The sequence below is a fragment of the Haemaphysalis longicornis genome, unplaced genomic scaffold, assembly GCF_048455015.1.
Source record: "Haemaphysalis longicornis isolate Haplotype H1 unplaced genomic scaffold, Haemaphysalis longicornis Haplotype H1 scaffold_28, whole genome shotgun sequence".
In the NCBI taxonomy this organism is placed as follows: domain Eukaryota; kingdom Metazoa; phylum Arthropoda; class Arachnida; order Ixodida; family Ixodidae; genus Haemaphysalis; species Haemaphysalis longicornis.
Genome location: NW_027526329.1, coordinates 4,308,835 through 4,453,013, shown reverse-complemented (window position 1 = coordinate 4,453,013; position 144,179 = coordinate 4,308,835). Strand labels below are relative to the sequence as shown.

General features: G+C 46.9%; 1 protein-coding gene across 3 annotated transcripts; it reads left to right on the top strand.

The window, feature by feature from the left end:
- Positions 1-37,975: 37,975 nt before the first annotated feature.
- On the top strand, positions 37,976-139,306 carry LOC144172989 (cytochrome P450 3A8-like). Of its 3 annotated transcripts, none has more exons than XM_077701582.1 (14): positions 37,976-38,142; positions 53,279-53,375; positions 53,880-53,932; positions 56,028-56,124; positions 63,905-64,030; positions 66,069-66,306; positions 80,161-80,291; positions 88,136-88,223; positions 94,138-94,207; positions 94,603-94,711; positions 95,695-95,786; positions 128,276-128,416; positions 130,538-130,700; positions 138,157-138,426. In XM_077701582.1, the coding sequence occupies exons 1-14, from the start codon at positions 38,084-38,086 to the stop codon at positions 138,367-138,369; spliced, it is 1,677 nt and encodes a 558-aa protein (XP_077557708.1). In that variant the 5' UTR covers positions 37,976-38,083; the 3' UTR covers positions 138,370-138,426. The 3 variants fall into 3 exon arrangements, with proteins under 3 accessions (XP_077557708.1, XP_077557710.1, XP_077557709.1); XM_077701583.1 differs by lacking the exon at positions 138,157-138,426 and adding an exon at positions 138,972-139,306 and having other exon boundaries at positions 37,977-38,142; XM_077701584.1 differs by lacking the exons at positions 94,603-94,711; positions 95,695-95,786 and having other exon boundaries at positions 138,157-138,428.
- The last annotated feature ends 4,873 nt before the right edge of the window (positions 139,307-144,179 follow it).

Genomic DNA, 144,179 nt, shown 5'->3' with positions numbered 1-144,179 from the left:
TCAATCAATCAATCAATCAATCAATCAATCAATCAATCAATCAATCAATCAATCAATCAATCAATCAATCAATTAAAGCAACCACGTGCTTGATGACGGGTCCACGTTCTGCTCTCGCGCTGTCCTATCCCGCGCGACGACCGATTAGCAATCCATCAGTGCATGGATGGCCGAGGAACAGCGCCAGAGCACCCCGGTTCTCGTTTCTTGCGCCGTTTCCTCTCCAAAGGTCACGTGACACTTCTGCTACCATTTGTGCTGACGCCGGAGACGTCTGCAAGTCACTTCTGGCGTTCTTTTTATTATTTGGGGAAGTATCCAACGCTGTCGCCTGAATGATACCTTTTAAACCTACACGGCCTCCATCGTTACTTCTCTTTGCCTTAATCCGGTTGTCCCAGCCTACCCGACATTTTCCTGAATTTTTCCTAGGCGAGTGGCTTTAGCCAATATAAAGTTAGTAATAGAGGAAACAAATATCACCGGAAGCAATGATAAATCTAGTAAGTGAGCAAAGATACAAGATTGTTCTGCGAAATCTTCCGGTCCTGATGGCCACACATACCGTAGTGTGTAGGTAATTGTATGATTTCCTGAATAGATTAAATTGTTAAATTGTGACACCATGCTAACCGCATATGCGCCTGATACGTAAAGAGAGTATCTTGAAACACCCTGATGTTTTAGTGATTATTTTGCATGGTATTTATCAAATTATCTTAAATCGCTGTACAGCGCAAGGGAGGCTGCTTGCGCTCTGTAGAAGCAATGCAAGCGGAAGTGTGCAGAAACGCGGAGTTCCATCACATACTCTTCCTCGTGAAGCTGCAGTACGGCTACTCTATTTCGCACTGCCTCCCAATTCCAGGGACCCCGGCAATGCCCGCAATTTTTATTTATAGAGCATGGACGCAAAATGCCATGATCAAACGCACGCACAGACCGTTAGGGCCTACCAAAGATCGGACTGTTCGCATAAAATATTAAGAAAAAACATTCTTCATATACAATACCCCCATTATCACATGACTACTTTTACAAAGTTTAATGGTTAGATCTGAGCGAATTGTACAAGGAAACCGCCATCTGAATCCTTGCCCGAGACTGCCGTCTGGCCATCTCACATTTTCCACTGCAACCATGTATTCCCGGTATACTACTTTAGCTGAATGCCGCTGGTGTTTCCTTGGTCATCTGTCACGTTAGCCTAACATCCTGCGACAACTGTTATCATCCTACCTGCGCTTTAACCCGACCTCCCAACGCATAAGATAACGAACGTGACCGTTTGTGCGCCTTCGTTCTTCGTTTTGGAGAAGCCGTATGCTTGTGTAAAGCGCTCAATCACGATCTACGGCACGTGAGCAGCTCTTGCTAGACCTGCACCAAAATTTCTTGGCGTACCTGATGCGCAGCTCACAAAGTGGCTATTTCCCACCTGTAGCGCAGAGGGTGTGGCCCTTTTATTTTCACATCCTAAAAGCTGCGAAACGTGTTAGAAGGGACTCAAGCTTTTTTATTAGCTTTGTGGTCTGACGGTGATAGCGATATTGCAGTGCCGCTAGCAAAGCGTTGAAGGCTCTAGCAAAAAGACTGCGACTACGTTATCTCATTTCATGCAATCAATAAACCCCATTGCTAGATACGTTAATTTCCTCGACAAAGCCGGAGTGTGTGGGCCACTGCGGTCTAAAAACCTGACACGTGTAGCTAGCACAACAGGTTGGGCCGAAGCACAGCCGGTGTTTCGCTGTACGACGTGTTGTGTCAATTCCAGCGGGTCATAAATTAGCTAAGCTTGATGGAACGAAAAAAGTATAGAACGAACTACTTAGACAAGATAGAATCCCAGTGGCCGGCCTCGTACAAAGAAGCGTGGCGCCTGTCCACAACCGAATAACAAACCACAAAAAACGAAAAAAAAACAGAAAACCACCAAAAACAACGGAACATTATAATACAAAAGTCAACTCAGATGCCCCCCCCCCCAGGACTCATCGTGTAAAACGTTGCATGGTGATCAAGCTTCCACGCACTCCACGCACGACACATGCCGACAACCAACTCATATCTCTCTGGAGAAGACCCACATCCTTGCCAGCCTGCGTTGTCTCCCGACACAATATGGACCGTGCTCCGAAGGCCATCGCATGAAATGTGACGACACGACCACGAAACAAAGTGCTTCACACCCAATACTTCTCAACCTTCTCGCGACATTTCTGCTTCAAAATACCCTCATTGCTGTCCCATGTTATTGCGACGTCCACGATCACGACCCTTTCGTCAACCTCAAGAACTATGTCGGGCTTTAGTCGAACCCCAGAGAGTCTGGTGTACACGTTGTCCACTACGACCAACCCCCCCAGGATTCTTTTCACGGCAAATACGCGCAACCTGCCGGGCCACAAAGTTGTGGCGTTCCTGACGAACCAGACTAACGGATTCACACTCTTGGAGAATGTTACGCTAATTGTTACGAATGTTGGATGTTACGAATGTTACGAATGTTGGAGAATGCTACGCTAATTCTTATGATTGCAGCATGCTATAATCTGCAAAGAAAAGTAACCCTCGCTAATTCTTCTTCGCTGTCGTTTTTCTTTCGAAATACATGCAGCAGCACTGTTACCGAAAACAAAAAGCAGAAAAAGCGTTGTTCTGACGGGTCAGATGGCCCCCATAACGGCTCCATTCATGTCAAACGATACCGTTACCAAAGAATAAACGCGCCACGGACAAACACAAAGCTCTGCAGGAAAGCCTCGAAAAAAGCTAGGTATTTTCATCCAAAATGACTGCCTGGATTAGGAATGGAGGGCAGCAGCCGGTGGCTTTGACGGCGAAGCTGATCGCCTATCATTGGTTGGAAAATTTTGTGCCGTTCTAAGCGACAAACCGCAGGCAGGACCCAGCTGTTTTCGCTCGATACGTGGCGTGCATGCGTCAGGCTAATCAGGAATAGAACAGTTAACTTAGTAATTAAAAATGCTCAGCTCAGATGCGTTAGCACGCCTGTTACCAACGGGAACCCACCTACCCCTCCGCCCCCCACCAAACATGTATGTGTTAGGGTTGCAAGTTTATTCATTCATTAGGTTTGCAAAAGCGGGTTGACGCCATTTGAGCGTGCGCTCATACGTCAGGCTGCTCACGACCAAGGAGTTTCCACCCAAGACCGCGAGCCCATGCGTCAGGCATGGCAGAAGATAGCATTTGCGCCAACCAAGCTGAGCTCAAGTGACAGGGCAGCGGAGACGATGTCGACCATTTTGTACCATCTCCCATCCGCGTGTGTTTTGATTTACAACCGCTTCGATGGATATTCACTCTCGCTCGACGGGATAGCGGTCGTTTGTTCTGGCGGCAACACACGCACACATCGTGTGTGTGTGTATGCGGGCTGGCGTAACTTTCTGCGGATATGCGTGTGTACGTGCTTGTGTACGCGAGCGCGCAAGCGCGCTTGCGCGAGCGCGTGTTTGTGTCTGTGTTCGTGTTTTATGCATGTACATTCTGTCTGTGTGCGTGCGCGTTGGGTTCGAGTGTTCGTGCGAATTTTAACTGAGGAGTACCTTAGGACCAGACAAGGTCCATTCGCGTCCGTGCGCATAGCATTTACAATCGCAAAAAAACCCACAGGCACCGGTAGGATTCGAGCCTGTGTCTGGTAGACCAGACAGAGTTAGTGTCAGCCGTCTTACCCATCACGCCACGACCGTGAGTTAGTACCCGAGACTCAAACGGCTTGCTCCCCCGCCTGTAACTGTGCGGGGTACCTTACGACCTCCCAATGTCCGTCCGCGTCTATCCGTGCGCACACCACCATCAAGCGAAAATCAAGTGATATTCGATTTGAGCCGTGAGTTGCAGTTGTATTTAGGGAATAACCAAGGTGCAACTCAAGCCTCAAATCGAATGACGGTCGGGGCGCAAATCCGATGTCACTCGGGGCGCAGTTTGTATGTCATTCCGAGACCCCGCACTCCGCACCCACGCCATCGACAACGGAGTGGAGATGTTGCCATTTTTGTGCACGACTACACGGGTACATGTGCACGTGTCCATATGTGTGCAGATTCACATGGGTGTGGGTGCGTGCTCAATCGCATTTTGGTATGCATGTCCAAGCGGATGTGTGGATGATTATTGTTCTGTTCGTTTTTATCCAAGTGCGTGTACGAGTTTTGTACGGGCCGGTGCGAATGGGTGTGTTGGAGTGGGCGCGCGCACGATTGTGTGCTTGGTAAGGTTTATGTAAAAGTGCAAGCGTCTGTGTTTTTCTGCAGAGAGGTGGGCCAGTTTTTCAAAACGGCAGCTCGAGCCAGAAGGCGAGTCGCTGATACCATCTGTCTGATTTTATTTCTCATTCGTTTTTCGTGGCTTTCTTATAATACAGGAATGAGTACCCACACGAACGTTACTACTTCGTTTACAAACAGTGCCTCTTCTCCTAATGGCGCCAATGGATGAGACATTTCTTTAGATAAAGTGTACCCGGGGTATATAGCCGCCTAAAAATGCAACATCGGCACATTTGCTACTCCAACTAACCACCCGAATGTTTTACTGAATTGCCATAAAAGTAATAAAATGCCCGTAATGCACTAGCTCGTAAATTACTACTACAAACAATGGCCGGGACACTATCTCTCGCTAAAGGCAGCATTTCTGTTGCATGAAATTGCACCAATGTGTTGTCGTGCATAAATCTGCAGCATAAAAAATTTGGTTGACGATTGCCTTACTTCCTAATGTGGAGCTTCTCCGCAAGGCGATCAACAGCATTCTGCGTGACGCCACATCCACTTTGCATCTCTCGATGTGATTGTCGCATTGACGAACGCACCAAGGCGAAAGATGAAGTCGGGCGTTTTCTCGTAGCGAGTCACCGCAGGGAAGTGACTCCTTACGCCACACCTCCGATTTTCTGCTCGCTATATAGGGTGATCAATGTTAAGTCGACAAGTTTTTTGTTAATTTGGCACTTAGGTTTACCCGATGACACCCTCTACAGTTAGGTTATGTGCAGAGCGGGACGCATAATTAAGAGGTAATTATTGAGTTCGGCGGCTCAATTAACTGAAATTGATTAATTCACTTTTAGTGGCTGCAGCAACCAGGCATGTTAGTATTAAAATTTGGACACAATCGTGTTTCTACTCCGTTTTGTTTGGCAGATTGTCCTAGCGTATTCGTACTCCGAGATATCAAACTGCGAAGTTTAATCGCCGTTCGCATGATTACGCATGCAAGATAGTCCGTACCGGCGCAAAGCTCCTCCCTTCTGGGACATGCCTGCTGTGTACGGTGTTTAGTTCGACAACGGGGTGGAGGCATAGGAAAAAGTGATAAATGGCACCCATTCAGTCTTGGCTGGCGTTATCCAATCTGCCGTACTCCGAACCGTTATCAAAACACAGAATAAAAGGGAGGAGCTATGCGCCGGTTTCGACTTCGAGCATGCGTAATCATGCGAGCGGCTATTAAACTTCGCAGTTCGATATCTAGGAGTATGGACGCGCTAGAAGAATTACGTCAAATTAAATGGCGTAGAAACAAGATTGCGTTTAGCGTTTCAATACAAACATGCCTGGTAACTGTAGCCACTAAAAGTTTATTAATCAGTTCCAGTAAATAAAGCCACCTGCATCAGTAAGTATTTACATCCTAATTATGTGTCCCCCTGGGCGCACAAACTCATTGTAGAGGTAGTATTCACGTAAATCTAATCGCCTAATTATAAAAAAAACCTGTGGACCTAATTTTGATCACCCTGTATATCTGTCTGCCTCTTCGTTCTCTCGATTAACGCGTACCGCGCCGCCGCCGGAACGACTTTCTAACGCCGTCTATGCATACCGCCCTCCCATCGCACATCCATTAACAATTCCTCCTCCGGTTTTTAAAGCAAAGCTTTTTACCTCTACCCCCCAAAGGTTCTTTCGCGCCCGTTAGTGTCAACAGATAACTCCCGCGAACATATAAAAGAAGTTACTGGCACCGCAGGGATTAGAACGTGTAACTAATATAGTAACGGAACCTTAGCCCGTTGTCTTACCGATTCAGCAACGAGCCCATGTGGAAGCGGAGAAGACAGGCGGTGGACTCACCAAGAACATCAGCGGGTTTAGCCCCTGCCTTCTCGCTGAATGCCACGTGATAGCGTCGCGCGACTTCTCCCTGCGCTGTGCGCTCCGCCTACGGCACGTGTAGCCCCCGTGTGAGCACCTTGAGCATTCGCTAGGACTTGCAAAAATTAATGGAAGCTCACATCGACGCATGCAATCTCACTTCAACTACGCCCATATGATAAAGCCTGTGGCCTCAAGTGTTCACCTCAAAACTCAGTGCTCTTTGTCGTCTGCCTCACGCCAAACGACACATCAAGGAAGACACTCAAATAATCCTTGATACCTTTTTATCATAAGTCAACACAAAACTGTGAGATGGAAATAGTAAACACCTTGAGCATTCGCTAGGACTTGCAAAAATTATTAGAAGCTCACACCGACGCATGCAATCTCACTTCCACTACGCCCATACGATAAAGCGTGTGGCCTCAAGTGTTCACCTCAAAAATTAGTGCTGCGTGTCGTCTGCCTCAGGCAAAACGACACATCAAGGAAGACACTCAAATACTCCTTGATACCTTTTTATTGTAAGTCATAACAAAACTGTAAGATGGAAATACTAAACACCAAAAATAGAGAAATCGTGTTTGTCTACTCAATACAGCGACATCACCCGGTTACCTGGAAATAAAAATGCATCAATTGAAAAAAAATTCAGAACGAGTAAACAAAATATTTATATGGCCCGTACGATTAGCTGAGCAAAGCAGACAAAAACCAGCAAAATGCACTGTCTGGTCTGGCGTGTTCATCCAAGGCCACAAAGGAAACGTAGGGTCGGTGAATGGAAGGAGGGGCGTAAGAGTGTTGACGTATATGTAGAGAATTATATGAAATCTCGCATTTTTCATTTAAGCATGAATAATGAAAATCGTAAATTCTGACGAGATTGACAATTGTCCAGTTGTTCTAGGTTGCGAGCTTCCCTAGTGCGAGATCACCTATGGCGACTTCTCCTACTTCACGAGTTCACATATGAGGAGTTGGCCGTGGAGGGGTCAATCTTGACGATTTCTCCTAGATTCCACTACCTCTGTTGGGACCTCATTTTCGCTGCCACAACGCCTCCCCCGCCAACCCCTCCCCCCACCCTTTCCATTCAAATAGAACTAACCTTTCCAAAGTTCTTGGCACGATATTTCTGCAGATGCAAACAATGTGACCAAATGGTCCGAGTAGGAGTCGCATGCAAACCACGTGGCTAGGAATGTTCGGGGAGAACAAGACTTTAGATCACGTAATGAAGAGCCATGGCGCTAGGGATATGTTTGGCAACACACACCTAAATACACTGATACACATATAAGAAATATTGCGCATGGGATGGCTACTATAGTGGCAAGTTCTGTAAAACAAACAAGAGGGATATACATGCTTGAGTGCAATCAGTAAAGACGCAAAGACTGAGAATAAAAAAATCTAATAAAACATGGGTGATCAAAAACACGAGAAAGACGCGTCAACATACGTATGCAGGTTTTTTTTATGTAATGCATGGCAGAAAATGTGGAATTAAGCCATCTGCACATCAGGTAAGTGCGATGGGCATTTAAACAAAATAAACCCCCCAATATAACAATGGAGGCCACAAATCCACACTTTCGATTAAACGGGCGTAGGTGGTTCGATGAAACGGCAATTGATAAAACGGCCTTGGGTAAAATGGGGTTTAATAAACTCTCTGGGAACCCAGTTAGACATGCCTAGAGTTCGTGCGGTGCTCCATGAAAAAAATTTGGCATTCGATAAAACAGCCATCTATAAAGCGGGTTTCGATAAACTGTCTGGGAACCCAGTTATACATGTCTGGAATTTGTGCGGTGCTCCCTGAAAAAAATTCGGGTAGGGGCGTTTCTGTGGATTCTTTTTATTTCCAGATAATCTGCTGCCGGCGGTGTTCGTATAATACACATAGGTCAGTGTGAGTTTTAAATTTCTCACATTAATTCAGCTCAGTATTATCCGACACCACAATTAAATCTTAAAAAAAACATTCACAGCATATCCACGGGGTGAATGATGATGAGTGGGCGAAGCTCCTGAGGGGAAATCATCGGTAAAACCGTGACTCTTCAGTGAAAGTTCGCCCACTACATCTGTGTCCGAATGTAACGTGTAGAAAGTCTAGCTTAAACCGCGCGTCGGCACCTTGGGGCTGAGCTCGCCTGATGCGTTTTGCAGACGCCTCACGAGCACTCACTGCATCGGGGTCTCCCTGCCGATACGCGCGCTTTCTCGCCGCTTCCCGTTCTCTGACGTTTTGGAGATCCTCTTCGCGCCACAGCCGTGCCGCTTCGCGTACGGCAGGGTCCTCGCGCCGTTGCCGTGACGCTTGGGCCTCTCGTTCTCGAACGCTGGGATCTTGGCGGCGTCGTCGCGCAGCCAGACGACACGCTTCGGCCTCCCGCTCTCGTACGGCAGGATCTTGGCGGCGGCGTCGCGCAGCTTCACGGAGCGCTTCTGCCTCGCGGGCTCGCACATCTGCAGCCTTATATATCGGGCGACTCCGAGCGCGCGCCAACAGCGAACGGATTTTATTAGAACGCTCCCCGCCATCTAGTAAACAATCCAAGAACTAAACTAGAGGTAGCCACGCCATCTAGTAATCAATCGAAGCGCATCTTTTGATCATATACAAGTACCGCCATCTAGTAAACAATCCAAGAACTAAACTAGAGGTAGCCACGCCATCTAGTAAACAATCCAAGAACTAAACTAGAGGTGGCTACATACATACGTCGAGGATAGACAGACCCACGCCTTAAGGAGCTTCGCCCCTAAAATGAAATGTAACGTAATGTAACGACACGTTCCAATGTTCAAATTGGAACAGGAACGCATTTTTTTGAGCAATAAAGAAACTTGTTACGGGAACTCGTTTCAAATTTGGGAAGGAACGAGGAAAGAGCTATCGTTCCTGTTTTAGAGGAACGTGTGCAACACTGGTTCTAGTAAGAGTATAGTTAGGGGAATTCACACGCAGTAGTGTAACGCCTTGCATTTTCACAAAATTGCACATTTGGCTATAGGGACGCCTGTAATAGTTATAACAGCGCAAACGGAGGTAATTGGTGGGAGAGAACTTTACGAAATTACGAAAATCATCTGGGAAAATAAAAATTTTGGTTTTATAATTTCCCCAAGAGCGACGAATAAGCGAAAAACTTCCGCAAAAAACTTTGGCACTAACCACAAAAACAGTGCAAATGGCCAAAATCCGCAGTACACCTTCTATCGTCCAAAAGAAAAACCCTATTAGCGAAGTAAACGTACTTCATAGCGTTACTGGTGCACACGATTGCATCATTGTTGACAAGAAACAAAAGCAAGCTTAAAAATAATAAAACATTCAAATGTTTTTCTCTACTCATAGCCATATTAGGCTGCAGAGAACTTAGTCTACAAAAGCGGAATTATGAATGTTCCCCATCAGTAGGCAATTCTCTAAATATACGCATACCTTTTTCTTTTTGTTTTCTTGCTTCCTGCAGTTTTATTTCATATGTGCAGTGAAATCCCATTAATTCGAATTTCCCGGGACGGGACCGAAGAGAGGGCACGAATCACCCGAGCGTTCGAATTATCGTGAGTACTTTACAACACCTAAATGACTCTTTCAATATCACCAAACATTAAGCTTTTTAATGCATTAGTCACAGTCGTTGGCTGACAACACAACAGTGTTCGTTACAAAAAAAGAAGACAATTTTATGGTCGCTTGATTGTCGGCTAGATGATGGCCACAGCGATGGGTACTCTGTCCTTCATTTGGTTGTAAAGCAGTGCCATGCGTTTTTTGTTTGTGTGTGCCTTCGAGATGTACACAAGCTCGTTTGTATCCTGCTCCGATATCGATGGTTTCCAGCGATGCTGTTAACCTCTCGTTGGTCGGGAAATTTCGCGTCGTAAACAAAAAACCCAGGCATAACCCAGCTGTTCTAGCTCAAGGCGCCGAGCGCAGGCGTCAGGCTAATAATTTGCGTGCAGAATAGAGCTCAGTATTTGTGTAAGGAAAAAAAACCACAAAACAAACATCAAAACCGCATGATGGATGATAAGGTGTCGGTGCACAGTGGGTGAAGAAATTGTACTTGAAAAACTGGCAAACCTGCATACGCATTGCCTAATGACTGCAAGTGTACCGGAATTTCGGAAGAACGCGAACATCATCCTAATACATAAGAACGGTGACATGAAGGACTTGAAAAATTACAGGCCGATCAGCTTACTGTGAGTCGTCTACAAGGTACTTACCAAGGTAATCACTAACAAAATTTCTGTAACCTTAGATTTCAGTCAATCTAAAGAACAAGCCGGGTTTCGTAAAGGTTATTCAACAATGGACCACATTCACACGATCAAAAAGGTGCTACCGAAGTGCGCTGAGTATACTGAACCCCGATATATAGCCTTCATATATTATGAGAAAGCATTTGACTCGGTCGAAACCCTACCAGTCATTCAGGCATTAGGTAACCAGGGTGTAGATGAGTATTACATAAGAATACTAGAGGATATATTCAATGGGTCCACAGCTACCCTCATCCTCCATAAGAAGAGCAGAAAAATATCTATACGGGAGGGCGTTAGACAAGGACACACAATCTCTCCAATGTTAATCACAGCATGTTTACAATAAGTATTCAGAACGTTGGATTGGGAACAGATGGGAGTAAGGATTAATGGAGAATACTTAAGTAACCTCAGATTTGCTGATGACGTTGCCTTGCTAAGTAACTCGGGGCACGAATTGCAAACCATGCTTTACGCACTGGACGAACAGAGTAGAACCGTAGGCCTGAAAATTAATATGCAGACAAACAAAGTAATAATCAATAACCTCAGGACCACAAAGCAGTTTGGGATAAGGAAGCGAGGTAGCGGAAGTGGTAAGCGAATAGGCCAAGTTGTGAACCCGGATCCCAACCATGAGGCACAGATAATTAGAAGTATCAGAATGGGGTGGAGTGAATACGGAAGACACTCTCAGATAATGAATAGCAGCCAACCATTGCCCCTGAAGAAGACACTGTGTGACAGCTGCATCTTACTGGTACTCACCTAAGGGGTAGAAACTTGGACTCTCACTAAGAGGGTTCAACTTAAATTGAGAACTATTCAGCGGCCAATGGAGCGGAAAATGATAGGATAACATTAAGGGGCAAGAAGAGAACGGAGTGGGTCAGGGAACAAACGCGTGTTAAGGACATATTGGTAGAAATTAAGAAGAAGAGATGTGAAGGCCAGATAACCGTTGGTCATTAAGGGTAACAGAGTGGATTCCTAGAGAAGGCAAGCGTTTCAGTTGGCGGTAGAAAGTTAGTTGGGAAGATGAGATCAAGAAGTTTACGGGGATATATTGGTCACAGTTGGCACAGGATTGGGTAATTGGGGAATAATGGGAGAGGCATTTGCCCTGCAGTGGGCGTAGATAGGCTGGTGATGATGATGATGAACAATGGGATCCTCGGTCCCCCATGTCTTCTGCTAAAGATTAGGTATACAGCAATTCAAGAAAGGGGAGGAGGGTTGACATCGTTCGAGGGCCTGCGCATGCGTCAGGCTAGCCAAGACCCAACAGTTCTCGCCTAAGGCACGTAGCGCAGGCGTCAGGACCCCGAATTTGCCGCCAGAGAAGCCAAGTGCAAGCGACAAGCCCGCCGAGTAGACGAGTAACTTTTCATACCCTCCCCGATCAGCGTGTGTTGTAGTTTACAGCAGCGGCGCTGGACATCCATTTCCGTAGTGCGGGATGGCGTCCACTTTTTTAGATACGCCTTTGATTTCTGCTGCGTATCCGAATTTGCTGAACGTGGCCGCGCAAGAATGCCCGGCTCTTTCCTCACTTGAACTCGGCGGGGAGTGCAAATAACCCGAAGTTCTGCCGAATATATGCAAAAATTGAGTTTGAAGCCATAGAACTACGCAGAATTCGAACGTAATCTGGCGGCGCGTTCGAATCACCCTAAATTTCGAATTTACTGTAGGTGGGAGTTCGGGGGGGTGATTTCAAATAAGATCGAACAAAGTGTGGCTGTTCGACCTTTTCACTATAAAAAAATTCAGAGACGCTTGCACTCACACGCAAGACTTGAATGTCGAAGCAGTTTTATGTGATTACTGACGGAGACAAAGTTGAGTTTTACACACAGATTTCCGGTTAACACACAGAGGACCGGTTCGACGCCCAGCTCTAAAACAATAGCGTTCTTGCTTATTCCACAACACCCCCATACAATGGGTAATTACAATTCGGGTCAAGGTTCTTTCAATACAGCTGTTATGCCTTGTAACGTGTATTGGCCCTCCGGATACGGAATTGTTCAATGAGAATGGGCTGTGGAGAAATGAATAAATTATGCATATCAGGGGAGGGCAACCTCCTGAGGTGGAGGTCCGAGTTGCGTAAAGGCGGGGACTGCAAATCGGGTTGGAAGGTGTCGGACGAACTTTAAAAGCAAAGAGAAAAAGTTTGGCAACTTCAGAATATTATTTGAAAATACCTTACAATTGTCTGGCTAAGTGTGAAGATTGGGGACATACTATTGTAAGAGATCCGTTTTTAGTTCTTGTTTCTCGTTTAATCCCACTTGGGGTCAATACTGCTGCGTCGGTTTTTGGATACCAAGGGACAAGATGACGGGTTTGTGTTCTGACGTTCTGGGGGCCGCAAAATACTGATCCGCTGGCGCATGCGGGCTGCGTGCCGCAGGTTGCTGACGCCTGATGTAGAGGTTTCTTCTATACACACCCATTTGTTATTATGAATCCAAGAAAATAGTAGTGAGACAGTTTGTAACAACAGTTTTCTTTGGTTAGGTAAAGCTTCTAAGCATGGCGAATTAGGCTTAATACCTCGGCAAGGCACTGGGGTACACGACATGGATGCGGCAACACACCATATGGAAGGATTGTGGAATGAATAGCGAATAGCTCTGATGCAGCATCAGCACAATGAGCGAAAGAATACTCGCTTATTGTATATTGGTTGCCTAGACGCCACACGGCGAAAACGCGATACACCTCTTTTAGCAGCCACAGCCACCAGAAACTCTGCCCGGTTATTGTGTACAGTGCACATGCGTGTCATTGACAACCCTCTTAAGGTGGCCAGTTGCGGTAATTGGAGGGAAAGGATATTGCGCTTTAATATTCCCAACAATCGGCAAGGCTACAATCTCATGAAATCTTGTTCCCTGTGAAACTAGGACTCAACGAAAAACATGGGAGTAGGAAACAAGCAATACGCGCAGAAACATTTTGATGATTGATTGTAGTGTTTAACGCAGCGACGCAACGCAGGCGATGAGACGCGCCGTAGTAGAGGGCTCCGGATTAATTTTGGCCACCTGGGAACCTTTACGTGTGCCTAAATGTTGTACACATGAGCGCTTTTGCTTTTCGCCTCCATTAGAAAAGCGGCCTCCGTGGCCGGGAATCGAACCTGCTTCCTCGTGACTGAAATATTTTACAATGTTCATAATAACCATGTGGGGAATATCTGCATGGTGAAAGCATCCCTTGCCGATTCTGTAATGGGCTATTTATATGGGGATAGCGTAACTGCTCTACAGCCCAAAAAATTCAGCTTGCGTAGCAGAAAAATGCTCCTTCGAGGGCGTTTTTTTTTGAAGAATTTGTATGTATACTTGCTTGAGCAAAAAGTCGGTGCCAACAGCTGGTTCCCGTAATAAAAATGAGCCTTCAGGCACCGACATGCATTGGGTTTTAATGAAGTTTATCGAAGTCAAACAAATCTCTCTGAGGCGCACGATGGCACGCGGCGCTTACGAGCGCCAGCTTAAACTCGCATTAACGCGAGGAGGTCGTGTACACCAGAACTACGCAGATGGTGGGAATAGAAGAAGGACCGAGCTTCACCATCTTTCATTACACGGCAGCAGGATCGCGCATCCGATAAAGCCCACGATCGCGAAGCTATTTGTTTCAAGTCGTAACATTACGAATTCATTGAAAAAAGTGAGCTGGAAGCAACACTACACCGGCGTTCAATTAGACACCCACGCTTTTGCCTTCACAACCTCTAATAAAAGCTAAGCTGCCTTCGGATTTCTCCACTCTTACCTAGGCTTGCGGTCGTTTCCCTATGTGCATATTTCTGCTGACACGGGCACAATTATTTTGAAACTGAGTGATCTACTTTCGGCGTCTGTCAACTTTCACTGCGTATGATATTCGACGAGGCAGGTTTCTTCGCGATACTAGATACCATCTCCTAATTGTGGTAATGCTAAAGAAACGGAGAGCATTACGGTGCAATACGGCCTGCCAGAAGCCAGCACTGCGGAAAGTAGTGAGAGTGCATTGCTAAAAATTATAGGGTGTGTCACAAGCTTCGTCAGCGCATTGCGATCACGCACCTTTAAGCATACCTATAATAAGGATCACTGTTCTTTCGGGCGCGAACAGCAACGTAACGTTGCGCAAAACCTAATTCCTATTAGGCTGCATGCATGCAAAATACCCTTATTCGTAAACATTTTAAAAATCACGCTACAAGCACGACTTAATGTCATAGCCATCATAAAAATCCATTTATAGCCATAAATCAAAAAACGCTTTACACTCCATCTCTTCATCTCTTGTTCTCTAGCAGAAACTCCCCATGCGTTTATTCTTTGGCTGCGTCTAACCTCACGGCAACCGTGAAAATTACCTCCCGGAAATTTTCACGGCAGTCTCCACAAGGGCTGGCTGGCATGAAATTCGCTGAATAATATCACGTCCCAACGTAACCTAAAAAAACATATTCTAACGTAACCCATCCTAATGTAACCCGACCTAACTTATTACAACAAGCCCAAATCCAGTACAACTGCAGCAATCCTAGCCTAACCCAGCCCAACGACACAAAATACAATCTATATTTAACCTAATCCAACCTATTCTAAAAGTACTGTACGTTGATCTTCTGATATAGTAATAACCAGGGTAAAAAGCCTTAATAAAATAACCAGGAGCGAAAACTTCAACGACTTCTAAAGATAAAAGAAAAGCTTCCGCCATGCCAGACTGGAACCTTGGCCTCCTCGTTTAAAACCAAGTGATATAACACGGCGCCACATGAGAATCAATAGCTACGAGTTTTTTTAAAAATCATTTGTCCCACAAAATCTCCCTGTGGGCATACTTAGTCAATGACACGTGACTGCGTTAGAAATTCCTGATGGTAATTCGCAAGGTTGCCAAAAGACCTTCTTGTTTCTCTCGCAATACTCGTAATGGAACAAGTTAGCTCCTGGCACATTACCCAAGAACACACACGCAGTATTGAGCCAGCGATTAAAAATTGCGTAGTTTTACCCACTCGGAGCACGGAAGGGTACTTCCCTTGGTATAGCACTCTAGGCACGTGTTGCTAACGCTGTCCAAACCGCGAGCCTTAAGAAGCCTTAAATAAACGCAATGGCGACAGTTCCTCACCTGCAGCCTGCCATTCTGACCCCATCGTTGGCTGCAAAACACGTGAGAAAACGTGGCGTTACGAAAAATGCACGTGCAACTGCAAATGGCTAAGAGCCTTTCGCGGCTAGTAAAGGTGCCGCGATGAAACATTCCTGCACTCACTTTATGGCGCTGTGTTCCACAACGAGAACTCAACGGTGCAAAATGGGCTTGGTAGAAGGATGCTCGTGGGTGGCAAGGGCTGCAAAAAATACCGAATGCCCGTTGAACGCGGCAGACCACCGGACGCCAGCTCAGAATCAAGCGAGGATAGCGATGACCATTGCACCCGTGAAGAGGACAAAGATGACGCAGGTATCAAGGGACCTCTTTCCCTTTCGATAATGTCAAAGTGATCGTGTTGTGTTTCAACAGTCCTCAAAAACGAGGAACTCTCTTGCGCAGTACCGTTCGAGCTGAAATTGGCAAAGTGGAGGAAAGTCGCACTTCCCCTTATGTGTACAGAAAAACAGAAAATTTAGTGTGCTGGACGAATTATCAGAAAATTGGCGTTTCTCCCTAGTCTTTTGAGTTGAACATCTTTATTTACCTTTTCGACAAAACGCTTTTTCATATTTTTAAAATACTTTTTTCTGGCAGGCATTGCCCAATCCCTGTATTAAAAGAGAAGCTAACCGTCTACATAGGCGCTAAAGAAGACTTCCATCTGAATTGCGTGAGGAGGAAGAAACCGTCAATGCTTCGTTCTTGTGTTATTTGTCTTATTTAGGCTGGTGTTTTAGGTCGTTGCTGCAGCAACAGTGTACAGGTGGTCCTTGCCTTAATTTTTTCTCAAGGGCGTGAACGGGACAAATGCATCACGGCTTCTTGTTTGCGTATTTTTTACACTGGGCATGGTATTTTAGTACTTCCCCGGCTGTGTGGTGCAGGCCATCCAGGAACCTTTTTAACGTGAGCATTGCCAGGCTATTCCGCCAACCAACCGATTTGGAGTCAAGCATAATCCTGCTTCTTGCCTTCGTCAGGCTCCTACAACCTAAATTTGCAACTGTACAGCAGCTATCTTAACGGCTACTTGAAATTGTATGTGTTCAAACGAGTATGGGTTCTCTGCATTGCGCCGTCGGTTGCGGCGTACGCAGAAACGGCTTCTGTCGACGCCAACTTTATCCGCATGCTCCAATAGGGATGGCGATGACACCGACGACGACGACGACGATGATGATAATAACGCTGTTGAAGTGTTTGGAGCGCATCCGCTCAGGGGCCTGGGCGAAAATAAAGTCTGGACCGGGCCAACCTTATCCACGTGCTACTATTCGGTCGCGTCTCTCGATCGCCGTTTGCCGCTTGCGGGGGCGCGTGCGCTCAATATCAGCGCTATATCAAGCCGTAGTGGGAGCATAGCAGCCTCGTTCACTCATCGCGCCACATCGCAGGTGCGGTCCCTCTATTTCTTCACGCAGTTCACCGTCTAGCACAGCATGGGTACTATCTGTCCGCTTGAAGGCGGCCGTCTATTGAAAAACGTGAGCGTTCCGAATTGTCGCACAATAGTTATCTTCTATAAGGTATGCAAAATATTTGCGTTCTGGCTCAGCTCAGTGGCATGACATGGTTTCATTGTGGTTGATCGATGAATTTGTGTTTTCATTTCATTATTGGCATATTGACTTCACCAGAAGTGTTTTCGTTTGTTTCTTGCGGTCATTGCGCTGGTATTTTGGTTATTTTTGTTTTCATTGAGGTAAAGCCTTGCGCACACTCGTGTTTCCCGAGGGGAAGGTGTTTTTTGTTTTTACAATCGAATATGTACCTAGAAAACAATTCTCCTTCATAATGCAACCAGTGTAAACCAGCACCAACGACGGCCGTTGTTCAGCCAATATCCACCTTGTCTCTGCAAAAGTCAAAGGCGGGATCCGACGCGCTTGCACCCATTCTCTCCTCCCTCCCAACCAAACCGCTTATCATCATACGCCCAATCTTATTCGCACACTCCGTCTATTCTCGCTTAGAGAAGACTCGGTAGCAGACTGGACTAGACTGGAAAAACTTTTATTATTCCCTTTTTGCGTCGTTGGGCTGCACTCAAAGGACGTCTCGTGCCGCGTTATAGAGCTCCCGGCGAGGTTCAGCAGGGTTGGTGCCCTTGGTCCAGGCCTCCAACAGCCCCTGTTAGTTTTGCCCCATGAACCAGACCAATCTGGTCTTCACAGCGGTTGGTGGGAAGCATTACTTCTATTGTTCCGCATTAGGGTTTTCATTTCGGAGACAGCCATCTTGTCTCGCATTCCTATGTGGTGTGGTAGAGGGTCGATTTCCGATTGAAAAAGCGGCTCGCGTTTGCATATTGAGTGGGGTAGATTTCTGGTAAGTTTTTTTTTTTTTTAGTTTGGGAACGTGTCTGTCTCAAGCTGTCTCAAGTTGGTGGCTCCTGATAGACGACCCTTGGGAGCTTCCTTACACCTACAGGTGTAGCGCTACACCGGGCACTTTCTCGTTGTACAAGCTGCCTATTTTTCACAAGAAATCAGTGGGACCTATTTTCGTGACATTGTAACAACCACGCTCTATTCTGTTTTTGGCCAAATGTTTCAAAGTCCTGTTTTCCCTCTGGACACCGAAAACTCCAGTGGTCGGCGAAGGTGGCAGGCGTCACCTCCTCTTACAGCTTGGAACCCCTCTGTTACGGGCACGTACTTACTTTTGCTTCCTTGAGGTTGTGCTTCCAAAAAATCTGGACTATTGATTCCACTCAGATTCGGCGTGGTCCTGTTGCTGTTACTCAGATATAAAAAATTTCCGCTTTCAATAATGAGCAGTATATGATATCAAAACCATTTCTCTGCCAGAAGTTAGGATTCATTCGGGGAAAGGACGACACTACTGATGATATTGCCGCGAACCATACATTGGGTTTGTTTATTTGTGTTTTGCTTTTACCGCCCGGCTGCGCCGGTCTGTGTTATCTCTGCGCCAAGGGAAGCGCGTGTTCCATTCTTTCTTTCTGTGCCGCATGTGTTATCTGTTGTGATAGGGAGAGCATTCCGATCTAACGTGAACAGCCCAGAATAACCTTCTTGGATCTACTATGTTCTCGATGCGAATCGACGTTTCGAGAACCACGCGCGCCAAAAGATAAAAAGCCTGCAGTGCGGACGCCGGGGCATTCGATTCGACGACACTCGCCTGTGCAAGTCACTTTGTTGACCGCTGCTTCGCCGCCTCTGTAGTCTTTTGAGTTGTTAGGGGAGCACAAGTTCGCTCCAATAAACGTGTTTCTCATTCAACACCACTGCATCGTCCTTGTCTTCGTGACATCTGGTGGAGGTGCGGGGTACGCACCCTTCATGCCCACTACAACCTCGAAAAGCCGCCAAGCCAGTCCACCAAGAGCCAGCCCCCGCCTGCAAGATTTACCGCCCGAGTTCGGTCTTCTGCCAGAAGGGCCCAAGAGAAGGAACGCTGCAACCAACACCATGGTGCAAGAAACAACGTCGCCAATCATACTGCAGCAGCCCCGAGAACCGCCATCGTTCCGGGGAGCCCCCGCTGAAGACCCCGAAGAATGGTTGGAGAAGTTGGAGCGCGTCCGCATCTTCAACAGGTGGGACGATGAAGAAACGTTCCGGCATGTCTTCTTTTACTTAGAAGATGCTGCTCGAACTTGGTTCGAGAACCATGAGAGCTCTTTGACCGACTGGACTCAATTCAAGAGGGAGTTCCTTAAGACCTTCACTACCGTGGTGAGAAAAGAGCGAGCTGCGCTTTTGCTTGAAACTCGAACGCAGCACCCCAACGAAGGAGTCGTGATTTTCGTTGAGGAGATGAAGCGACTTTTTCGTCGTGCGGACCCTGAAATGACCGAGGAAAAGAAGCTCAGGTTTCTAATGCGAGGAGTGAAGCAAGAGCTTTTTGCTTGTCTAGTCCGTAACCCTCCGAAGACAGTGGCCGAATTCGCGTCTGAGGCGGCCGCGATGGAGAAGACGCTAGAAATTCGAACCAGGCAGTACGACCGCCCTGTCAACGCGCTGTTCTCGGAGACCATCGGTGCTGCAAATGGAAGCTCCGATACATTGCGAGAGACCATCCGAGCAGTGGTCAGGGAGGAGCTTCGGAAGCTGTTTCCAACGACGCCGCAACCTCAAGTGGCTTCCCTGACCGACGTAATCCGAGAAGAAGTCTAAAACGCACTGGGAACTTCTACGCCGTCGGAAGCACCCCGCGAACCACAAGCCATGACCTACTCCTCGGCTGTTCGTCAACCCCGCCCTGCTCCAACCCGTCGTCAAGAGGCTGAGCCATACCGCCGTCCAACGCCGCCCGCCCGACGCCCTGTAGACCAATACCAGACGCCAAGGAAGACCGACGTGTGGCGAACGCCCGATAATCGCCCGCTGTGCTACCACTGCGGAGAGGCCGACCACATCTACCGTCGCTGTCCCTACAAGAGGCTCGGTTTGCGAGGGTTCTCCGTCGACGCCCCACGCCCCCGATACGGCCAGCGCCCTGCTGAGATCGAAGAATACCTCTCCAACACCAACCGAGGACCAGCCCGCTTCAACCGTTCACCGTCGCCCTACCCGTCTCAGTCACCAAACCGCCGCAGCACTGCTGACTTCTCACGTGGAAGGTCCCCCAGCCCACGCGGTAGAAACTAAAAGCAGCAACTTCGGGAGGTAAAGTTGCACAACGGCGGAAAAATGAAAACCCTCCAACGACGCAGCGACTCGCTGAAGACCATCATTCACGACATGCCCTCATCCCGACGACCCGACCTAGCCCTAACGAGACTCCTGAACACGACGACAGCTACACGGCGCGACGCGTACCCGACCTGACCAAGACGTCCGTTGAGAAGACGACGACAACGACGATGCACAGTGCCCGACCATCAACACGTACAAGCAGAGATACGACGCCCCGACGAACCCGCAACTCGAGGACGACTGCATCTGACGTCAAGGTGTCCATCGACGGCTTTGACGTAGTCGCCCTCGTAGACACGGGAGCTGACTATTCGGTAATGAGCGGACCATTTGCATCTAAACTGAAGAAAGTTATGACCAGATGGGACGGTCCGCACATACGCACAGCAGGAGGCCACCTCGTGACGCCAAGTGGAACGTGCACATCGCGCGTCACCATAGACGGCACAACGTACCCTGCGGCGTTCGTCGTTCTGCCTAACTGCTCCCGCGACGTGATTCTCGGAATGGACTTTTTGACGGACAACGGCGCAATAATTGATCTGCAGACCAAGTCGATAACATTTTCCTCCAATCACTCCACGACGCCGCAGCCGAACCCCGATCACCGTGCTGCTGTCAGGATCGCCGACGATCACATCACCCTGCCACCCCGCGCAAGCTTGATGATCGCCGTCTACTGTGAGGATGCTGCTTCTGACATCGACGCTATCGTAGAGAGTGATCGAAGGTTGCTTCTCGACCGCGGTGTCTCCGTCGCAAGAGGCATTGCGCACTTTAAGCAACGCCAATCTCACGTTTTGGTCACTAATTTCACCGAAGAGTACCAGCATTTAAACAAGGGAGCTGCAATTGCGTTCCTCGAAGAAACGCAAGAAGCAAGTGATGTGATCGCAGTCGCCGACTTTGAACGCGCACCCGTAGAAACATTCAAGCTCCCGCAGCCATTCGACGTGAATCCGGCGCTACCGCAAGAACAACGGAAAAAATTATTGGCTTTGTTGCGTCGCTATAGCGAATGTTTTTCGTCGAGCGCAAAACTACGTCAGACCCCTCTAGCGAAGCACCGAATAATAACCGAAGATGGAGCCCGACCTACCCGACAGTCACCGTACCGCGTCTCTTCACACGAACGGGAAGCCATCCGGACTCAAGTCGACGACATGCTGAGCGATGACATTATACAGCCATCGAAAAGCCCCTGGGCTGCGCCCGTCGTACTCGTAAAGAAAAAAGACGGCACATTAAGGTTTTGCGTTGACTACCGGCGACTGAACAAAATCACGAAAAAGGACGTGTACCCCCTCCCCCGAATCGACGACGCCCTCGACCACCTCTGCCACGCGAAGTACTTCTCATCGATGGACCTGAAGACCGGCTACTGGCAAATTGAAGTGGACGAGAGAGACCGAGAGAAGACTGCATTTATAACCCCAGACGGCCTATACGAGTTCAAGGTGATGCCGTTTGGGCTGTGCACAGCACCAGCGACGTTTCAAAGAGTCATGGACACTGTGCTAGCTGGCCTTAAGTGGCACACCTGCCTCGTATACCTCGACGACGTAGTGGTATTCGCCCGGACTTTCAACGAACACCTTGCAAGGTTGGAGTCTGTACTCGAGGCCATTCGTACGTCGGGGTTGACGCTGAAGCCTGAAAAGTGCCGTTTCGCATACGGGGAACTCAAGTTCTCGGGCCACGTCGTCAACGCCGCGGGAGTCCTACCTGACCCGGCAAAAACTTCAGCCATTGCGAACTTCCCAAGGCCAAAAGACAAGAAGGGCGTGCGGAGATTTCTCGGGCTGTGCGCATACTACCGGCGCTTCGTCGCAAACTTCGCACGCATTGCAGAGCCACTCACGCGCTTGACGAAAGATAGCACCCCTTTCAGCTGGGAAAACGACCAAGAAAAAGCATTCGGCGAGCTGCAAAAACGCCTGCAAAGCCCGCCCGTGCTCGCTCATTTCGACGGAAATGCCGAAACGGTAATGCATACGGACGCCAGTGATATAGGCTTGGGTGCCGTCCTTGTCCAAAAGCAAAGCGGCTGCGAAAGGGTAATCGCCTATGCTAGCCGTGGTCTGTCGAAGGAGGAGAAAAACTATTCTGCCTCTGAGAAAGAGTGCCTGGCTATTATATGGGCGATTTCAAAATTTCGCCCATACGTGTATGGAAGGCCATTCAAGGTTGTAACAGACCACCATGCGCTGTGTTGGCTCGCCAATTTGAAGGACCCCTCTGGCCGTCTTGGGCGGTGGAGCTTGCGCCTGCAGGAGTTCGACGTTACAGTCGTTTATAAATCCGGCAGGAAACACTCCGACGCCGACTGCCTGTCCCGCGCCCCCGTCGACCCACCACCACAAGACTCTGATGAAGACAGCGCGTTCTTCGGGATCGTGACGGAGAGCGACCTAGCCGCCCAGCAGCGTGCCGACCCCGACTTACGCGTCATAATCGAGTACCTCGAGGGATGCGACGTTGCCGTTCCTAGGACCTTCAAACGCAGCTTACCAGCATTCAGCCTGAGAAACTCCGTCCTCGTGAAGAAGAATTTCAGCCCCGGAACAAGAGCGAATTACCTTCTCGTCATCCCCGCGGACCTTCGTGACGAAATTTTGGAAGCGTGCCACGACGACCCGTCTTCCGGACATCTCGGCACAGCCCGCACTATTGGAAAAATCAAGGCGAGGTACTACTGGCCCGGCCTTACCTCTGACGTCACCCACTACGTCCGGAGCTGCCGTGACTGCCAGCGACGAAAAACGCCGCCGACAAGACCCGCCGGACTTCTGCAACCGATCGCCGTCCCATCGAGACCATTTCAACAGATTGGAATGGACCTTTTAGGCCCGTTCCCTACGTCACGATCACAGAACAAGTGGATTGTCGTAGCGACAGACTACATGACGCGCTACGCAGAGACCGCCGCTCTTCCGAGGGAGACTGCACAAGAAGTGGCGAAGTTCTTTATAAGCAAGGTTGTGCTGCGACATGGAGCCCCGGAAGTCCTAATCACAGACCGCGGAACGGCATTTACTGCGGAGCTGATGCAAGGAGTATTACGCTACAGCAACACGGATCACCAAAGAACGACGGCGTACCACCCCCAAACGAACGGACTAACAGAACGTCTGAACAAGACAATCGCAGATATGCTGTCAATGTACGTTGACGTTGAACATAAGACTTGGGACGAAGTGCTCCCGTATGTCACGTTTGCGTACAACACGGCTATCCAGGAGACGACACATCTGACGCCGTTCGAGCTTGTCTACGGTAGAAGGCCGACTACGATGCTCGACGCCATGCTTCCGCACGTAGAAGACGACGACCTCAACGCCGACGTCCACGGATATCTTCAACGTGCGGAGGAGGCCCGCCAGCTCGCTCGAGTTCGTCTAACGGACCAGCAGCTGGTGGATGCGGGCCGCTACAACCTCCGACGCCGAGACGCCGAGTACCAACCAGGGGATCGTGTGTGGGTTTGGACTCCCATCCGACGACGCGGACTCAGTGAGAAGCTCCTGCGAAGGTATTTCGGACCCTACCAGATTCTACGACGTGTTGGCCAACTTACCTACGAAGTGATCCCCGATGGTGACTCCGGCACATCACGACGACGCACGCGGCCTGAAGTCGTCCACGTGGTTCGCTTAAAACCTTTCTACAGACGATGACGAACTTTTATTTTCCTTTGTTCGGACTGTCGCTTATGTTAGCATCGGGTCGATGCACTCTTAGAGGGGGGGTAATGCCGCGAACCATACATTGGGTTTGTTTATTTGTGTTTTGCTTTTACCGCCCGGCTGCGCCGGTCTGTGTTATCTCTGCGCCAAGGGAAGCGCGTGTTCCATTCTTTCTTTCTGTGCCGCATGTGTTATCTGTTGTGATAGGGAGAGCATTCCGATCTAACGTGAACAGCCCAGAATAACCTTCTTGGATCTACTATGTTCTCGATGCGAATCGACGTTTCGAGAACCACGCGCGCCAAAAGATAAAAAGCCTGCAGTGCGGACGCCGGGGCATTCGATTCGACGACACTCGCCTGTGCAAGTCACTTTGTTGACCGCTGCTTCGCCGCCTCTGTAGTCTTTTGAGTTGTTAGGGGAGCACAAGTTCGCTCCAATAAACGTGTTTCTCATTCAACACCACTGCATCGTCCTTGTCTTCGTGACAGTATATATATAGAGAGAAATATCGATTGAGTGCTAGAAAAATTGGACATCTACCTGAAAGCTGCCATACGGCTTCAAAGGAAAGCTAAACAGCTTTCTAAGAAACTTCGCAGTTGAAGAAAAATTTCTCCTGGTCGAGGATTGTAACCCGGGACCACCGCTTAACCTGAGAAGTTGCTCTACTGAGCTAACCAGGAGGCTACTCGTTTGTACCTGGAGAGCGAATCGATCTAGAACTTTAAAAGAAGGAAAGGTGCTAATCGACCAGATTGAGGCAAAATCCCCAAGATGGAGTAAGTTTCTGTAAGGGAAAAATGGACATCCACCTCAATGCAGCCGTTCGGTTACAAAGGAAAGCCCCAAGGTAGAGTAAGTGCCTCTGAAGGAAAATTTGACGACCACCTCAATGTAACTGTAGCAGCATCAACGCAGTGAGCACCACTCTGTAGCAGCATCAACGCAGTGAGCACCACTCTGGGGCTCACTGCGTTGATGCTGTACAGTTAGATTGAGGTGGTCCACAGGAGATCCACACTACTAAGTGCGGATTACCCTCACCCGCAACCCCAGCCGCAACAGACAACAAAACCAACACGACGACCTCCAAAAGTATCCTTCCGGCTTACCCCACGGCTCCGCCACTAGAGGGGGGGCCTCCTGTAGCAGCATCAGCGCAGCGAAGACGACGAAGCACCACTCTGGGGCTCACTGCGCGAGCCTCGTGGCGCGAGCAGTCACTGCTCCCTGGAACTCTGAGCGTTCGGCCAGGCACACCTGCTGCTGGCCCGTCAGCTGCTGACGTGTTCCTAAAATATGTGTTCTGTGGCCCGACGTTTTTATTTCCTCGTGTTGCCACATAACCATACGGCTTTCCTTTGTAGCCGTAGGGTTGCATTGTGGTCAAAAAAGCTACGTCGCCTCGTCCGGACAATATCAGCTACACGACCCTTTCCCATTTGGGCGAAAGGGAAAGAAGTGCCTTTTAGGTATCTTCAATCGTTCTTGGGAAACTGGCCGCCTAGAGCAAAAATGGAAGCACGGGCGTATTGTGGCTGTACTGAAGCCAGGCAAAATACCGACTTCCATCGAGTCGTACGGTCCTATTGCCCTCCTGAGCTGCATCGGCAAGCTTATGGAAACAATGGTGCTCCATTGCCTGGACTGGAACCTGACCACTCGCAACGCATACCCGGCAATGATGTCTGGATTCCGCAAGGGCCGTAGTAGCAATGATAATGCCATAGCCCTTGCTAACAGCATAAAACAAGCCACATCACAGCGCAACACTACAATCGCTGTGTTTCTTAACATCAAATCTGCTTACGACTGCGTGTACCATGCTCGGCCATGTGGTTTTCAGGCCTTGGGGGTCGCGTGTATGCATGGATCGCGGACTATTTAACCGATAGATGCATCTACGTGTCAGCGGACAGCGGTGACACACCGCTATACAGAGTAACCCGTGGTGTTCCCCAAGGTGCCGTCCTCAGTCCAACGCTCTTCAACATCACTATGATGGGCATACTTAAGTGCTTACCACCGTCAGTGGAAATATCTTAGTACGCGGATGAGATCTGCATATGGAGTGCCGGGCGCAACAGGCGGGTACTGCGTGGGAGACTGCAATGGGCAATCAATTCCATTGCGGAATTTCTAGGAGCCCGAGGCCTAGATATATCAGCTGGCAAGTGCGCTGCCATCGCTTTCACGAAGCGTGATATATCAAATTATGGACTCACCGTTGCAGCCTGCACTATCCCCTATGTACCGCACCACAAATTTCTGGGTGTGAAATTTATAGTTTTCTGACTTGGTCAAAACAGGTCCGCTAAATAAAAGACAAACTTGCGTTCTTCGTCAATGTTTTCCGCATGTTTTCTAGTAAAACCCGCGGATGCAACATCCCGTCTCTCCTTCGGCTGTATGACGTCATGTGCGTAGGATTGTTACGCTACAGCCTTCCTGTTCTTCTCCCCCTCTCAAAAGGAAATGCGAGAGTCCTGCAAAGTATGCAAGCACAGGTCCTGAGGGAGTGCATAGGAGTTCCGAAGACCAAATCCATGGTGGGAACTATGGTGGAGTGTCGACGACTGGCACCACTTGCTCTTGGCGCGCAGGAGCTCCTTCGCGCTCAACTGCGATTTGTAGCACGGCAGCAACGTCACCCATTAGCACTCAGCTCAGCCACTGAAGTGCGAGACCTTTTGCCCCTTCATTACCAGCACCCTTCTCCGTCGCTACAACCGCCTTGGATGTGCCCGCGTCTACAAATTACTACTTTAGTGCCAGGCATTACCCGCAAAAAGGATATCGCCACACCAGCCTTAAAGGTCTTCGCCTTGGAGCTGACCTTTCAAAAACACTGGGCCCACACACATCTATACACGCATGGATCTGTGACAGCCAGCTCATCGGCTATAGGAATCTGGTTTCCGGCCTCCTGTACCGCCTACAGCGCAACGCCTAGCCACAGGACGACGTCCATGGTCACCGAATTATGCTTTCGCCTACATCATCCAGCAACCAGCACGTCAGTGGGCAATCTTTACGGATTCTCGGGCGGCCTTTCAGTGTTTATAATCGTACCCGAAAGATCAGTTTGCTTTCGACATCAATGCATTGCACTTACAAGCACTAAATGCACACCATCATGTAAAGCTTCAGTGGATTCCTGCCCACTGGGGTATAACTGGGAATGTCAAGGCGGACACTGCGGCATCGATAGCGCATGATCTGCTCGGACCAGTGATACCGATACCGTTCTCCAGAAAAGATGCTCCTGCCCTAGCGTCCAAGGCTGCCTGGAGATTTCAGCGATCTACGTGGGCTGTTGCGCCGCAACATTACGCACCGCTTCACTCCTTGACCCGCACGGGACCTTTAGGATGCCTGACGGACTTTCCAAGCATGACGAAGCGGTTCTTCACCGCGTGCGGCTAAATGTCGCTTACACAAGTTATTTTCGATTCAAGATGAAACAGGCCGCTTCCACCTTCTGAACTCTTTGTGACGTGCGCGAGCACTTGAACCACGCATTATTTGAGTGTACGCGGCATAGAGCAGCTAGAACGTCCCTTCTAGTGTCCTTGGGTCGTCCGTTTTTTTGGATGACTAACTCTAAGTGACGTGCTAGGCCCTTGGTCGAACGCTAAACGAGCACCTCAGGCGACAAAAGCTCTAGTGTCTTTCCTTCGAAGCACAGGACTTGATCAGACTCTTTTAGCAGGACTCTCTTAGTGAGCGCGTCATCTTCATCACAGTCATTATCATCATCTGTTCATTGATTTAATTTTTTCATACATCTGGTGTAGCAATCTAGGCGCCTTGGCCAGGCTAACCTCAGCAGTATCATTAAAGACTATTCTCTCTGTGTCTCTAAGGTGGATGTCAAATTTTTCTTCACAGAAACTTACTCCACTTTGGGGATTTCCCCTAAATCTGGTTGATTAAATATTGATTCACTAAACAATGACTAGAGGTGTCTTTTGATTGCACTAGGATAGGCATGATTCCGCATGCGCGAAGCTGCAACCGCTTCGGGAAAAAACCGATGCATGTGGGAACTCTATCCGTCGCCGTAATATTTGCGGGGCTCTCATAATAGAGTAATCTTCCCTGAAGGTGTTTCATGTGTTGGGATCAACGCGCCTGAAATTTGAATAATAAAGGGTCTTTGTCTGCTTAGGATGAGGAAGTGTACAGGAAAGATACAGGCCCATAAACGCTGCCTGATGGTGTCACGAACGAGCTTGGGACCCTCAGGTGAAAGGGGCATCCCCGATTCCACCCTTTCAGCTGCTCTCCTTTAGCAACCCGGAGTAGGGGTCAGTTTGTTGCGGTCAAGACGATGATAGCCGAAAAAATAGAATTCGTTGGACACCTAAATCTTCTGACCTGGTTGGAACGCGAGAGCCTGGCGATACGCCTTTACAGCTTCTTTGCACACATTTCTTATTCTCACCATTTTCTCGGCTGCGTTTTTTTAACTCATGGAGTAATTTACCACTTTTTTTACAACTCCAATTTTGATTATCATTCTTCACTTTTGGTTGTTGCTCTCACAGCGCGAAGCCCACACTTATGCGCGTATAGTTCCACTTCAGCGCTCCCAAAATTTCGCTAAGCGGGTGCTTTCATTGGTAAAGTTTCAGACACCCGGCCAACCTCCTCAGTGGGCATGTGCCAGAGACCAAAAAACAGGGACAACTTTTATTCTACCACAGAAAAAGCCGTTAGGCGTAGCTCATCAGCATCTCAGCTGCATGTGGCCATGTCGTACGTGTTGCCGCAGCAACCATCGACTGCAACAGCGCAGCTACCAGGACATTCTTCTGCAAGACACATCTTGCTGCACTGACGGAGGTAACTGCCGACCGGTCATCGAAGCGATCTGGCGATGAGCCACATACTCATGCCACAAAGGGAGGGACTGCACAGCTTCCTGTGAACGAGTTTGTGCCGCTGGGGACACCCAGAAATCTGCTTCGACTACAGCTCCCGCGAAAGCTCCTCCAACGACCCCTACATTCGGGAGGTCCTTGTCACAAGCCACGTACAAAGGTGACATCAAGGCTCGCAGCGCTTTAACGCCCTGAATAACCGCAACTAAGACTTTGCAGAAATTGCTTCATAGCTGCCTATGGACCACTTTAGTTACTGGATACGATTATGACTGAGCTACGAACACTTTGCCAGTGTGGGCGACGTCTCTGAACGCAGTCGCTCAGTTGTCTCTGGAGCACAAAGTGCTATCTAACGACGCGGGTCTTGCCATTGTTCCAGTTGGCAATCTTAGACGTGCTAAGTTGTGTCCGCCTCCCAAATAAAGTGTGTCCTTGTCCGGCACGTCTTGAAACACCGCTCTTTTTCTGCACGCATCAACGTTGGAAGGTTTGGCACCTTGACACCAGTGCGGCGCATACCGCAAGGGTCTGTTCTGTCTCCGCTACCTTTTAACGTCGTCTAGATGCCGCTAGCCTGGCATCTTGTCACTATCCAAAACCTGAATGTCCTCGTGTACGCCGATGACATTACTGCATGGATAATCCATCCAGACCTGTGACGACAGGCTGAGAGCCTTAACCAAGCATTTGGGGCGGATGAAGCAGGGAAAGCAACACCAAGTGGTTCGTTTCACTTAGAAGTCATGACACTCTCGAATCGCCTGATGGCCACATGTTTCTGCACTGACGCATAAGATCTTTCTTTGATCCGGATAGTATCAATCTGTCACAGTAACGACTCATTATCTTCTACTGCGTGATTCAGCGAGGGCTTCAGGATGGCTATGAAGAAAGCACTAAATAGCCACGGATGTGCCGTTTCTTCGGAGTTTACACCTTTGAGACTCCAGCCGAAGAGCGTTTCGACAGCGGTGAGGTGCGCATTTAGCCGTGAAGTTTTATTCAAAGTGACTTTTCAATAGAGGTCTGATGCAGTTAGGATGCTGATGTGGTCGTCCATTTACGCCAACACGCGTGACGTCTCAGCAGTGAAAAGACAACGGTCGTAGATGAATCTGAGGGTTTCATCTGTGATTGGGTCTCCGTGATGGCGCCCATGCTTGGCTCCTCAACGTTATTCATGGAAATGTTCTTTCCGTTGTTCTGGCTGGAAACCGTAAATAGCACGGGGGGACACTTCTTAGCTGTTCTGCGATGGCCAAAGTATACCAGCTTGAGTTCCGCAACACGTGCTATGGAGAAGCCCAGAGCAGGCGATACGTTCCGCCCACCAAATGTACGATGAACGCCCGTGTCTAACAAGACCCTAACCAGCGGCTGGACCTTGAGCCCGTGATTTGATTGATTGATTGATTGTGGTTTAACGCGCCGACGCAACGCAGGCGATGAGGCGCGCCGTAGTGGAGGGCTCCGGATTAATTTTGACCACCTGGGGATCTTTATCGTGCGCCGAAATCTCGTACACACGGGCGTTTTTGCTTTTCGCCCCCGTCAGAAAAGCGGCCGCCGCGGCCGGGAATCGAACCCGCGACCTCGTGCTCAGCAGCGCAACGCCTTAGCCACTGAGCCACCGCGGCGGGTCCCTTGAGCCCGTCGCCGACGAGTGGCAAGCCTGTAGGTAGACGTGAGTGGGCCGTGTGATGCTAGTTGAGGTTGTGATCACTAAAGAAGCCGAGTCGGATCGTCTAGGCATGGCGGGGGGGGGGGGGGCAGCTTGAACAGACAATCCGGCAGGCCTGGTAGCATGCACGGGGTTTGGCTGAGGCAAGTCGCAAAATTAAGTTAGATGCCGACACAAAAAGCGGCCGCAGGACAAGGTTGGCGGAGTCTTGCAGGCACGTGCTACATAAATGTGCTTGCAGTGACGCCTCCTTGCAGTCCCCGTCGCTTCTCGTCTGGTCGCACATTTCCGGTGCATTGCGAGATCTCTTGGTTTGGTGTGTACCAGAGGGGCGAAAATCCACGTAAAAAGGAGGTAATGGCTCCGCATGTAGCGCTGCGGCCTACGGTGGAAAGACCTCCTCGTGAGGTGTCTGCTGTAGTGCTGTAGGGCCCGGAACCTTAGGCCCCGTGCTGTCTAAGCGCACTTACTCTAACATTTTAACCTAAATTCGGAGAAACTCCAAAATTTTAAGGACTTGCTTGGCATCCCCAGCCGCCTCATCTGCTGCCCCGACTCTTCTATCCGTTGCCTGCAAAGCAGAGCAATGTCGCGTGGCAACGCATTGCGCATAACGTGATGGATGATGACAGTGTACCGGTTGGGCGCCACACCTAGTCCATCCAATGCGTTTAGCCGAAAGACGATCTGGTGGTACAAACTGCGTAGTCTCTCCACGCCCGCAGGGGTCTTCATCGGAATTATGGTGAGGAGGCCATCGACATTATCCGCCATCAATAAGTATTTCTGGCGAAAACGGTCTTCCAGGATATTGTCCGGGGCGTCATATCCATCCTCTGCAAGCAAGATTTTCTCGATTGCTGCGTTAGCGGCACCGGTCAAGTACGAGCGGATGTACTTCAATTTATCGATTTTCATCAAATAATGGCTTGTCGGCATGACTGCAATAAATTGGTCTCAGAATCGCTGCAAGAATGGCGCTATATGCAGCTTGGGGAGGCAGACGCGGGGAACTGGCTCTGAAGAATGAGCCGGGGTTACGCTCGCCATTCGAACCGGCGTAGGCTCACCAGCAGTGGAGGTTTAAGAACCCGCGACCGCATGAGGCGGTAATCGGGCGGTTTTTGCGCGGGCCCAATTTGAGAAACGCAGTCGCCTTTGTCCCAGGCTGTGATGTCATCATCATTATCATAATAATCACCAGCCTATCTACGCCCACTGCAGGGCAAAGACCTCTCCGATAAATCTCCAATTATCCCGGTCCTTTGGGAACTGGTACCAGTTAATCCCCGCAAACTGGTACCAATGTATGCCCGCAAACTTCTTGATCTCTACTACTCAACTAACGCTTTGCCACTCCCTGCCTCGTTTGCCTTCTCTAGGGATCCACTCTGTTACCCTTAATGATCAACGCTTATCTTGCCTGTGGATTACATACCCTGCCGACGTCCATTTCTTCTTCTTAGTTTCTACTAGTATGCCCTTAGCATGCGTTTGTTCCCTGACTCTCTCTGCTCTCTTCTTATCCCTTAATTTTGCGCCTATCACGTTTAGTAACATTGCGCGATGAGTCGTCCTCAGTTTAAGTTGAACCATGTTAGTGAGCCTCCAAGTTTCTGCCGCGTAGGTGAGTACCGGTAAAATGCAGCTGTCATGCACTTTATTCTCCAGGGGCAATGGTAGCCGCCATTCATTAACTGAAAATGCCTGCCGAATGCATTCCACCCCATAGTCATCCTTGTGATTATCTCTGCCTCATGGTTCGAATCCGGGTCACATTTTGGCATAAGTGCATATATTCGCTTACCGATTCCTCTACCTCCCCAGCTATCTCCAACCGCTTTCCTCTCGCGAGGGGTTTGATTATTACTTTAGTTTTCTGCATAATAAGTTTGAGGCCACGGTTCTACCCTGTTGGTCCAGTGCGGTAAGCCTTCTTTTCAATTCGTCCCTCGAGTTATTTAGCACAGTAACGTCATTAGCTAATCTGAGGTTATTATATGTGGCTCCTTCCTCAGAAGCTGACGTTGAATACCTGTTGTGGACTCGCTCAGGACCCAAAAAGCGCCCGAATGCAACATTTTCATAGCACTGAGCTTCATCCTCGGAGATCACGAGATCTTACACGCTGTTTATGAGGACCAGAGCACCGGTCCCTTCATAGATTTTTGCGGAAAAGGGGTGCAATATTGCACCTTTGAAACGTCCTATTGTGCCGTAGGTCAATCCTTCGCCTAAAAAAAAGTGGTGTTCTATCTTTTTGGTAACACACCGGGCTGTTACCCTGCAGACCTGGGGATGTCCCATTGTGTCGCTCATGTGTTTCGCAACGAGATTTAATCTTTGTAGCGCCGGCGATTTTTTCACCTTACAGCATGGAGGGTGATTTTCACTAAACATGTAACTCAAGACTTTCGGCATAAAAACGAGACCACATGGCACGGTGGAGGTTCTTTTAAATTCAGAGCATTTCAGTAACTCACGATGTCACCCGCGTTGACGTCCGTAGTCGTAGTCCGCACCCCTCCCCCTACACTATATAAAAAAATACTATCCGGCGCCTTGTTTCGATCCCTCGACCCTGCGGGCGGAACGCAATGTACATGGTGCTCTACCCACTGCGCCACAAAGCCGACACAGAATGGGAGGCTACGAACGCGCCTTATATCCTTGACTCATTCAAACTAAGTCAAGAAGCTGCTGATACAACGCATTCACTACCACCAACTCCCCAAACACTAAACGTTAACGCAATAAACCCACCCCCTGTGCGACGCATTTACTCGAGTCCCCCTCGCGGGGAGATGGGCCCAATTACGATGGCAGTGCAACGCCGGCACGTGCGGGTAGAAAAGAACAAAGAGAACAGAACTCCCGCTGGCGCAGTTACAGGCAGTGGGCGCGCGAGCACTGCGAAGGCGGGAAATTTGAATTGCATGGGGTGGTAGCAGTAAGCGGATAACGGCGGTACAGGCCACTATGGCGAATCACTGCTCTGCATTGCCGACAGCTTTCACATTGAGTGGAACGGCTTCTAATTTTTTCCTGCAGCGCTTCTTCTAATCGGTAGTCAGTAAGAAGACGAAGTGGCAGCGGGGAGGCATCAGATTACAGGGTCTAGCCAGCCACCACTACGTTGCAAGTGAAACACCATGTAAATATGGCTTCGATATATCTTCTGAGCATGACGATCCCGCATTTTGCATTTCTCCCGATAGAGAAAAGTTCAATGAAAATTTGGCAGCCCCAAAAGAGTTATGCGGCGAAATCAGAAGTCGAACGTTAATACGCATCTATCGAATGGTGATACCTCATCATGCCAAGGGCCTTGAGTGCCCGAGTTTGCAAAACCATTTGCTGCTGATTTTGTCTGTTTAAGAAAATGTCTCTGCTGTAAATAACAATTAAAACTTGCAATCTGATAGGATTTGAACCTGTTACCACTGTAGGCAGCACAATGCCCTAACGCTATGCTATGCCAGGACGTTGCCAGCAGTGAATGGATGGTTCGTCGGAACCATAACAAAAATGGCGCGTGCCCGCTCTGGCGGATTGGCCGAGGGTGATTGTGGTTCCATCGTTCAAGAATCTAACGAAATAAAACTAAGGGAAAAAACAAGTGATGTGCTAGTGGCGAATATTGTGCTAACAATTCGGAAACCGAACAAAAGAAAAGAACTGAATACTGCTGTAACAACAATTATTTTAACATTCAGGAAAAAACTGTTTTTGATGCGGTTGACCAACAACGTAAGCGACCTGATACGGCAATAAAAAGGTGAAAACAGTGAAGTCTTCCCTGTTGCACCAACCAAGCCCCATACCCCAAATGACCATAAAGTAGCCACCGACAAGGCAAGACCCGGGCAACGGAGGTGAACCTCCTGTTAAGCATTTCGGAGGGGGAGAACAGCCAGCAATACAAAAGTAAATGATCAAATGTTTCCTCTATTTTAGGACAAAGTGCTCAACGTTGTCGTGCTCATCTTGCTGTGGGAGGCAGCCTCCCGGGTGGCAGTATAGCGTAAGCCGTCCTTTCAAAGTGTACTGCGGTGCCAATTTGAAGTTTTGCAGGAGACGCGCCAACTAGCCAGGATGACTGGATCTTGCGTTCCGCTGAGCGGCGGCGAATGAATAGCCCATAATACCGGCGCCACGGCCGACATATTGGGTAATTTGAACCCCCCCGTCCGACATAAATACGTACGTACGTACGTACCGGCCCGTATGGGCCGTACTGCCCATGTACGTTTTCATGAAGAAAAGTACCAGTGCCAGCGACGGTAAGTGTCTCCACCCGGTGCGGCGGAGACCGGAGTGCATCTAGGCACGCTAGATCAAGGACCACTGCCCGCACTGTTTTTTGCAGCAGACTTGTAGCAGGCGTATTTCTGTTATAGCTGAATAGTTGATACTGATGGTTCTGTGAAAAATTGGGTATGAGTCGGCAAATAGGGTCAAGTAAGCGGCAGTGTCGCTTATGCAGGTTGGCACGTGTTGGGTGAACAAACACAAGAAGTGCGACTGCTGTTCAGCGTTGGCTGGCCAAGTACGGGCCGTACGCACCAGCTTTTTATGCTAAACAGTTCTTTCGTAACGTTCATTGTTTACGCTACCATTGTTATCGCTGCAAAAATATATACTATATTCGAGTGCAAATAGCCAGCTGCGGAAGCTTATTATTGTTGTTTTATCGCAACAAGCGACCTATAGTACGCCATAAGATCTGCACGTGAAAATAACTGGTGAGTCCTATGAATATTGTACTTTGCTTAATTATCGAGAATCCAGCTCGTTTTTTGCAGCAGTGCCATATGGGCTTCGTACAAAAAATTCGTTTGAAACTAATAATGTGTTTTACTCCCGAATTACATCACATTTTAGACTGATCGTCACATGCTATCTGATAATCTTGGATTTTTCAAAGGCATTTGATAAGGTCTCACACAGGCTACTGCTTCACAAGGTAAACCCACTAAACCATGACGTGAGTTTGTTTAAATCAATTGAATGTTTCATTGCCGCTAATCAGTGTTACCCTCCCTTCAGCCCCTTTATTCAGGTGCACTATCTTGATTACAGTTACGGTAAACACAGGAGCGAGTGTCATTCCGTGCGCGGGAGCTGCCTGTCAGCGTTGCGGGTAACTTCACCCGCATGGGCATTTCGTTTGCAACGAGTCTGTGTAATACATGTGCGAAGTTACCCGGAACACCGACAGGCGGCTCCCGCCTACGGAATTACACGCGCTCCCGTGTTCACCCTAGCTGTGATCAAGATAGTACCTCAGGGATCGGTCTTTGAAATACTCTTGTTTCTTGTTTACAATAATAACTTGCCTTCTCTGAAATTTATTGTCCTTTTATTTGCCGATGATTGCAATATTATCCAAAAAATAACCATCTATAACAAAAACTTCTGTTTTGTAGTCTTTATTCGTTATTCTTTATTCGGTGAGTGCCCCGCTTCGCCAAAAAAAGGCGTTACAGCAGGGGCGTTACAGACTGGAATAAAACAATTATTCGTTCATACAGCACACCTGCTTGTCTTGCAGGCGGTTCCAATCTCTAATGGTCATCACAAAAAAGGTATTGTAAAACATAGTTGTTCTTGCACGATACCCTTTCACTTTGTGTCGGTGGTCATGTCGACTGGATATGTAACTGGGTTCACTGAAATAGTTATGACGGCCAATTCCAGTCTTCCCATGAAAGACAGAAAAGAAAAACTTCAAACGCAGTTTTTTCCTGCGCAAGGAAAGCAATTCCCAACCCGATCTGTCTGTCCCAGTCTGTCTGGACTTACGCCACTATTTGGTTGAAAGCTTGGCAAATGGAACTCAGCAATAACAAATGCGAAACAATGCGTGTTTCGAGTACTAAGATCAATTCCTCAGACGTTTGTAGGAACAGTGTCCAAGTAGATCAAGTTGCTTCCTACAAATACCAGTGCCTTCAAATTACAGTGAACTTGCCCGACTCGGTGGCTCACTGGCTAAGGCGTTGCGCTGCTGAGCACGAGGTCGTGGGTTCGATTCCCGGCCATGGTGGCCGCTTTTCTGATGGAGGGAAAAAGTAAAAACGCCCTTGTGTACGAGATTTCGGCGCATGTTAGAGATCCCCAGGTGGTCAAAATTAATCCGAAGCCCTCCACTACGGCGTGCCTCATCGCCTGCGTTGCGTCAGCTCGTTAAACCCTGCAATCAATCAGTTGTTGACAAAGCTAACCGCACGCCGGGATACTAGCACCACAACTTCTTAACGCTCTGTCGTCGCTGTAAATATTGCTCTACAAAACTTTGATCCTTTCAAACGTACAATACGCATGCTGAGTATTGGACATATGTCGACACGGACTTTACTTGGCTAGAACTTGGTCACAATTATTCTGATATGTTTGTGTTGTTTAATTATGATCTAACCATGACAATTACTACAACGGAATCTAATCTCGGGCTCCCATGTTTATCGACTAGGCGTCAAATATCACGACTGACTCTTTTTTGTATGTTTTATCCCCACCCTAGGCTGCGTGACAATCATATAACTAGGCCACACCACTAATCTCATCCCGTCGACCATGAACACGGAGTAGAAGACTATATGTGCAAAACAATGCGTTGTTTTCACTCTTTCTTGCCCCGGACAAGTCGTGACTGCAGTCACCTTCCTTTTGCGACTGTATCAATTACGACACAAAGAAGTTTCAAAATTTTATTTAACATGTCATTATCAGGAGATTTTCTAATATTTGTTCTTCTTGAGTAATAGTGGAAGATTTGTTATATCGTGTTAATTTTTTACTGTAATATTTTGTGTTGACTCTTTCTTGCTATTTTATTTGTTTCACACCGCTGCCCTTTTAATGGTACTTGCGCTGATAATAGTATAATAAACAAACAAATAAAACCTTTCTTCCTTACTGTATAGCTTATTTGATCAACGTTTACGGTAAGAGTGGTGTCAGTGCTATTCCAATGAGGCGATCTTTGGCATAAAACAAATTTTTTTTTTCATCACGAGCCCATTAAAACTAGTAGGACATATAAGCAGAGTGAGTTGCGTAATCGGCTGAGCGCTGAGTAAACGAAATACTCCTCTTCTCTCGTGAAACCACGGTACCGTGGTGAGGTAGGCTTCACGCGCGAGCATCCGCCAAGAAGATCTTAGCAGTCCGCTTGCCACGCTACAGCGTTAGCAGTATGTGGCCCTGAGCCCTCACGTTAGGCATATTTACTCCGTAATCGACCTATCTTCCAGCGTGTCGTACAGCGATAAGACTGATTGCCGAAGGAAAGTAGTGGAGATCCCATCGTGGTCTCAGAATGACTGGTGCCAAGTTCACTCTGGATGGCCCATTATCAGTGATGATAACAGCGCGATAAATGTCGCGGAAGGTGACACACAAGATGCACCTTGGACAAAATGTTTTCCTGGCTCGTGATATTGCCAACCCGCTCGTGATGAGCTAAAGCACGCACAATTGTGTACAGATATCCAGATGCGTTACGCCGGAGATCCATGCGTATCCCACATTTAGACGAACGGCTAAAATGTTCGTGGCTACATTGCTGGTGTTCCTTTCGGTTTTCCTCGTCACTGCGGTGCTCTTGTAAGTAGGACAGGTATTTGCCTTACTCAAAATATTTCCACGAATGTGTTAAACAGGTGACCTTGGTTTACACTTCAAAATTTCTGGCGTGGCAACGAAAAGTATTCTATTCTATATCGCCATGTACTTCACCCGTTAATTTTGGCCTTGAGTATATGAGAACGTATTAACAAAATACCTAAATTCCACACACTACACTCAGGAAAATAGTAAGAGCACCGTATACTACGACACGGCAGATGGTTCTCGCTTACAGGATTTGCTTACTTACAAGTAAGTTTTCCTTTGAAAACAATCTATAAGCCTTTTTTGAATATATTTTCTAGATACCTTCATCTGCCAATACCCTATTTTTGTGTGTTCTGATTCATTATAATGTTTAACGTCCCGACGATACACAGATGACGAGGTGTGCCGAAGTGGAAGATTTGGAATAATTACACAGCACCTGGGGATCTTTACGTGCACCGAAATCTCGACACACGGCTGTTTCGCCTGTTTAGAAAAGCGGCTGCCGCGAGGAAAATAGAACTCGTGTCCTTGGTCTCAGCAGGACAACGCCTTAGCCACTAAGCCAACGGAGCAAGTATGTCTTTTCCATAGTATACGCGTTTTATTTAACCTGTCTACCTGCTTGTTTCGGGGAAGAGGCAAGGCACACACTCAACCAGCGGAACCGAAACTCTGAGGCTGCAGCTGGCCAATTGATACGCCCGATTAGGCGGCACCATCTTCGTGTCCAACGATTGAAGCTGCGTTCATTTCATTGCTTGGCATCTGGAGATTTATTAAAGGGTAAACGTACCGCAAGGAAGTCCATTTCAGAAAGGTTCATCCTTGCCTGGCCATCTTTTGTGTTTAACGTAAACGGATTGTCCGCTCACTTACGTCATCGTCGACAGTTACCTCTAATGGTTTGTATTTCACTAATACTTACCGATGCATACATTTTACGCCTTACTTTGGTGCCCAGGTGTTACCTTACGCAGCCTAATTTTTTTCGTTATTTTTAAGCTATTTGGCTTTAAAGCGTGACCACCGCTTCTTTAGGCACTCCTGAACTCTTAGTGAATTCGCCATTTTGACGGGAAAGCACCATAAAATAATAAATAGGCACAAATGTATCCTTGGACGTTTTTCAACACAAACTATTCACTGTAATTTGGATCAATGCTGCTGGAGGAATATGTGGCAATTACGATGCTTTTTTTTACAAAATTGTACTTGTGTCGCATGCGCTAACATTCGTCTCTGTATTTATAGTACGAATCAAATGTTTTTTGTATGTTCAATGAGCAACTTCAAATATATTCCTTAAGATGTGTTTTGACCTAAGCCGAAATTACACGACGTTTCGACAGTGCTACACGCGCAACGACCGACGAAGTATTGCGTTGAATACACGGAGAATGAACGAAGTCAAGAATAGGGTCTTTTTTCTGAGACACCGAAAGCAAAACCTTTTGGCATGCGCTCGCTGACACACGCATGCCACTTTTTCCGCCTTCCGCAATCTGTATCACACGCCTGCCGCCCCTATTTTGCTTTCCCGCGTCCTTATGGTTCGTGATAAGCACATATTGTCATTGTCGCAATAAACATTTCAGTTTGCAGGATGGTCACATGCTGTGCGTTTTCTTCCTCTTGACAGAGAAGGTCACGCTGGTTATAAGAAGCACCAGTTTGTGCGAACAACTGGCGTTGTCGTTCTTGTCCGGTGCAGAAAATGGGGCCCGCTCCAAAAGTAAATAAAAAAGTTCATTCCGTCCTTCGCTTGTGGATCACCAGCACAGCTGACATTCAATGCCGCTCAGTAATGACAGTAACAATGGCTTTGTGTTTGCTATAGCACGCAGTTATGAGAATTCCTGCAACTGCGAGAACCTCCGTCGATAACGCCAATCGATGCATGTGCGACGGTCGGTAGCGAAATGAGCACTTTTTGAGTCTCGAAGCATTCCAAAAATAATGCAGCGATTTTTTTCTCGAACAATATATCCTGCCTCCTGCAAGACATCTATGGTTATGCCGCCATCCGCTTCCACGTTTCTTCTTTTCATGACTTTGAGATCCTTTCCTACCTCCTCTTTAGTTACTGGGGGAACATAGCAAGTTAATCTTGCAGTCAGTACAGCCTGTTGTTGGGCTAGGTGGTTTTGAATTTCAAGGGAAGAAAAACTGCGCGTAAAGACAAGACAATAAGGAAGGGAGTGGACTGCCCCATGCTTCCTTATCGTCTTGTTTTTTACACGCAGTTTTTCTATTTTTGGAAAAGCTTGTACTCTCAGCAGTTTTCCACGGTATAACATCGTTGGCATACAGCCTGGTGTAGAATTCTTCTTCTACCTTTATTATCTCGTCTAAATTGTGCCTTTTGTTACCCTGCTCGTCTACAATTGCGTACATCATGCCTTTGCCCATGGGTGGCTTTATTTATTTATTTGAAGTGCTCACCAACAGCACAGGGCCTTCTCGGGTGATGCACCGCATACATAGGTAGAAAGAATACGAACAGGCAACATACATAGATGCATGGATACAAGGAATACAAACAGTACAAATATGGGCAGCGTATAAATCAAAAATTGGTAAATGTGGAAGTGCAGATAGATATATACAAAAGTGTAGTGTTATCGAAGGAGACACAAACATTTTTGAGCGGTAAAGGCTCGGAGGACGTGTCTGGAGTATGCACAGGAGAACCCGTACGAACATGGGCAAGGTAGCGCTGTATGTGAGGAAACACGAGAGCAGGGAGAGAAGTGCAGGAGCGACCTCTCCACAGCTTGCGTATTCAAAATATCATACATTTCAGAGAGCGCCTAAAGGACATGCCCCTCATGCCCCTCAGAAAAGGACATGCCCCTCAGAACCCACAGCTCGTAAACGAAGAAAGAGGGCAACCGCTACGAAAATATGAGTCGAGTAATACAAGCGGGAGTAAAGAGCCTGGGGAGGAGAACGGAACTTGCGTGAAGCACACGACTTCAACGACATCGATGGAGGTTCCAGTAATAGGTCATCAAACCCAAGCATCTTCAAGCTTGGCTACATCCCCTGGTCCAACGACGACATACGCCTCTATGAATAACCACTCAGCTGAGACGGCACTTGGGATACGCCAGACGAATGTGCCTCCCTCGATCGGAACGGAAGACGCCGTGATACTGGAGACACCGCCCCAGAAGCGGAAAGTAATCCAGCGAGAATCGCCGCAATCCATGTCGACAGCATCCGCACTGGAACAGAATATCGTGAATGACGATCCGGACTCTGACGAGGTTACAGCCAAAGCTTACGCACCAGGAGTGCTTCAGAGCTCCCCTGGGGTCGCAAGGTACGTTGTAGACAGTATGAAGGAAGACAAATACAAGAGAGAACTTGCCAACCTAGACGCAGGGGGACCTCCGACAGAGGTAGAAATAACTACAGAAGTCGAAACACAGTTGTTGCTAAAAGACAAACGGGCCGACACTTCGTACATGTGTGGCTGCGACGGGAGCGCGCACAGTGCCGGACCTACGGCCATGACAAGAAAAGTGCACCAGCTTCATCTGCACGAGGGCACGGCAACAAAAGGCAAACTGCTTGAACGCAGCCCTTGTAAAACCACGGACCCCTCGACGATCGTTCACCTTCCGGTCGGCTTGAGGCACTACGCGAAAGACCGCTCACCCCCTTCTTCTGGAAATAGGCTAGATAAAAAGGCTGCCGTTGGCATGGAGACACCTATGATTAAGAAGGCTAATAGATCTGTTCGGAAATCGGAGAAACCGCGAGAATGTGGTACTGGGAAGGTGCACACTGAAAAAGGCATAAACGTTCCCGGTTTCAACTGGGCCATCGGGTACAAAGGCCATACTCCAGTGAAACAACTACTGGTGAAGACACTGCGCACTCTGAGCTACGCAAAACGTCGTGCCTGTGTCATCATGGAGAAACCCAGACCAAAAGTCAGGAGAAAGGCGAAGTATCCAAGGAGGAGAAGGCCGAAAATCAGAAAACAGTATAAAGTCACAGACCGGCTAGATACAAGCGACATACTGACCAAATATCTTCGCCCCAGGACTCGGTTACTTAACATTAACGTTTGTTGACAGTAGCTGCAAGACTTTGCTTCATGTCGCTTGCAGGAACTCCTGTGGGGCGGGAGAGTGTTGGAAATTTCGATGACGACGAGGACGTCGCAAGCAGTGAGCGCAACAGACCCATAGCGATGAGGAAGAAGACGACTAGGCGCGGCATCAAGATGGCTGCTCACAGTACCGTTCTATGTAAATAGTGTAAATGTATCTGCTTTTTATCGACGACGGCCTCCTCTCTTGCCTCCCTGGACGTTTTCCACAAGTACCAAATCGCTGCAAAAAACGTCTATAGGAGATAGAAACAGACTGTTATAGGTGAGCTGGCACCGGCTGGCTGGTGCCAAACTCATTGATCTGTCTACATCAAAGCATCCATGCGGCCGCAGTGGTCTGCTTGGCACTCGCAGATGGACAGAGCTCACGAGGCAAGGAGAGTCGAACTTTTAGTGAATACAATTAAACAGAAAAGCCAGGTCGCGCCTGGAGCGCCGCGCTGATAGCCCATCTAAATTCATGATCTTCAGAAGCCCACCGTGCTCATATCGGCTCATAGGTGAGTGGCGAGAAAATACGGTTCTAGCAAAGCGCTTCTGAATCCTTTCTAGTCGAAGGGAGGACGAAGGGCTTAAACAATTCCAAATTGCACTAGCAAAGTCGAGCTTGGGCAAAATGAGAGCGCGATACAGTGAAACAAAGCATGATCGGTCGGTGAAATCCCTGGTCGCGCGGGAAATTACGCCAAGCGTACGGAGACAGAAGTTGGTCAGGTAGTTCACATGAGCGTTAAAGAGCAGTTTCGCATCCATCATTACGCGCAAATCGCGCACTACGGTAGCGCGTTTTACAGGTTCACCGAGCAGCAAGTACGTAGAGGTGAGTGGGGAAGACTTGCGAGTGTATGATAATACGATGGTTTTCGAGAGGTTAAGTTTTAAATAGTTGCAGTCACACCATGCAGAAACTGCGTTGCTGCCATTTTGCAGCAGTACACGATCGTAAGGTGAAGAAATAGTGCGATAGAGCTTCATATCGTCGGCATACTGGGAGAGCGAACAGTGCTTAATAGCGGGGTGTATGTCATTAACAAAAATGTTAAAAAGGAGAGGGCCCAGTGTCGAGCCTTGGGGTACCCCTGAGGTCATCAGTAAGGGCCGGGAAGTAGCCCCTCGTAACTAACACAATTGGACCTGCCTCTTAGGTAGCTGCCGAACCACTGGCAGAACTCAAGGGAAAGACCGTATGCGGACAATTTGCGAAGTAATAGATCGTGATTAACAATGTCGAAGGCCTTGCTACAGTCAAAATATACTGTATCTACGTGTTGGCGAGACAGTACTGGAGGGCCGATGTCGTTTAGAAAACAGGCAAGATTTGAATCTACCGACCTTCCGGGCATGAAGCCGTGTTGGTTGAAATGAATTAGTGGATGCATAGCTGATAGAAGGTATCGATGCAAGACCTTTTTGAAGACTTTGGAAAACGAAGACAGAAGAGAGATTGGCCTATAGTTTGCTGGGATTGTGGCGCTTCCGGATTTGTGCAAAGGGAAGATGAAACCAATTTTCCAGTCAGTTGGAAAATGTTGCTCAACCAGTGACATACGTATGATGTGACATAGCAAAGGGACAAAAACAGTGCAACAACCCTTCACGATGAAGCAAGGGATGCTGTCACAACCTGCCGACTTTTTCGATGGGAGTTTGCGGATGGCGGACACAACTTCGTTTTCGGTTACGTTGGGGATTGGCAATACAGGACCGTGAGAATCGAAATCCAGTTCGCTGTCGCTGTCGTGAGAGGTCGAGTATGTCGAAGAAAAATGACGTGCGAAAAGTTCACACACGCCTTCAGGGTCAGACACAATCGTGTAACCATCCTGAAGGGTTATGCTTTCGCGTGCGTAACGTGTGTGGAATTTGACGTACCGCCAAAACTCCCGTGCAGAGTGGGTAAGAGATGTTTCAGAGTAGCCCGTAAACATCTTTTTATCCCGGGCAAGGAGCTTTTTCACTGAGGAGCGCCATTCTCTGAAGCTAGCGAGAGCAGACGGGTCATTGTGGGACTTAAACAAGCGGTGAAATTGACGTTTTCTTCGAAGCGCGCCTCGCAGCTCATGGGTAAACCAGAATGGAAATTTAGAGGAGCAAGTTCGCTGCTTTGGGATGTGTTGGTCCATGAAGTAATGAACAGTTTGGGTTAGCTCCTGGACGGCCACATCCACACAGGGCGCGTTGTATACAGAGGTACAGTCTGCTTTGTCAAGCGAATGGTAGAGGGATGTGTAATCTCCGCGAGCAAAGTCGTGTCTGGGAGTTGAAACGCTGTTGTCGTGCGCCATGCATATGTGGGCTGAGGCTCCGAAAGGAGGGTGCCACGCGTCAACGGCCACAATAGGTTCGGGGAACTGATCGACAACAACAGAGTTAAGGTTTCTAAAAACAGTGTCTAGTACGTTTCCAGCAGGGTTTGGGTGCAAGACGGCAGGCTGGATGTTATTGAAAGAAAAGAAGTTAAACAAATGAGCTGCTTTTGACTCTCCGCTGGTATTTTGTGCGGGGTCCCACCAAGAGCCCGGGCAATTAAAGTCGCCAAACAGAACAATGTTATAACTTCCAGGTTTAAGTACCTCTGTTAAACCCTGTTGGGCTGAAGCAAACAAAGAATTTTCAAGAGCGGGATCTAAATAGTACACGCCAATAAGAACATTTTCCGCACCTTTAACTTTCACCTCGATCCATAAACATTCGCTGCAGAGCTCAAGATCGGACCGTCTGACCGCACGGAAAGTTTTCTTCAGGGCGATGAGGACTCCACCGCCATACTTTTGCCCTGTCGCAGCATAATTTCTGTCATTGCAAAAAACGGTGTATTCGTCTGTAAAATAGTCGGTAGACCCAATGTGGTGAGGTAGCCAAGTCTCTGTGATACAGTAGGCATCATAATTATTCAAGACGACGTTATCAAAGAATGGCTTAGATTTTTTGCGGAGCCCTCGAACATTCTGGTAGTAGAGTGTGAAGCTCATACTGAATTGATGTTGTTAAAGCTAAGCACACGGTCCTCTTTCAGAAACCCTCCAAAAGGGCGGAACAAGCATCCGTTAGGCCAAACTGCAACATCGTTGAGTGCAGCACAAGAATCGGCACTGGTGCTGATGTGGAAGGATGCGTAGCTGGGATACTTGCTCTTTAGACGCGTGCACACAGCGCTTTCGTCGGTCACAACAGAGTTTACAAGCCCGAGAACGTCGGGCACAGAGGTGTCAGGGTGCAGGCGCGACACAAACAAGGCCTTCCTGGCGGGTCGACGGGGGACACTGGTGATTGCTTAGTTGGTATTCCCTCCGACGGCCACTTCACGCACAGGTCGGTGCGTGTCACGCGGGCGCTCTTTAGCGGGGGAGGCCCAGTTTGTCGTGGCCGGCAGCAGGGAAGCAGGCGACGAAGCATTCTCGGACGCGCAGAGGTTTTTGCGAGTATCCGCGGGGAGGGGGGCCCTGGTCAAAGCAGCTTCCGTCGCTTTGTCTCCCATAGCCGGTGCGAGAGGGGGGTATTGTGGCTTTCTCCTCCCCAGCTTGGAGCGCAGCGCACGCACCTTGTCTTGGAGAGAAGAGATCGCCGCGGCCTGCAGGCTGGAGTTCTTGGCGGCCTCCCTCTGCAGACGGGCGCTCTCCTGACGCAGAGCGTTCAACTCGTCTGTGAGGAGAGAAATCCCCTGAAGCGCGTTGAGAAGAAGCTCGCGTAGCCCCCCGAAGTGGCCGTCAAGGTCGCCCGGCTGGGGAGCGCATGGTTCCTCGTCGCGGGGCGAGGCAACCGAGGGAGCCCCTTCGGTCGGGACGATGTTATCGGAGGGCTTGCGTTGCTCATTACACGCACAACATGAGAATTCGATCTGACCGGATCGCAGGAGTTGTAGCTCCTCGTCGGGTCAAGCAATGCATTTCGAATGGGCGCGTTTGCCGCACGACGTACACCGGAGAGACTTCTGCTTGCTTGTGAGATTTCGTGAGCAGGCGACGCAGGTATTTTTGTCGGCCGCCATCTTGCGGGAGCTCAGCAGCAGGGAAAGTTAAACGCTCTTGAAATTTCAAAGAACGGGGTCACCGAGCTGATGGAATTGACGGCGAGTACCGGGCGTCCAGTTCTTTCGATGGAGAGTTTGGCGGCAGGATTTGGGGGCGAATTTTTGATTGAATGGCTGTTTTGGTACGGAGCTGATTTGACGTGCGTGCGGTCGTCTTGGCCCCCTGGCGGCCAAATCCTAGTTGCTTTCAGACTTTCCCTTATTTGCAGCGTATTATTATGGTCCGTAATTTCTAGGGACCTTAGTATTACCGATGACTGCCATGTTGTATGCATGAATGTCGTTTGTTTTACTTCTGTTAATTAGTTTCGACATCTCGGCTAATTCAGCCTCCTCTGCCATACTTGTTACTTTCAGGTTCTTACGTTTGGCAAGTAATTCCTTCGTTTTTTTTAGTTAGATTTCTTTTTTGTTCTCTAGACGTTGCTTCTCCCACACCTACTGCTGATTCACTGATTGCATGTTAGGTTCTCATTTACCCTGTATACACTGACATCGTTGTGCTCGTCAGGATGGTGAATTTGTTTGGAAAAGTTATTTGAAACTCCTGGGATGAGGCTCTGTCTGACTCTATGCGGGTTTTTGTAAAATTTCACGAGTTTCTTTCTATTTTAAGATTCAGCCTTAGCTTGCATCTAACCATCCTATGATCGCTGCTCCGAATTTTTTTTAGCCCCTCCACGTCCTGCACTATATCGGAGTTCGCGCTTAAAATCGCGTCAAAACTGCTTTTCCTTGGACCATCGGGATTGTGTTATGTTCATTTCCTACTCTTTCGTTTGTAAAACATTAAGATTATCAACCTTAGGTTATTTCTCTATGGAAATCCCACCAGTATGTCTCCTCGACTGTTGCGATTGTCTATTTCGATTTTTTTCACTGACCTCTCTCCCATTTACTTTTTACAGACCTTTGCGTTGAACTTTCCAATCACAATCGTGAACTGTGTTGTTGCCTTCTTCATTGCTGATTCGACATCCTCGTGTACCTGTTTACCACCTCATCCTGATCGGTGGGTGCTCGCACATAGACCTGTACTATATTTTCCCTCTATCGCTTAGTTAGCATGACCACGATAGCCGCGACTCTCTCGATAATGCTGAAAAACTCCTCCACCCTTCCTTCTATTTGTCTTTCTACTGAAAATCCCATCCCGAGTTTTTTCTTCTCTTGGGGTCCTTGTAGCACAGAATGGTTTCCCTAGTGAACTCCATGGATGATGCGTTCTCCTGCCCTTCTAACTTCGGGTAACCCAATAGTATCCCACTTAATGCCCTAGAGTTCCTGATGTGGTGTAGCTGAGCTTCCCTTGCTTGACAGTGTGCGTGTGTTGATCGTTTCTAAGGTAAAGTTCTAACTCCATGCTGTCGGACCAAGAGATTCTTAGCTGTAACTTTACCAAACTTGCGCCTAGCGAGCTGATTTAACTTGTCAAACTATTTTAGCAGCAACTAGATAAAGCGAGTATGATTTTTAAAGGGTCATCTTTTGGTTAAAGTTAGCTAGGTTTGTTTTTCTTGCCTGTGACACAACGAGCGGGGCCGCCCCCAACTTCGGAAACAACGAAAACGTCCATAACCATGAAAATGTTGGTGCTACGATGTTTAAATTTCGTACAAAAGTGCTGTAGAACTTCATGAAGGAGCATACAGAAATGATTAGACCTTACATGACATATTTCCTGACGAACACGTGAAAATTCACGCCGCACCGCCCAAACGCGTCTGCCATGAATTGAAGTCCGCTAAAAATAGAAGCTTATGTAAGTCTAATAGGGGGACCCTATCACGAGATAGCATATGCCATTACGCCGCCAGGAAGGCGTTGTCTGCAAACAATTTATTGTCACCTTGTTGGGGCTGTTGGCTGTTTCACTTTGTTACCACAAACGGCCGCAAGAAAATAGCCGATAAATAACAAACTAACGGACTACATATTATTTGCTTTTGGGGGAGGGAATCTTAACGCGTCCAAGGTACACCTTGGCGCCAGGGCTACGAGGCGCACCGTTGTCGACGGCTTTGCTAAAAATTAGAATGGCGAAATGAAGCTTATGAGCCTGTATAACTTGACTTTCCCGCTCTATGAACACATCTCAAACGAATTTTTTGTCTCATCACGCTTGAAAACGAAACGCAGTGGAGATAGATCCTCCACCAACTATTATATATCAATATAGAGTGAAAACGTATTAAAAAGTCTGCTCAATGTAACTTTAAAGCCCAGAACAAAATTATTAGTTTTGATTCTGAAAGGAAATTTTAATTAGTGCGATTTGTTTTGTTCTCCGTGTCCTGAATTGATTCCTCGACAATATGAATATATTTTGTACAGTACACTTAGTTACGTCTTGCGGCACTCTATAAGAATTGTTGCCTCAAAGCAATGTAACTAATACACTTCGTTTACGATCACGAAGGAATGCTGTGTACCTTATAAATAAAATACTGCAGCAGCAAAACAATGCAGTTGTTTTCAGACGTACCTAAAATTAGCGCAAAATAAGGCAAGTTTAGCCAGGTCAGTTCTTGTTCTAAAAAGAGAAACTAGTTACCTCGGTGCAAATTACATCTACTAAAAGAGGCTTAAACGCAAAATGCCTTTAAATTCAGAGAAACCGGGGACCCCGAATTTTCTCGCGTTTACGGAGGGCAGAGGTAATGACACCGCCTGCAAACCGAATTTCTTCGAAGCAGTCATTTTTATTTATACGATTATAGCAATGAAATGGGCCAACTACACTACTAATGTGTTTTTGCGTGCATACCGGTCGTTAAAGAGTTAACAGGCACGCGTGGGTTCATTGCAATTAGGAGGGGAAACTGAGCTTCCTGGGGAAGCCTGATAACGTCACAAGCACTTGGCGATCGTCAAGTGTCCGGCATCTGGCGGCAAGCGAAGGAAGTGCGCGGTCATCGCCACGGCCGGCACGCGTTCTGTTCGCGCTCGCCCAGTCCAAACCGGCCGCGGCATCGCGTCGGCATTTCGTGGAGCCGCCGAAACATTCCGTGGCCGAAGCAAGAGTGTGCGCGCTCTTCTGCGCTTCCGTTGGCTGAAGAGCCAGCCTTTGCGATTATTTTCTGTCAAATTAAACCGGCCGGTACGAACGGATAAAAGGGGCATTTTTTTTTAATGCGTAAGTAATCTTGCGCGAGCACCAAGCCGAAAATACAAACCTGTAAACGCAAAAAATGGTTCGGTCAGCACCAGAATCCCGGGACGCTCGCCGCCGAGTCTGTACACAAAGCAGCCGCGTCTGCGGATTGCCTCGAAAGCGCGTCATCCCTATTTCATATTTGCCGCGCTTTCGAGGCGCTTTTTCAAAGAAAGTGCTACGAGTTGTGCCGCGCCTCCGCCAGATGGCGCCACGGGTCCCGCGACCGAGAGAAGACGCAGTGAAACATCCCCCTCGCGAGGGGCACGATCAAATGCAGAGCATTTCCGGGCGCGCACGACGTTAAGTAGTTTGCGTTACGTTAATGTTGTTGCACTTGTGGCAACTGCTGACGAGAAAGCTCTCGTCAGCAGTATTTTGAATGAGTCAACGATATAAGGCGCGATCGTAGCGTCCCATTCTGTGTCGGCTTTGTGGCGCAGTGGGTAGAGCACCATGTACATTGCGTTCCGCCCGCAGGGTCGAGGGATCGAAACCGGGCGCCGGATAGTATTTTTTTAATATAGTAGGGAGGGGTGCGGTGTGGACTACGGACGTCAACGCAGGTGACGTAGTGAGTTACTGAAATGCTCTGCATTTAAAAACATATTTCCCGAAAATTAAAAAACTGCTCGCTTCACTCCCAGTGTCGTCAAAAGACAATCGCCGTCTGCCGCCTCCTCCACGTAACCCTTCGTCCGTCCTCCTCTGCCACCCCTCACGTTCTTGTCCTCCCTGTCTCGCTCCTGTGTGATGATTTGAAGGAAGGGTCGTTCAATGCAATTACATTTTAGGGGTAAAGACCCTAAGGGGCTCGGGATATCGGCATCGTCTTAGTGAAGTTGGCGCCTTACTAAATACTTTGAAAGCAAACTCAGATAGACACATAAACCGCCAAAGTTTTACGTTTATGTAGCCAAGGAAATAATATCATCTATGGAAGTACACCAGTGTGTCCCAAAAGACACTGCTTGTCAAGAAATATGGCAGCTGCAGCCAGAAGATTTGGAGGTCCCGTTACTCTGTCCGAGCAGTTTGTCTGCACTTGGCTACCAATGGCAAATAAAGAAACACCCTACCTACGTGAACCACCCACCACCGTGAAAGCCACCAGATAAAAAGGCAAGAGCTGCATTTCATCTTACGCCAGTTATATTTTCACCTTCTTGTCACCGCAGACTATACAAGCATGGGATTGAATTCCTGCAATGAATGCATTTTTTTGAAGGGATACTGTCCATCTGAATGACGGCCAACTTTCTAATTGTACGGCGCGCGTCTGGCGCCCAGGTAAAAGTCCGGCGTGCCGCGCACTAGTACCGCTACAGCGGACAGTGGTAGCGCCTGTCAATGCTGCCTTGTCATCACAGAAGATCAAGCTACAAGACAGAAAGCGAAATGAGATCCCTGTCATTGTCTAAATACAAGACGTTCCGAATGTGTAGTGCTCAAACTGCGGCCTTTAAATATAAAATACCGGCGTGTATACCATCAGAAGAGCCAAAGGTTAGGCATGTTGCGAACACAATTTCTATATTGGTCAATGCCTCTTAATGCCGCGTGAAGAAGCGCGGGCACCGAGAAAATTTCTGTTCTAGCTGATACTTCTAACTCGTTTATAAAAAAAACCAATGTCAGCGATACAAAAATTGTGACAGTACCTCCATTTTGCAAAGCGTAAGAAGTTGCAACTAATCGCATCAGGATAAGCAAAGTAAAAGGCACGGTACGGCTCCTGAAAGGCTCCATGCATTCTCAACAGGAGAGCGGCACTGCTGAACCCTCTTAAGCATTGAACGATTGTACGAAAACCCAAAGGAGTAGCATGTTATTGAAGAACCCAAACGCAGTTTGGCACGCGAAGTTCGTTGTTTCCAAAAGTAATTTTTATAACATTGACGCGTAATTTTATTAAAAAAATTTAAGAAATTTTGTAATCACATTATTGAAACAGGAAGCGCTCAAGAACTCGTGGCAGATTGCTTGTTGTTTCAGATTCACAAGTATTGACTGAGTATTTTAACCGGTATTTCTAAACTAAATTCTCCATTTCGGATGCATGTGCGCTCACGCATGCAGTTTATCACCCTTTTGATGTTCCCTTAATTGCTTACAGTGGTTTTATATCTGTGCTTTTGAACCAAAGAAATAAAAATCCCGTGGCCCCGATGGCATTCCAAACGTAATTGTTCATCCTTATGCGGCGTCACTGGCGAAAGTTCTTGTTTTATTATTTCATTCTTCATGAAATATTGGGTAGCTTTCTACACCCTAAAAGATAGCACTGGTTGTACCTATGTTTGGAGAGGATCACCACCTTTGTTTTAAAAACGGCTGTTCAATATTGCTAACATCTTTTTGCAACATAATGAAACACGCTATCTCCCCTCACATTCTTGAGTGTTTGAATGACCATACATTATAACAAGTTTGCAACACTGCTTCAGGAAAGGCTACTGTACCACCACACTGTTTTACAGTAGTTTTTTCGTTTGCACACACGCTAGACAACAGCAGTCACATCGGCGCGATTTTTCACGACTTTAGTCAATCGTTTGACAACGTGCCACATGACAAACTAATTATTATGAGGCAAAATTTTGGCCCTCTCGACTATTCCGGTAATTTGGTTTGCGAAATACCTGCACAACCCCAAAACAACCTTTTACAGTCTTACAAGAGATCGAATGGATTCCGACTGTCTTGATGTTTCTTAGAGAGTTCTCAATGGACGTTTACAACTACCTTTGCTTTTAATTCTGTATAATAATGATATTTTGAGTATACAATTACACCTGGTACAGAAATTGAGGTATTCGCATGTGAAGCAATCGTCTTTCGGGGTGTTCGATGCTACGCTGATCAATCTGGCATTAATACCAGTGTTATTAATATAATTGAATAATGCGTTGCATGTGGAATGATTTTAAACGCGGAGAAAACATTGTAGATTCGCATAACATGGAAACATTTCTGTACAAATATCAATGCAGACTAGGATCATCAGCCCTAAAACTCTTCAGCAGTGATAAATACCCTGCTTTTACACGAACGAGCTAACTCTCGCGATATTTACGCATTGCCATAGTTGCTCATCTGCATTTCATAACCTACGCTTCTTCTGACACCGTAAGAAATTCCCCTGCCAAGGTGACACTCTTTAATTTTATTAGCACAAGCTTCAATATGCCTGCTTTGTTTGGACCGACATTTTTTTATACCATCTGTAAACTTGAAGAACTCAAAGGAAAGCTTTAATGATTATTTATTCTCAATAGTCATGTACAGGTTGTTTCCTTACAATACTGCTGAATTACAATATCCCGACCAAGCAAAAGTGCTTCCGGCTTGATTTTCTTTTCGCAGCAGAGGTGAACTGTCGGTAGAGGCATCTCAGTCTTTTTCTCTCTTATCAACATAGTATATCTAAACAACATACAGAATACTCTCGCCCGCAGTTCTATGATAGTGATGAATTCAACTGCTTGATATAAGAGTGGTAGGAATTGACTGCTGTAAACCTGCTTTGTTTCTATTTTGTTTTCGGTTTATCTTTTGTGCTCATCTTCTGGACATAATACTGGTCTTCAGTATGTATTAAATAGGTTATTAGAAATAACTGCCGAACAATGTCGTTGTTTGCTTGCGTAGTGGGCAATCGATATTTATGGTGGTGGTGTGAAGCAACTGCGTGAATATAGGCGTACTGCAACTAGGTACAACCCCATGCTTCAGACTGTGTGTTCTCTGTAATGACTACATTTGAATAAGCATACCGCTCTTGTGACTCTCTTTGGTTCCGTTATCCCTAAAGGTGGAGAAAAAGGCATTTCTCGTACTTCAAGAAATTGGGCATACCCGGTCCAGAACCGAACCTGATTTGCGGTAACCTTCTTGAGTACCATTCATCGGTAAGAGGAAGACGTCCAACTTCTTTAGCATTGAATCTCACTCTTCAGTTTAACGACTTCGCTGGCATTTGTCATCCTCATACTATTATGCTCAAACGGCGCTATTATCATATTTACAAAAAGAGCACCTTGCGCAAATAGATGCAGTTTAACTTTATCAATTTCAAGCGCAGTGTTACAAGTTCTTTCATTGCTCTGTCTGTGTTATGACTTGGTGTTAAATGGTCAAGTGCTGCCTTGCTCTTTTAAACCACGTTTTGTGTTCATTGTTAGCCTGATGTCAAATTTCTCATGCAAAAATTGTATTGCTTGCCTTGTTTAGGCCAATCTTCTATGTTTTTGTTTGTGTACTCATTCTATGTAAATTATCCAGTCAAGTTTTGCTTTTCTGATCCCCCCCTATGTAATACCCTTCGGGGGTTTTCGGGTGTCTAACTAAATAAAATAAATAATATATCTGTACTGACCATCGGAGTTTGCTTATGTTTGCTTTCCGCGCCACAGGAGTCCTACAAAGTCATCGGGTGGTGGCTAAAAAAATATGGAAATATTTTTGGGTAAGGCGATACATTTCTTTATTTCATGTTCCTTTTGTTCAGAGCAGGGTAGATGGGAAGCGCTCAATTATAGTCGCTTAAAGCTAGTTGTCATCAAGCACAGGCAAGCAGGAAGGAAGCACACATGTCTTTATTGCCGTTGTGCACACTACGTTTTTTAGCTTTATCTAGTAAGAGGTGCCTATGGAAGTTGAGCAAACGTTCGGTGGTATAACCAACAGAAAAGCGAAATAGATTTGAGATAAAGTCCAACAATATGGTCTACAGGACTTGGGGTGACGCGTTCACGTTGCATTAGCCTAAAATGCACTGAGTAGCTGTACTGCTGGTTAATGCACGATATATAACATAATTTTACCGCGTAAAAACAGCTACGGGTCGAATGGAACATAGTGGGCGTGAGTGCTTCGAAAAGGCTGCGCTAACCTACGACAAGAATCATATTCCGCCACCGATATTAGACTGGCAGAGTTGTGAGAGATCTAGCATGGTAAAAATAAGATCGAGGGCACGCAATGATAAAACCTATTTTGAAGAATCATCATGAGGTGCCTTCAGTGGAGCGGTTACTGCCTATGGATTGCACAAATGCCCTAGTCTATATACAAGGATCCTGTGAAATGAACAGATAAAAACCCGAGATTGCCGCAAGAAAGCGCATGCTTCAAACCCCCCGTAGCAAAAAAGGCATAAAAAGAAACCCTGGAATGGGGAAATCTCACAAACAAATGACACTCAGAAAAAGGGCCCATCTCCCCGCGAGGGGGACTCGAGTAAATGCGTCGCAGAGGGGGTGGGTGTATTGGGTTAACGTTTAGTATTTGGGGAGTTGGTGGTAGTGAATACGTTGTATCAGCAGCCTCTTGACGTATTTTGAATGAGTCAAGGATATAAGGCGCGTTCGTAGCCTTTCATTCTGTGTCGGTTTTGTGGCGCAGTGGGAAGAGAACCAAGTACCTCGCGTTCCGCCCACAGGTAGTGAATGCGTTGTATCAGCAGCTTCTTGACGTAGTTTGAATGAGTCAGGGATATAGGGCGCGTTCGTAGCCTTCCATTCTATGTCGGCTTTGTGGCGCAGTGGGTAGAGCACCATGTACCTTGCGTTCCGCCCGCAGGGTCGTGGGATCCAAACCATGCCCCGGTAAGTATTATTTTTTTATATAGTGTAGGGCGAGGGGTGCGGACCTGTTGTTAAGAGCGACGAGGGTAGCGTGATGCGGGAGAGGAGGAGTGAGGGAGAGGGCGCACCTGGAACGGCTGTTGCGGACGCCGACGCACGCCAACGCCGACAACGCCGGGTGACATCGTGAGTTAAGGACATGCTCTGCATTTAATACCTCGTAAATGAGGCTGTGGAGAGTGCAGAAACCCGGTCTAAGTTTCTGTTTGGTCTCACTCGCATTTTGACATTTTCTTTGCTCTATACATTAACGGTAAGCGATGCTCGGAAAGAACAAAATATCACGGGCGGCCACCTCATCTGGTTCTTTTCATGTCCCAAGCCAAAGAAGAACTTCGTGTACAGCTAATAAAATCCGCTTTTAGATAAACTTCAAACAGAAAGAATTCTTGTGGTCAATACACCTGGAGCAGGATGTTATTTCATACCTTGTTTACAGGATAAAAACCTGTAATGGTCATCGATACGGGTTCTCTTGTTGTTTATTTATATATTTGTTTTTTAAATTCACCTTTGTTTCTTCTGGATTCAAATCCCGGGTAACAAACGCCTACTACACATCAAATTTCAGTTTGTCGTTTTCCTATTTTTTTTTCAGGATTATTTCTGAGCCACGGAAGATTTCCATACAAGCGAGCGGACTGCTTTCCCGCATTGTGTTGGGGAATACTCACTGGCGACTGAAGCTGTTATTAATCAGTGTATAGCCGAATTGCGCCAAATATGTCAATCAGCACAGTGTTCGTGACCTGCTTTTTTTTCTTGGTCTGTTTGCGCTGCTTTTTAGTTGTGGCATGGTATTTATACCGAACTTTTCCCCTTGAGGGTTTAAGGGAGAGTGTGTCACTAAATTTTACAAATGTCTAAGCAATCTCGATGTTTATTAAGCAAAAAATTCCCCCTCATTTTTTATAGCTTCTCTAACGGAGACGTGCCCTTCGTAGTGATAAATGACCTGGACTTCATCGAGTACGTGTACGTGCGGAATTTCGGCAACTTCGCCAACCGCGGGGTACGTAAAGCATTACTGAGTCCTTTGTCCCCCGTTAACTCCTCACGAAGGGCATAACAAGAAATATGCAGCCGCACTAAACAAAAGGTGCATGTTCGGAAAGACTGATATACGCACACTGTCAGCTGACACCCCCTCAAAAGAGGCAAAAGTTTCGAAACATTTATTTGTTAACTAGGAATATTACCGTAGCAAAGCCTTAGCAATCCGCCAATTGGATATCTTCCTCCAGGTGCCATGATTGTATTTAGGCTTCTTGAACACGATAACGTCATGGGGCTACAGTACGTATCGGATCTGACTTGAAGTGCGCAATCCAGAACCTACCGCACAGTAGCTGCGCATTGTGCCTTCCGCACAAAACTGCGCATGCGCGCCCACCTTTCCTCTGTTTGCTGTAGCGTTAGAGCTGCTGGTACTTTTCTAGTGCGACCGCGACCAGCTTAAACTCTAGGCCTAAAGAATTACGTCACAAACTGTACTGGTGCAGAGGAGAGGTATGAGTCGATGAATAAATGAATGAATTAATCAATCAATCGATCACTTATTCGAGCAATCAGCTAACTTCCCATAAATACATCTGTTCGGGTTCTTGGGCTGAAAACAGACTGAACAACTTGACTGGACCTCTGAACGCTTACATGGCATTAGTAATAAGACAGGAAAAGTTTTCACAGGTTGTGGCATTTCAGATAAACAGAAGAATAGCAAACTTGTCTTTTCCTTATGTAATACAAACGAAGTAACAGTTTACTTTCAGTACAGCGTGACAAGAACAATGCGTGCCTTACAATTGGCCCAAATTCAATTTTATCACGCTCTTACTACAAGAAGGAAGCACCCATATGGCAAGAAGAAATAGATAAACTCAAGACTAAAAAAGGTAAAAATAACGACAAAAAAAGGGTACGGAAACACGGCTTGCGCCACAAACGGTAGAGAGCAGTTAAGGAATATCAATTGCGTTTAGGAATATAAAAAGCCAACACTAGAAGGGAGAAATAACGAAACAAATAGGATACAAAAAAGATGTTCGCGCTACAAACGCCACTAGCAGTTCACGAGTATAATTTGCATGTGTCTATCAGCACTTGGTGATTGTTTATAATTTATTGACAGAAAATACTTTTAACTCTTGTGAGGAAAAATTCGCGAAAAAAACTGTTTTTTTATGCTAGTTGTGCTCTATTGAGTGCAACGTAGTTTTTCGGGAACTTCCACGGGTGCAGTTGTCTGTGTTGTATTTATAAAGTCAGACTTGGCCGGGAGTGATGACGAATGTATGAGAATGTTTTTGTGTTGGTAACAAAGAAAAGTAGAAGTCTCAGCGAATTCGGAAGTCGTACACGTAGTTTGCTTTATGTTGTAACCTGGGAACAAATCTGAGTGGTGGAAGAATAATTTAGGTTTAACATATGGAGAACGGCTTTTTTTGCAAGATTAGTATGTCTCTGATGTTTTCTTTTGGTATAGTTGTCCGCAGTGAGCTACAGTATTTTGTATACGAGACAAATTGGACAATGTGAATGTTCAGTTTAACCGCCTCTTGAACAAGGCATCGTGTGCGTGCTAGCGGGCCAGTCACAGAAGGCAGTTTCCTACAGGTGCTACCAAGGTGTTTATTCCGGTGAAGCGCGCATGAGAGTGCAACACCAAATATTTTGAGATCATTTACTTATTCTACACCAGCATAAATATGGTTATATTAGTGCTACGATTTCGCACGGATTCACTCTTGCGATATCTATTAGCACGAATTTTATGGTTCAGTCAGTGAAATGCATAACTGAAATAAATAAAAGAGTGCTAAAGTAAAATAATTATTTTCCTTTTTCAAATATATGTGCTAGTTAGCAAGGCTGTTTCAGTAGACCGTACTGTCCGAAAACAAATTGTGCAGCTGACCTAATACTATTTGCTTCAAGATAACAAGGCACGATCGAAAAGATTAAGTCTTCAAACCATTTGCTGAAGATTGGTATGACAGATATAGACCTGATTCTTAGGATCATTTCTGTCTCCCTACTGTAAGGCACCGTTAGTACTGCTCGCAATATTTTAATCGGGAACACCACAGTATGAAGAATCTAATTGTAAATGTCAGGGCTTATTGGGGCAATAAATTCTAGGACATTCTTAGCATGTAATGATTTGCAATTTCTTTGTTCAGAAATTTTTTGTATACATTGAACTCTTTCGTAGGTTTCATAAAACGCGTCCATTAGGACAATTAATGCGGATTGGGGGGCAGCAGTTTCTCCACCTGAAGGAAGTTCAGTGGAAGTTTATTTCTTATAAACTTCTACTTTAAGAAGAATAATGTTTCTAATTACCTATTACAGTAATCCGCAAGAATTTTCCCGGAGTGTTTATAGCATGGTTTCTATTTCGGTGTTCTATTTACAGGGGACTTGAGAGACATTGTTCTTTTCCAGACAGTGCCTGGGCATTTTGCCTACAAAGAAGGGCTAGTGACATGTTGTCTTCGCTTCTCTTAGCCGATTATTTAGTTTGTTTCGGTTTTTCTGAACGTTTTTATTGCGTCTACAGATCATCTTTTATGAAACAGACGAGGGATTGTTCTCTGAGTCTTTTTTAAATGTTCCGCAATGATGCGGGGATTCCTAGGATTGTCATTACGCGATATAGTTTCAAAATATATCATGGCCATTTGGGCTAGTTGGTGCAGATTCAGATTTATAGTGAAAAAAACAGCGTAAGAAACACAAAGTCCATAAGAAGAGGGGACGACGCACAGCGCTGATGCGTCATCAGCGCTCTGTGCCGTCCCCTCTGCTTTTAGTGCCGGTTTTTCTTGCGCTGTTCTTTCACCATGAATCTGAATTCAATATGCAAGTGGGCTGAATACATTTTAGCGAATGCTGATTTGAATATGAGGTTCAAATGGCTTATTTCGAACGCGGAAACCAGTTACAGGCGATAATGTATGATTTACAGAATTTTGGCGCTGTGTTCTATAGGGGATAGTAGACTTTGAAAGTTTCTTGTTTGATTTTTACTATGATATAACACAAATATTTGGCAATGATAATTTATACAGGATGTGTGCCGCAATGGGACGTAGGCGTATCTGCATTTGTAATTAGAAGTTCAAGGCAACTTGAAGTTGTCTGGGTGACACCTGTGGCAGCAACATTGAAATTTACAAAACAAGTGGTTAGTTACGCCATCACTAAACGTCAACCTATAACGCCGTCCTCTATAATATTTATGTTCGTGCCATCTCAACAGATTTAGGGAATATAGTAGTCACAAACTTAATCCAAAAACGTTAAAAAAAACTGTTGGAAGAATGGTATGGTCCCATTTGGTGTCCAATGTATCGCACACATAATTTTAGTATCAGGTATAAAAGACAACATATCAAAATCCACACTGACTGCTGAGAACTCGTGAACTGAGCATAGCAACAAGAAGAGCGTACCGGCTCCTCGTCTGCCAGATCTAGTAAGAGAAAATTTTGATACCCGCCTAATGAGAGCATACCTTCGTGATTACTACACCAGCCATTTTTTAGCTGTTAGAGTATGGCCTAAACTGCTGGTAACGCATCTACAAATACGTTCGAGACTTTCTTGACGGCAGAAAAGCTATTCTCAAGGTGGGTGACCTGAAATCAGATCGCGTTTGCCTCGGGAAAAAGGGCAGACCTCAGGGTCCACCCTGTCCCCATTGCTATACATCATAGCCCTCATTGACCTCCCCTCGCTCCTGGGTTCCATACCAGGCATATGCTATGGATTATATGCGGGCGATATTACCATATTGCGATTCATTCATCAGTAGTGGACATAGAGTAAAATCTAAAACAGGTGGTTGGTATAGTCATTCAATACGCAGGGCAGTGTGGCCTTAGAACGCTCGCACAAGAAATCGGAGCTGCTGATCGTTTCAGCAAGAAAGCAACTCTCTTTTGGGCCGCCAACTATCGGTCTACATATGGATAGCCACGTAATGGCTCCGACTCCACAAGTCAGAATTGTGGCCATGTTTTTCTAAGCGGATCACTCAAACATTCAACTACTCAACAGACTTAAGAAAACCACAGAGAAAGTCTCTCACATGATCCGCCCACATCAACACGATCCCACACGATTCGTACCCAGACGAGGGGTATGTGACAGGAGGATGTACTCAGGCTGGTTCAAGCCTTCGGCGTGTCTAGGGTCACTAACTTCCTCCCCTACCCTGGCTCTCCAAGACCGAAAAGGACAAGGTGGAAGCCTTGATACGCAAGGTGTTTATTGATGAATTTATTTTTTTGTTTATTATTTATTTATTTATTTATTTATTTATTTATTTATTTATTTATTTATTTATTTATTTATTTATTTATTTATTTATTGTAGCGTTTAACGCGCCGAAGCAACGCAGGGCATAAGGCGCGCCACAGTGGAGGGCTGCGAAATAAATTTGACCCACTGGGGATTTTTAACCTCCGCTGAAATCTCGTACAACGGGCGTTTTTGCTTTTCGCCTCCATCAGAAAAGCGGCCGTCGCGGCCGGGAATGGAACCCGCGTCCTGGTGCTTAGCGACACGCAATGCGTACAAAGTTGCATAAGGACCACATGTTACCACCTCAACGCAGGAACTCTTGTGGTTGGGAGCCCGCAATACCTTATATTATCTGTTCGAAGCCCACCATTTAGGACAACTCTTACGTCTCAGCACTACCCCTACCAGTAGAGCCATTTTGCTCTTAAATGCGCCTGCACTCTCCGCTGCAACACCCGCAGACCCATGTGGCTGAACTTACCCATGAGATTCGCACGTTCATTGTTACGCAACATGCGTCCGATATATCACGAGGCTCGTAGCGAAGCTTGAGTGAAAGCGATTCTTAATCAATACGGCCCAAGCTCTGCCAGAGTCTATACAGCCGCAGCCTCATTTCCCGGGCGAAGAAATATGACTGCTGTGGCTTCTACTACCGAAAATCTGATTACATGCGCATAAATTCCCACCATCCACTCTCCGCAGGTGGAGGAAGCGGCAATCTAATCAGCCATTGCGCAAACGCATGCCGAAATAATGATCACAGACAGCCATCAAGCATGTAGAACCTTCTCCAGCCGTTGCGCATCACTACCTACCAGAATAATTCCTCTCCAGCATCCTCCTCGACATCCCGTAGAAGTTATTTGGGCTCCAGCCTACTCCGCCATGTCTCGCAACGAAGCTGCCCATCAGAGTGCCCGAGAGTTGACCCACCGGGCTAGCCTAGAGTTCAGCGAGAAGTGGCAGGTCTGACGTTTCATGGAACCACCCAGCATTACCGTGTGGAACGAGCACTATATACCCCTACGCATAAAGGCCTCACTAAAGAACAAGGGCGCCACCTCCAAAACATCCAACCAAACACATTTCTCCACCCCACTAGAGCCCACATTCTGGCCCCAACGCCGTACTCCTCGCAATGCCGCTTCTGCGAAGCTCCGGCTACCCTATACTACAGCAGTGCACGGGCCGCAACTTCTACACCCCGCCAGACCCGGCCCGATAGATACACGGCCCAGGCCCAGCCCGTGCCCGAGAATTTTATAAAAATATAAGCTCGAGCCCGGCTCGAGCGCGACGAATTTATAAAATCTGAGCCCGAGCCCGGCTCGAACCCGAAAAACCTTTAAATTATGATCCCGAGCCAGGCTCAAGCCCGCTAGAGTGTTGTAAAATATCATTCCTACTCCGACAGGATACTAACATGAACTTGAAGTTTTCTGTTAACATATAAAGCGTAAGCACAAAGCGAATACGACTATTTTAGATGTAAATTTCCTTTAAACTTGGACCGAACATTGTACAACTTATCCTCACTTAGAAGCTGTTTTAATTCATTAGTCGTGTAACTTCATTTGCCACTTCATTATTCCATCGAATGCCACGTCTTCAAAATCAAGGCTCACCCGAAGATACCTTAAATGATTCCCACTAAGTGGATTTTTTATTATAGCAATTTTTCAACAGATATTGCACCTTTCGTTCTTCCGTTGCTTGCTGAAATTTGATCAGACGATGCGTCCGATTTCACCATTTGTTTTTTGTCTTTCCCTCTAGTTACGTTGGCAGCATGATTTTATCTGCGCTTCTGTTATTGCGTGCCTTTAGTCATGGCTCTAAAAAAACGTCTTGCGGGAAAAATCATGGGCTCCGCTTAAAAAAGTGGTTATTCAAACTCTGCACACACTGCGAAATTCACGTCACGTTTGTTCGGTTTGTTTTAGTTTGAAAAGGAGAGAGAAATTACGATCATTTTGTAGCCTGTGGCTGGAGTGCCCTCGTTTTCTGGCCCGCTCTTTCCCACTACGCTGATAGGACCCAGACGTATCTTTTATTGATGTGAAGGCTTTCTAAGTGCAATCGTCTTTTTATCGTATCTTTTAACGGCGTGGTAGTGAATTAGCACTTTCTTTTTTTTCACTTTACGTAAAATCTCAACAAGAAAATTTGTCTTTCCAACAATTTAGAATTTTCGGCACAGGATAGCCGGGCCTCAGGAACAGCCCGGGCCGGATCGGACCAGTACAGCCCGACAGAATTATCGTTCCCGCATTTTGGTTCCCGACAAATTTTGGTAGCCCGCAATTTATCGGGCCCGGCACGGGCGTGAGAAAATGCGGGCTACCCTGCCCGAGCCCAGCCCGCGGGCCGCCCCGGGCCGGGCTTGGGATTTCGGGTCTGCCCGGGCCCGTGCACTGCACTACCTTATACCACATCATTTGGGACTGTGTTTAGAACGCCCTCGTGCCCCCCCACCCTTCTGCTAACTTGAGCACTGGGAGAGGGCACTGTCCAGCTCGGACCCTCACGACAAGCTCTGGATGGTGCAGAGAGACCACGAAACCGGACTTAGTTGTGGGGTCCTGGAATGACGACTCTTCCCTAGCGCTGACTGCATTACAGACGCGTGTATTCTTCATCCTCATACTTCAGTCATTGTTATACATCTCATGTCCTCAGAAGAAATAATGAAAGAACAAAAGAAATGTAGAAAATATGGTTTGTGTTATTTTGTGTGCCCCACAAATGTTTTCACCAGGCGCCCTTACTTCTTTGGAGTGTACTCTGATTTTGCAATTAAAAAAAGTGTGGATAGCCTATGGTTGCATCAAAAACAAAATATACAAATATGAATGTACTGGAAATCGTGAGTAGTTGTGACTTGATTGTTTTTAAATTTCATTTGTCTAGCGCACAAAATTAAGCCCTTGGCCGTAAGACGTGCCGTAGTGAATAGATACGGAATAATTTCTACCACTTTGGGATCTTTAGCGGGCGCCAAAATCAATACAAGTGGTGTACTAGGTTTTTTGCCTCCACCAACTACAAATTTGGCGAAATAACATTGATTTTAAAGCCATCAATGTGAAAAGCACCGTTTTAGTTCTGAACATTTGCCGATTTCTTCCTCGGAACCACGGCTTTTGCACAGTAAGTGACGTTGCTTAATAACAAACGTGAAAATATAAATGACCAGTTATTGTGTCTCTGGGTCAGCGTTGCGAGAAAATGAGATCAGAAATTTTGGCACCATTGCAGTGTCAGCGTGGACAAAAAAGCCGTAGAATTTCGATCTCTCCCGGTACTTTCCAGAATTGATATTCTGATGGTGTAGGTACTGATTGATGCTGATCCTGATTGTTATCGTGCTTGGGTAACTGCAAAGTAAAAAAAGAGAACATGTGGGATTTGACATCTTTCTGGTGCCGAAAAACATAAAAAGCACACTATATTACTGCCGCTATGACACCTTTTTCCAGCTCAACATGATGACCGACCTAATGCACCCTATCTTGGGAAAGTCGTTGCTACTCGCTCGCGGAACGAATGCGAGAAACATCCGGAGCTGCCTCAGCTACGCCCTGAGTTCTGCCAAGCTGAAGAAGGTAGGAAAGGCTGGATACTTTCGGATTATTGCAATAACAATTGTCACTATATGTACTAGAAATATGTCAACATTAGCCGCATAATGCAAGAAAGCAGACGCATCATCGCCGTCACTGCTTTTTTTGTCACGAAAATCAACAGACTTTACCATAAAACGGCACATCGGTACTGATCTGTCATAGAAAGGTAAAAGCTTTTTATCCCTCGCCGCCGTTCAATACAAGGAGTTCTTTTTGTCGTAGTCAGTCAACGAGCACACAGGAGGCTCAAGCGTCTTACAGAGGCATTGTTCCCCATAGAGTTTCCGCATTGTAGGTATATATACGAGCAAGACCGCTGAAAACCACGATTCTATTTATAGCTCCTATTACTACTGTTCCTCTTTTTTGCGCTAGAAAGATAATCGAACTTCTATAGAGATGCAAAATGAATTGAAAAAATCTTTTCTAGTAAAACAATTCTATCTTGTGGATGCTCAGCTGATCCTGACCTTGTCATATCTCTCACTCAAACTGACACGCACGCACACACGCACACGCGCGCGCGAACACGCACACGCACGCACACGCGCGCGTGTGTGCACGCGTCTGTGCATCCCTCTCTCTCTACGTATATATACAGAGAGAACCAAAATTTGAAATTTCGCAAGGAACGCAAGAAAAGAAAACTCGTACCAAGGTAGCAACCACAATATTTGCCAACGTTTCATCAAAGGACTTGCGTTCTTGAGGGCAAGTCAGGCGCAAAGCGAAGGTCTTGCTCAAAAACAATTCAGGTCACCACCTTGTTCTAATTTTGTTATTTTGTATATATATATATATATATATATATATATATATATATATATATATAGACCAGCCATATTTAGCCCGAAACGATATATATACCTTTTGCCCAGTTTGCGAACTCTCCTACTGTGTATTTTTGTATTTTTATTTTCTCCGTAGTATTTGGTTTGTCTTTCCTTGTACATAGTTGCTGTGTTTTTTGTCATTACTGCTTTTCTTCTAGTGCTTCGACTTGTATATTTCTGGTTCTCTTGTCCATTTTCATCTCCCCGTACATACCGCGAGCAATCCCCCGTACACCTTGCCTCACATAGTGGTCGCATCAATGGGGTGTAGGGCAAGGCAGCGTAAGGAACGCATTGTCGCAGTTTAAAAGACAAGATTTTTTCTTGGCCCACTTGAACACAAAATATTGGTCTCTCGGTCTGTGGGTCTTCGCCTGACTGTTCCTTGATTCAGGCGACCGGCCAGAATTTCAAAACATCTTGAAGCAAGAAGTTTATGTAGGGTAAACGTGTTCAAATCACGAAATCTGTTAAGCACTTTATGGTTCTTAACATTTTTAGGCAAAAAAATTATGTATATTTCACTCAACGCATCATTACGTAGGTAGTGCTAGGTACTGGGGTTTTAGTTGTTTTGTTTTTAGAATGCTTTTGTTATTTACTTGAAAATAACAGTACGCCTGATTTCTGCAATAGTAACTGAAAATGCCCGTTGAATATCTTCACCCAAAAATACAAAAGAAGCTTCCGCCCGGTCTACACCTCGTGACGGCATTCTAAGACATAATGTAAGAAAATTTCGTAATTGGTTGCGAGCAAGCAGAGAAACGCGCTAAATCTGAACTGACTTGAGCAAACATGCATCGTGTTTATAGTAGTGCAAAGCGGGAAGAAAAAGGGAGAGCGTGAGAGGTGAGAGAAGAGTGGCCTTTACGGGGCAGGAACAGCATAAGACTATGGTCTCTCGACAAAATTTGCCGCAAAGTGAGCCCATACGCGGACGATTTGTATTGAACAGCGCCTGCCCTTTTGCTCTGTCTCCTTATGTTAATGTTTAATTTTGCGCTTAAAAACAAGTGGGATGGCGCGGGTAACAATGAAGGTGAACATATTTTTTGAAGTAGTTACAGTTCATTGTAAAGTATACCTTTGGTATTTACGTGCGTCTTTTTGTAGTACTAAAGCGCTGTGTCAGTTCTGCGCTCACATCGTGTAAACATTTTTCGTAACCCGCTCCTACGTAGATGATAGCGGGATTCGAAGAGGATGCAGACATATTTGTCAAGTCCTTAGATCCTTACGCCGAAACGGGTGAAGAGGTACACATGCTGGAAAAATTGGAAGGATTGGCCATGGACTACGTGGCACGAGGCTCTTTCGGCCTGGAGGAGCGTTTTCAGGGAAAGCCCGACCACCCCTTCCTAACAGTGGCAAAGAAAGCATTTCGTGGCGTCATGAAGGGTCCCTTTCATTGGATCGCACGTGAGTTATCATTCATGAGAGCGGCTGCTTAAACATGAAAAAAAAAACGATGCGTTTATGCAGATGTACTGAGAGCCGTGTTATCAGCGCTGCTAGGTTTGAAACCTTTTTCATGTTTGTCGCAGTTTGCGCAGTATTTTTGCATATTAAAAATTTTAATGAAAGGGGCGCACTTAACACTGGCTGCAAACCCGAAAGCAATGACATCCAAGTGAGCGCCCATGAGCGTTTCTTCCAGTTTTGTGTGGCGGCTACTTGCGGTTATTGCGTCGCCGTACCAGGTCTGCGAGGCGCATGTTGGCCACGGAACACAGCACTCACAGCCTATGCTGCAACTCTTTCATTTTAGATGGCTGTGAGGGGCCTACCAATACGGTTCTAATAAACGTAGTCTTTTAAGCAAAACCTTTCTTTGTGGGACGCATTGTATTCTGTCAAAAAACTAATTAATTTCCCCTTAGACCGTTTGTTCTACCGAAAAACTGATAAAATCTTCACACACGGCTTGTTGGCGACACCGGGCTCCTATTTTGTGAAGACGGTTACTGGAAAACTGGAAAACTAAGATAATACACGCATCAGACGTGAAGAAGTACAACAGTACACCTTTATTTCATACACTACGTATTGGGACACCATTAGATTGTTTGTACACGTATTTATTTGGTGCACATAGACGTTTGCATGAGCTCGGTCTTCCTTTGCGATTTAGGTCTTTGGAGTTTTGACGACAGGTTTGACGCTATTCCCCAAAGGTTTGACGGGCGCTTAGCTTAAGCGCTTCTCTAAACTTTCTTTAGCACAGTATATGTGTATTCTTAGGGTACTGGGTGCTGAAATCTTTGTTCTGTCTATGTGTTTCACGGTTCAATCGCCAGGACAAATATAAACAGAATGGTTGAACGAGATCATTCTGAAAATAAACCCCTTCCCAATTATTAAATGCGGCAGCGCACTTTATACTTGCCAGCAGTGTTTAGTAAAACAGCATTACTCATATTTCAGGACAAACATAAAAGCATTGCTAATACTGGCACTTCTCTATAAATCGAAAATACACCTTAGCACTTAGCATAAAATGTGCAAACACAAAAGCAGCAAACAGAAAACCGCGATAAAAACAATATTTTAATGACGATATACCAAAACGGCCCTATCCTGAAGGACGTGGCACGAGTGCCAAGCCAAACAGAACCCAAAAAAGTTCAAAGCGATGGCTCGAAAGCAGTGTAGACGAAAAAAAAACTGAATTGAATTTCGCAAACAACTATTGCGTCTATCATGGGTTGACCTAGACTGGAGGGGGTAGGGAACAAAGTAGCTTTTTGGACGTCTGCCGAATACTATCATCTGTCGAGAACATTTACAGCGAACCGAGGAGATACGTGCCGAATTCTTTTAAGGGGTGCTTTATCTTTTTGCAAAGCGCGCTGAAGGACGGCATCATCTCGTGCTTTGAAGCGTCCATAAAAGAGCAGTATTTCAGTCCCTCAGGCGAATGCCGCCACCGGACGGAGCTTTTTCGTACGTGGGACATTACACGCTGTCGCAGTAAAATATCCGACTAAAAAAGTAGCAGTGGCTTAGCTGGGCTAGGCTAGGATATACGTAGCGTGAGCTAAGATTCACTTGGTTATTCTTAGCTTTCCTTGTTTCCTAGCTATAGCTTGATTATGCTTAGTGCTGCTTCAAAGAAACACACACGGTATACGCACTATGTTACACATGTATATTTACCAATCGCCCAGAGCTAATCTGGTTCCACAGGCGCACGCCGGTGTTGCTGCTACGCACGAGCCATGGGTTGCACACCCGGCCACCGTTAGCATGATCATCAAGTGGACCGGGCCCCCGCGTGCGGAGCGTAGGTCGGCGAAGACGCTGGGCGCGTGGGGTGTGTGAGAGATGCCGGGCAGCGAGCAACGTTCTGTGCGCCGTGTGACGTCACTGCTCCTCGCGCATGCGCAGTATGGCTCTCCAGAATCCACGCGAAACTGCTGAACCTCGACCAGTGGAACTGACGCTACAAAAACGGCTGACGATCGCTATACTCCTAAATACGAAGTTTGTGCGCAGCGCGAACTGCAGCCTCCTCGGTGACGGCGCACAGCTGCTGTGTCTCACGTAGTTCGAACGAAGAGCGAACGCGCGGCGGCGCGCAAGTCTGCCGTTATCTTGGACGCGTAACAACCGCCGAGCATGTGGTTGCAAAGCGTGTTTGAACCTCCAGCACAAATCTTAGGGATGAAAAGCTTTTGCATCAGTGGCGCGAACAGCGTCTCAGGAAGTGATCGCAATTTGCATCTCGGGAAGATGATGATGATCGTTGGATGTTTATGGCGCAAGGCCAACTGGGGCAAAGAGCGCCAAAACAATAATCGATGATAGGGGTGAAACCTTAAACCTTAAGTAAAATCAGCAAAAACAAAAGTAAAATCACAACACGACAATGAGCATGGCTGGTGTATAGGGCCAGATTTCATGATGCATGATAGGAAATGAGGTTTAAAAACTTGACGTCGGACAGATACTCAAACACACGTTTCACGGAAACAATGGCATCATCACCTAGGAAAAACGATGGATGTAGGGGAATATGTTGTCTGTAGAGTTCTCTGAAGTGTTTGTGTCGTGTTGTGTGAAGTGCCTTGCATGTGATTAGTATGTGCACTACGGATAGGGCCTCTCCGCACCTGCTGCACTGGGGTCTAGAAGATCCCGTCAGCAGATACGAGTGCGTCGCATGGGTGTGCCCTATCCGCAGCCTACCCAAGGCGACTTCAGTGTGTCTGTTGTGTGAGTCAGATGTGTACCGTCCCAAGTGTGGCTTTATTACATGTAGTTTGTTGTCTGTCTGTTCATCCCAGTGTGTTTGCCTTGTTCTGCGCAGGTGTTGTCTTATGTGTGGCTTGAGGTCTGTGTAGGGTACCGTTGTAATGTCCACAGTGTTCCTGAGTGCAGCAGCACCGGCCCTCTCGTCTGCCAACTCGTTCCCAGCGATCCCTGCATGTCCTGGGACCCAGCAGAGGACCAGCTCATGCTTTTGTGCATACACGGACATGATAGTGCTGAATACAAGATTAACTATGTGGTTTTTGGGGGGCTTGTGCGATGACAGTGCACGAACAACACTCAATGAATCTGTATAGATGATGGAATTGGGAATTTGAGTTTCAAGAATGTGTCGTACAATAAGTAAAATCCCATACGCTTCTGCTGAAAAAATTGATGTGTGCACGCTCATGGTTCTGGCTGCATTGAAATTAGGACCATGAGCAGCGCACGACACCATACTGGAGGATTTAGAAGCGTCACTATAAAATTCTGCACATGTGTATTTAAACTGCAAAGACAGAAAGTGCTGCAGTATTGCAGCTCGTGGTACACGATTTTTGTCAAGTCTCATAAAAGAAAGGTCGCACGACACCGGGCGAACTTGCCAAGGCGGTAAACTGTTGGAAAAGGATGACCTGTACACATCTAAAAACGAAGCACTTAGATCCGAGGCTCGCTCTCTCACTCTAAGTGAAAAGGGCAGAGGAACGGATGGGCGATTTGCAAAGAGCAGAGATGTTGATGTATCGTTAAAGACAGGATAAAAAGGATGATTATTCAGTGATGAAATTTTAAAAGCATATAGCAAGTCCATGTACGTTCGTTGGTTCTCAAGGCTCCATTTATCACACTCGACATACAGACTCTCGACAGGGCTAGTGCGAAAAGCACCCGAGGCGAGACGAAGCCCCAAGTGTAGCACTGGGTCAAGCATTCGCAACGCTGTTTTAGTCGCCGACCCATATACCACACTGCCATAGTCTAAACGAGACCCAACCAAAGCAGTATGGAGCCGTAGTAGGAGTTCTTTGTCGGAACCATAAGATTGATGGGAGAGAACCTTAAGTATATTCATTGTTTTCAGACATTTATGTTTAAGTTCCTTGATGTGTGGAATGAATGTGAGTTTCTGGTCAAACACAACACCTAAGAACTTGTGCTCCTTGTTCACAGGAAGCGACACGCCATTAAGAGTAATGTCTGGGTCCATATGGACCCCGCGCTTCCTGGAGAACACAACGCAGGAGCTTTTTACAGGATTTAATTTAAAACCATTCTTGTCTGCCCAGCCGGCAAGTTTCTTTACACCAAGCTGGACTTGACGTTCGCAGATTGACAGATTGCATGATTTATAGGATATCTGCACGTCATCTACATACATGGAATAAGAGATTGTAGGTGGCAGTGCCTTACCAAGAGAGTTCAATTTTACTATGAAGAGAGTGCAGCTCAACACGCCACCCTGTGGCACGCCATTTTCTTGCACGTAAACGTTTGAGAGTGCACAACCAACTCTTACTCGAAACGTTCTGTCTGACAAGTAACTAACAAGAGTGTTTAACATGTTACCCGATGCACCGAATGACTTGAGGTCCCTAAGGATCCCATAACGCCAAGCGGTGTCGTATGCCTTTTCAAGGTCGAGGAAGACAGTTAAACAATACTGCTTATGCGCGAAGGCATCCTTGATGTACGAGTCAAGAGCTACCAATTGATCGTTCGTCGATCGCCCCACCCTAAAGCCTGCCTGGCAGCTCTCGAGAAGACCGTTGTACTCGAGCAAGTACACGAGCCTGCGATTTACCATCTTCTCGAAGAGCTTGCACAGGCAGCTCGTTAGGGCTATAGGACGGTAGCTTGAGGGGGACGACGGGTCCTCTCCCTCCTTCAGGAAAGCTACAACTATAGCCTCCTTCCAAGAGTTTGGAATGTGCCCCGAAAGCCAGATCTTGTTATAGAGGTGTAAGAGTGTTAGAAGTGTGTCTGCGTGCAGGTGTTGTATCATTGTGTATGTGACGTTGTCTGGGCCTGGAGCTGAGGGTTTACACGTGCTTAGAGCAGCCCTCAGCTCATGTAGTGAAAACAGGGAGTTGTAAGAAGTCTGTGATTTGTTGCTGTCGCGTAGGGACTTCTTTTCACAACAGGCTTTATGTTTCAGGAAAGTGTTTGTGTAGTGTGCTGAACTGGACACGTGTTGGAAGTGTTGTGCGAGTGTGTCAGCCTGGTCTTCGAGTATGTCCCCTGTAGTGCTGACCAGAGGCAGGCTGTGTGTTTGTTGTCCCTTCAGTTTACGTATTCGTGTCCATACTTTCCTTGTGTCTGTGTACGAGTTTATTGATGTTATGAATGTACGCCAACTCTCTCGTTTTGCCCCACGGCGCACACGTTTTCCTAACGCCTTGGCCCGTTTGAACAAGAGGAGGTTTCCCGACGTGGGGTACCGACGGAGGATACCCCACGCCTTGTTCTGGGCCTCTCGCGCCCGCCTACAGTCCTCAATCCACCACGGCCTCCGCTGGTTGCGCGGGGCACCAGCGGCGTGGGGAATGGACCTTTCGGCGGCGTCGAGGATGTGCGCCGTGAGGAGTTGTGCGGCTTCATCTACGTGTAGGTGTCCTATGGATGTGTGGTGTAGTTTGGATGTCTCTGTAAATGTATTCGAGTTAGCTCGTGATTCATTGAACCTACTATGGGAAGATGGACTGCATGGGCCTTTACCTATGTATGTAAGTGAGGTGGGGAAGTGGTCACTACCGTATGGGTCAGTTCCCACACCCCACTCGAGAAGAGGAAAGAGAACTGCGGAGCCAGTAGCCAAGTCAAGACATGAGTATGTGTTGTGTCCTATGTTATGATATGTAGGCTGTTTATTGTTGAAAAGGCATGCTCCTGAAGATGTAAGGAATTTCTCTATAAGGCGACCTCGGGCATCCGTGCGAGAAGAGCCCCAAAGAGTGTTGTGAGCATTAAGGTCGCCTGTCAGGATGTATGGTTCGGGCAGCTGGTCAACCAGCGCCTCGAAGTCAGAGCTTAAAAGTGAAACATCAGGAGGAATGTATGTGGAGCATACCGTTATCAACCTATTAAATATTATCAAGCGTATTGCTACAGCCTCAAGGATAGTGTTCAGAGTGACAGGGTGGCATGCTAAAGATTTCCGGGCGATTATGGCCACACCCCCAGAAGAGTGTGTGCAGCCATCCCTGTCTTTCCTGTATACCACGTAACTATTCCAGAAATTTGTGTGCTTAGAATTCAAATGTGTTTCCTGAACACACATTACACTTGGCTGATTGGTATGCAGAATCTCATACAAGTCGTCAAGATTATTCATAAGGCCTCTGCAGTTCCATTGAACAATATTTTCTCTTCCCATTACTTAGTGTGAGAGCTACTGGATTGTGTATGTTTATGTGTCGTCTTTCGGGGCTGTGACTCTTGGATTGGGCTTTTTGGGCGGCCTATCTGTAGGCTTGGACGACGGAGGCCGCTCCTTGCGCTGCGTTGCAGGCAAGAACGGCACGACGTCCATCTCGTCGTCCGATGTCCTGGGTGTGCCCGTCGAACCGGGCCCCCAGGACTTGGCCCCCCGTCGGGGGCCCTTCGTTTGACCCGCCACCGCCGCTGGGGTCGGGGGCACCAGAAGTGGCACGGGCGGTGCGGTGGTGGTGGGAGCCGGTCCGGGGCCCGTAGTGTCCATGGCACCATCCAACGCACTGGACGATGGGGAGGCATGGACGGGAGCGGCACCGGTCCCGACGGAAGAGGTTGCCACCACAACCGCTGCTGGCTCAGCGAGCGGCGTGGAGGCGGGCTGGGCTGCCAGAGGCAACCCAGGGGGGGGGCGGGGGCGGGACCAAGTCCGACTCGCGGTACTGGGTCCCCGCCGAAACCAGACGCCGCTCCGCCCCCCGGCGAGCTGCGTCGGCATACCTCCCCAGGGGGAAAGAGGCGAACCTCTTCCGCGCCTCTGGGAAGGTAAGATTCTCAGTCACTTTTACCTTGATGATCTCCTTCTCCTGTTTGAATTTCTCACATGTTCTAGAGTAGGCCCCGTGGGGTCCCTTGCAGTTAGCACAGATGAGGGTTTGTGATGGGCAGTTGTCAGATGCGTGATCATGTTGTGCACACTTGCCGCATGTTAGTCGACCACGACAAGCATTAGTGCCATGTCCAAATCGCTGACACTTGTAGCAGCGGCGTGGGTTCGGCACGTAGGTGCGGACCGGACATCTCAGGAAACCTGCGCTGACCGATTCGGGAAGTGTTGAGCGGTCAAATGTCAAGATTATGTGTTTAGTAGGTATTATTTGGTCATTTCGGCCTATCGTGATTCGCCGCACAGCTGTTACGCCCTGATCGCTAAGCCCTTCCAGCAGATCTGCTTCAGTCTCATTTATTAGATCTCTATCAGAGATCACGCCCTGGCAGCTATTAAGACTGCGATGGGGCGTGATCTTGATGTCGACATCGACCATGCGCGTTTGCTTCAAGAGGTTACAAGATTGTTGCTTGTTTTGAACTTCAATTAGGACTTCTCCCGTTGTGAGCTTTTTAGCTTTGTACGATTTGCCTACAAGGCTTTCAAGGAACTTATAGATGATAAAGACAGACTGGGAAGTGATGGGGTTTGATTTATCCAGGGATTCTATTACCAGGAAGCGCGAGAAATTATCGGGCTTTGGAATGGAGATCGAAGACAAAGGAGGAAAAGATACTTCGGTGCGGCCCCTTTTCAGGGACCGATCACGTTTGGAGGGGGGGTGTGAAAATGCCATATGATACATTGGAAAGCAGGGGACGGGGGTACTTTCTTCCACAACCTTACCCTGATAGCTGAGGAGGTCCCGGAGCTCCCTGCCTGGTGAACAGACAGGGAGCCCATCCGCCGGAGCTTGACCTGGGCTCCGACGGCCACCGTTCCTGGTTTCTAACCCTCCACCTATAAACACATTGCCACGGTTGGATCCAGCGTATGTTTGGGGGCTCGGGGTCCGCGGTATCGCCAGTACCGTCACCAAGATTGCTCAAGGTGCCCCGTGCGGGGGCATCTTGGGAAGGGACCACGAATTGCGTCTCAGGAAGTGAAGGCATCGTCGTCGAACGCACGCCGGCACACGCCGGCACACGCTGGTATAACGTCATACCGCAGCGCATCGCCACCGCCAAGCATACCTCAGTGCCTTCCCTAATACTTTCATCGTTCGCTCGGTAACGCAGAAAACGCGCCCCGTCAAACTACTGTAGCGGGCGCCAAAGTGCGCACTAAAACTACTCACAGTATGCTGACCAAGACAAAACACAGTTTAAAGCGTGGACGCAATGCATGTTTTAGTAACATAAGCGACAATATAACTAGACAACAACAATGGAGAGCCGAACTGCTTGCAAGTACTCAGCACTATTTCAATATTTACAAACGCGCCATATATAAAACCCCTGTTCAGAATTACTCAGAGTCGGCACCTTAGTAATGCTGAAAACTTCGAATCACGCTCACGACTAAGTTTCGAAAATAGCTCTTTGCTACTCAATAAAAATCACCTCTTTACGTTAACGTCTGTCGCCGCAGTTTAACGTACTAAAAATATTTGACATATCCAGAAAGAAATTCACACGTATCTGCACTTTGACCTTAAGTAAAGATGCAGCAGTGTTAGGTATCAGCCAGAAAACTGCATCTGGTTACAAAAATGTATTCACCATCGGTGCGGTTTCTAGTTTTTGATTGATTGATTGTAGGGTTTAACGCGCCGACGCAACGTAGGCGATGAGGCGCGCCGTAGTGGAGGGCTCCGGATTAATTTTGACCACCTGGGGATCTTTAACTTGCGCCGAAATCTCGTACACACGGGCGTTTTTGCTTTTCGCCTCCATCAGAAAAGCGGCCGCCGCGGCCGGGAATCGAACCCGCGACCTCGTGCTCAGCAGCGCAACGCCTTAGCCACTGAGCCAGCGCGGCGGGTGCGGTTTCTAGTTTTGTAGCGTAAGCTACACTGGCCGAGAGATTGAGCAGTTTCGCGTGGTAGTAGAACCTGAAGTGCCGCGCTATGCAAGCGCGAGGAGTATTGGATTGGATTGGATTGAATTGGATTAAATTGGATTGGATTGGCTTGGAAATCCAATCCAATTGTAGTACGGGTGTGAAGAGAATTGGGTAGAGAAAAATAATATGTTGTCGTCTGTTGTTGAATCGGTATGGGGCGCAGTAAAGGCGCTTGGTAGGAACATGGGGTGAGGACACAAGAGAGAAGTGGATGAATATTAAGAATGAGAGAAACGTGTGGCAAGAATTGAGGAAACGGGATGCAGTGAATTCTGCTCCTTTACACAAATACGTTGCGCTAGAGTTGGAATGTTAGTTAAGGCCCTACTCCATAGGTCAGAATATTCGATCCTTAATTTTTGTTATTCCTTGTGGGGAAGAGCCCCGAATTTTTCACTTGGGTAACACATATTTTATGTACAAAGCCAACATAGAAAAAGTATGTAGACCGGTGATAATCCAAACTTTTGGGTAATTCAAACAAATTTCGAAAATTTTGGTTGGCCCGCTATGTTTTCAATGTGTTCTAAAGCCGCTTCGTTCAAACTGCTCCGTTAGTAAATTCGGTTGATTATTCATTTTTTCTTGTCCTTGAGGAAAATATCTGCCGTATTTGCCGCTTCTGTTTGCACGCCTGCACCCTCATATCCGCAACAGTAACAAATAAATACGATTAATTGCATACGCGCGTCAAAGAAATGAACTGGCGGCCCTTACTGGCACCAACAAAGTTCTTTTGAGCTCTCGTACGCAGAAAAAGCAGTCATTCATTCGTGATTTGTTCTTCAAAGTGTGAATGACATTCTGATTGTAGATTTTAACCCGCCGACGAAACGCAGGCGATGAGGCACGCCGTAGTAGAGGGCTCTGCATTATATTGAACACCTGTTCAATGTAATGGTGCGTCGTAGGTTCATAGGTGCGTCGAAATCTCGAACAGACGGGCTTTTTCGCTCGTCACCTCCGTCAGAAAAGCGGCCGCCGCCGCCGGGAAGTGACTGCGCGTCCTAAGGCTCAGCACCACAACTCCATAGCCACTGAGACACCGCGGCGGGTTGCCTTATCTTAAAGCGTCTTGCGCTAGGGTATAACAGTGTGCGGACCGTGATCGCTTCGTCGGTAGAATAAAATTGGAAGACTCCTCCATTCACCATTAATAAGTGTCGTATACGGCACATAAAATGAGTATAGAGGCGCCTTTTAAGAAAATATTTCCTCTTTAACTTCGATCAATACCTTAAGAAGACCTACCTTAGAAAACCAATTTCGGCTACCGTAATAAAGCAGTCATACAATACTGTTTGTTGCTAAAGACCAAAAGATGTTTACTGTATTCTTCAATGGTCATGTAGCTACTGTAGGGATTGGGATGTAGGGAGTGCATGATTATTACGTCCCCTGCAAATTTTTAAAACTACCGGCCAGTACTTTTACTGCGAAGCAGTGTGTGTCTAACCCCCTCTCCCCTCCTGCCCCCACGTCCCTCCACAGTTTTCATTCCGGTGATGCCAATTTAATCCGCGCCGCTTCCGGGCTCCTCCTCGCCACCGCCCACCTCTCTATCATAACTGCTGTTTCCCTCGCCACCACCGATACCTCGTTAACAAGTGGCGCTATCGGCTGCCAACAGGACTACCGCCCTTATCGGATGGTTGCGGTGTACACACATTGCTGCCTACCCCTCACACCTTCCCTATGCATCGCCTTTAAAGAGCACCGTGGTGGTGGCGCTGGTGATTTATTAAGAAAGCAGGGAAGAGAACAGAACTAAGGATATTGCTGAAGTCATCAGGGAGTGTCTCCTCGTACAAGCCCTAAAGGGCGTATAAATGACCGAAAGCCGCCGCCGCCGCCGTTGCTGCCTCGAATTCCCCCTGGCCGACTAGGTGTTAATTGAAGGGCCACTTTCTGGGTCGGAATGTCGGCGTGAGTCCATAATTCTTCTGCCACTTCACAGGATTTCTGAGCGACATTATCGCCTGTGTTTTCAATTCTAAATACGCACCCATCAAGGGTTGCCGGTTTATGCGTGCACATGTTGGAGGGGGTGGGCAGGGTGGAACGAGGTCGCACGGCTGGGGTCCATTCCGCGACCGAAAATGCCGGTTGTGCTGGTTCAAAATATAGATCTCGCAGTCTCGTGGCTCAACGCATCCTGCCGGCTGTCACCCGTAATCGAGTGGTTTGGGTCTGGGTTGTGTTCTACGACAGGGGAGATGAACGGGCAGTAATATGTTTGTCCTCTAGGATGAAACTCGAGACCTTCCAGGTTTAACTCGCTGTGGGAGAGACGCATGCCGTTCGCTTGGAGGGAGAGCGGGAATTTGAAAAGCCTCGGCCCGAACAGAAGCGCGAATAGGCGCGAAAGCAGTAGAAAGCCACTGCCGCTGCCATTGCGTCCTCTAGTTCCATCTCGTCAAGTTGCTGCGAATCACTCCCGGATGAACCGCAACATGCCCACTTGGAACGGTGAAGTAAAGCAATATTACTATTTCAGCCTAAAGGGATCTTAGTGCGACATTTTAAACTGTTTCTTTCACTTCTAAGACCGCGCACATAATCGGTTGCCGGCGTGCAGTGGTAGGGAGCGGGGCGGGGCGTGCACGTGAAACTATGTTTATCGCCCTTAGTGATGACATGCACTTGGTGCTGGAGGGTGGTTTAAACACGGACGTCAAACAGCCCAATGCGACTTGCCTGGTGTCTGCTCCCTGGTCGAGCGGATTTTGTTGCTGTGTTACACTAACATTAAGATGCGAGATCAAAACAGACAGCTACTTGTTTGTCCGCGACACTGAAGCCCGGGTCGTTTAAAGTTTTGTTCAGCTAACTTCCAGAAAGTATGCTCAGTCGGCAATTACGAACAGACTAAAAGGAGGGGATCAGCGCAAATTTGACAGACACGAGAAGAAGGAGACGACACGCAAAGCGGTGACTTACAACAGTTTATTCTTTACCGCTCGGGCACATATATACCACCACGGTTACAAATACAAGGAAAAGCAAGACTAACACGATAGTGCCTCTTATCACCATTGCTCGTCATACATCACCATTCGCTCTGCACCACAAAACCACGTGCTGCACTAACCTGGGATCAAAAAATCTAATTCTTTTTGGGAGAGGGTCAGAGAGGGCATGCTTACGCATTTATCTTTTAGGCGGGCGATTTCGGTAGCTTCAATTATTTCTCTGGTGGTTTTATGCTTATTTTTTGCTATAACCTTTGTTTCAGAAAAAATAGGGCTGCATCCGCTAACGCTGCAGTCCCTACAGTGGAGGCCCAGGTGGCCACTGATTGCCTTGGTTACTTTTTAGTGGTGCTCTTTCAGCCTTTCATTTAAGCAGCTTCCTGTTTGCCCTATATATTTTTTACGACAGGACAGCGGAACTGAATATACTACACCTTCTATGCAGTCCGCATACCGATTTTCATGCTTTGTTTAGCAAGACTGCATTGTTCTTGCTGTTTTGTTGACTCTTGAGCACATAGCGGACAATTCATTGGGGGCGGAAAATACTACTTCCACGTAAGCTCGTTTGCCTATTTTTTTGCCTATTGCTTTCGCGTTTGCCTATTGCTTTCGAGTAAACAAAACAGCAAGAACAACGCAGTCTTGCTCAACAAAGCATGAAAGTCGGTTTGTAGACTGCATAGAAGGTGCAGTATATTCAGTTCCGCTGTCCTGTGGTAAGCAATATATTGGGCAAACAGGAAGGTGCTTAAATGAAAGACTTAAAGAGCACCACTACAAAGTAACCAAGGCAATCAGTCGCCTCCTGGGCCTCCACTGTAGGGACTGTAGCGTTAGCGGATGCAGCCCTATTTTTTCTAAAACTAAGGTTATAGCAAAACATAAGCCTAAAACCATCAGAGAAATAATTGAAGCTGCCGAAATCGCCCGCCTAAAAGATAAATGCGTAAGCATGCCCTCTCGGACCCTCTCCCAAAAATAATTAGATTTTGTGACCCCAGGTTAGTGCAGCACGTGTTTTTGTGGCGCAGAGCGAATGGTGATGTGTGACGAGCAATGGTGATAAGAGACACTATCGTGTTAGTCTTGCTTTTCCTTGTATTTTTAACCGTGGTGGTATATATGTGCCCGAGCGGTAAAGAATAAACTGTTGAAAGTCAGCGCTGTGCATTTCGTCTCCGTCTCCTCGTGTCTGTCAAAATTGCGCTGTTCCCCTCCTTTTAGTCATGTACCAACATGCCCAAGCCTCAGTCCTTACGAACAGACGTGTTCACTTTCGTGCCCTCGGTGGTGTACTTCCAGCTTCGCAGGTCACCCTTCTTCACAGAGTGGAAGGGCACTAAATTTTTTCAGTGAATACAAATGACGTGATCAAAAGTATTACGTCGTGTTAGCTTGCACATTAATTTCTAGGTACTAGGTAATCACAGCCGTTTTCTTCGTTTCTAACACCTTTTATCATGTACGCAATGCCTTGCACTGTTGTGTTCTTACATTTAGTATTGACGTTCTCCTACTTACATTTTTTGTCTGCGGTGAGCGCTTGAGGTTTCGTCAGTATAGATGAAATTATGTTTTAAACAGTGCCTTTGAATTCTGGTGCGGGTAAGCAGTGATCTCTGACAAATAGTGGCATGTTTAGCGAAGAAGCTGATAGCTTCCACCCCGATTGTTTCTTGTATGATTGCCTATTGGGACCTATGTGTAGTTTGTCGACTTGTCTCCTCTGTTTTGTATACTTAACCGAGTTTCTTGTAGATGTCAGAGCTCTTTCTCACGTTCCCAGTTTTCATTGGCTGCCGGGCACTGACGTTCAAGCACGATGCGGCTTTTGCGGGCCTGCCTATCTGTATCGACATACTTTTTTAAATGAATTGCTACTATTGTAGATTATGACATTGCTCCAGGGGTTTCCGTTAGTGTAAACCTAACTTGTTGCGTAAGCTTTGCTATTCTTGGCGAATATCTATGGTAAACGCCTCGAACATTTTTTTACAGAAAGCACAACGACCTTGGGAGAACTTATGAGACCTTTCTACTGGCTGTGTTTCACATTTGGAGAATTCACATTCCTTGACATGACAGTGCACACAGAGAAAATTGTCGACATGAGGAGAAAAGACCCTTCAGTATGTATCACCCTTTGTATCAACGTAATCCCTTTGGAGTGGGTGCGGAGAAGGCAAGGTGGCCAATAAACCAGGAAAAAATATGCATACTGTAAGAAACGTATAAAAATGTTTTGCCCGCGAAATAGCTTGAAATGATGAATCAGCAAATCTACCTAAAAGGAGGAGACGAATTCGTTACAATTTTAGTAAAAGGTTTGAATTGTTTGGATGATGATGATTATGAACAAATGTTTATGATAGAGCAAAGGGGTAAGGGAAGGGTGTGTGGTCAGCCTCCTTCGTCCAGGAGGCCGCGAGAGGATGCCGCCTACACCACAAGGTCGACCAGCATAGCTTGATATTCGCGGTCGGAGATGGACAGCGACATCTCCCACTGCTCACGGAAAGAGGTGGGGGTCAGTCGGTGAGGTAGTGGTGAAGAGTGCGGGCAATCAATGACAAGACAATGTGCATATCCCGTACCCTTAATGCAGCCTATTGAGCTTAGCGTGAACGGCATTCAAGCCTTTCTAAGTAATCTCGATGAAACAAAAGCGAATGGTCCTGACGGCATTCCTTTGCGTGTTTACAAACATTGTGCTTCTCCTGTTTCCATGTATCTTTACTTAATTTACTCGAAGTCTTTATCTACTGGTGTCTTACCAGATGGCTGGAAGATGGCACACGTTGTACCGATCCACAAACGTGGACCCAAAAAAGAAGCTGTCAACTATAGACAAATTTCATTAACATCAATTGCCTGCAAAGTACTTGAGCACATCTTGTACAAGTAAATAATGCGACATATAACACAGCAAAAATTGGTAATAGAAAATCAGCACGGATTCCGTAAAGGGCTATCTTGTACCACGCAGCTCGTTGAATTTTATCACGATTTATCATCTAGTATTGACGAAAGTGGTCAGATTGACTGTATTTTTCTTGATTTCCAAAAAACTTTTGATCCGGTTTCGCATGCTCTCCTTTTGCAAAAACTTAAGTCATTTATTGTAGACCTAAATGTGATAAGCTGGATAGAAAATTATTTAAAGCATCGTCGCCAATGTGTTGTTTTGAGTGGAAAAGCATCCAGTTATGTTGACGTGACATCAGGTGTGCCACAGGGCTCTGTTTCAGGTCCTTTGTTGTTTTTAATTTATATCAGTGATATTTCGGTTGGTATCTCATCGTCTATCCGGCTTTTTGCCGATGATTGTATAGTCTACCGGAAAATTAAGAGTGAGCAGGATGCCTTCCAACTTCAAAACGATTTGGTGCGTATTCATGACTGGTGTACAACGTGGAAAATGTCTTTGAATTTTAATAAGTGCGTTAATCTTTGTTTTTCAAAGAATAAAAAGAGGATCGAACATAGATACTGTATAAATGGTGTGCCAGTTACCACGAAGACAACTTACAAATACCTGGGTGTTTTCTTTTCTTCTGACTGTTCATGGAATGTACATGTGGATTATGTTGTCGCGAAAGCTGCGAGAGTGTTAAATTTTATTCAGCGTAACTTGAGATGTTCGCATCAGCGACTTAAAGAATGTGCGTAGTTGACGTGTGTACGACCAGTCTTAGAGTACGCCTGCGCTGTCTGGGACCCGGCGCAGGTATCTCTCAGTGATAAGATAGAAAAAATCCAGAACAGGGCGGCAAGGTTCGTCCTGGGACGGTATCATTGGCGGGAAAGCTGTACCGCTATGAAACAAGAATTGAATTGGGAGCTGCTTTCATCACGTAGAAGAAAATTGCCATTAAAACTTTTATATTTAATATTTAATAATAAAACTGGAATCAACAAGGACATGTATTTACAGACGCCATATAATTTGTCAAATCGAATTGATCATTCCTTTAAACTGAGGGAATACCGTCCCAGGACTGCAATTTTTGCAAATTCATTTTTTGCCAAAACGATACATGAGTGGAATGGGCTCTCAAATGTACAAGTGTCTGCTGTGAATGGAAACTTGTTTTTCATAATAAAGAATAAAGAATAAAGACGGAAAGTGTCTAGTGGGGTATTGCATGATTGACAGGTTTTCAGCGAGAGCATTGGAGCAATCTGGTGAAGTTGTGTACAGTTGTAGTAGGTATCTGTTTGTAGGCGTCGCCAGCTGTATGCTTAGGCATGCGTGAGGGAAAGGTGTGGCGGAGGATATTTTTAGCGGAGGTGCCTGCAGTGAGTGCGTATGGCTTCAGTGGTGGTCCGAGTTTCGGTGGTGATGTCTTCCGTGACTGACGATTGGGATACTAAGGATACCAGGTAGTCAATCTCGCGGGCTGCAGCATCGGCTGCTTCATTACCCAGCAAGCCGGTGTGAGCAGGGGCGAAATTATTGTGATGAATAGCTGTGGGGGAAGCTTTTGGAGATGGCGAATTGCTGTGAGAAGAGCTTGTCCACGACATTAGTGTAGGCATGCCTGGAGAGAGTCCGTAACAATTATGAGGTGGTGTTGACTGCGGTGCGTGGTAGCGGCGCGAGCTATGGCGATAGAATCAGTGGCAGCGAAGGATATTCCACGATACGTCGTGGCAGCAGTCATCGTGGTACCCGTAGAGTCGAGAGCCACAATTGTGGTACGCCGGTCATGGTGAGTTCATGCAATATCTGAATATCGGACGTGTGGATCCCTTACAAGTCTTTGTAGCGCTCAGACACGAGCTATTATTCTGCCCCTGTTGTGACATGGGTACATGTGCTTCGGGATAAGGGCGATGTGAATTAGTTGACGCAAAGAAATGGGATCGGGTGGGGCGTATCCTGAGCCTCTTGGCGTGTCATGTCCCAGAAGACCGAGCAGGTGTCGTCCTGTTGGAGTACGTTCAATGCCGTGGATTTGGGTCATGCGTTGCGCTTCAAGAAGCTCCACGACCGTATTGTTTGTACCTAGTTCGAGGAGGGTTTGTTTGGGCGTACGGGTGGGCAGATGAAGGGCCGTTTTGTAGTCTTTTCATACTAATATATCAAGTTTTCTCAATTCCGCGGGTTTGAGTGCAACATACTGCGTCCCATAGGTAATGCGGCTTGGTATCAGAGGTTATATGAGCTTGCAGGATTCATTCTCTCTTAGCCCTGCAAGTTGGTGGCTCACACGCTGTATTAGATGAGTAAGCCGGGCGCATGTTTTGTTGAGCTGAAGGATAAGGGCGCACCAGAGCCATCTTGATGGAAAGGAACGCACAGAATACGTAAAGTAGGCACTTGGGGGATGGGAAAGTTTCGGATTCATTGGGAGTTCATTGGTTAATTGGGGGTTCTATGGCGTTAGGATTCATAGGAGGTTCACTAGGTCTACCTAGTTTGGCCGAGCGTAGCATCAGCATTGCAGACGTCTCGGCTTGACAGCGAAGTCCTCGGGGTATGAGATACGTATGGATGGTGTTTATGGTTTGCTGTAGGGTGTCTTGTTGGGTTCTTAATGATTCTTGAGTTGTCCACAACGTGATGTCGTCGGCATAGAATGCATGGTGAAGGCCTTGGATGTGGCCGAGTTGTAAGGGTAGATGACTTAAAGCAACATAAAAGAAGGAGGGGTGAAATAACGGAGCATTGGGGTGTGCATCCCGCAGGCATGTCCGAAATGGGGGTCGAGTGCGGGCTGAGTCGATGAGTGGCTGTTCGGTTGCGTAGGAAAGCGTTGACGTAGTTGAAGGTTCGATGGCCGCAGTGTGTAGTGGCAAGATTGTCCAGAATCGCAGAATGGTAAATGTTACCGAAGGCTCCTGCACGTCCAGAGTCATGATCATTTTCGCATGGCTGCGATTAAGGGCTTGTATTACTTGCTCGTTGAGGTGTAGCAGCATGTCTTGACTGGATAGGCCGGTACAAAAGCCAAACTTGGTGTTGGGATACTGTCCGGTTGTTTCAAGATGCGTGGTGAGACGTATATGTACCATGTGCTCAAAAAGTTTGGAAACCCAACACGTAAGAAAGGTCGGTTGGAGATTGTTGAGCCCTACAGGTTTATGGACTTTCGGTATGAGGATGATATACTACCTTTTCTATTGTTCACGCAGAGTTCCGCTTTCCTAATGTTGATTGAAAAGGTGAAAAAGAGCTTTTATGGTTTCGTCGTCCAGATTGCTGAGTAGTCGGTTAGTTATTCGAAGGTGTTCATCGGCGCTGTTTCGTTTTGCCATTTGTAGCACCTGATGGGGTTCTTCGATGGTGAAAGGGGAGTCTAGCTCTTCAATATCATTTCCAGAATAGTGCCTAGAATCACTTGATGCTGGGTATTGGGACTCGTAGCTAAAGATCTTCCGTCGAACTGATTGTACGAATTCCTCGGGTGATAGGTCTGAGGTTTCTATTAGGCGGTGAATTTGGTTGGAAGTAATGGTGCCCGTCAGTTGTTTGTCGACGAGAGAGCGCATTATGTCCCATGTTGTCTTGGTGCTTAGTCTACTTTGAATCTGGTTACACAAAGATGCCCAGTTCTGTTTCTGTATTGTTTTGGAGAAGTCTTGGGCTTGTTGGTTTAGACAGCAATACGTTGCTTTAGGCGTTTATTGTGCTTTTGTTTACTTCACCATATAGTAAGACTCTGTCTGGCTTCCCAAATGTGGAGGAGATGTGGGTCTGCTACCGGGTGTGTCCCCGTCAATGATATCGTTGTCGTGTTTCTGCAGCCGTGGTTCAAGTGCATCAATCCATGCGGTGAGATTGTGTTGCTGGGAAGGGAGAGGTGCGTTATTTGCGAAGTCGGTGATTCCAGCTTACCCAATTCGTATTGGTTTACTTTTGTAAGTTAGTTTGATGGAGATAATGTAATGATCACTTCCTAAGTGGTTGGCTTGGCACGTCGACTGTATTATCGGGTAGTTATTCGTAAGGGTGAGGTCCGGACTAGTGTCACGCGTTACGCTATTTCTGATGCGGGTGGATTGAGTAAGGTCGTTTTGAAGACAACCTCTATGATCTTGAATGGCTTTCTTTAGGCGCGTGCCTTTTTTGGAGTTTTGAGGGTATTCCCATCTCATATGTGGTGCGTTGAATTCACCAAGTACTACGAAGGGGGGGGGCGTCTCTTGCTATTGTAAGGGCTTTTTGGATAAGGTTGTTGACATCGGCGAATTGGTGGGTAGGTGGGCTTTACACGTTGAGAATGAAGAGCGATGTTGAATTTGTTGTTGTCGGAAGGATTTCTACAAACGTGTTGGGGGTATCAGAAGCAAGGATATGAGTTATTAGAGGGAGATGAGCTGGTACAAAAGTAGCCGTTCGGTGATACGGGTCAGCTTTGAAAGTTTGGTAGCCAATCAGTTTAGGTTGTGGGACATTCGTTTTTTGAAGAGCGACTACATCAGTCCCATCGGATGCGAGGAAGAGATCTGGTTGGTGTTTCTTGCTTGTAATAGATCGGCAATTCTATTGAAGGATGTGCAGCGGGAAGGTGGGTTGTGTCTTCGTCAGTCCGGTGTTGTCCTAGTGTCCTTGGAAGTGTGTGTTTGTTGGATTGTGAGTGCGGGTGGAAATACGAGCTTAGCGTTTTTGATTATCGGTGTGGCAGGAGAGAATTCGGGTTGTTGCTGTGGATCAGGATGTGCTTGCATGAATTTTTGTTCTCCGTTGGGTATGGATAATGTAGCGTGTATAGGGGCTTGTGCTTGGTGTATGATGTTGGTGTGGACACCGCGGTCTTTAACCTGAGGTCAATATCGGTTACGAGGTGGGTTTCGAGGCCAGCAACAATGTTCAGCGAGGCGGTTGTGCCGCTGCAGTAGTTCATATTCGAGTGTCAGCTGTGTTGGGTGTGATTGGCGGTTGGTGGAAGTGGAGGGGGTGTCAATAAAGGAAAGGTAAGAGACGTGGAAGAGGAGCAAGAACAGCTGACCAGCTCACCTGGTGGTGAGGCACTCGCAGGTTGGTCTTGGGTAGAGCCGACAAGTTGTCTTTGTCTAGTGGCGAAGTGGAAGTGGACTAGTTTTTGGTGGAAGTCTGTCGCGAAGTGTGAGTCGAGGGTCTGATCGGTGGACAAGAACGTTGTGGACAGTCCTTTTGATGTTGTATGGGGACCATCGCATAGTTTGCATTTCGGGACACAATGGTGAGTAGCAGAGAGGTTTACAGCTGCACAGAGTCCACAGATCGTCTGAGAGAGTGATGGGCACACATGTCTTCGGCGTGCCGTCCCTCCACAGTACCTAGACTTGCGTCATGCAGCGATAAGCACGGCACCTGACGAGCTCACATCCCAGTTTGACGTAGTATGGGACACGATAGCCGTAATATGTAAGTAGGACCGACGTCGTCTGGCCCACAAAACGGGCGTAGGCAGGTAGAGTTCATTGGAGGCGAGCAGTTCTTGACCAGTCCGCAGGTCGGTTTCCCCCGAAACGCCAATTATAATGCCTCGCCAGCTGACCGGGGGGGGGGGGGGGCGGGGGGGTTCATGTACTCACGAACTTGGTATGTGGTGGGAGAAGATGGTCAATGACAGCTTCAGGATATGCAGTGGATAAGGTCACGTTTCTTGGATCCGATTAGTACCAGTTTCGTCGCGTCTTGATTTATGGCAGTTGCGTGGCGTATGAAGTATGCGCGACTGAACCCGGTGGTGGTGACAAGGCTGTTCGTTATTTCAGATGTGGCGCTGTTTTTGATGCACACGTTGCAGGTCGGGCGTATTACTGCGACAAACCTTTCGGCCGATATACGCAGAGTAATAAGTCTTAGAGCTTCCATTGGGAGCGCTTTCTGGTCCGTCTTTAGTTGTTTCGATGCATTGCGTTGGGATCAATTGCTAATAACTCGTATCCAAGGGTTTGTCGGTAGAGAAGAATGCTCGCTGTGGGCTGGGAGCACTGCACGTTCCTCGTCGCCGCAATCCAAAATGGAGATGTCATGAGCTGCGCTCGTGGGATGCAGCCGGCAGCTGCAGGCAGCTGCGGCGGAAGGCGAGGCCGATGCTGTTCCTCGCTGTGGCGTTAGGGTTAGCCATTCGTGGTCGGTGGTGAATTTTGCAATAGACAGGGTACCGCACCTCTTGGATAGAGCACGATTAAAGTGGTATCAGGCGCACCCTGGTGGGAAGATAAGGTAGCCAGAAAAAAATGAGGTCGCCAGGAGGAGCTCGTCCGCGGGAGGCGAAGCGAGAAGCGGGAGCCGAAACAAAGTGCGTGGGCCTGTGTAGACCACCAAGTGGCGGACACTTGTTCGGACAAAACAAAAAAAATGTAACCACCAATCAACCCTACTGCATGCATAGAACCCTACTGCATGCATAGTACCCAAAAGAGTACTGGGCGTCTTCTTCTGTTTTCAGGTTTATGGAGTTTTCTGCCTTATTAAACAACTGCTACTCGCTACAATGGCGCATTTAGATTATCAAAGCCACAATCTATCGATACATTCCAACTTCTTTGCACCTTTTAGTGTCCCTTTAAATGCCCCCTTGGTGAACGTATCTTTGGTTGCCAGGTAAGGGATGGTCCTGGGGTTCCAGGTCAGAGAGCGAGGAGTAAAGTGAGAGGGGATCACCCGGACACCGATTTCGGGTGTAGAACAGGGTGTCCAGTGCGCCACATGAGTGGCAGTGAGTGGAGGCCAATTTGTTGTGGGTCTGTGTGCACAAGGACAGTGAGGTGTGGGAAAGTGCTGTATCGGTAACCATAGCTTGGTGGATAGGGAGGCGACGATGGCGAAGAAACGCGGAGCATATCATTGGCTTATGCTACCGAATCCTCACTTCGGGGTCACTCGTTCAGCGGACTGGTCATTTTTGACTGCTGATTTGTAGAACCATATTTGGTGTCCAAGCGGGAGCTGCACGTTCACCACGCTAACAAGTTGTGTTTAGCTATTGACTTGCTTAAAACGTTTTGTGATTAGTTGATTTTTTTTCCACTGCAGCTTAGGAGGCCCGACCTATTGCAAAACCTTATCGATGCAGAGTACGTCGAGAGCTCTAATGTGGAGGAGGACACACCAAGGCCAACTGGTATGCTATGTCGACAGTTGCTCTTGAGGTGTGGTGCCCACGGGAGGTTGCGTGCAAAAAACAGCGTTGTATTTTATCTGCGCACCTCATGCCTTTGGTATGCTTTGTTTCTTTTGGGAACAAAAAAATTCGTTCGTGCGTCAATTAGATATACAGATCCGCATTCTCCTTAGGGGGCATTATTCACGACCCATTGCAGTGGGCGTTCAGTAGGGCAGAAATTGGAATGCAATGCTAACAAATAACAATGAGTGAGCGCAAAAGGAGACGAGATGTTATGGTAATAAGAGGGAAGACGAAAAGGACGATGCGGCGTGAATAAAATTAACTGTTGTAAAATGCTACAGCTCTCCATGATGCTATTCCGCATGCATGCCTATACACAAGTAAGCTGGTTACGCCACTTCATCTGGTGTTCCCATTTGTGAACTGGTTTCGTTACACCTTTATACCAGATAGATTAGTAAGTGGCCTTTTGTTGAACTGCCTATGATGTATTACTGGGTATGTTCCGCTCTAACGCCCTTGTGAACTGGTTTCAGTACACCCTACTACCGAGTAGCTTAGCAAGCAGCCTTTTATTGAACTCTCTGCGATGTATTGCTGGCCATCAAAATCCGCATAGGGTCCGTTCTACATCAGCCAATCCTTATTTCTCATGACACGTCCTACGGAACAGACTGGTCAAAGTCTGAAACTGGTAAAACCTGTTTGAGCGCTGAAGCAGCCCAACAAGCAGCTGTTATTGTTGGGCCTGACAACCCTAACATTCTTCTGTATGTAGCAGACAGAACGCACTCTCAGACGCATTACTGACACTGTCCAGCTCGGTAATTTTGCAAAAGAAAACCTGAGAGGGTATTTAGGAAACCCGTCGGCCGTAACGTTTACACGAAGCAAGAACTCCTCCATCATGCATTATCAACGCCAGGCGCATGATGGTACATATAAAACGTACTCGCGCTGTGTTTCGCTTTACTCTGGAATACTCATGCAAGTGAGGGATGGGAACGCCATCGGTTATAATTTTTTTTGTGTTGTCTTCTAAACCTCTGCATCGGTCGACGAAATCTTCACTGAATGAAGGGGTCTCTACCACTTTAATACCGCCACATTACGGGCGATTCAAACGCCATAAAAATACTGGCGAAATGTATCTCCGCAAAAACAGGTACACCAAGAAGCCATCCACAACGGCCACTTTGACACGAATTCGCTTCCGCTAACATGAATCGACGGCACCAGCACTTCAACCACAGCGTCAGAACTTCTCTTGTACCGTTTCCATTTTGAAGGGATTGTGCAGCAAGGCGTGATTGGTGTGGTGTTCCCTGCGTTCGTAAACACGGTCAGAGGATTATCACAAATATCTGAGCGACTTGCTATATAGACCAGCGGCATCATTCGGGCTAAGATAAAGCCCTCACCATGGATTACCGTCGTAAAGTAAAAATGACTTCAGAAAATGCACGGGGCTCCTGTAACAAACTTATTGATGGCTAGGAGCGGCACCACGAACCCTTTGGCCCTATACTTACTCAACGGCCAACCGTGGTGAGGAGTCTTAGGTGAACGGCGTACACTTTGAATGGGCAACTTCGGAGCCTTAATTGGGCTTCAACTCAGGCTACGTAGATTTAGCTTATAAGTGTTCCCGTTCTGTGAACCCTCTGAGCATGTAAAGTTTGTATAAATGTGCATTTCCTGTTTCACTCCCCTTTCTTTCTTTTCTTTTCTTTTTGTCTCTAGTTTTCGCTGTCACCTCACTGTATTCACCTCATCTGGAGTAGTAAGCCCAACCGTTAGTTCGGATGATTTCTTCAGCTTTCAATAAATGCGTTTTCTCTCTCTCTCTTTCTCTCTCTTCCCCTGGTTTAAACTATAGCAAGCGGTAAAATCAAACCTCTTTCTGAAACGTGATCAATCACTGAAAAGGGGCCGCACCGTACTCTTTTGCACGCTTGCCTACCGGTACTTTCTCTAATCCCGACAGCAGCCGCCATTTCTTGGTAATTGAACAAGCTAGAAACTGTAACGCGATTGTTTTTATGTCGGTTTTTAAATGACAAATTTTCCTAAGCCATTTTCACAAAATTGACACACATAAATTTTTAATCCGAAGAAGGATGAATTGACGTTTCTAATCACCAGCAAGCCACGAATCGCCTGAAATAAAAACAAGTGGGAAATCTGGACGTGCCCGCAGCAATTCACCGTGCTTGAACACTCCAGGTGTGTTATCTCGGATCTACATCTGACGAAAGAAACGAACGCCGATCTTTTCGCAGACCTGAAGGACTGCGCAGTGTCGCAACTGCACACTGTCGGATCGCAAGCCTCATTCGCGGCTCCGTCTGACCAAACATGCTTCACACGCGCTGCGGTTTAAAGTGCCAGTGTTTCGCTCATAGCACCAACTTCCTCCGTCTGACATCACCTGCGCGATGTGCGCATCCCATGATTACTTTTTGGAAAACTGTGAGGAACAGCTGTTTACGCGCAGAAATATCCATATAGATCTATCTAGAAAATAAAATGAATTGATTTAAGTGAATATTTGCGGACAAACAAAAAATTTCACGTGGAAAAGAAAGACATAGGCAAAAAAATTAAGAACATAACGTAGAAAAGTATCTAAAGAAGTAAACTCTTTCCACGCGGGATGTTCCGTCCCCGCAGCCCGTCAGAATCTGGAGCTATGTTAGGTCAACGCAGTGATCCCGTTCAGTGAAGCTGACTTACCGGCCATTTGCGATCCCTCGCATGGAATTCTTAGGGCCCTCCCACCGTCACCATTTTTAGAGTCACCGTTTACGCGTACGATCAATGATTAGATATGGCGAAATGCCTCCTGCAACTGGTTGCCATGCTCGATAGCGAAAATTCAGCTGCTTTTGACGGCTTCAGGTGCGGTTCCTCTAGAGTTGTCCTTTTCGGTAAGATTAAAAAATGCCCTGTCCCGATTTCGCTTTTTTTTCGTGGCAGTCATTGGGTAACCCTCAGAGACTTAAACGCAAGGCGGTGTCACCTTTTGCACCTGTACATGCTGGTAATTGAGTCTTGACATCAGGCATCCACACGCGACTGTGGCAGCTAAAAATAATACAGAGGAGGTTCGCCGCCCGAACTCTTGATGTGTCTATACCTTTTCCAGGAACACATCTCCTTGCAATGCTCTAACATCTGGATGCGTGTAACATTTTTAACGTCCCTAACGTGTCAACGCAACAGACATCAACCGCAGTTTTCGCGCTTTGCTTAGGGCCAACACTGTTCGGCTAGAAGTGTTCATCTACCTGACAGTTGAACAAAGTTATTTTCTTCGTCTGCTATTGAGGTCCCAGTAGACGTCTTTAAATTTCACCTCCGGTTCTTCTGACGTTGGTTGTAGAGCACAAGATGTACACAAGGGACGATGTACCTATAAATCAGTGACAAGGCCGCGCTTAATCTGCAAAGCGAGCAATCGAAGTGACTGTAGTACCTGAGGTGCCTACTAAAGGCCTAATTCTCACCTTAAAGACCTTAATCTGACCTTCTGGATTTGCAGGTGGTTTTATTAGAAAAAAAGATGATATTTCATACAGTGTGCATTGTTTGTTCCCAATGTAAAATAACTGTAGACGCTTTGTGGTGTAGTCGCGATGCACCAAGAAAATCCCCTGTGTGAAATGTGACTTCTCAATCACACTTTGTTTGTGTATGGGTAGACTTGTCTGGATCACATAGATATCAAAAACAACCTTTGTACCTCGGTACAGCCTTGACCTTGGAAAAAACCTGAATTACCACAAGAAAACAAAAAATTACACTATTCGAAGGTTTATCAAAACATAATGGTAACATTTATATAATCAAAACAGAGGAATAACCGTGAAGGATTCATGAACTTAAGGAGCGCTCTTTTTGCTTCCGATTTATCAGATGTGGTACGAGGTACTGTTTGACACTTGTAATAAATGAATGGGCTAGAATAGAAGCTTTCATGTGCTTTGGTAGTTGGTTCCAAAGTGTAATTCTGATAAAACCCCATAAATTTTCAGGTATGGCAGATTGCTGTTTTGAGAGGATCTCATGAGGTTGAGACTAAGCAGGTTTGGTGCCGCTGGGTAACACGAACATTCCATTATTCGTGTGTAGTAAATATTTTGCGTCAATGTTTTTTGAAAAGGGTCGTTCACTTGTAGCCCTTGAGAGCCATGAAGACAGCAATTTTTTACAAAATGACTGTAAGGATGATTTTCTTATGCTTCTCGGTGTATATATTGAAATGGCACATGGGCGAGCAGGTATTTGTTCACAGCTGTGATTTATGCCATTGTTTTAAAGTTAAAGGTTTTTTTTCATTTCGAGCATAGGACATGCGCAAATATGAGGGAATCGCAGAGACATCTGTGATTCTCACCAGGCGTAACTTGAAGACGCGCAGGGAAGGGGGAAGGGGTATTAGCCCCGAATGTAGCGAAATCTGATAACGCCGACCTGTAACGTTGCTATACTTACACGCACTGCGGTTGTGTACAAGACGGATACACCACACGACCTTGAACCTTGGCGTATTGTTGAGTAGAAATCTATTGGCCTAGCCAGTCGATTCCTGATTCTTGGTAGAACGGGAAGCAGAGTCACGCACGGCATTGGTGTCGCCCCATACCGGATGTCCGGCTCATGCTGGTACCCCTACTGGCTACAGGTCATTGGGCAGAGAGGATCATACATTGCCCTCATACACAAGTCATATTTATCGGCTTTCAATTATTTGTCTTTAACTCATCACATTTGGTGGCTTAATTGACAACTCATACGTTCATTATTTATTTTATGCATATTATCGAGACCATTCGGTACTTTCGGTTCAGCAGCAGATTCTTGGAGGCAAACAGCTTCGCTTCTGTTTTGTAGGTACACAACGTCTCAGACAATGCTGGTAGCTCGGTTTCTGTGGTTTAAAGCATAACGTGATCAATATTATTTCAAATAGTATGTGTGGAAGTTTTATTACGCCTGAAATATCCGTGTCCCAAACGATGATAATACACCGAAGGCTTTGGTGCACTGCTGGCAGAACGCCTTCAACCTTCTTCGCTTTCCGTACAACCGCAGTCCTCCGCCATTGCAGTTCCAGTTCATTCTGGGGTTGAATCCCGGTAAAATAATTTATTAGTCATGGCTTGTACAAGTAATTCCACAGATAACACCCGCGAGCTAAAACAAAGAAGCACACAATCAGTGCCTCTTTCATAAAAATGGACTGATTATAAGAGACGTAACAACGTGAGGGTTCGAGCTAGTTGGTACTCCATAGTGAAAATTTAAAGCGCAACAAATTTAGACACAAGACGAATGACACAGGGACAACCGCTTGTCCCTGTGTCATTCGTCTTGTGTCTAAATTTGTTGCGCTTTAAATTTTCACTATAAGAGACGGTGTGAATAATCGTTTTTCAAGTTTATGCGGTGCGGCGTTAGGAGCATTTCGCCAAAAGACGGATCAATAGGTATTTTAAGCGTGGCCTGAGCATGTGCTAAAATTCAAATGTGCAAGGGCTCTTTGAGTTGCAGGCACGCATCCCGTCGTTAACAATTGACAACGCCTAAACGTGCGACTCATTTGAAATAGTCGCTGAAGCAAATTCATAACGTCGGCTTTAAGGGCGATAGCCTCAAATACAATCACTGAATGTTAAACCACAAACAAACAAAAACGTTGGTACAGTTTGGTTTGTTACCCCTACCAGAATTTAAAATGTGTTTTTTTTTTCGTCTCTGAACCATTCTTCCTAGCGAGTGTCGAGCACCTGTGTTAATAATTTTGCACGCATGCGTTTGAATGTTATTACAATATTGTGCCAACCACCCCGCTCTTTGTGTTGCTGCAGGTCAGAAGTGCACGATATTGTCTTTCCTTACACAGGATTTTTCAAGTCGAAAACACTCACAAACGACGAAATAACGACGACTGCGACGAGCGTGGTTCTTGGCGGGTAAGAAAAAAAGTTTGAGTTCAGAACAAAAATTTCTCCTGTGTGTTTGAGTTTCTTAAAAAACACCTATCTTTTAAGCAGCATATTCCATATATTCCATGAGTAACGTATTAATACTTAGATTCTGCAATATTACTCTGAGTTTCTTTAACTTCGTAATTATAGTGATCACATCAAAGGAATTCTAATTAACGACAATCAGACGTAGCCGAAGTCAACATTATGAAGGTTATTTGTGGCGTTGCTAGAAACGTTAGGGCGGAAATATGTGCCAGGTGAGCTCATTTTGTCCTCCTGATTTTCTAAAATCTCACAACTTGTGACACGCATCAGCACCGTAACTGTGTTTTATGAAATTACTCGTTTCTAGAAGCTGAAATCACCCTTTTTTGCAGGTTTGAGTCGGTGTCCACTGCATTGGCCTATATTATCTTTAATATTGCAAAGCATGAAGATGTTCAAGAGAGAGTGCACAAAGAAGTGATGGAGGCCGTAAAGAATTCGGTGGGTAAACTATATTGATTTAGGTGGCTTGATCGGTCCGATATTATACTACGTCTGCTATACATTTCTGGGAACAGTTCCTAGTGCATGCACCAGGTATTCTTTACTATCACAGTGAGGATTTGTTTCATGTTGCCTTTCTATGAAGTTGGGATTAAAATATGTTTTTAGGTGCTACACCAGCTAGGTAAAGAGATCGGCTATGAAATTCGTGAATACAGTGTGCTATCGTAAAAACGTACAGCGCATATTTTGTGCCAACGTTGAAATTTAATAAAGCTATGTAGAAGGTCTACAAGAGGAACGGGATATATAAAGTGGACAGATAACAATAAAAAGGCAATACGTCATTGCTAGAAGTTAATATGCCCGCAATATCCAAAGGGCATAAATTTTTGTGTTTTTACAAGTTCTTAAAAATCGCCAACTTTTTTTAGGAGTGTTTAGAAAATGTCTCATAGGTAATACTTGCCTATCCTCGGTTATAAAATCCACATTAATTTACTAAAAAATTCAGACTCTGATATAGACTCATGCCATGATATGCAATTAACAATTAAATCTGCCAACTATATTTGGCCATGATTATCCTAAATGTTACTAATTGAGACAAAATTTATATTGATGATCAATGCTGAACAACCATATTATAGCACTCCTAAAGATCTGTTTAGTTATTGGCTTCACTGTGCCCTACGTTCCCAAGCAACACCTGATGTTATCCTTTAAAGGGAAAGTTATTTAAACCATAAGGCAGAGGTTAAGGCACGAAACAAAAAAATAACTCAAAACTTTACAAAGCCAGACTGCAGTGAATGCGTGCAAGATAACTCAACCGGGATGATTTTGACCCAAAACAAACTAAGAAAAGTAACAAAAATAACGGGCATTTTACTATAATTGTGGATTACACTTTGCCCCAAGCACATTTAGCAGAAACTTGTATCTCCCTCAACGCGAACATATTTCTTCTTTCTTTGAAGGGTTCTCTGGATTACGAGGCAGTTAAGAAGAAGCTGAACTACCTTGAGCAGGTGTTGAACGAGACGTTGCGACTATATCCACCCGGCCTCTTGTAAGTACTTTTGCAATAACTGCATAACCACCAGCACCGTGATAAAAAATTCGCCCTCTGCCAGGGTCAGGAGACAATGTCAATCGTAAATGTGATTGAATCGTATGAAGATACTTGCTGTCAGTGACCTTTATCGTCATTTTATTAGAAAACTGTGTCTTACACAATATTACTACAGCACGATTTGGTTTCGTTTATCTTTGAAGTGGATATAGGCATCGTCGGACGAGTGAACACTTCCGTGCCGCCAGTTATGCCATTATACACCAGATATTAGGAAACGTGCTGAAAATATAGTGGTTGCAGCGAGCTTCTGTAGTTGAATCGCATTTTGTATTCATCGCTTCTTGTCCGCTCCGTAGTCCTATTTTTTTCACCGGTTTCAAATACACTTCTTCCTGCCGAACTCCGCGATTAGGACATCGTGCTCCTTGTGATGATGTGCCGCTGCAACATATTGACACCGTCGTAGGGGATTAGATGAGCTTTATTAAAGAGGAGGCGGCCGGTGCGCAGGGATTTCGTAGACGGGAAGCGGTGAGCACAGAGCGAGTAGCGCGCAGCTCCAACGTCTTCCTCCTCACACCGCTCACCGCTCCCCGCCTACAAATTCCCTGTGCACCGGCCGCCTCCTCTTTTATAAAGCTCATCTCATCCCCTTCGACTGCATCAATTGGTGAGGTGCGAGTTATTGGTGAAAGCGACCGTCTCGCGACCTCACCCCCGTGGATCGCAGAACCTAGTTTCCGAGCGTCGGCGATCCTCGCCTTCCCCGCGGCGAGGGTGGTCGGGCTTGTTGCGTACGTGGGGCAGAGAAGCTGCGGTCGGACGCGGGTGAGTCATTGCGCATGTTGCTCGACTGGCTGGACCGGTAGAAAGTGAAAGAAGGCATAGCCGTTTCATAAGGCGGGTTTATTGCGCATTCCCGTAGGTGGTCTCGTGAAGTGTCCTTGAGGCTGCCGTAGGCGATAGGGACAAAATCGGGATATGTGACCCGGGAGGTCGAGTTATAACAAACAGGAGGCGGTTGGGACGCTACATATCCTCAGAGGGGTCGACACCTCGAATCGTCCTCACATGAGGGCATCAGAGGCTCTTCTGGAAACTCTTGCAATGCACACTGATGGTAGACGGGGCGTACTGGAGCGGAGAATGACGGCAGGGTGACTCGGGGCAGACGCGTTGCTGGCCAAGATCTTGTCTAATATTTCTGCGAACCAGTTACGCCATATCTTCGGAAGGGCTCGAATTGAAGTCCACACTCGCTACGGTGGGGACATTTGCAAGACGACCGAACGTAAGTGCAATTCGCCGAACTTTCAATGTCTCAGATGCCCTGCAGTGGCGAATCACGTCCTATGCAGATGCAAGCTCTTCCTTTGTTATTAAACGTTGGACGCATCGTCAGCAATTCCCTTGAGCAGCTTCTCATCAGACATGCTACGGTTAACCAAGCGGCACAGATTGAGCACTTCGTCCATGTACGTTCTGCAGGTTTCTCTAGGAACCTGGGCTCGTTGCGCGAGAGTTTGTTCAGCCTTTTTTTTAGCGCCTGAATCCCCGAAACACTTCTTCATCTGAGTAACAAAATTAAACCAGGTAGACAACCTTTCATCGTTGTTTTCAGAGGACACGTTGGCGAGCTGTGTCGCCGGCTTCCAGTGGTGTACGTGCTGACCCTTTCATAATGTTTCAGCCAATCTTCTACGTCCTCATCCGGAGTCCCAAACAGCATGTGTGGTTCCCTCGGGTGGGACCAGACGCTCACCCTTCCAGGTGCAGCGGCGTCAGTAGCCCGTGTGTTCAGCATGTCTGTCTCTCTGCGGTAGCCCAGCAATCCGCCTGCTCCGTCAAAAGTCGTCGGCTGTTTCCAGTGAAGTATCAATACCCGACTCCCCCACCAATTGATACAATCGCACGGTATGAGATGAGCTTTATTATAGATGAGGTGGTCGGTGCGCTGCAAACTCGTAGGCGGGGAGCGATCAGCACAGAGCGAGTAGCGCGCAGCACCAACGTTTTCCTCCTCTTCTACCACTTGTGGACGGTCAGTTCGTTTCCGTTGTTTTCTCGCTTTGTTTTGTTTCTTCCCTTTCCATCGTAACAATAGAAAAGGGGCTAATCCCCCGAATATCACGGGTGTAGCCCACAAAAAAGGCGCAAGTGCCGAGAAAGGAGGGGATTGAAGCTGTTCCGTCTCGGAGGCAGCAAGACAGCCACCCTCGCGGTGTAGGCCCTAGGACGGTCGCCGGCTCCCCCGTCTGAGCCATCACCCGCGCTGTCAACGAAGCAACGGCCGACAGCAAGACAAGGAGCGTTTGCGCCCGTTGGAGTGAGCGGTGTTCCAGTGGCGTGCAGCGCAGGCAGCGAGCCCTCGCTGCGGACCAGTCCTAAGCTCTTCCCTCCCGCCGCTAGCCATCGGCCACCACCATGTTCCTGGCCAGTGGGGCAACCCTTCTTCCATTACCAATGGCAACCTGCTCCGTTGGACTGTTACAACTCGTCAACCATAGAGAAGTACCTGTCCGATTCATCTTTTCGACAGTCTCGCCTCTACGATCGTCGCAAGAGTATGACTCTTGCTTTTGTAGCCTGAGCTACACTGGCCTAGCGTGGCTTCTGGAGAGCCCTGCTGCGCATTCGCGAGGAGCAGTGACCTCACACGACGCTCAGCAGGCGCGCCAAAGCCGCCGCCGCGGCGCGCGCCTCGGCGGTCTGCGCAGTCCGGAGGAGTGACGTCATAGCCGCGGCGGCAGACACACTAGCGCCGGTGCATGCCCAGCTGTGCGCCTCTGTTGTACAGTAGACAAGTCTGGCGCCGGAGCCGCAGGGCTCAACCAGACGTCGAGCAAAAATTAATATACATGAGTCACATAAAGCGCATACCATGTGTGTGCCATTTACGCAGCAGTAAGCATGATAATAAAGCTAATACTAGACAACCAGGAAAGCTAAGAATAGCCAACTGAATGGCTCACGCTACGTATGCCCTAGCATAGCCGGGCTAAGCCACTGCTAATTTTTTAACTCCGTCCGCTCTCGTGCGCCCCTGCTTGTGTTTCCCCGTCTACACTGTGTGTGTGCTTAAGTGCCCATTCCACTGTGTACGTATCTAACGTAATAAATTTGGTGTGTGTGCGTGTTTTGCGACAACGCAGTCGGAGTTTGTGACTTTCTACGCGGTCCTGCCCAACGTTCCATACAGAAGGGGCGAGGCTGCGAGGATCCGGATTTTACAATATTTAGAGAACAGCCTTGCTATGGTTTCTGTTAGCATTTCGCCATACACCAAAATTGACATAGCCGGACTGGAAAAAATAATGAAAGCCGGACGGGGGCTAGGCTTGACCCGCGAAGAGCTTCGGAAGTATTTCGACACCGAGCGCTAGAGAAACTTCAAGCAGAGTTAGCTCTGAACAAAGAGGCCAGGCGACTTAGTGTAGATGTTGCTGTATTAAACAAAGTGGTTTGCCCAAAGAAGAGATCGCGAGGCAATATAAGGAAAAGAGGAAAAGGAGAGAAAAAGGAAAGGAAAGGAATGCCCTCAGGGATTATGAGAACTGAAAGGAGGAGGCAGAACAAGGGATAGCTGCACTCAAGCTAAAAATCGCTGTTGTTGAGTCTAGCTTACGTCCCGTCCGTCTTAATGACATGCGTCCAAATATGACAGGTTCCAAACCTGGTCACATGTCTGATAAACTAGTGTCTCGTTCTAGGGAACCTGAGGTTAACAAAAAGACTATTGGTAGTGTAAAAGAGATCCTAGAGAGGGGAAATGATTGTTCAGTAGGTAAACATAAGCTACCTTTCAAGAGGCGAGTCTGCTACCTGTGACTTCAAAAACTGACAATTCTGCTGCATTAGCACCATACCCTCATATTGAGAGTCCGAGGGGTCCTCTGGAGGAAGAGTTCCAATGTTCGCCTAGAGCAAAGAGATATCCGAGCAACAAAACAGTTATTAATACGGGATGACCTTCAACCGTCCCTCAGCCCTTACTGTGTTCGGAAAAGGTGTTGTGGAAAAGGGCTTATCGAAAAAAGACTGCAATTTTATTGCCAAGAAAAAACATATATCCGTGGTTCACATTACAAAAGGACCCAACAACGAGTGTTGAGTGTTCTGTCGTTTTTTTAGCTTTCTAAGCCATCGAAACTCTTGGGCCTTCAAAGACTTCAGGATAAAGTGCGAACAGCAAGCAGTGTTGACCACTCAATCAAGACTACGGGGTTTATTGTTACCTGCGACTGTGCGCTCGCACAAAGCCTAAATTAACCCGCCCTCCGATATCCAGATTTGTGTGTGTAATATCACTATGCATATAAAAAACCGAGAGAGAAATTCGCGTATTCAGAAACAATCCAGACCTAAATAAGAGGGAAAATGTGGAAAGCGTAAAACACGTTTGTTTTTTATCTTTCGGAGAGGCGTGGTGGTTTAATTTTGTCGAAAATAGATCAAACACGCTGTTTTAGAAGGCGCACAAACCGATACCGCAGAGTCTTCCACAGCAGGGGTGCATGCTGCCCGAGGCAAAAGAAGCACCGATTCCCTAACAACCCTTGGCTCTCCCCAGAATATTTGCGCGTAAGCTGAAATATTTCTGAAACCTTTTTCTGCACTAGGATGGTATTGGTGTTATGTCTCCTAGGTTTGTTTGGTTCTGCTCGCGCCGTAGGACGAGTAAAATACGACAAACAAATTTCGTGTTTCAATACTATGAGAGTGAGACAGAGAGTTCTTTAGTAAATGAAAGCAGAGAAGTTTGCCGGCATGTTCCCGCCTACATGCTGCTCTGCGGGGATGGAGAGGAGGTCGTAAAGGCCTTAAAAGAAGCAGGGCAGAAGAAAGGGGGAAAAGAAGAGATTAAAAAAAAAACGTTAACACGAACCTTTGCGTGGGGACATAAAAGTCCACACTATCTCACATCTAAAGTTCTAAATTGTCTCTGCAATGACGATTCCGTGTAAATAGTCTAATAAGGCAGCCAACACTTTTCTCTGGGACAATGGGGAGGGCCAGGGTCCAAGGAGACCTTTCAAAGGTATAAATGCGTTGTTGCGGCACTCAACGTTTTCTGCTAGGTGATTTCTTCCTTGGATGTATGCCGGAAACTCTAGAACGATGTGCTCTACTGTTTCGGGTAATCCAAAATAATGGCAACAGTGATTTGGAGCTAGACCGAGGCGATTCCGGTAAGAGTTCGTAAGCGCTGCGTTGACACACAACCGGTGGTAAAGAGTTTCAAGCTTACGTGGAATCCGCTCTGGTACCCTCATTCTGAGTCTAGGGTTTATATGGTGTATGAAAGGGTGCCGAGTTTCAGGACAAGTCCAGAGGCGATTTTGCTAGTCTAAGGCAAGCTCCTTCGCTAACGCTGCGGCTTCGTGTATTGTGAAAAAAATCTTTCTTAAATTTCGCAGCGTGCACTAGAACAGTTGCGGAGGCTGGTTGCTTGCCCTTGGATGTTCTCCGGCTGCAGCAAACAGTTCGAATATACCTGAGGCATCCGTTGCAGTACCAAACCAATTTGTTTCCCCAATTGTACAGCCAAACAAAAATTCCAACTTCGCAGAAACGATAAACACTATAAATATTTCTGTACCCCATCAAGCATGGCAAACCATGCCGTCTGATTTCCCTCCCTGGACTCTCTCACCCCTCTGCATAAACATTAGAATACCTGGTCTCAACTCCAAGAAAACTTTGTGCCTCTTAGAACTCGCGCTTGCCCACATCAATGCCCCATATTCACATATGGCCCACATTTTTACTGACGGCGCAACTGCGGCTCACGGTAGTTCTTCCGGCGTTGTCATTTCGTCGACCAGCAAAGCCTTGCCCGATTGCCTGGTTCGAACAACCACATCAACGTCTGTCGAGCTCCATGCACTTAAACAAGCCCTGTTCTACATTCTTTGTAAGCCACCCGCAGAATGGGCTATACTCACGGACTCGAAGGAGACGTTGCAAACCTTACGGCGTGCCAGCTGCTTCAACCTTCACTGGCGTGTATCCCGTAACGTCACATACCTGCCCCATCTAGCCCCCGTCACCGGTCACCCAGTGAACCTACAATGGATGCCTGCACACGGCTGCATTCTCGGCAACGAGAAAGCGGATGAGGCAGCTCAAAACAATGTGTAGCAGAACCAACCGCTTACGTTCCATCCCTCCTCATTCCGTGCCTGCAAATATGACAGGCTCCAAACCTGGTCGCATGTCTGATACATTCGTGTCTCGTCCAAGGGAACATGACATTAAAAAAAATACTATTGGTACCGGAAAAGAGAACCAAGATCAGGGAAATGATTCACTAGTAGGGAAACATAAGCTACCATTTCAAGGGACGAGTCTGTACCTGTCACTACGCCTTAACAAACATGATTCTGCTGTGTTAGCACTATACCCATATAATGAGAGGCTGAGGGGTCCTCAGGAGTAAAACTTCCAATGTTCGCCTAGAGCCAAGACATATCCGAGCAACAAAACGGTTATAAATGTGGGATCACGTTTACCCGTCCCTGAGCCCTTACTCTGTTCGGAAAAGGTGTTGTGGAAAAGGACTAACCGAAAAAACACTGCGATTGTATTGCCCCGAAAAAAAAACTTGTATCCGTGGTTCACATTACAAAAAGACCTAACCACGAGTGTGCTGTTGTTTTCTTAGCTTTCTAAGCAATCGCAAGTCTTGGGCCTTCAAAAACTTCAGCGAAAATCGTGAATGGCAAGCTATGTTGACCACTCAATCAACACTACCGGTTTAATTGTTATATACGAATGTAGGCTTGCACAAACCTTACATCAACTTACCCTCCGATATCCACATTTTCACGTGGAAGATCACTGTGCATATGAAATCCCGAGACAGAAATTCGCGCAAGCAGGAACAATCCAGAGCTGTACAGAAGCGGAAAACACGTTTGTTTTTAACTTTCGGGAGATGCGCGGTGGTTTGAACTGGTAGAGAATAGATCCAACAAGCTGATTTAGAAGACGCAGAAACCGATACCGCAGAGTCTTCAACAGCAGGGTTGCATGCTGCCCAAGGTGAAAGAGGCTCTGATATGCTTCCCGAACAACCGTTGGCTCTCCACAAAATACTCGCACGTGAGCTAAAATATTTATGTAGCCTTTTTCTGCACTAGAATGGTATTGGTGTTATTTCTTCTACGATGGTTTGTTTCTGGTTGTGTCCTAGGCAGAGTAAAATACGCCAAACACATTTCGTTTTTCAATACAATGTGTGGCACAAATCCCCTCGCAAAAAGGACCTGCATTTGATGAAATCTTCTGGTGAACGTATTTGAAATTACCTTAGTATCTGTGCTGTGTACTTTGCAGGCTTTTCTTCGGACTCATTTTTGGACGCTAAATCTGCACCCTCTTAAAATTTTGATGGGGAGACTAGCTTCCGACAACGTCGTTTAGAGTAGCCTTCCAGAAAACTTCATTTAATATAGCTGTCCACACAACTTTCTTAAAACGGGGTTAGTGTGATGAGGTGCCGCTGCAACAAATCAGAGAGGTCAATCAACCGAATTCTACGTGTGTAGCCCACAAAAAAGAAGCAAGTGCCGAGAAAGAAGGGGCCAGAAGCGCTTCGGTCTCGAAGGTAGCAAGATGGCCACCCTCGCGGTGTAGGCCCAAGGACTGTCGCCGGCTTTCCAGTCCGAGCCACCACCCGGGCTGTCAACGAGACAATGGCCGACAACGAGACAAGAAGCTGTTGCTACCGTTCGAGTGAGCGGTGTTCTGGTGGCGTGCCGCGCAGGTAGCGAGCCCTCGCTGCGCACCCGTCCTAAGCTCTTTCCTCCCGCCGCTAGCCATCGGCCACCATCACGTTCCTGACCAGTGGGGCAACCCTTCTTCAATTAACTACGGCAACCTTCTCCGTTGGACTATAACTACTCATCGTCAACCACAGAGAAGTACCTCTCCTCTTCTTCACTTCGATATGGTCTCGCCTCTACGATCGTCGCAAGAGCACGACTCGTGCTTTGTACCTCTATACACTGTCGTCCATCGCTGAGTGTGTCTTCACGTCTACTCCGTGGGTGTGCATAAGTGTCCATTCCTCTGTGTACGTATCTTACGTTAATATAATTGGTGTGTGTGTGTGTGTTTTGCGAGAACGTAGTCAGGGTCGTGACTTTCTACGCGGTCCGGCCACACATTCCTTACACTCGTTATAAATGTTGTTCGTATCCGAGCTTGTCGCCTGTCCTTCCATGCACAGTGTGATTTTGGCCGAAACTTATCAATCACATGGAAAGAACAATGTTTTACTGCGACCCATTATGCCTTCTCCATCCAGGTGTTCTGCCGGAACCGCCGGCGTGAAAAGAATGCTCCCGCGAACAAATAAATTACCCTACTGAATACGGAGTTCATAAGGAGCATGGCGACCCCTAGCATAAATACAGTAGATATCAGTTCCACAAACAGTGAAATCACATGAGTTCGCGCAATATAAATGTTGGGCACTGTTTCCTTGTTTTTTAATAAAGAGCAAAATCGTTATCCGTGTGATTTCTGTATATTCCGTATACACGAAATTCCTACGGACAATGATTTCGAGGTTCTAGTTGTTTTAAAGATTTAAAACCGGTGTTACAATTTTTGACAGGTATTCGTTATTTTATTTTCTTGCACTTCTCAAAAAGCTTCCTAATTGTGCCTCGGTTTTGTGTCATGCTAAGAAATTACTCCGCATTCCCATAATTCCGTATATACGGAACATTTCACGAGGGTACCGGCACCACCATAATTCAAACGTGGACCGGTACAGAGTTACGGAGCGACATCCCGTCGTCTAACCGGATAAGGTACGCCCACTCGAAGAGACGGGAGACAGACGGTGCAATCGACGAGCACAACCCGCGGGTCTCCCATCTGCGCCCATTCAAAGCTCTCGCGTGAAATGCAAACCCCGTAATCTATGTTCACGGCATTCACGTGGTTTGGATTTGCGGAGAACGGAATAGCGTCTGGGGAGGGGGACAGTGGAGAGGCCGCTCTTTTTCAATCCTTTTCCAGACGTTCCTCTCTGTTTTCTTTCTCCTGTCGCTAATGGGTTCGGTTGTGTCTGGTTTCACTCTTTGTAAAGCCACGTGTGTGAATTCAACCGACGTCTTGTTGGGTAATCCTCGCGGGGGTCGTTTACAGCTTGGAAGTTCAACCACAGTCACCGCATAGATTGGAGGAAATTCTTGTTACCCTGCAAATTGTCTTTTCTTCAAAAAATCATTGGCGTGGGAGCCCCGTTTGCGTATTTTATATTGGCTTAATTCTGCCATAGCTTTGTTGAAGTGGGTATTGTTTCCCTCGTAATTGCTTCTTTTTAATAGGGAGGGGTATCACAGAATTTTTAACAGGTTTAGAAAGGGCATCGCTGAATAAGTGAACGACGCCGCACTGCCAAGATGGAAACAGTAGGCCCGTGGGCTATTGGTGAAGTGGTTCGAATTTGTTTTCTTAAAATTTAGTTTTCGCAAACGTTAACTGTTCTTTTCGTATTTCATCGGTAGCCTTTTAGTTGTCCTTAGCCACTGCGTATCCACGCTTTTCATGTATAGGCACCAAAGAACTTTAGCTGTCCACTTATGTTGGTTATTTACTCTCAAGCTCGTCCCAAAACACATTTCACTCTGACATTCTCGAAATCCAAAGGACGCCCAGATCATAAGTCTCTGTACTGCTAAGTTATTGGTTTACCATGTGCTCTTACCGCAAAACGGCCTACCGCTGTCTAGTTCACTTAAAGGCATGAAAGAGTTTGATTTTAAGCAGTGTACTGCATTTCAAAATGTGAGGCCCGGAACCATTTCTCCTTTCGACATCCTTTCACTACTTCATGTTTGTCATACCCCCGCAGAGCTTCATGCTTCATTATATCTGCATTCCGCTTTTCTTTATTCAATAGTTGCCCCTCGTGAGTTCCTAAGTAGCTGTCATTTAAGTTTATTTACACCCCAAATATTTTTATTCCTGGGCTCTGGCTACTTCGCCATGCTGACCTGACACTGAGTCAGTGCTGGCGTCATTTAAAATCCTTATTCCTAATTTTCAAATGCTAAAACTTAGCGCTAGGTTTGTGGCTTTCTGAAGGCTCATGTTTATGAGCCGTTGCATATCGCTTTAGTTAACCGCTAAGAAGAACAATATCGTCTGCGTATAACATTCCCGGAATACGCTGCTCTCCCTTACGAAAATTCTATACATGGCCATATATAAAAATTGCCATATATGGCCATATATGCCAATTCCTGACATGGCCATAGACGGGTGGGGCATATATGGATGTAGGCCATTTATGGCCTTATATGCCCAATTCCTGACGTGGCCATAGTGGGCGAGGCCATACATGGGTAAGCCATATATGGCGCCCTAACATCATATATGGCTATACAGGGTGTCCCAGCTATCATGCACCAAGATTTAAAAAAAAAGTAATTGCGTAACTCGAAGAAAACCTAGTGCATAATGTTTGCAGTACTGTGAAGAAGCGGAGAGTAATTTTTTCGTTAATTATACTTAATTAATTAATTGTAATTAATTATCAAACTCGAGAAATACTGTCCTAATCACTAAAGTGTCAATGAGGCACTTGTAGGTAATCACGAGGGGCATCTAACTGCGCTATTTTCAGCGACGAACTAACTGTGTACTCATTTATTCTGACTGATAAAGGAAACCCGCGAAATATGAAAAATACCACGTTAAGACGCTTACGCGCGCATTGTAAAGCAGCGTCCCCAAACAAAGCTGATTGAAAGCAACTGCTTCCCGTGTTACCAGCCCGAAGAGACAGCGCATCACCTTGATAATAGCATGCATGGAAGGAGCAGCAGCAGCCAGATTCGCGGGACGCGTGTGCAGATAAGGAACAAACTAGGTCGCGATTTCTTCTTTGTTTCTTTTGTCTATTTAATTCTGGCTAACTCAGAGGCAGCCTGTTTGAGGGCGTTGCTTTACGGTGCGCGCGGAGGCGCCGTCACGTGGTATTTTTCATATTTCGCGGGTTTCCTTTATCAGTCAGAATAAATGTGTACGCAATTATTTCATCGCTGAAAATACCGCAGTTAGATGCCCCTCGTGGTTACCTACAAGTGCCTCATTGACACTTTAGTGATTAGGACAGTATTTCTCGAGTTAGATAATTAATTACAATTAGTTAATTAAGCCCCATTAAAGACAAAAATACTGTCCGCTTCTTCACAGTACTGTAAATATTATGCACCTGGTTTCTTTCGAGTTAAGCCTTTACTCTTTTTTGAAACCTTGGTGCATGATAGCTGGGACACCCTGTATATGGATTGAGTTTATGACCACGTGGATAGTATATATAATGAGCTTCAGTTAACAGCAGCAATTAATGCTGCACCCCAAATGCTGACAAACACTTCATGACATACCTTCGACATTTTATTACAAAAATGATGCGCGTGGATGCGAATTAAGCTGGTTACAGGTTGCTTTGTTGTGGCGATGGGTCAGTGGCTGCATTCTTCTTGGCCAGCTTGGCCCCTTTGATGGAAGCACAAGTTTCGCACTGCATTTATTTAGTTTTACCTCTTGTATCTAGCTGTGGCTTTACTAAATCTTGCAAATGAAATGAAACAAATAGAGTTATCAGTAGTCAATGTCCAAGTTCTTTTTTCATTATTCCTGAAAATAAATTTCGTAAAAACTACTGTCACGTCCTCAAATAATTAGAGGGCCTGAACCAATTTCTCCCCTTTGCTAATACTTTTATTCTGCCTTACATTCTTCAAAACAGGATACAGAACGCAATTGTTATTAATGATGCCGAAAGGTAATTGCTTGCAATTTTGTCACCATAGTCCATGTTTAACCTTTAGGCAACTTTTACAAAATAAATTTTATTTGCTTAAATCGAGAACTCCTTATTTTGACAATTCAGCTTGAGGTTTAAACAAATGCACTTCCGCTATTCACTTCGTCAAATGTAAATGCGCATTGCAGCCCACAGAACATTTTTTCTGCTTATGTTGATAAGAAAAAAAAGCGGCCCAAAATGGCATCAATACCTGCATGGAGAGGTGTCTGCTGGATGGCTGGAATGTGCAAGCATTTGGCTTTTAAACCCCTTCTGGAGAATGCGACGAGGCAAAAAAGCACCTCATTATTCAACCCCACTGTAGTGCTAACTCTGAAAACAACAAACAGAAATGATCGAAAATTCATTAACCACATTCAGCAGGAGAGCATGCTCATGCAAGGGGCACATTTCTCGGGCAGATTTGACATGACGATAGTGCTACTAAGATTTCATTAGCATGCATTTATATTCACCGATTTTTCTTTTAAGTGTAAGTGAAAGCCCCGTGATATTATTTTGCTAAGGTGCGTAAGCTATATTTAAATGCCCATCGGAGTACAGATAAACGACGCTATAACGAACGCTAATATAGCGAATTATCAGCTGCAGCGAACTTAATAAGAACTTTGGTTGGTCACGCTCCAATTCAGTGGCACATTCTTTTTATAACAAAACTAAATCATTAAGCCGTGTGCTATATCGGGTGTAATAAAGAAATATTTGGCTAGCACAGATAAAAAAAATTTTAAGATAAGGCATTATTTTGAAGAAACTTGAAAAAACTACCGACGTCCGAAACAGCACAAGTAGAAAACGCCCTTTTGTGCGTGGACACTGTGAAAAACTTCATCCTAATCCGAGCTGTGAAAAGCCACCGGATAAAAACCGCATGCTTCAAATAAATGAGACCGCAAACCTGTTTTGCCAAACAAGCGATGCTGTTGTTCTTTCACGTGCTCATGTTCCGGTCAATTACCCAGCGAATGCATTAAAATGTTTACTTTCGCTGCCCTACTGAGTGATAAAAAATGCGTTATCTTCCGCGATGAAACTAAGGCAGCAGGCAGCCGCGCGATAAAGCGGTTTCAGGGAGTGCGCCCACTAAGTGAACAAACTGCAAGGGCGCTTCAGCCTCACAACAAAGTCCTGTGCATGTATTGAGCGGCACGCACTCCCGTGTTTACAGACATAAAGCATTTGACAGTACCTCCACCGAACTAGTGGCCCACACTAAGTTTTTGAAAAATAGATGCAGGAAAAGGCGGTAAAACAGGGAACACTGTGTCCAGGTTAACAGCTCTGAATAAAACTGAGCGCTACCACCCTTACAACTTTTGGAAACGCATTAGCTGTAACCTCAACACGTAAGTACGCGCACGACAAATTTCCGAGAAGCCCTTACGTTAATACGATTTTCTTCAGCGGAGGAGGGGACGGAGAGGGTGAGCTGTAAAACAGCGCTTCTATTAAAACAAGTAGGGTTGCCGCGGCAACTTTTCGAGAGAATTCGGAAGCGTAAAGCATCGAGTGTAAGAACGCATCAGATGCACCACCCAGGTTAAGCGATTCTCGAACCACACGCCGGTTCCACTGGTTCTAGCCTGTTTATACCGGTCGAGGCTCGGACAGCAGTTGTTGGGGTACACACGGGTACGAAATCTCGTACACACGGGAAGAGTTCTAGGCCAGAGTGTGATTTGTGAACATTTTCTTTGTCTACTGAACGCAATTTTAAAGCTACTCGCGAGAGCGCTCCGATTAATAAACAGGTTTCAAGCTTTCAAATGCCACCACTAATTATTTTTTATACTGAAAATATCTGTTTCTCGTAACTAATTAAGGCTGTTCACTGCGAAATGTTTTTCCCAGCAAGCATAACCAGCTATTGGACAATGCTGTACATAAATGCTGGGTTGAAAAAGAAAGAATAAAAACTGTTTGTTATGCTGTTGCATATATGGCAAATAAAGAACTAAGGCAGCTGCATTAAATATAATTATAGTTTTGAAGTACGCAAGGAAAGATCTTTGTATAGTAGAAAAACAATCAGCAACGTAACAGGGTAATTGAAGATAAAGTGTTTTCGGAGAATTGATATTGACAGGGAATTCATATTCTTGTGATTGTTAATTAAATAGTTAGAGTATTTGCATGTATATTACTTTGGAACTGCGTGAATCAATTGTATATATCAGTAACTGGCCGCATATCTGGCTGCATTTAGTGTAATACATAAATCTGATTGTGTCATATAGCTGTTGTTCAAGCCATACGGGGTGTCCCAAATATCATGCACCATAATTAAAAAAAAGAGTAATGGCGTAACTCGAAGAAAACCTAGTGCATAATGTTTGCAGTACTGTGAAGAATTGGGCAGCATTTTTTTGGTAATGAGACTTAACTAATTAATTGTAATTAATTTTTTAACTCTAGAAGTACTGTCCTAATCACTAAAGTGTCAATGAGGTACTTGCAGGTACCCAGGAGGGGCATCTAACTGCGGTATTTTCAGCAGCGAACCAATTGCGTACTCATTTATTCTGACTGATAAAGAAAACCCGCGAAATACGAAACATACCACGTGACGGCGCCTCCGTGTGCATCGTAAAACAATGCCCTCGAACAGGCGGCCTCTGAGTTAGCCAGAATGAAATAAACAAAAGAAAGAAAGAAGAAATCGCGACCGAGTTTGTGCCTTATCTGCAAACGCGCCCCGCAAATCTTGCTGTTGCTGCTCCTTCCATGCATTCCATTATCAAGGTGATGCACTGTCTCTTCGGGCAAGTGACAAGGGAAGCAGTTGCTTTCAATCAGCTTATATGGGGATGCTGCTTTACAATGCGCGCGGAAGCGCCTTCACGTGGTATTTTTCATATTTCGCGTGTTTTCTTTGTCAGTCATTATAAAGAAGTAGGCAATTAGTTCGTCGGTGAAAATACCGCAGTTAGATGCCCCTCGTGGGTACCTACAAGTTCCTCATTGACACTTCAGTGATTAGGACAGTAATTCTCGAGTTAGGTAATTATTTACAATTAATTAGTTAAGTATCATTAACAAGAAAATTACTGTCTGCTTCTCCACGGTACTGCAAACATTGTGCACTAGGTATTGTTTGAGTAACGCCATTGCTCTTATTTTAAATCTTGGTGCACGATAGCTTGGAAACCCTGTATAACGAAGAACGTAGTGCCATATATGGATATAGAAGGCACCATATATGCGTTGACCAGGCCATATACGGCTGTACTTCGCGCCACATATGGATGTAATTGGAGCCATATATGGGTTGGACTCGCCATATATGGCTCCACGTGGGGCCATATATGGCCATATTTGGCGCCATATATGGGCTGACCACGTTATATATGGCCCTATTTGCCCCCATATATGGCAGGTTATAGCCTGATATGAACACATATATAGCTATATATGGCCACATATAATTTATATATGGGCCATATCTGACATTTTCGTAAGGGCTACCACTTCACCTTCACATATATGTGCTAAGTTGGACCCTGAGTAACTTACAATTTTCATGCCTAACTGTACCATGTAAAACAACTTAATGGTAACGTAATACACGTCTCGGCTTGTTGCCGAGATGTTAGTTGCAATTCACACAGGTTTCCATTGAGTGTGATGGAGGTGATGTGTGCGCACATTTTCGCTCGGTCCTCTCATCGGCTGCTGATGACGATGTAGTTGGCCACCTTGTTAATTCTTGTTTGGTCCTCTCGGTAAAGGTCCAATTCATCTTGATCTTTGATGATGTAAGCTAGCGTTGCTTCTTCGAGAGACGTTAATGGAAGTCAGCCGGTTGGGCGTTGAAAAATTTGACGCCGAAGGCCGACGTGCAGAAGAAGGTGGCGGGCGCTTCGGAGGGCGGCGGCGGCCTTGTTGAGCCAGGGGTATTCACCATCATTGTGGAGTCTTTTCCACGGCATGCAAGACTTGTTGCTGATGCCAAATGGTAGCCCATTCGGGTGTCTTAAACTCAGCGGGCTACATCTCTTCTCCTTCGACGAGGTTTTTCATGCTGATGAAGAATTTTGCGGCGGCGGGGCGCCGCGGCCGGTAGAGTGCAACGCCGCCGCTACTGCTCAGCTGAGCGAAATAGCATAGCGAGCCCGAAGTAGGCCTAGTGCGGTAGGCGTCGTGATCGCACCTTCAGATGGTTGTAATTGACTGGTAGGACTATGTGTATAAGATATTGGATCCAAGTAATAATTATAATAATATTATTTTTATTTTTCTTAGAAGAACAAAATACATGACGGGTCAGCCCAAGCCTGACAGGCTTGTCAGGCTGTACTCGGCAGCCAGTGTCAGGACACTATAAAATACTGCAGGGGTAGAAGAAGAAAGAAAAGAAAAGGGAGAGGGAAAAGAAACGGTAGTACAATAAAACCAAAAGGAAAAAAAATCAAGGAAGTAAGCAATAAGTGATGCATACATACAATATGGCATAGGGTTACGCAACTTCAGAGAAGTTTTTCTTAAATACATTTTCAGAGCGCTTTTAGATGAAATGGAGTAAATAGCAGTGGGCATAGAATTAAATATACCAGGAACATAATAATTGCGTACAAAACGTCCAAATCGCGTATAACATCGGGGCGTGATAAACAAAGAATGACGTCTCAGTGGTCTTGTACGGACAAAACGAAACAAAAAATCGCTATTCCAAAAATTGCGACAGACAACAGTGTGCAAAAACAAAGCGTCAAAAGAAGGCAATTGTAAAGCAGAGAACAAACTGGTATTGTCAGGAATGTTGATATTGTAGGCTACATTTCTTAGCAGCGTTTTTATAATGCAGTTTATTTTCGTACGCCAAGTGAAAGAACAGTGAAAAAATACAGTGATTCCGTATCTCAAGATACTGTAGCCAAGTTCATGTAGGATAATCTTACGCACTGGAAAGGGGAGGAGGAAACGACTGTTATAAAGAGTACATGACAAGCCCCGAAGCTCATTGCAGAGCATAGATAGGTGACTGTTCCATGTCATATCCGAGTCGAAGATAATTCCTAAATACTTTAAATTCGGCGATAATAGAAGAGGAGAGCATTGACAATTATTACATCGTGAACCATGAAGAACGAGGGGTACAGTATGATCAATTTTCTTGTGTGGATTGTGAAAACAAACCAGTTTTGTTTTTTGCTTATTTATTGTAATGAAATTTCTGGAAAACCAGTCCATAACAGATTGACTATCCCCTTGTAACATTGCAACTGATTTGCTGTAAACGGAGTGCTTGGCAAGAAGAACAGTGTCATCGGCATACTGAAAAATTTGGCAGTGGGTTATATGATTAGGTAAGTCGTTTACATAGACATTGAATAATATGGGAGATCGCACAGACCCTTGTGGGACACCAGATTTTAGGAGAACTTTCGAACTAACGTTATCACCACGCTTGACTACCTGTGAGCGATTGCAAAAATAGTTAGCTAACAGTTTGCTGAATGGACCTCGAAATCCTAGTAGATATAGTTTTCGCAGTAGTATTGTGGGTATAACAGAATCAAATGCTTTGCTTGCATCCAAAAAAAGACCCGTTACTACTTCGTTGTTATCTAAAGCGGAGAAGATTAAATCCGACAATTTTTCTAAAAGTACAAGTAATCCGTGGGACCCAGGGGTTCTCGTGGCAGCGATCTTAAGAGCGGGGTGATCACGGGAGATGTGTTTCCCTTACCTCGCCTTTCTTTAGGTGATACGCGAGACATGTCTTCCAGCGGTTCGACCCCGCCTCTATCCCTACGCAGACGGAGAGGGCGCCTCAGTTATCGTCTGACCGCAAAACATTTTCGAACGAGGCGGTGCATGGCCTTGCGGGTTCAGTCATCGTCACCAAGGCACGCAGTTTCGCTTAAGGCGTTCGTATCCCACGTTTCATTTGAAAACGTTTCTGGCGGGTAGCTTATACTTATATGCATATGTAATAAACGACGCCTGTTTATTATTAGACGAAATCGGTACATAATTACCTGGGTTTTGTTCGGCGTCACCGGCGTAAGGCAGGGAGGATTGAACCGAATGAAAAAAAGTTTCTATATAGTTTCATCGAGCAATAGCTGTAAAGAACGAAAAAAAAAAATACAGCAAACAAATCTGACAATTTGCCGTACGTATTCTTTCTTCGTACCACATTTCCACTTGGGGGATTGACCCGAAATTGGGAGCTTTGAGGAGGTGATATGCCCCGTTCGCAAATTTCATCTCTGCAAAGTTTTTAAATAGAGCGTGCCGCGTGAAACCTGAACGTGATGAGCCGGGAGTACGACAGGTGCACACCAGCCTCGCAGAACATTAGATTCTTGGGAGGCGGCGGCGTGTGCCAGTCTTCTTGATGGCGTAATTCACACAGTAAGATGAACAAATGAAAGAGAAAAAACTGACAAAAATAGGTTTTGACATAAAAGAAGCCGACGACGTTCCCAATAGACATCGCCAGGCTTTCGCTTCCAAAACATGTAAGCATAAGTGTCCCGAGAAAACCTTGTACGCCTTCGGAAAGCGGGTGGAGGGTTTCTATAAAGTAATACGGAGCCGCAGTTATTTTGAATGGGGCGCGTTTCCATCATTCCCTTTTTTGCTAGTAGTCCTTAGTGACGTGATTGCATTGTCTTACACGCACGGTTGTTACCGTCTTTTTTTTGTCCTTGACGCAAACAAAACGCACACGTGAGCTCTTAAAATATAAAATAAATAAATTCTCTCGCGAAATACAGGCTTATAAAATAGGAGCGCTATAAAATAAAGTAGTTGGACTTCCTCGCCCATATTAGCCACCGTTGCAACAGTGCAGCCAGAGAACGCACGGAAATGCCGCCACGCCCAAGCCTCGCGTCTTTGGTACGCGCTCACCTTCACCGGTTATGTCGCACAAGTAATGATGAAGTAGCATGAATCGCATTATTAGGGTATTTTAGTCTTGCCTCGAAATAGTATCACGAGCTTATATTTATTACCACAGCACGGCTTTCCCCGAGCCTCACTCAAAATTGGGCCTCCTGGAATTACCACAGCACGGCTTTCCCCGAGGTCTGGTCAAATATATCCGGGCGTGCATTGCGCATGCTACCTACTCACTCTGTGTGAGGCCGCGTGTTAAACAGGTCGGCATGTGACCCGGCGAGGAGGATAGACAAAAAGTGACGCCATGGAATGAGAACTAGAGAAAAACATATTCTGATGCACGCACGCAAACAGTCGTAAAATAGACTGGGTATCCAAACAGGAAACAAACTGCAGCACAAGCGCAACGCGAAGAAAAAAAAAACCAGCAGTCCAAATGCGACTTCAAAGCGGGGAAAAGAAACGACACGCTCACGTCATGGTCGTAGCTCACGTCATGCTGTGACAGCATGACGTGAGCTCCGACATCGATGGACCGTCGAAGCGATTCCTGGAATTCGTGAAACACTCGTGTTGGCGGCCCGAAGACGTATCGAAATGGGCAAAGTCGTTTCCCCGCGGCGACCGTGCACACCGGGAGACGTAAGAGCTGCGTTGGCCGCAGTTTTGACAGGACGACCTTAGCGCTCGTGCCTAGCCGGTCTAGGCTTCGTCCCCAAACATTTTCCCGGAACGCACCCTAGGTAACAGGCCAATGGGAACAGTCACCCTGGTGGCAAGGGCGGGTCGCCAGAGGCAGCTCCTCAGACGGTTCACCGTGCTTGGCCAAGCACGCCGTTCCGCGATCCAGAACCACCTCCTGACCATGGTCTTTTCACCGGTTCCTGCACCGCTGTCTGGCCACTAGTTGTTGTCTGTGTTGTTCCCCATCTGATGGAGCAGAACCACGCGGGGGCTGGCCAGAAATCAAGCAGAAAAGCGGCTAATTCGTCCACTCACAACTTAAAAGTACATACCGTAAAATACAGAGCAAGCGCCCCCCTCAAAGTGCAGATAGTTCAGGGAATTTTTCTGGGGGGGGGGGGGGGAGCACCTTGTTAGGAACTGCCCCATTATTCAAAATGGCGGTTTGAAAATGTTCACCAACCTTACCTCCCCCCCCCCCTGAAAAAGAAAAAAAATAATGCAGTTCATTCAGGAGAAACAGTTCATTCAGGAGATGCAGTCTATGAAGCCCCTCTTTGCACGACCAGTCTTAGCAGTTCATACGGGGTTCCCGTCAACCGCGTTGTTGGTACTTTTAGCCAGAGAATCCATTCTTGCCTCTTGCCGTCATCTGTCCATTTTTGAGATGTTGAAAAAGGTGTACTCATGATGTGATCGGAATTTCGTTCACGGCGGGGCAAAATGGCCTAGGTACATCTCTAAAATCTTCCAGTGTCTTCTGGCTTTCGTTACGAATGCATGTCACGAACCAATGCTGTTACAAAGTCACAAGCACATTCGTCTATGTCAGATGACAAATAACAAAATTTTGAGCGTGTGCTGAATTAACGGCTACCCTGAGTTCTTAGATTGGATTCTGGTTTAGCCAAGAGCGCAGTCAAAAGTGTTCCTGGGCGGTTTCAGTTTCATTGGTTTGGCCCATCAACGGTGGTTGGGGTAGGAGGGGCGCTTTTTCGGTAATGCGTGAAAACTCAAAATACTCAGGTAATGAGAGGGGGCCCGCTTGCATGGGTGGGGCGCTTGATGGGTATGTTACGGTACGTATTTGTTGGCATTCAGTAACAGCGCGAGATTAGAAGGAAGATTGGCCTAAAATTGAAACTTTCGGTTGAATTTGAGAAACCATACCAGTAATAATAAACGCTAACAGAACAAATGCCTGGTCGCGGACACATATGCATGAATGGCTGCAGCCACCCCTCTGCAACAATATCCCAGTGAAGTGGCCCCTTGGTCATGGATATAGGAACTCCAATTATTTGTAATGGCCTGATAAGGTGGCGTTGTCTGATCATTTAAAAACCACGGCAATGTAGTAAGTTATCTAGTGTCATGTTCACAGCAAATAGCACATAGGGTGGCGGAGGCGAGACCAGACCTGTGCGTATATAACTTCAGCTGGGAAACCCTACATCTGAAGTTGGTTATTGTGACCTCGCATTGACGGGATTCACAAAAACGGTCATTACAATGATGTTTTAAATGGGTATACACTTCAAAATTCATGATGACCCCTTCCTGCGTACTCATTGGGGGCTGATAAATACGGAACCTTGCTCCTGGTACACTAACCGGAATAGGGCAAAGATCAACCCAAGGGCCATCGAAAGACGATCGCACCAAGGAATGAGCCTCTTAATTAAAGAGAAAGCCTTTGTGACAAGGAACCTAAATGAGGCAGATGTACCGCAAATGGGAAGGCACCAGAAAGCTGAATGGACGTATCAGGGGTGAATTTTCAGACGATGCCAAAGCGGAACAGACGGATGGAGAGTCAGTAATTATAACTATATTGAAGTGCTGCCGAGCAATTTCCGGGTTTATTGGAATGGAACTCAGTAATATATTAAATAGTGTAGGGAGAGCACCCATCCTTGAGGGACGCCCCTCGTCTGTGATAAAGTCGATGACTTAAGACGATTTTGTGAGAAAAATAACTTACGATCAGATAAAAATTGCTGAATCCATGAACGGCTGTATTGGGGTAACCCACATTCTGTACGTTTAGCTATCAGGACACTATAGTTCAAGTTGTCGTATGCTTTCGCAACATCAAAATGGACAAGAGCGCCTACTTGTTTATTTCTGCGCGCAAACTGGATACGGCTTTCCAAGTCAACATATGCTGACCAAACGGAGCAACCAGGACAGACGGCAATTTGGTGTGGGCTTTGTTTATGATTACTAGACAGAAACCGGAATAAACATCCATGTAAAATTCTCTCTATCAATTTCCCCATGTTGCTTGAAAGTGCGATTGATCGAATATTGTCCGGAAGAGTACTTATGTTGGGTTTTTTTTTAAGAAAGGGTACAACTTTTGCAATTCTCCAACCTGCCGGAATTCGTAATTTTTCCAATGAGGTATTTAAGGTATTTGCGCATCTCGTTGGGAGACTCTTCAAACAGCAGCTTTATTGAGGGAGTAAAGACAATATCGGGCCTTTGAAAGGCTCCCGGCAGCCACATAAGCACATTTCCTAGCTCTCCCATGGTTACACTGGAGAAGTCTAAATAAAATGTGAACGTTTTCTGCGGCCACAGGTGCTAAAGCAGATGAGAATCTGATTTGTAATTAAGTGGTGACATTGGTCGGGCGAATTCAAAATTTTATTCGGCGTTTCTATGATTGAAACATCATTAGTTTTATGAACGAATCTCTTGCGGTTGCGCAAAAAAGCAAAGAGAGCACGCCGGTTTTTTGGTACTGACAGCGCGTAGAAGCATTGCGTTTAGTGCAGTTGCTTTGCTGTAGAGATAGTTCAGCGAAACATATTGGATTAATATTCAAAAGTTGTCCAGTTATCAGGGCTTTGATTGTGAATAAACGACTTCCACGCTGCTTTCCTACGCCGTTTTTTTCTAGTGCAGTCCTGGTTCCACGAAGGGCTTATACCATCTTTCTTGGCTGAAGCTACAATGAATTCCGATTTCTTTCGTGAGATTTTCAGCATGGCTGCTACCTTCATAGCCCTGTTTTCATCTGATTTATTCGGCATAGATGTAAGGGCCGACCGCAGTTTCTTTTTCACAAGGTCGTAATTAACCAACGTCCACATAACACGTTCCGGTGTACCTGGGGAGACGGCTATTTTGAAAAGTACCGGAATACGGTCGCTTTTTGTAGGGCAATCCACTGTACTTCAAGAAGAGACTGGCACCCTTCGCGAATGTTAAGTCCAAAATTGAGCCCCGTTTGGCTTCGAAAACATGTCGCCCTGCCGGTGTATAAACAAAGAAGGTTATTGTCGCATTTTCATTTTGCGACCGCGTGCCACAGATGTCTGTTTTAAAGCCCCAAGTGGTGTGATTTGAGTTCGCGCTTCACCGGAAACCACCATGTTATGTTTACTGGAGGAAAGCGCTAGATCGAGGGGAACTGAGGAAGTCACTGCGTTCGGAAAGTACGCATCAAGTGAAGAACAAGGAAGGCTCACAGGAAGGCATAAATCTACCACCATCAGTTCACAGTCAGGTGACATGTACTGAAAATACAGTTTGGCCTTATGGCAAAATTTGGATGACCCCAGAATCATTAGCCCACCACCTCGTGAAGCCCTGCCTAACCGAAACACACGAATATCCGGAATAATAAATGACTTATCCTTTGACAGCCAAGATTCTTGAAGGAGTATAATATCTCGACACTGAATGTTAATAGGACACTTAGATATGTGAGAGCCGCAGTTACCGAACGACAATTCTTTTGAAGAACTCTGATGGACATTACGGGGACTGAATAGCAGCTATGGCTGCCTCCAAAATACTATCTTTAAATTTATTATCTCCTTGGCCTGTTTAGCTTTTAAAGCAAAGCTTTTTACCTCTAACCCCCAAGGGTTCTGTCGCGACCGTTGGTGTCACCAGAAAACTCCAGCGAACAAATAAAAGAACTTACTGGCACCGCCGGGAATCGAACCTAGAACTAATAGACTAACAAGCGATAGCCCGTTGTATTACCGATTTAGCTACGAGCCCACGCGAAGACGGGGAAGACAGGTGGTGTACTCACAAAGCACATCTACGGGTTTACCCCCTGCGTTCTCGTTGAATGCCAAGTGAAAGCGTCACGCGACAACTCACGCCCGTGTAGCGCCCCGGTGCACACCTTGCTCATGTGCTAAGAGTTACAAAAATTAAAAGAAGCTCACACCAATTTATGGCATATCACTTCTAGTACGCCAATGTGCTAAAGCCTGTGGCCTCCAGTGTTCGCGTAAAAAATCACAGCTCCTTGACGTCCGCCCTCACGCCAAATCAACGAATACATTCAAATACTCCTTGATGGCCATGCCATCACTCCAAGCAACAGCATCAAGATCTTGCGCCTACATCTCAAGGCTAACACCAAGAGTGACGTCTCCTTGCATCGCCTCAAAAACAGCATTAATCAAATCATACGCATGATCAGGCGAATTGCCACCAAGAAGCGAGGTCTAAAGGAATCCGGTACCTTTCGATTAATGAAAGCTTTTGTCATCTCGAGAGTCACTTACCTAAACCCCCTGTCTTCTTCTCGACAAGGAAGACATAGAGATGCTTTATATAATGATTAGGAAGGCGGTCGAGCAGACCATCGGTCTTCTCATGAGTGCGTCCACACAGAGGCTGGTTAGCACGGGCTCCACAACACGGTGGAAGAGGTGACAGAAGGCCATCTTTCTAACCAGAAAGTCCGAATCAGAACTGCGGTGGGTAACCGCATGCTTCACCACATTGGCTTGGCAGCCCAGAATGTCAAAAGAGACGACTGGGCGAGTTGGTACATTGTCTGGCTTGGTAACAGCGCAAATAAAACAGGACACAAAAGGAAGAAGGAACACAAAAGAAGAAGCGCTGTGTCCGTTCCTTCTTCCTTTTGTGTCCTGTCTATTTGCGCTGTTACCAAGCAAGACCAGAATGTCACTCCGCTTGACGTACTCCCACCCTCTTGCCCACTAAAACTAAAGATGCTCCCTTTGCTGAGAAATATGAACCCCTCACATGACGAGGGTCACCGAAAAGCACGGGCTCAAGCACTAAACACCACCCTCGGTGGGGATCATGCAGTTATCTACACAGACGCCTCCAAACATCAAGGGCAGCAATACACCATCATCGTGGCTACCTCGAGAACCAACCTCCTTCTTTAAGTGTACCTCAATAGGACCCAAGAAATGACAGCAGCAGAAGGGGCAGCCATCACCTTGGCTCTCACTCAACCAGGGGTTCGGAGGGTAGTCACCGATTCCCAGAAAGCCCACTGGAATTACCAGTCGGGTTGGGTGTCCTGACCAGCACTGCGCGTGCTAAAAAAACACTCCCCAAACGGTTCCATTCAGCTCATCTGGACACCCCCTCACGCTTCAATGGAGGGAAACAAATATGCCCACCCAACAAGCCTGCGCTTTTACCTCTCGTGCTATGGTGCTGCACGAGGACAGTCACCCGCTTGTCATGTTCAGGGAGATAACCCAGCATTATCGCCATCGGAGACAGACCGTACCTTCGCCTTACCCTGACCTTTCGAGAGAACAACAAAGTACCCTACGGCTCATATAATCCGGGCTCCTTCCCACAGCCTACGCCTCTTCACTTAATGCATCCGAATCGCTATGGCGCTGAATGTAAATTTTGCTCAGAAGTAGGAACACTCCGCCCCGTCATCGGCGTATGTGACTAGCCCTGAGCACCCTCCTCTCTGTCTGGCAATTACCCAACAAGAGCAATGGGAGATGCTGCTGTCCAGGCCCTCTCTACCTACCCAGCTTCAGCGGGTGGACAGAACACAGGCCGCGCGGAAAGCATATGGGCCCCACAGAAGAATGAATCACTCCCCAGGGCTGCACTCTGTGCCATTCAGAAATCTGAGCAGAAGTATTTCTTCCTCTCCTTCCTCCTGCTCTGCCGCAAATCTCCTCACCTCCGTCCGCGGCGCAGAGACGGAGAAGTCAGATCGTCTAACACCAGGTTGAAGCTTACTTTTTTTATGAAAAAAGTTTACACTCTTGTGCTGCACCAATACAGCTCGTCCAAACACCGTTCATGCATCATGCATTCATTAACCATAGCTATGATATCTCTTTAAAGTAATAAATGATATGGTTAGGTGCATTTCACTTCTCCCTGGTTTTACTATTTGTAGAGCGATGTGAGTGAATTTAAGTGACGTCGCATGGGTAATCGTTATGGCTGCCATTTACAGCTTTGCTTTCCAACCACATTCACGGGGTGGATTGGCGCGATTTCTTTTATATTTCGTATCCGTGGGGGAAGTTGCGGTTTTACTCTCAGGGCGTCTTGTTGACGTAGACCGCATGTCTAGTTCCATTTCAAATTCTGAATCTGAAGAATGAACTGTGGAGGAAGCCTGACCCTTCGAACCCAAAGGAGCCTAAAGGGCCGAAACCTGGAATGGCAAGACTGTCACCAAGCCCGGCTTACAGCCTGGGCTTAGCTCAACGATAAGGTTTGTCCCTTGAACCGCTGGAGGCTGGGAAACCTCATCCTTGTCAGGCATGGATATAGTTTGGGAGCAGGACTGCTCCTGGGAAGACAATGGAAAGAAAGGACTTGCACAATTTGTTCAGTCTTACTTGACGAAAGGTTTCAAACCTGTTCCATCAGCGACAAAACTATTTCTGCTGTAACCTCAGGCAGCACTTCTTTCAAAGCAAACCCTATAGCCTTGGCAAGAGAAGCTTCATTGGTTGGAGTGTGGAGGGCGGTAGCAAGTGCGTACCCATGAGTTCGTTCTTTAACTATATTAACTGCTTCAGAGCGGGAACAACGGTGCTTTTCCAGCACCTCCAGGACACTAAGTTCAGTTGCACGGGCTGGGCAGTTGGAGTAGTCCGCTGGATGCGCAGTTCGGCAGAGGCAGCTAGTAGTGTCATTCGCAGTACACTGGCTACCGGGACGATCAGCCCTCCAATGGCGACAGCCAGTGGAGAATTTGCAAGTTCATGCACTGTGACGAAAGCCCCAGCAGTTTAGGCATTGGCGAGGCCAGGGGGACAATGCTTTTACTCTGTAAATCAGGCGCCAGGCCTTAATTTCTGAAGGGCAACATGAACGCTCAACTGCGGGGATCACTGATTTGGTTGGAGTGCGGTCGTTGTCCACCACACGAGAGCAGCGGTACAGTGCGATCACACCTGCATTCAGAAACTGTTCAAGGAGCTCAACTGGGGAAATGTTCACGTCCAGTCCGCGCACAACTCCTTTAGTGCACGCAAGATGAGAAGGGACGAAAGGCCCTACCGGGAATGAAGCAAATGACGAGAGCTTCAGCAGATCAACCGAGCGTCTGATGACTTCAAGATAATTCCGCCCTTCGCGTGTGGTATCACCTGCTTGACAGTCCTGAAGTGCTCACTTGCGGCTTCTAGGTCTTTTCGAATGGTCTTGAAAATTTTCAGCCTGATTACCCCACGGTTGGTAGGAACCATCGCCACAGGGACGGCCGGCACGCCATTCCGCGTGAAGGAATCCAGAGGCAGGTCCGGCGCCAAAAGAGTAGCCGACCAGGGACAGGACACCTGGTCGGGAGATGAAGTAGACATGGAAGTGCCTAATTACTAACGCAGGCAAGAAAAAAAACCAAACAAACGATGCTTGGCCAAACACAGCACGAAAAGCAGCAGAGCGAAAGCAGACGTGTCTCACGCAAGCGAGGATCGTTCCACCGCTAGCTCCGCCGGAACGCACTCCTCTCGTGCTTCACGCCACGCTTTCCGGTAGTCTTCTTGTTACTCCTCTTTTACCGATGGTTCGCCTCCTTCGTCTGCTAGCACGTTTTGCCGGGGCGCAAGGATGTCGTGATGATGATGATGGTTACGTTTCTATGGCGCAAGGCCGACTAAGGAGAAAAAGCGACAACGAAAAGTTGTTTTGGCATAGGCATGTGAGCCATCACACTTAGACTCTCTTTCGAACACCAAAATATGCCTTAAAGGGAAGCTAAAGCGCTTTCCAAAAAAATTTAGTTAGAGGCACGTTTCTATAGTCTCTTGCACGCTGACTTCGAATGTCAAATTGAATTTTATCGTACCTGAGTCCAACCGGCATTTATCTTGCAAAAAACACGCGGTCCCGTTTGAATTACGCGTGCTTTTCGTCTTTTGACGCACCTGATTGGTTGCGCCCCTAATGACGTCAAAGGAGGACACCCTTCGGCCGCGCGGATTGTCGGAAGCATTGGGAACGATCGTACGGCAGCGGCGCTTGCCTTTTCGGCAATTTAGCTTGTAGTTTAATGTTCGCACATGACTGCAAGTTTATTTTCCAACTTCCCGTGCTATTGGTGCAATTATCTTGGTACTTAAATTTGCTTTAAACGACCGAGAACCCTATAGCAGTTACTGTGCCATCGGCTAGAGGGTTACGTCAAAATATTTCTTAATTGGGCAACCAGCATCGGGTTTTCTATTTCTTACGTTAATATTAGGTACTGCCTGAACTGTTTGTTACTATATGCGAAAAATTTATGCCGAAGCTTAACCGCCGTTTTATAAACAATCTACCAGCGAAAAGCATGTACGTGCACTGCACGAAAAAATAGCGCTTATGCGCTGTAAACGTATATCCGAGACACGTGTTGCCGGTACACGCATAAAGCAACATGCGGACTCTGCTTCCGAATTTCATTTGTTCGTTGCTGCCCACTCCACCCTGTTGCTCATCCCCATACACCGACCCACACGAGCGCGCGCGCACGCGCGCGCCATTCCGGCAGTGGCGCTAAGGCGCCTCCTCGATTGCTAGCTGCACTTGGATGAGTGTCGTCTTAAAGGGACACTGAAGTGATTTGTAAACATTGCGGGATTACTAGCGCAAATTGTAGTTCGGAGTCCGTAGGCATTGTTTCGACTACTCTGGCCGCGTTTACGCGAATTTATTTAGTAGAAAAATTAATTCGAAAATTCTGTCCTCCTCTCTTTACGCTCGCCCATTTCCTGTGGCGTTTTCGTGTGACGTCAGCAGGAGATGAGCTTGAAAATGGCTGCGCTACTGCACGGTTCGCCGACCAGCCGACCTACCGATCGAGTCAGTCGGCCCAGCGTTTCGTCCGCCGGCCGCCGACGGGTCGTCGCTATTCGCTCGCTCAATTGAAACTAAGCCACAACACCTTTGTGAATGAAAGAATGTGCCTTTCCTTACTTTTTTAGTTTGTACACTGTGTCAAACTCAGAGTCCGGGTCGCTCCACACAAGCGCTGCACAAGTGCACATGCGACGCTTCGCTGACTTTACGCTAGTAGGAAAATCTAAGGCCAATTGAAGGCGGGAGAAGAGTCAGCGAAGTCAATATAGGTACTAAGAAAATAAAACCACCTGAAACTTTTACCGTACAGCGCAAAACTAGGGAGCAGGAAGCACTTTTTGCGCTGGGTAAACAAGCACAGCGGTCAGCAGGACGACCGCACATGTGCGAACGCTTTTCCGTCAAAGAAATGCAATTGCTAGACGTGCGATATTGTGGACGTTTGGGGGACTCTTACTGCAGGAGTTATATACAACAAATAGTCACATAAAGTACTTAAAATGCTTAAAATAAATAAAAGTGTAAACTGGTCATACATATTAAACCCTATATTCAAAACCGGCCAGCGCCGGCTCGTGGCCCAGCGGTCTGAGGCGCTGGAATTTGTTTTGAAAGTCGCAAGTTCGAATTCCCGAGGGTACATGTATTTTTTTTGTAAGTTGATTTTTTCGTATGCGGCCGATGTTTTCTGAACTGAGTTCACCATTTTTGGGCCGTAACCTTCACTGCTCCACAAGCGAAATCGCGGAACGCGCGCATACTGACAATGACGCGCTAGCGAGTTCTCGTTGGCGTGCTGTTGCCACAAGCGCCGATTGCTTGCGGGCAGTGGGCCCAGGCCTGAATCAGCACACCCTTGGCCTGGTGCGAACTAGTTTTTTACGAACAGACATGAGTGATGCAAGCTCCGAATATGCGGGAAAAGCGCATGGCATTTGAGAGTCTGCGGTGACGCAGAGGGCGTTCATCCACTGCGTAGGCCTCGTCTAGTGATTTCTACGATTCCAAGCCGCCCTGGGAGGTTTATTCTAGACATTTGACAGCCGACAACATGGCAGAAGCGCGGTACGGCGATAATTGAGAAATCGAGAATGCCCATCCAACAACGCCATCAGATGTCAAGCATGCTGTTTTACAGAACCGAAACCGAAACCGAAACTTTTGATTGCTAACCTTGGGCATCGTCCAATCACGGTGCCCCCCCCGCTCCTGTCGTCACAGCCTTTAGTTGGTGCGGCCGCCGCAAACCGCGCATAGTAGTTTTTCTTCTTTCGCGCTTTGTAAAATAATTACCGACTTGTCGACCGGATAAACGATGAGTAGTGTGTTAATTTGAGCCAGTCTACACAGTGCAAGCAAAAACGGGAGCTTGACAAATTCACTTCAGTGTCCCTTTAATGCTTGACATGCATTTATTCCTAAACCACTGTAGCATACTGGGGCCTCCGCAGCATTATCCGCTCTAGTAGGCCTTCATTTTCGTGTATGCGTTGCGCATTCTGCTACAATAATGTGGCCACCTCGTTAAAATTACCAGATCAGTCGGACAAGGCAGTTACGTTGTAGTTACGTTACTTTAGGTAACAATCACTAAACGTTTGTTATAATACATCGTTGGCCTGTTCCAGCATTTCTATATTTAAGCATTTACCGTGCTAGTCGGACAAAGGCCGTATATTTACTTTTCGCTCCTATTTTTTCGTATCATCGTTATATATATATATATATATATATATATATATATATATATATATATATATATATATATATATCACTGACTATCACTGGACCACAGTTGAGGTTCAGCAGCAATAAGTGCTTGCCAGGTTAAAATATGCAGGCACACTGAATCTTGGGCAAATAATAAGGCCCCCGCAGTCAACAGAAATTACGGCACGGTGGTGCTTCGGAGTGGTGTTTTTTTTTCATTCCAGACAAACATTACCATATCGTCGCATGTATACTTGCAAGATAAGTAATCTGGCGGTCTTGGTTCTGTTACTTTGTAGAAATACATTTTACCTCTTAGCCTGGAGGAAACTTCTATCAGGATTGGCCCCTTGTTTTAGTTTCGCCAAAAATTGGGTTTTTGAACACTGTTTTAAGCGCATAGGGAAAGAAAATCGATGGGTTTAACGTAACAAGTATTTCCTGAACAAGTGTGACATTGTTTCTGGAACTGAACGAAACATACCGGGCCAAAGTACAGAAGTATTCACCATACTTCCTAAATCTAGCATTTAATGGGAACATTCACTTCGGCGCATCAAAAAAGAAAAAGAAAGAAAGAAAGAAAGAAAGAAAGAAAGAAAGAAAGAAAGAAAGAAAGGAAGAAAGAAAGAAGAAAAACGCATGGGAGCGTTTTACGAAGTGTCTAACGCAGTATAGTATATTATCTGTAATCAAGCACAGCCATCTAGGTTATCGCTTCCGTCTGTTATCAAACATCCCTGCCTGGCATTATTCTGGTTACGAATAATGCATGATAACCTATGCCTCGTTGGACGTTCGTGCATACTTTTTGACCACGAAAAGTGTACAAATAAGTGCTATCAACTACAACAAAAACAAGTATCATTCACAAGTAAACACGGCGAAAAAGAGCGTGCCACAGGCGGCTGATCCGGCCGGAAGTCCAGGTATGACGTCTTTCAGCCGGTTTTCTCCCGCGCTCTTCGGTCTTTCGGCATTGCGCGGGGAGATGGGGGCGGGGTATCGGGCCACTTTTGTTTCCGCATTGCGCCGCTTCTATTGCATGTATTGCGAAAATATTTCGTACACGGGAACTATTCAATGTGTACTTCCTGCTAGTCAACTTTTCTTTTTACGGCAACGCTGTAAACTACTAGGATCCAGCAGATCGTCTCCGTTCCCAGAGCGATGTAGACAGGAATCGCTAGCGAGCGTAGCGCCATGTTGCGGAGCCCACTTAAATCCCCGGGATCGTAAAACTTCGCGCCGCAGCCCCGTGACACGAAAAAAATCACACAAAATTAATAAGGTCCTAGGGCGTTCATAAAGCATGCGGCGTGATTACCATACCCGCACTATAATAAATTCCTATCCACGATTCCTGTGTGTTTTGTAGCGTAAGCTACACTGGCCGAGGTTGAGCAGTTTCGCGTGTGCCGTGAAGGGCCGTTCTGCGCAAGCGCGAGGGGCATTGGATTGGATTGGATTCGATTAGATTGGATTGGCTTGGCTTGGCTTGGCTTGGCTTGGCTTGGCTTGGCTTGGCTTGGCTTGGCCTGGCTTGGCTTGGATTTGGATTCGATTGGATTAAAGTGGATTGTGTTGGATTGTGTGGTGTCACAATCCAACAGATTCACTGGCGGCCGCGCTGCCCAGGTGTGCGCCTCATTGCGGAGTAGCCAAGTCTGACGATGCGTCGGAGTCGCTTGATAGCCGTTTCACGTGGCTCGTGAAGAGGCGTGCTGAGCATGCGCGAGGAGCAGTAACTGGACAGGACTGGACTTTCAGTTAATAACCAGGGACAATGCTCAACCGCAAATTACAAACAAACGTGTTTTGCTTCGTGCACCCCTTGGACTACGAACCAGTCAAACCTCACGTGGAGGCTCGGCACCGCAGCTTTGCTGGCCATCCCTCTTCACAGGGTGGAAGGGCTCTGAATTTTTTTTCTAACACCGCTTCACCTTCCTTTTAATGAAATCTTTGCTAGCATTACTCTGCATTTTTATTCCTAGTACCTTATCTCAGCGTGATTATTTGCAATTACTGGCGTTACTCCAAGACATGTTCTAAGCTGCTAGGCACTGGCTTCTTCGGTTTCTTAAATGGAAGGTATTTTGCTGCTGAATATCCCATAAAGATTTTTCGTAGTCAAGAAAGCTACTTCGCAGTCAAACCCGATCCGTTTAACGCGACACAAGACAGATAACTCCTATCGTGAGTTAATGGCTATGTTCACTTGCAATAGGCGTAAATACGATGTGTTTGTTATTTTGCAAATTTGGTACTCAACGTTCGCGCCGTGATTATGTTTGTGTTTTTTCACACCCAGATCTGTAACCCGGCAAGCCAAAGAGGACTTCGAGTTCCATGGCATCAAGTTCAAGGCAGGCACCTGCTTCATGGTGCCAACGTATCAACTTCATAGGGATCCACGATTTTGGCCTAGCCCTGAAATATTTGACCCCGACCGGTAAGTATTAGTAACTGTGTTCTTTTTATTCTCCCGGCGTAAAAGGTGACTTCGCCAACCCTCGCACTAATGAGAAGAGCGCGGAATTTAGGCAAAAGGCTATTTTGTGCCTAGCCCTCTTGTCGCGCCGCCTGTATATAAGATCATCAAGGAAATGTCAAGAAGTGCTCTGACGGCGTTTTTATAGTGCCTATAAGCGCCTATTTTGGCGTTTGCGCTAAAATGCCTATAAGAGTCCATGAATGTCTATTTTCAAGATAGGCACAAATAGAAACGATTATCTACCGCAAATTTCGCTTTTCTTTGCAGTATGAGATCTTTATACATTGCGAAGCTGTTGATCATATCGCTTGTGTATGGTGTCCGCAGTTCCAACTACCAACAAAATGCCGAGCGCACGTTCGTCGACCTGAGGATACCAACTTAGGAAACTTGGCCAATAGTGGCTAAAAACAAAACTCCGGCCTTTGCCGTACCGTGGCAACATTTGCTCGGAACGATAAGGACACGCCATTGCATACATACCTAGTTCGTTCTTCCTCGTATCGCCTTGCGCATGCGCTGTCTACCCTAAAAGAGCCGTAACTTGAATGAAGAAGCTGCCGTAGGGGATCACAGACTCCATTAGGCCCGGCCGCGGAAAGCTCGCACGGCTGGAGAACAAACCGCGCCTCGAAAGGCTTGGCGTGCATAGCATCCTCTAGAGACGATAAGCCATGCCTGCAGAGTGCTGTAGGGAAACGTCGAATATAACGGCGAGCTTACTCGGGACTTCCTCGACGCATGGTCGTTGAACTGCCATGCCGGCGACGTCAACCACGACACCACCCCGATGCTAACACTCAACTTTGTGTTCATCAATGAACACGTACAACTGCTTCGTCATTTAACTCTCCGTCGTGCAAGTCTTCCCTGAATTTTTTATGTTACCCGCCAGCTAGGTTTGACTGTTGGGAACTGTAATAGGTTCACCGTAGTCCTCCAGTGCAACTATTGCACGGATAGGAACAGCTAGCATCAGTGGGATGGGACGCAATTTCGAATCCAGAATTCTGGAGATGGTGGTAGTTGACATTGTTTCCACAATCATCACCGACTATGAAAATGAGTGTACATTCAGGAAATGAGTGTTCTATCGTGGTAATTTGAAATACAAACAACGGGGCACGTGGCTTTCAGTACATGCCGCTTATCCTAGTACATGCCGCTTATGCGCAGTGCGAACAAGTTACGAGAATTTGTGACCAACCTTGATATGGAAACACCGTCGTATTTCTATCATCTGTTGGGTGCTCAGCACGCAAAAAACATAAAGGAATATATATAGCTTTGTGCGCCGTTTTCGATCATAGCAACCACCAAGTAAGATAACGCTTGCGTGAGCGGGCGCCGAACGCGCTGGAAAGGCAAACCAAAATGCTCACACGCCGAACGATGGTGATCTTCCATATCAACGTTGGACACAAACTCTCGTACCTTGTTTGCACTGCGCATACGAGGCCCTTCGCCGTGATGCCCGCCATGTACGGAAAGCCACGCGCTCAGTTGTTTGTATTAAATTGATCATGATAGTACATTCCTGATGAGTGTAGGAATGTGTAGGAATGTACAATGAGTGTAGGAATGTACCGGTGCCGTCAAAAGTAATTGGAGCACCGGAGATGTGACCGAGCCGCATAGCAACAGAGTGTAGCTGTACCGGCTGTAAACAAAAGCACTAGAACACGCATGCACGCCTGACGACGGTGATAGCCAATCTATACTTCTCAACCCACTTATTTAAACGCGTCTTCGAGGGTTATTCGAGTGGTCCTTTTCTCCAAAAGATGGCGCGGTTTCAAATTGGTGCCGAACAGCGAAACTTAGAAATTTTGCAACTAATATCGCCAATCAGGGGTGTGTTAAAGACTACTCCGCATGGTGATCGTGTACTTGACGGAAACGCTTTCCTCACGGGGTTTAGGGAGGCTTTTATTTCGGTAGTATATGTTGTGTTTTCCGAAATCTATAAATGCATTGCTATAAGGAGTGTAGTTTTCCCTTTTGGGTGCATTTAAAGCTAGTACTAACGTAGAAAACGTCGTGCGGTATAAATGTGAGGGTCACTGTTATTCACTGCAGGTTTTCTCCAGAACATGGAACGTCACTGAAGAAGCTAGCCTATGCAGTGTTTGGTATTGGGCCTCGAAACTGTGTCGGCATGAGGTTCACGATCCTGGAGCTGAAGTACACAATTGCCAGATTGGTCCAGAAGTACCACCTCGAGTTAGGAGCCTCTCAGATGGTGAGTGAAAGCAAAAATGTCCGAGGTAGTTCAAGTATAAGTAGGTCGTAGCAACCGTTCTATTTAGGCATAAAATAACACAAAGGTACTGTAAAACCACTCCTCTAGTATTGAGTCGAATATAACTGCCCAATTCTGTCATCGTCGAGGGAAAGTGTCTAAGCAGTCTACATTTGAAGTAAAAGAATACAACAAACAAATGTCTGTTACGTTTTACAAATTTATGGTAAAATGCAAAAACACCCTTTCCTAAAGGTCGTATTTTTACATGCGTTTTGACTGTGTGTAATAAAATAGAGAGAAAAAAAAAACATCCCCCTCGCGAGGGGCACGATCAAATGCAGAGCATTTCTGCGGGGGGGTGGGGGGGGCGCCTGCAAGTCGTATGGATTACGTATTGGTTGTTGTTGTTGTAATTGTTGTCTTCCAGCGTAGACGTTGTCGATGAAGTCGATGGTGAAACGTGCCGTGAACCCCCTGCCGCGGCTATGACGCAACGTGGAGCGGCTATGACGCAACGTGGCGCGGCTATGACGCAACACAATCCACTTTAATCCAATCCAATCCAAATCCAAGCCAATCCAAGCCAATCCAATCGAATCCAAGCCAATGCCCCTCGCGAGAGAGTGTTATAGCGCCGAAATCGCCACCACGCGAACGCGTGATGCTGACGTCACGATCACGCCACAGATGTTAGCGACCGCAGCGCGCGCGAACGACGTGTGGTTTAAGCGCGAACCGACCGCGGCGAGAGAGCGCGATGCGAGCGCCCCACCTGTTCTTGCGCGCGAACCTAACGCGGCGAGTTTATATAGTGTAGGGGGAGCGATGCGGACGCGGACTACGGACGCCAACGCGGGTGACATCGTGAGTTACTGAAATGCTCTGCATTTAAAAATAACAACAAAACTAAAAGATAGTATTGTGAAACTAACAGACAAGCTGTAAGACGTTTTATTCCCTAACTTGTAGCGTCATCGTGAATCATTGTCAATACGAGGCCCGAAGCCAAAAAGGTGAAACAGCATCTATGAGCCTTGAAACTGCGGCCACCTTTGTAAATTAAAAAACATGTCCTACCGACAAGCACTCAGTGGATTAAGAGTAACTTGAGCATGCTGACAGCACAAGGAGAAGTTAGGGCGAGAGCAATGCTCGCCCGCGATAAACGTTCGCTTGCTCGGCGATACGAGTGCGGGTATGCAACCTCCCCACGGCGAAAGGGTCAGTAGTGCGTCAGTTGTTGCTTGAGCGGCGGGCTAACTGCCACGCCCGAGAAAACTCTTTGTACTTTGCCAAGCAATAAACACCGTTTACTACATTTGGCGGTGAGTGTACGTGCAGTTCGGCGCCAGTACGTTCGGATGTGGCTCCCTCTCTCTCTCTCTCTCTTGTTGTTTTCACGCTGGCACTCTGACACCCGATGCCGTGGGCCTGCGGCGTCCCGAGGTGGTCTTGCCCCCATATGATCTTTAGTACGAGGAATAAAGAGTTCTTCTCCGAATATAGAATTTTAAAGTCATCTCTGCGGCCCTGCAGATCGTTAAAGCGTAGTATTTTTAGGCAAGTGCCCCAACAGCCTGGATGAAAATGCGCAATTGGCCGAGGTAACACTTTAAATCGTTTATTCGTTATAACAGCCCACATGGGGGTATTTTGTCGGACAGACATGCGATAAGCCAAAAAAAAGTAAAATAGAAAACTTTTGACGAGAGTGATCTGAAAAAATAAAATACATGTGTCTTACACAACTTCCTCCAAAATCTAAGAAACCACGAAAACAGTCGGCAAACCGGCCAAAATACGTATGACAAATGTGGAAAATGCGAACCGTGTACCAGGCTACACTTCTACAAAACTGCAGATTTGGCTGAAGTAACACCTTTAATCGTTATACGCATGAGTGTACATGCATATAATTAGTTTGACGAAATCTTGAAGAACAAAAGAACAAGAAAAATAGAAAAATAAGTTTTCACAAGAATTGGCCCACTCCGACCATCAGCAGCGACACAAGCCAACGGCGAAGTCTGCCAGCGTCACCGCCGCTGCTGGGCCTACCTTCAGGCCTAGCTCCAGCGGCCACTCTCCAGCCATGACGCAGCAAGAACACCTGCTCGCGCCCTCCGCCACGCCACCGGATCACGTGCAACACATGCCACCCGCCGCCTCCACGGAGATGCAAAGGGGCTCCGACTCCCATAGTGAATCTACGCCTGCCGACGCCGGCGTAAATCTTGCGCCGCCAAGCAACAACCCGCCGCCCGCCACCTCAACCGAAGAAGACGCCGCTCAACAAATGGACTATGACCACCTCAGCGGCCGAACGTGCCCCCGCCCGAACCCCTGGATGGAGGTCATCTACGCACGCCGAAAGAAGCCGTCAACATCTACGCCTACGTCACCCCCTGCCACCGAGACGCCTCCAAAAGCGGTGCGTACCATATCACCACTGCGCTTCCCGCCGACCCACTACCTCACTGTCGTCCGCCCACATGACGGCCTTCGTGTCAGCGACTGGTCGACGAGCGACCTAGCGCGAGGTCTCGCCGCCGCAGGTATCAAGCGCAACCCAACACCAACCTCATCGTGGCTGGTACTTCCGACCCCCACCTGGCCGACCGACTCTCCAGAATAACCGAACTAACTCACCGCCAGACCACCTACGCTGTAACCGCCTACATGAAGCACCCGCCAGGCACTGCACGTGGCGTAATTCACGGAGTTTCTGAGGGTCTCACTCAGGAGGAACTTATAGAACTCACGGCTACGAACCGCCCGTACCTTATCTATGCCCGCATTATGGGCAAAACCAGGTCCGCTCTCCTCACCTTCGCCGGAACCCGCATTCCTTACTATACTAACTTTGACTGCGAAATGATCCGCTGCCAACCATACCGCCGAGCGCTCCAAACCTGCTCATGTTGCGGTGATATCGGGCACCGCCAAGATGTCTGCCCGCATCCCGACAAGTCACGGTGCCACAGCTGCGGCACTCCCGATCCAACACCGCAACACACCTGCACTCCTCGCTGAAAGCTGTGTGACGGACCCCACCCAACGGCCCACCGCGACTGCCCCAAGCGCTACCGGTCCACTTCTCCACCATCTAAGCAGCACCCCCTTCACTTGACTAAGACCTCCAGCCGACCGTGCACCGATGCCCACGAATTTCCGCCGCTCCCTCCACCACAGGCATTGCTCAACCAACACCCTACCGGGCCTCCCCTACCACAGGTGAGCTGGTCAGCTAATTTACTCGCTCCTGTAGGGTGCGGAGGAGGTGCCACCTGGCACCTCCTCCGCACCCTCCTGGACAGCCCCTCTACTCAACGTCAATCAATGCACCGCATCCACCAACTTATCCGCAACCATTCGCAACCCCCTTGCGAGCTTCTCCGCACCATCATGCAGCATCTCTTTGGTGATCCAGTCACTCATCCCCCTGCCCCGAACCTTCAATACACCGGACGCCCCAACGCCGACATGGACCTCCCCTTCACCATGACTGAACTCCACGCCATTCTTGCCCGCCTCGCCCGCAGCACCACCCCGGGCAGAGACCACATCACCTATAGAACTATCCGCAACCACCCGGGTGACACCCTTGAAGACCTCCTCACTTAGTACAACATCAACTGGGAAGCTGGCACGTACCCCTCACAGTGGCGCCACTCGGACATTACCCTTATCCCCAAGCCCAACAAACCTGTCTACGCCACCACCCTCCGAACCATCGCCCTCACCTCCTGACTCGGCAAGATCTATAAACACCTATTTCACCAGCGCCTCTCCACCTACCTCGAAGACCGTAACCTGTTCCCCTTACCATGTTCGGTCTCCGCCAACATCTTTCCACCCAAGACGTCCTTATACAAATAAAAGAACAGCTCCTCGACCTCCTCAGCCGTGACACACCCAAAACACTCCTCACCCTGGATACCAAAGGGGCCTTCGACAACGTTACGCACCAAACCATCCTCGATAACCTCAATCACACCGGTTGCGGCCACCGCGCCTACCAATTCGTCTCCGCGTTCCTGCGGGACCGCACTGCCACCCTCCGGCTCGGCCCACTCCAATCCCCCACCTTCCACACCCCTGCCAAAGGCACACCGCAAGGCTCCGTTATTTCCCCCTTACTCTTTAACATCGCCCTCTTCCACCTCCCCAGTCTCCTGAATGCCATCCCCGGTATCTACCATGCGCTTTATGCCGATGACCTCACTATATAGACTACCAGTGGCTCCAGCGGCGCGCACCAAGACGCCGTCCAGCAAGCCATCGACACCACTGTCGCCTACCTCCACCCCAGAGGCCTAACAGTCGAACCAAGCTAGTCTGCCCTGCTCGTTCTCCGAGCCCGCACTCGCGGCCGCCCCCAACAACTTACCCCGGACCCACAAGTGAGAATCCACGGCTCTCCCATTCCCCAAGTCACCTACCTTCCGGTCCTCGGAGCTCCTTTTCACTACGACGGCTCCGGCGCAATTCTTCCGCCACAGCTCCACAAAACAATCACCCAACTTACGCACCTCATTCGGTGCATCCGTGGCTCCACCTACGGCCTCAAAGAATCCGACACCTGCAAACTCGTGCAAGCCCTCCTCATCAGTCGCCTTACATACAGCTGCCCTTTCGTCCACCTCAAGACAAAGGAAGCTCCACGTCCACGTCCCTTTACGTCTCTCACATCCACGTCCCTCTTGTCCCCAAGCATATGCACCCCATCTACAACCAAGGCCGCCGCAACGCCCGCGTCCGATTCCTCGACAAACGCTACGGCTCGGATCCCGACACACGCTATACCGACACAGCGCAGTCCTCAACCCGCCACAGCACTACCATCGCAGTCCTTAACAACGAGGACCGCCTCCCCACCGCGGCCTCCTACCGCCGCATCCCCACGCTCACCGCCGAGTCCCTCGCCATCGCCCACGATGCCCTGACCCACTGCCACCAACCCTATCTGACCATAATAACCGACTCGCAGCAAGCGTGCCGCCTCTACCAAGCCAGCGTCGCCCCGCCAGCAGCCATTTACCTCCTTCAATGCCTCCCTGAAGACATTGACCTCTCCATTGTCTGGACCCCCGGCCCATCTGGCCTGGCACGGAATGAGGCGGCCCACGCCGCAGCCCCCGCACTCATTACCCGGGCACTTCCCTCGCCTAGCCTCGACCAAATAACTCCCCCACCCCAGACCCAACAGCCCTGACACCTCTCGACCCCACGTACAACTCCATCCTCTCCCACCACACAAACTGCCAACGGCGATACCCGCCCCCCCCCCTTCCCTCACCGCCCAACAGGCCTACATCCTCCGCCGACTACAGACGGAAACATACTTTAACCACATCATTCTATCCCACATTTCCCCTTCTCTGTTTCCACCCGACTGCCCCCATTGTCACATCCCTCTCAACACCTACCACCTCGTCTTCTCCTGCCCCCAACACCCACATCCCCACCCCTTTCCTTCCTTTGAGCAGTTGGAGTCCGAGCTGACCAGCTCCGCACCGGAGCGCCAGGTCGCCCTATTGCGCGCGCACTGGAGGCAGCCCGGACAAGAGACCTCCTGGACTTAGAAGGCTAACCACGCCCTTATACCCCTTCCCTTTAGGCTCAATGAACGTTTTGCCATCCATTTCACAAGAATGATCTCACAGAATCAAAAATATGCATATCATACATCTCCCACAAAAAACGAAGAATAAGAAAAGCCCACCCAAGAAAACGTTCAAAGTACGAATAGAAAATTAGGGAAATGGCGGGCGTGTAGTGCCCTACAGTTCCACAAAAATTCAGATTTTGGTGGAAGTAACAGCTTTATTTGTTATACTAGTGTAAATGAAAGGAATTGGCTGGACAAAAGTTTGAACAGCCAAGAAGTAAGAAAAGTTTCACAAAAATCAGCTGACATAAAAGCAATACGCGCCGCTTGCACTAGTGATGCAAGGTTGCATAAACAGCAGAGCTGTCGGCCCCCTTCCCTTCCTCGAAGATCCGGCTGTTGCACCTCTCACTTATTTCCGAACGTGCCGCTGAAAGTTCTGCATGACTGGCGGGCCCGGAGAATTCGTCCACAGGCTTTTACATCTCTTCCCAAAGGGGACCGCATTTGCACGCTAGAACCTGCGGCCGAGTGCGAAGCCAACGCCCGCGCTGCGAACCCAAAGGAAATGCTATGGACCCGGAATGCGATGATATCTCAATAGGATAGACGCCGGTTTCATAACGCGAGAGACCCAGGTTCGATTCTGACCATGCAAGGCGTTTTTGTTTCTTTCGGAATGGCTGAGCATGTCATTGTTCTCCGCCGCTTCTAATCGTGTACCTCTCAGCCCTCTAGGGCGGCACAGTGGTTATTAAAAAGAAAAAAAAGTGGCCCAATGGTTAGTCGGCCGGTTTCAAGGAGTAATATTCCTGTGTTCCATTACCAGGACCTCCCTAACTGCACTTTTTTGAGTCTTCGACGTTTTTTGCGGCGACGGGCGCAAGAAGTTTGGCCTATACAGCTCTGCTGTTAATACGCATGTTGTCTATCACATCCCAAAAAGGAAGAATAAACGAAAAAGTCAGCGAAACGACGTTAAAAATACTGAATAAAATAGCGTAAACGGATAAACACTGCCGTATGACTTGTATGTTCAGAAAAACTAAGCAAAATTAGCCAAGTAAAGACACTTCATCGCTATAATGGTATACATTTACGTCATTCGGCGAAAATGGACACAAAAGTCCAAAACAATAAAATAATTCAGTGTCCTTCGCCCCTCCTAGCCATATTTGGCTTTAAAGAACTCACACTCGACATAAGCGGCATTAGTAGACAATTATCTACCACGGCTGCTCTGCGTCGTTGCAGAATATAATGAAGTGAAACATGCGCGGACAGCTCTTTATTATCCAGCATCGAAGGGCACTTCGAAAATGGCCATGCACACAGTGAAGTAATTTTGGAAGAAGCTATGTAATGAGGCTCCCAAGTATGCTTCGTCGAAGGAGCAAATGCTGGCAAGATTCTTGTTCTACTGCCGAACCAGACCTCGCACGGTTGCGGAAAGGATTCTGGCGGTACCTTTTTCAAAAGACGACTCCATACACGCTTCCACCTACTGAGGCCCTGTGTTCAATCTACCGTAGCGAAGAATCGAGACCTGAAGAGTAGGGAAGATACCGTGACAGGACGGGCACTTCGTGTGTTCAGACGCAGAGACAGCGTTCTGATGAGAAGTTTGGGGAACAAAATCGCCACATAGATGCCAGAGAGTAATCTTTACGCTCAATGACCTCTTATTTACTAGTTCATGCAAGCTAGCTGAACGACAGTAGTGTGCGTGGACCACCTTCAACAGCTAACGACATATCGCAAGGGTGCCAGTGCTTCAAATGAACCTAATATTGACTACTTTCCATGTGAATAGCCGGAACGATGCCCTCGTCTATTGCGCAGAGTACAACCGACATCGGGGGGATATCCCAAGAGAGACAGAAGGAGACAGAGACAGAAGAAGACAAAAGGAGGATAAGTGTAGTGAAGCGCATTCACCTCACCAGCACTGGCCACCGTGATCTGCAGGAACCGACACCAGCGCCACTTCCCTATGGTGGAAGCGTCAGTGCATACCTTGCTGGTCGAGTAGCGGGCCCAGTGCCTTGCTCGTAAACCTTCTTTTTATTTAACCCAGTAACCAACTCACTTTAATACATGTACCACAAAGAAATTCCCTCGCTATGTCTCGCCGCCGGGTGCAATCTGCCAACCATAACTTTGGTTGAAAAGCAGATTTTGGCTGGAAAGCAGATATTGCTTTGGGATTGGAAGCCTCAAGCGATAGGCCCTCAAAGCTGGATCATTCACCACAGAGTGCAGTTCACTCCTTATTTAGTGTTGACCATTCACTTTGTAGATCAAAATGAACGGCGAAAAACATTTGGGGAGTATGTTCGGCTCTATCGCAAGACTACTACGTAATCCCTATAACAGAGCTGCTGTACAGATTCTTTCATCGTAAGATGAAATAAGACGTTTTCCCGAGTCAAACAAAATTCTCCAATGTTTTGTAGTACATGCAGCTGCGTGGTAGCTCTGGGGTGAAGTAACTATTCTTTGTTGTTAGGCAAGCCAATGGAGTCTTAAGTTCATTGCAGGGAGCTTCTTGTACCTCTGAGAAGTGAAAACGCTTTTGCCTTGATAAGACCTGAAAAATAGAAAAAAAGTGACGAACTGGCATAGTGCATAATGTATGCTGTGCTTCCCATTTTCAGGGAACTATGGAGATGGATACATATGCATTCGCCTCCTACCCAGGAAGGGGACCCTGGATCATCCTTCGTCGACACTGAAGAAAGACAACTGGTAGAATAGTACGCCTTTTTACCGTGAAGTAGTTGAAAGACAAAAAAGTAGAAATTTCAGTTATTCATACTCAACTTTGTGCCACCAGCCAATAGGAGTTTCTATTTTCGGGTGCTCTCATGAACAATGTACCGCACGGTTTTGTTTTCAGGCTCCCTATTGGAAGTACGATTCGTAAGGCAGTGGCATATTCTTTACGCTATGTTGAAACTGAGAACAGAGGAATAAACAGAAAAAAACCTTTTGGTGATTGTCTTTCTTTTCGACTTCGACACGTCGAATTACGATTCCTAGGCTCTTGGTTTCATTGGGCACATTGCTGTACGCTCTCAAGTTCACAATAAATGCATACTGTACAATGCTGCGGGGTAAAGCTGGTAGAGATGCATGCCCCTTGCTTCTCTGTACCATGCACCATATTTCACTATTTTAATTGGCGAGGAAGCATAACGAAAAATTATAGCAGGACAAATGTTTTAGAGGCCCCCTATTTGCACGCTCGTTTGTGCTGAACTACACGTCCGACTTTCACCGCTAGCGAACGAATAGTTCCTTTATAAAGTCATGGCAACGTACATGGCTTTTACGACCTGATGTCATGACATGCGCGACGTCCAATGACGACAACTTGATGGACGCCACGTACTCCCTCATAACAGCTCCGATGCCACACACAGCAACGTCGAGGCCTCTAAGGTGCTCCTTCGCACGTGGCGCAACCAACGGCACATCGTATCATACTTTGCTTCGGCATCCTCCATGGCGTAAGAATATGCCTCAAGTGCTCGAGCAGGACTTATCAGCACTCCATTGCCGATAACGGCGACATCTCTGATCCGACTGAACCACTGGTAGCTGTCACGTTTGCCGCTGATAGCTGACGCACCATCTTATCTCCACGCCAGTGGAATACGATCCTTTTTGACCAACAGCCAAAGCTGCCAGGGACTCGTGTTTTCGTTTCATGAAAGCGCCTCCAACATGAGTAGACGCACGTCGACCTCCGCTGCGACCACAGTTCCCAGACATTGTCGATAAGGTCGGATTTTGTATCAACCACGCGCATGCCTATTCAGCGTCGCCGACCCGCAGAAAGCCTGCGCAATAGTTTCAGCTAAGTAATTGCAAAGGTACAACGCTTTCAAAAATGTCATGATCAGCTCCCCAGGAAAAAGAAACGCATTGATATTTAAGTTCATCCGGTAACACCTTTCTACCTTCGATGTGCTGTCGGCCAATAAAGTATACGGACCGCGGCGCCGCCAGCCGCAGCACACATACACAAACACATAATCACGCTCGCACACACACATGGACACACGCACGCGCATGCGCGCACACACACACCAACACACACACACGCACACGAACACGCATCTACACACGCCCACGCACACGAGCAGACACCAAGCACCCACGCACTCACGCACATACGCACGCACACACGCATGCACACACGCACGAACACACACACGCACACGCACATACACGCACGCATGCACACGCACGCACACACACACGGACATGCCCGCAAGCACACACGCATGCACACACACACATACACGCACGCACGCAAACGCAGTGATTTCGTGCATAAACAAAATAAAGAAGGTAGGAGCGAAGCGAAAAGTTAGAGTCCTTTTCTCAGCATCGATCAAAATAAAGGGTTTCAAAATAGTTAATCAGGATGTCAAATTGCACGAACATATCTAATGTGACACAAAGCACAAAACAAAATTCGTTGATTGCTGTGTTGGCGTTGTTTACCGCATACCCTTGAACTGCAATAGAAGCTGTATCGGACAGAGCTCACGTGCCTAAACACGAGACTCAGAGATCACCGCTACGCAGGTGAGAACACCAGTGGACCTGGAATGTTGGCCGCAGACTCCAAATTGTGTGTATAGAAGGCTTTATTCGAGCAGACCGAGGTTTCGTTCAGATAACCCATGCAGCAGAAGATAATTATCGAGTCCTATTGCATGGGATTACGCGAATTCGGAGAGTGCGTGAGCACGCCGTCACTGTTTTTAGGTTCTTGCAAAATTGCCTTTTTGAAAGACGCACGTCGGCGTCTGTAAATGCGCGTGCGCAGAATATTCTAATGATTAGTCCGCTGGGCATTCCGCTTGAATAGTTTGGAGTCAAAATTGCTGTATTTCGTCGTTGCTTTTTTCGTCTTAACTGTTCCCCCCTCCCCTCCTGGCCTTTTTTGTTGGAATGTTTGCTTCTTCTCTTTTGTCTACAGCCGTAGGGTATACCAAAGAATAAACAGTTTCTTGTTTGCACTTTGCCGTTTGCGTTGTGTGCTTCTTCGTCTCCGTCTGTGTATCGTAAGCCTAAGCAGCACAATAATCTAATCCATGTTTCAATCTCATCTTAACGAAATTACCTCATGATGCTGCAAATTCCTGTCAATTAATACCTTTAAAAGAAAGCGCATAACAGCGGCAGTTGCCGAATTGAAAATTTTTACTTCATTACCGATGATTACTTCTCGAGACAGATATAGTTTGGCGGCGGTTAGAGGATGGGCGATTGCATCTTCGTTTTAAAAAGATAGATAGACTGTGAGGATAGCACAAATTAATTCGAACTTTTCCCCTACAGTAATCCCCATAGCCCAGTTGTAGCTTTGGTGTGTCAAACCACTGATTTCTTTTTTCCCCTGTCTTTAGAATGTTACGTACTGCTTTGGCAGGTGCTTTTTTAGTAATATAAAGATGAAATTATACTTAACTCTCATTCAATTTATTTTAAGGAGCTAAATATAAAGGCCATATTCAAGTGTTTTTTTGCATCTATCTCATAGCAGTAGTGAAAGTCTCCATGCTCGGGTACAAGTTAGGAACTTCAATAGCCCATGTAGTGTATCACTCTACTAAAACGATAGATCCGGATGTAAACCTGCACGCTTTGTGAAAGGACACGGCGATTATGCGTGCAATCGTGTTTTGGTCATGTAGTGCTCAGGTGAGAACATGCTCGAGAGGCCCATTTCACGAAAACGAGCTTATACAACCAGAGTTTAGAGCCTGGGTAAAGGCATGCTAATGCCCCTACCCAGCATCTGTGCCTGGCCTTACACAGGCTCTTGGCTAGCCTCTTGGCCAACAGCAGACTTCGCTCCAACGTCTTGGGCTGCCCCACCAGCGCCTGGAGAACCTGCTACACCCAGCAGGCCCCGACGGCACCCGCCGTGACGTCTTCCGCCTCCTGCTGGCCTACTTGGAGGCTACAGGACTTGCCCAGCGCCTATAGACAATAGTCTGCTGGACACGCCATTGCTGCTGCTTCACGGAGATTCACGTCGAAGCTCCTCGCTCTTGTTGCTCGCCTACCTATCCCTTTATCACTCCCTTTCTCCTCTCTAATCTTTATATACCCCTGCCCCTCCCCCTCCCCCCCCCCCCCCCCGAACTGGGTTGTATGCAGGTGAGCCCCCAGCTGGGCTCAATACTTTCATTTTCTCTTGAACCACTTAGTAGTAGTAGGTCATGTCATTTGCTGAGGATTGAGCTTCATAGAACTCTTGGCAAACACCTTTGCAACGTTGCACATTAGGAGTAGGCCAGGGTGCACAGGTTTCCTTGATTGCCTACGTTGCACACCAGACTCACATATTATGTCGGGTTTCTAAACGTTTTGTGGTAGAACGTGCATATGCTAGAACTAATCTTGCTGTGGGAGGCAGCCTCCCGGGTGGCAGTATAGCGTAAGCCGTCCTTTCAAAGTTTACTCCGGTGCCAATTCGTAGTTTTGCAGGAGACGCGCCAACTAGCAAGGATGACTGTATCTTGTGTTCCGCTGTGCGGCGACGAACGAATAGCCCATAATGCCGGCGCCAGCACCGACATCTTGGGTGATTTGAACCGGCACGTCCGACATACATACGTACGTACGTACGTGCGTACGTACCAGCCCGTATGGGACGCACGGCCCATACCCGTTTTTATGAAGATAGGTACCATCGCCAGCGACGATACGTGCTCCACCCGGTGCGGCGGAGACCGGAGTGCATCGAGGTCCCCATAGATCAAGGACCGCTCCCCGCACTGTTTTTCGCAGCGGACTTGTAGCAGGCGTATTTCTGTTATAGTTTTATAGTTGATACTGACGGTTTTGTGAAAAATTGGGTATGAGTCGACAAGCAGGGTCAAGTAAGCGGCAGTGTCGCTTATGCAGGTTAGCTACTGTTGGGTGAACAAACACAAGAAGCGACTGCAGTTCAGGGTCGGTCGGCCAAGCATGGGCCGTACGCACTAGCTTTTTATTCTAAACAGTTCTTTCGTAACTTTCATTGTTAACGCCACCATTATTGTCGCTGCAAAAATATATACTATATTCGAGTGCAAATAGCCAGCTGCGGAAGCTTATAATTGTTGTTTTATGCCAACAAGCGAGCTATATACGTCGTAAGATCTGTACGTGAAAATATCTGGTGAGTCCCATAAATATTGTAATTTGCTTAAATACCTGGAATCTAGCTCGTGTTGTGCAGCAGTGCAACATGGGCTTCGCACGAAAAATTTGTGTGAACCTAATAATCTACTTTACTCCCAAATTCCATCACATTTTTGACTGATCATGACATGCTAACTGATATTTTTGGATTTTTTAACGGCATTTGTTAAGGTCTCACACGGACTACTGCTTCACAAGGTAAACCCACTAAACCTTGACGTGAGTTCGTTGAAGTGGATTGAATGTTTCATTGTCGCTAATCGGTGTTGCCCTCCATTCAGCCACATTATTCAGGTGCACTACCTTGATTACAGTTAGGGTAAACACATGAGCACGTGTCATTCCATGGGCGGGAGCTGCCTGTCGGCGTTCCGGGTACCTTCGCACGCATGGGCAGTTGGTTTGCAACAAGTCTGTGTGATGCATGTGCGAAGTTACAAGGAACACCAACATGCGGCTCCTGCTCACGGAATTACACGCACTCCTGTGTTCACCCTAACTGTGATCAAGATAGTAACTCAGGGATCGGTGTTTGAAGTACTTTCTTCTTTACAACAACAATATGCCTTCTCAGAAAATTATTGTCCTTTTATTTGCCGATGGTGGCGATATTATAAAAAAAACCTTCTATAACGACACTGCTATTTTGCAGT

What these genes read in the sequence shown, in the direction of transcription:
- LOC144172989 (XM_077701582.1), top strand. Translation starts at nt 38,084, where the DNA reads ATGTTCGTGGCTACATTGCTGGTGTTCCTTTCGGTTTTCCTCGTCACT. An exon ending in CTCGTCACTGCGGTGCTCTT is followed by an intron (nt 38,143 to 53,278) that starts GTAAGTAGGACA and finishes TTATCCCTAAAG; the next exon opens with GTGGAGAAAAAGGCATTTCT. An exon ending in TTCTTGAGTACCATTCATCG is followed by an intron (nt 53,376 to 53,879) that starts GTAAGAGGAAGA and finishes TCCGCGCCACAG; the next exon opens with GAGTCCTACAAAGTCATCGG.